General features: G+C 38.1%; 1 pseudogene across 1 annotated transcript; it reads right to left on the reverse strand.

Annotated features, from left to right (window-relative positions):
* Positions 1-56,169: 56,169 nt before the first annotated feature.
* Positions 56,170-99,192, reverse strand: LOC309801623 (ferritin light chain-like; annotated as a pseudogene). Its single transcript has 2 exons — positions 98,930-99,192; positions 56,170-56,694 (listed from the first exon to the last, which is right to left on the reverse strand). The product of its transcript is annotated as a ferritin light chain-like (transcript).
* Between the last annotated feature and the right edge of the window lie 44,987 nt (positions 99,193-144,179).

A 144,179-nucleotide genomic window follows, 5' to 3' on the forward strand; every position in this document is an offset into this window, starting at 1 on the left:
TAGGTGGATCACCAGATGACTTTGGTTGAATAAGTGATCTCAGATGAGACCAGCAGAAGAAACCACCCCACTGAGCCCAGCCCCACCTGCTGACTGAAAAGAATCCTGAGCAAAAGAAATGGCTGTGGTTTTCAGTCACAGTCTTGAAGTGTTCTATGATGCAAAAGTAGATAACTGATAGAATTTAGAACAGCATCTGGAACACATTCAATGCTATGTAAATATCGATTGAAGTCAACAGAGTTGTCTTGTCATTCTCCGCACCTTGCACAGGGATCATACAGACTCTCAAAAATGAATGGGTCAAGTTTCATCTAGGATACGTTAGTATTGGACTTCAGTTTCTGATTTGGAGAGTGAGCAAGCCAAAATTATCTTCTGCTGACAACCAAAGGAGACAAACAGAAGAAGAGCTGACATGCTATTCTGGATTACAAGGAAAATATGTCATAACTCTCTCCATTTTCTCAAGCACATCCTATTTTATTCTTCCACTTCTACAGGGTGGGATTCATTAAAAGTAAACAGCAAAGAAAAGCAGTGTGAGGAAGCCCCCATTAAAAGCTATGCTCAGCCCTCATGGCACACACATAATTCCTGTTAAAGTTAATAGGAGTCAAGTGCACGTCGACAGACAGAAGAGACGCAAGCAGGGAAACCAAGTATCTGGTAACAGGCTTTGAGCCTGAATTCCGGGCCCCCCTTTGCACAGGTAGTAGGTATCCTGGTTGACATTGACATTAAAAATGTAGTGTCTACCCTCTTTGATATTCTGCTGCCTCAGGCTCCCCAGGTGACAGTCCAATTATAGAGCTGGAGCAGCAAGAAGGACACGTGATTTAAGGGGAAAAAATATTAAAAGGGGGAAGAATTAAGAACCTGGATTTACAAAGAATCTGTCTTTACAGTCGTCCCCCACACATTTACCCATCCTACTGTGAACGTAGGTGGTATCCTGACAGCAACAATGTCATAACAACTAGAAATTGAAGATTAAATTTGCACGGTGCCTGAGAGTGTCCCTGCTGTGGGGCTGAGGGAAGGAAGAAAAAGATGAAGGGGAATCAGCTGCTCCCAACCTAGCAAGACGGCTGTGGAGGGAATTCAGATTCCACAGGATAAGCGCTGTGGAAGCACAGAGCTGAGCAAGTACCTCTGCCCAAGGGAAGGTTGAAGGTTTCAGCGGAAGGGAGGTGGGAAGGGTCAGGACAGGGGGAGACGAAGGAAAGGCACCTCGCAGACAGCTGTCTCTGCCAAGGCACGGGGGACCGCAGCAAGTTCTCTGCAGCACCTGGGGTGCTGGGTGCCTGGATGGGGGCAGGACTGCAGACCGCAGAGGGCCCTGCAGACACGCTCTCCTGGGAACTGGATCCATCGGATCCTGGAGCACGAGGAGCAATCAGGTCTGCACAACAAGGAGTTCTGTGTTGTAGAAAAAGCACTAGGACACAGGGGCTGGAGGGTGGGGACAATGGCGGAGAGGCCTGCTAGAAAGCTCCCACAAAGAACTTTCTAGGTCAACAGAATTAGGACTCGTGATCAAGACAGGGACACTGGGGAGTTTCAAGCATGGGCAGTAAGTGAAAATGCCAATAAGGACCCAACGGTCATATAAATGAGTATAACAGGCCCAACATGACAGACTCAGCACAAACCCCCTACGTTACCTGTTAACTGTGAGGGCCCATTTTTTACTTCCACAGAGAAACAGTCTCCCTTTTGCTTGAAACATACGGCCCTCCCAGTCTGTTTCTCCCACTTTCAGAGACACGGGGATTATGAAATAAGACATCTGGATTTAAATCATCTTCCCATGTTCCAGTAAGGGCTCAAATTGTGTGTTTTAAACCCTGTGAGCCACACCGAGCACTGCCGTGGGCTGTGCTGGGCCACCGCTCCCAGGAGTTATCACTAAATCCCACAGCAGGGGCAGGGCCTGTGGCCGAATGTGTTGGGGGCACGGAGAAGGTGCCAGGCTGACAGAGCGCTAGCAGGGGGCCGGGTGGGTGTAGAAGCAGCAGGCAATCCTGGGACTACAAAGCTTCCAGGACAGAGTCTGAGCAGCACTCCCCAGGGAGTCTAGGACGGAAGCGGATAAGGATGGTTGTGACTGGAAAAGTGGTGCCACAGTCAGTCACAGAAATTTAGGAAATCCTGAATTAACAGGGCTACACAGGTTTCTGGACTCAACTTCCTAGAGCGTCTCAAGAGCTCTGGTGAATCGTGAACTCCCAAGAGGATAATTCATACAGGAACAGAGTTTTCCCCAAATGCATGTGGCTGAAAAACCCACTGCATCTCTGGGATGAGTATTCTAGAATGCCCACTGAGAAACCCCTGGACTTCCCAAGGTACCAGATGGGTGTGTGTGAGGGGAAATGCACCACCTCAGCACGAAACAGCATCTCACAAAGGTGGTGACGGTTAGTAGGGCGCAAGAGAACCGCAGGCAGCTGGCAAGCGATGACAAGACGCTCGTTTCAGTGGTGTCTGCTCCAAAAGACAAACCAGAAACAAGAAGGGCGCGAAGAGTGCATCCTGAGGTGAGAGAAGCCCACAAAACAGTCACTAGGCCTCTCCTGACTGCCTAACTTTTAAATAAAAAATTAACTCTAAATTTGCACACGATTAGGAAAACTAGAGTAAAAATATAAAGATCTATTCCCTTCCACAGAGGTGGTTGCCAATAACAGTTTTTTGTGCATTTTCAGGATCAGATACACAAATGTGTATACGTGTATATATGCGTGTTTCCGTATGTACATATATACATAGTATTTACCAATACAAACACTGTGGCTTTCTAAGTGGAATCATAGAAATGTCCTTTTCTACACCTGCTCTTTTTCCTTTTGACCTCATGACGTATCAGGTCATCTTCCCAGTTTGCTCACAGGCCTTCCCCGTTCTCCACACACACGTTACTCCATACCACGGATGGATCCTAATTTCCTTCATCAGACCCCTCCTGAAGGACATCCGGGTTGTCTCTAGATTTTCCCCATTATGTAAGTATCCCTCATTGGACTTGCGGGTGCCTGATTTTATGCACACTTCTGTGCAAGGCACAGTACTGGCAGAGGGCAGGTGCCTAGAAGTAAAAGTCTTTGGTCAAAGAGCAAGAGAGTTTTGAACTTTGATGGACGCTGCAAACCTCACTCCAAAATTGAACACATTTATTATACTTAACATAGGCAAAGTGTGTTTGTTCCCTTGTCTACACCAGATGTTATCAGTCTTTAGAATTTCTGCCCATCAGAGGGGAAGAAAATCCCATGGTTTTAATCTGCATTTCCTAAAGAAATTGGCCCCTCTTCAACTGTCTAGTAGCCAGCTCTGTTTCTTCCGAGTTGTTTGCTCATACAGGTAGAAACCACCCCCTGCCTTTTTAAAATTTGCTTATCCTTTTTCATTTATTTGTGGGTTCTTCTCTATATCAACAGTAACCTTTATATGTTAATACACTACCCAACTTTGGTGTCTGTCATTTTGTTTTCTTTACGTCTTGAACTGTAGAAAAGTTTTAAATTTTCATGGAATTAAATATCTTTTACTTTATGGCTTCTGAGTTTTATGGCTTACTTAGGAAGGCTTCTGTACTCCCTACACTTACACAGAAATTATCTCCTGTATTTTATATTTGCTTCTTGCATTTAGTTGCCTTTGCATCTTTTCGACTGACTAGAATTTGTGTATGCTATGATGCAAATATCTAATTTCTGTTTAAATGAATTATCAATGCTTCAATCAATCAATTAGACAAAAAGTCAAGTTAGACTGTAAAATTGTCTAAGTTAAAATACAATTCTCAAGTAAACAAGGACCTGTTTCTGGGCTTTTCCTCCAATCTCTGTTTCCCTCTGCCCGTGGCTTTATACGTTAATAGATCGTATGTTAACATTACATTTTATTAATGTTAACATATATGTTTAAAATGTTTCATCTATCCTTTTGCACTAACTTTTTCAGGAGAACACTGAACTGGCTTCTAGATATTTACTAATTTTTGTGACTATTGCAAATGGGATCTTTCCTTGTTTTTCAGTGTTATTTCTGGCTTATGGGAAAGTAACTGACTTCTACTAAGACACAACTGATGACAATTCTGAACATGATCATTTCTAGTTTTTCCACTGATTCCTGCATTTTGAAAAAACAGTCATTATCATCTGTGATTTTTGTTGTTTCCTTAGTAAAGGCTCTGGAAACAGCCCCCCCACCAATCACCCCATGTTCTTATCCTGCCTGATCCCACTTCCCCGCTGCACCTGACCCTAACCTGTCTGCACTGCGGTAAAACACTGTCTGTTCACAGGGTTCTGATGACAATAAAAGGTATTCATACCTGTAAAGTGCCAAGGGCTCTGCCTACTTTATTTTATTTTGGGGTTGTCAACAGACACATCACATGCTTCCCTCTTTCCTAAGGCCTGGACCCCACATGGAAGGGAGAAAAGGTGACCTCGTATCTGGATATGGATTTTGTCACTTCAAGAGCTTTATCATATTAAAATTAATATCTAATAAATATTAAACACTATGTGTCAGGAACATCCTAGGTACGTTCCATAAGAACCACAAATAATATTAACAGCTCACCGTTAAGGAAGTAATTAACCGTTAAGGAATAACCATTAAAGCTGTTTTAATTTTAGCACACCAGAAAATATAAGGGGTATAAGTTCTAGTAGCATTAAAAAAAAGAAAGAGGGCTTCCATGGTGGCGCAGTGGTTGACAGTCCGCCTGCCGATGCAGGGGACACGGGTTCGTGCCCCGGTCCGGGAGGATCCCACATGCCGCGGAGCTGCTGGGCTGGTGAGCCATGGCCGCTGAGCCTGCGCGTCCGGAGCCTGTGCTCCACAACAGTGAGAGGCCCGCGTACCGCAAAAAAAAAAAAAAAAGAAAAAAAGAGTTACCAATTCTAATAGTAGCTTTTCCTTTTCGACCACTTTCCAAAATTATAGTTCTCTTTTTCCGTCTAGAAGCTTTGGATGGTTCCTTCACCGATGGAGAAGTTATCCACTGGTACTGAGAGAGAAATGATAAATATGCCATTTAAGTTACAGGTAGTTTAGGAGGGTTTGATCTTCATTAGAAATTAAGATATTTTAAGTTAATAAAAGGTGTTCAATCTGCATTTCTGGGAAGCTAAATTAAAGCATCACACAACATTTTCAAAGACAGAAAAGCCATTTCATTTGACTAAAAACTTAGTTTTAAGATGGCAGAAAGTACCTTGATAATTTTCTTTTAAGAAGGAAAGAAAAACAAGCCATTAAAGAGAAATTCTTCTGGGAGAATTAAAACATGTTATATACCTCTGACTTGGCACTCCTTCCATTCTGGAGACCTTTTTTGGTAACTGCTTTCAGCACAGAATGACTTAAAGTAAAATAAGTTGAAATTAGAGTAATTATTTCCCAATGAGTGGCTATTTCCATTTAAAACCAAAAGCCAACTAATTATCGCTTTTCCCATAAAATTAAATATGAAATCTACATTATGTAATTATACACTTATTTCCCCCTTTGTGTATTCTAATTTCTTCCTCAAAAACCTAAGATGCCATCTTGCAGACTGCCCACAGTGGCTACTATTTTGGCAGCAGCAAAGGTCAGCTTTAAACATTTTGCATCTAAAGTGGCTTTAGATACCTTTGGATAGAAAGTACAGTCTGAGCACCATCCAGACGCTTAGATACCTAAAGGGCATCCAAGATAACAAACCAAAGTCCTGATATATTCCCTCAAAAGCTGCTCCTCCCATCAGCCCCCTTCTTCTAAATGATAGCACCCAGTTGCACACATAATCATCAACGACTTGTCTCCTTGTTACTATTTCCTTCATACCCCACATCTAACCTATCTGCAGGTCTTGATAGCTACACCCTCAAAACACAACCTGAATTCAACCACTTTTCACTTGCTCCAAACTTCCAACCTAACCTAGGCCATAAACATCTCTTATTTGGAGCACTGTGACAGTCTCCTAACTGGTCTCCCTGTTTCTCTTCTTTATCCTCCCAAGTCCATTCTCTATACCAGGTCACCTTATTCATATACTATTTGGATCATGCCTTTTTCCAGTTCAAACCCCTCTACTCATTTAGAATAATCCACATCTTTACTCTGGCCTTCAAGACTTTACAAGAGCAGACCCCTGGCTAGCTCCTTGACCTCATGTCATACCACACTCTTCTTCACTCGGTACTCTGGCCATGTTGGCCTCCTTGCTTTTCCTTAAATACTCCACCCACCTACATGCCTGCATACTCATTGCCTCCTTGTCCTGGAATGTGCTTACTCCAGTTCTTCCATGGCTTGCTCCTCTCTTCATTCATGTCTCTGTTCAAATGCCACTTCTCCAGTGAAGCTGTCCCCTAACAAACCTATCCAATGGAGTCCTACCTGCTCTCCCTCGCTCTCCTTACTTTAAGATATTTTTGCACATCCTACCCTCTAAAATTATATTACGTATCGGTTTACTCATTTCTATCTGAACTCCCTCACTCTCCTTACTTTAAGATATTTTTGCACTTCCTACTCTCTAAAATTATATTACTTATCTGTTTACTCATTTCTATCTGAACTCCTTCACTAGAATGTAAGCTCCACGAGGGCAAGACTTTTGTCTGTCTGGTTCACTGCTTTATCCCTAGTGCCTAAACCCATATCTGGCACACAGAAGATATTTAAAAAATTGCTTGTGATTCTGACAAATGAATAAAGTGCTCCTGGCAAGAATTCAGAGGTTGCACAGGAAAAAATGCTCTTGGTGGAAGTAGGCTTAGTATCTAGGTTCACCTCTATTCAGAGTCGAGATAAGAACAATTTACAAGTAAAATTCACTTTAATTAGTACATTATCTGCTAAAAACATAAGGGAAGTGCAACACTAGAAAAGTACAGTTGAAGCTTGAACAACATGGGTTTGAACCTCGCGGGTCCATTGACACACGCATACTTTTCAATAAATATGTACTATCGTCCTACACGATCCAAGGTTGGTTGAATCCACAGATGTGGAACCACTGACTATAAACTTATACCCAGATTTTCAACTGTGTAGGGGTCGGCACCACTAACCCCACGTTGTTCAAGGGCCAACTGTGTGTGATGAGCAAAGTTAAACACATTAAATTTAAAAAAAAAACTGTCAATACGTGAACAAATTCTTTTTGTTTTGCTACGTGTTTATCAATTTCAAAAAAGTGACCACATACCAACAAGTGGATTTTTTCTTATATCCAGAACGAGCAGAGTTCTGTTGGTTTCAAGGGCCTTTAGTAAAGCCTTTGCTCCTTTACTGGTGAGGCCACACTGCTACAGGTCAAGTGCTTTCGATGAAAGACAAAGGTCACTTCCTAACTCTACAGATTTAACATATAGACAACTCTCATTTTCTCACATGTGGAAGAGTCCTGCACAAGACAAGTCATGGCAGGTTTGTAATTTTGGGTATGGAAAAAAACAGAAACGTATATGCACACACATAATGCATGATCCAGTTTAAATACCTCTTCTTGAATGTGCAATGATAACCCTGGCTTTAGTATCAATAAATCATCCAACATATTTTACAATTACAGAACTGAAGAATAACTGTATATAACGTATGAGCAAAAAGCATCACAAAATGAATCTCAGTTCATATTTAGCAAGGGCGGCAGAGGCATGTAAACCTCACAAGCAAAACCTGGTGGAGCTCAGAAATGCACTGCATTCTTTTGATCATGATCTTCAGCTCCAAATCACACTTGAAACTAGCTAAAAGGGGAAAACAAAATAGAAGAAATGTAATAACTGTTAGTTTTAGAGGAAAAAAGGACAAGTCTAAGAGGATACAAATAATAACAAATTCAAACAATGTGTGAATAGAGAATACATAGTAAAAACCTATCATGAAAGTATGATGGTCAAGAACTCTCTCCATAAAAAGTCAGACAAAAACCAGAAACACTGAACATGAATTCTAGTAGTTCTGGGGCTGAACAACCTACTCATTTAAACCAAAGGCATGATCACCAAAGCACAGGTATTAAAAAATATTACATGAAAGGAAACTACGATGAGTCTTTTTTAAGTGTTGTGTGGACCATCACATTAAAATAACTGGAGTCTTTCAACACCCCCATGACACATAGAAATAGCAAGTAAGACATACAGATCTGACAGGATATGATACAACCCTTACAAACTCTCACTACAGAAGAATGGACACAGGGTATAATTAACCAAATAGCCAAATTAATACAAACAGCCAGTAAACCTCACCAGTAAATCAAATGAATACAAAATAAAACAAAATGTAGTTATTTTCCTATCAGATGAAGCCAAGATTCTGTAAGAAAAGCCTTTTAATAATGTCTATACCCTTTTGATCCAACAACTCTCTTTCTAAGAATTTAACCAAAAGAAATAGTCAGAGATATAGGTAAGGATATATATCAGAGTACTATTTGTAACTGAAAAACTGGACAAAGCTTATATACAAGCATGGATAAGCTACGTGCACTGTGGCATATTCATATAATGAAATACTGAACAATCACAAAAAATGATGCAGGAGATGCAAATTTACTGACTTGCTAAAATGCTCATACTAAATTAATTGAGAAAAGTTATAAAATTTGGAGTAATCCCACTTGCATAGAAAATGGAGAGGTACTCATTTTTGTAGTTTTACATTTTTCTACAAGTGCTACAAGCCACTGTTTGTGAGAGGCAGGCTTCACATCTACTGTTGGGGTGGACTGTAAATTGGCATAGCATTTCTGGGTGGTAATTTGGCCATGTGTATCAAAAGTCTTAAAAATATATCACACTTAGTCATTCCACTTGTAGTACCTTATTCTACAGAAGTAATCCCGATGGACACAGAGATGTATATACAACGTTTTCACATTGTTTCTGACAGGGAAAAGCAAACTGTCTAAATCGAATTGCAAAGAATTGATTAAACTATGGGACATCAATACGACACAATACTACATGATACATCATTAAGTGAAAAAAGCAGGAATATGAAATAGCAAGTATACTACAATTCTATTTTTGTAATCCCTAAGTGTACAAATATATTTGTAGAAAAAAAAAAGACTGAAAGTATATACACCAAAATGAACAGTGATTATGTCTGGGTATTAAAATTATAGGTAATTGTTCTCTTGTTTCTCTGTATTTTCTATAAAGGATATATGCAACTTTCAGAGAAAGTTTAAAAGCAAAATAAAAGCTATCAGTAAAATGAGGCTTTAAAAACATTCTATCACAATAGTATCATGCCAAAAGCTAAGCATATTTCATATTAAAAATTCAATAGTTTCAATTTTAGAATTTACCTCTAAGCCATAAATCCTCACTAAGAGATTCTGCCAAAGCACTTGCACCCAGGTCACCAATGAGCGTGGTGCAGTTCAGACTGATGCGCCTCAAACCAGCCATACAGTCAAGATCAGGTCTCCTGGAATGAAGACTCTCAGCCCAGGTTTCTTCATGCTTTCTGGTAGTCTGATATGTCAAAGATGTAATGGGATGAAATTAAGATGCCTGAATAAGGAAACAGGGTGTGCCTACTGAGTATGGCTTATTATGTCAGAGATTTACACACACACACATATCAAGCATATATGCCAGGAGCATCAACCTGAGAAATTCAACAGTCACTTCTGGTTTACGAGTCCAGTGACCCAGATTCTACTCGGTCAGTGATTAGATTCTAGCCACTGGATAGACTGTTTCTGAACACTTATGTAAAGTTGGACAACTCAATTACAGTCTATGAATTATTTTCCTTATCTTCTAAGTCAGGGAATTGGTTCTAAATTCTATCATTGCTGAGGCTCTAAATTTCATCATTCTGTCCTCCAGTGGTCTCCAAACACCTGACTGGGCAAACCATAAGAAAACTTTTTAATATGCATCTTATTTACTAACAAATTATATACACAAAGTTCCATACATATAATTTATGTACATGATAAACTACACAGATTTTTTAAAATAATACAAAGGTAAAAATGTTCTAATATTTTCTTTTCCTAACTCCTAAGGCATTATTTTATTTTACTTATTTTTTATAAATAGTTATTTATTTGTTTGTTTGGCTGTGCCAGGTCTTTAGTTGCAGCAAGCCGGATATTTTAGTTGTGGCATGTGGGCTCTTAGTTATGGCAGGCACGTGGGATCTAGTTCCTCGAGCAGGGATCGAACCCAAGCCCCCTGTATTGGGAGCACATAGTGTTAACTGCTGGACCGCCAGGGACGTCTCAAGCATTATTTTAAAAACTATATTTACAAAATGTATATCTCACATGCTACCTAGGGTATGCACACAAGCTTTAGAGGCCTGGACTATGCACAGCCAGTTTGATGTGCCTTGGAAAAATAATGGTTTGACATTTAAGCAAAAGTACTGTCTTAAAGACATTCAGTTCTTTATATTCATAAAGTAAATTTTGGTAACAGGGAACACTGACTGTAAATGAAAAAAGTCTTATTACATTCTTGAAAAAATAAAAGACTCAAAATGCCTTTGTTACTCTAAAAGGAAAATCATTAGTGTCATTTTTCTATTAACAATAACTTATCAAAGCTCCAAGGAGAAACAACAGCAATCCCTTACACAGTGCTTAGTATGTGCCAGGCACTATTTATACAAATGAGTGCATTTACACCTCATAATGAGGCATAGAGGTTAAGTGATTTGCCCATGGTCACTAGCTATGAAATGGGAGAAAGGGAATTTGAACCTAGGCCACTTGGCTTCGGCACCCAAGTTCTTGACTGTTTTCTACCTCAGGGGTCAATGGTCTTGCCCTGTATAGGCTCAAAGAATTTTTCAATTTTTAAAATCTAAATTTAAACATTTCCAGATTTGTGGGCTATACAGTTTCTGTTGCAACTACTCTGCCCCACTGGCGTAGGGTGAAAGTAGCCATAACTACCATGTTAACAATGGGTGCGACTATGTTCCAAAAAAACTTCCTTTACAAAACCAGGCAACGGGCTGCATCTGGCCTACCAGCCAGAGTTTACCTATCCCTGAGCTGCATCATCAAACTATTAAAAAGCCTTCATATCAAATTATTAAATAACTTTAGGCCTAAATACAGTCATAATAACCACTGTAAAGTTTTAAGGTATTATTTTAAAAACTGTATTTACAAATTGCTGATGTACTGATTTTTATTAGTTTAAAAACTACAGCAGCTAATAAACGATTCATTTAAGTCTTGAAGACTATAACGACATAGTTTCTTCACAGTATTACAATAAATGTTTTCAGTAAAAAAAAATACATAAAAGTATTATTAGGTATTATATATTAAATCTCTTATTTCTAAAATTAAGTGGACTATCTTTATTAAATGGTAGAATCCCAAACTGAAAAGTGGTCATATTCTTTCAGCAAAATGAAAGATGCACTCACATGTATCAAAAGACAAAAATTAGGGCTTCCCTGGTGGCGCAGTGGTTGAGAGTCTGCCTGCCGATGCAGGGGACACGGGTTCGTGCCCCGGTCCGGGAAGATCCCACATGCCACGGAGGGGCTAGGCCCGTGAGCCATGGCCACTGAGCCTGTGCGTCCGGAGCCTGTGCTCCACGACGGGAGAGGCCACAACAGTACTGCAAAAAAAAAAAAGACAAAAATTAACTGCCCTCTGTATCAATATATTAATGTGTTTCAATCACATATGTTTTCATGAAAGTTTAAACATAAAATCACCTTTAAGATCTAGGCCATGTGATCTGCTCCCTGCCATGTCAGAATACACCCCGTGAAGTTTACTTAACTTGTCTTAAGTGTGATAGAATTCTTTATACCTTGACAAATAACTAAAAAGAAAAAAAACCCACATACACAATAAGATGAAGAGCCTATATATTTGTCAATCTTGACTTATTTGCTTTTCTTGAGTCAATTGGAGGTTTATAGCCACATTCTCAAAATCATTAACCACAATCTTCCCAAACAGGTAATTGACGAACAGATGCATTCTAAAACTTGTCAGTAACAAAGTGCTATTCCAGTTTACAGCAACAGTTTAATTCTATTTAGATACTAAAACTGAATAAACTGAATACTGCAAACTTTATTCCCAACCACTCAGCAAAGTACTACATACCTTTTCAGATATAGGAAAAAAAAGAAAAAAAGAAAAAGCATAAGATTCTTCCTATTTTCATTTCCAAAGATACATCCCAATCTTAATGATCAATCAGTGATTTAAATGTCAACTATAAACCCAGTATTTTATTAGCTGCTATGCAGTATACTATACTAGAGCAATAGAAGAGAGAGGACCTCAAACCCTCTGTTCCCTCAAATTGAAAAGCAGGCTTCCTGACCCCTCCAGACCACTACTGGACACAGGGAAGGCACACTAATGTTTCAGGACCCCAACCAACAGTCACCTGCTTTGTGATTACTTCCATGACACACACCAACACCACTGAGTTTGCTGCTCCTACGGGACGTTACATGTATTTACTATTTTAACACATAACACAGTGCGTCATAATTATGATTGCAGATAGATGTTCTAACAATTTAAAGAGAATGATGACTTTTTTGCTCTTTACATCTTGCTATTTCCCTTCCCATAATATTTCTTGAAGAGAAACCATAAATATATAGACAAACACAAAACACAGAAAATATACAAAATGTGTGGTTTGTGGCTTAACACAAAGTTAAGTAAAATTAGTTCTGACAGTATCCAGAATGACAAAATTTCATGGTACAAATGAGAATGGACCAAGGTTTGAGCAGGTACAGGAGACAATCCAGGCATGAACAACACCAAGAAAAGGTAGACAGGAAGTAACATGGTGTGTAGGAAATCACGAGACCAGTCTGATGGGAAGAGACATAAACAAGACTGAAACTCACTTTCTAAACCTCCATCTCCAATTGGACAATTCGCAAGACACAGGTGCACCAAAGTGGCCAATTTATTCAATCCCTTTAATATGGAGGAAGAGTTTAAAATTTTACTGGTTTAATTTGCCCCAAAAGCAACTATCAAATGTTGGCAGGACACAATGAAGGCTTACCTTTGTTAACATAGTTAAGCCTCTCTCTCTCACAACTAGCCCACTTAGCTCCACGTTCCTTAGCACACCCGATGCACTTACACAGCGTTTAAGAGCTTTACACAATTGGAAGGTCACATCTTTATTTCTTTTCGCAGGAACACGACTTCTGTAAACTTTAATTCTGCCAGAAGCTAAAGCAAAATTATTGTAAAATAAGTGATTTAAAACACACATTTTATCATCATTAAAAAGCATTAAAAAAAAGCATCTGCTCTGTGCTAAGGATTAGAAACGACTCCTGCCCTTAAAGCCTTCATTAAGGAGGGACATGTGTAAACTCAAAATTTCAATCACATGAGATAAAGAAACATAACCTTTATGCACAGAGGCTCCTTTGGAGGCAGAATGTTATATCCAAGTGATGGCTTCATGATAACCCTGAAGCAGAATCTAGAAAGATGAGGCTATGCAGAGTTGGAGTAGGAGGTGCATTAACTGCAGAGGGAACATCTGTGAAAAGACACTCAAGCCTGACTCCTGCTGGGCACTGTAAATACTGCAGGTGGGGATGACTAAAGGCCAGGGGTCCAAGTGTGAGAAGAGACAGAAATGAAAGAGACGTTGGCCCAAGCAAGCCTGGGAGAAAGCATGGCTTGTATCCCACAGGTGGTGAGACCTGGGGCTACCACTGGCTGAGTAAGGGTGCCTCCGCTGATTAGAAAAAGGCTCCCCGCTGCTGAAGGACCGACTAGATAAAGGGAGTGATCACAAAAAGCTCCCCTTCCTCAGGGCAAAGAGCCCTATGAGGCTTGGCCGCACACAGTTCAGACTACACGCCTCCGTGCAGAGCACACGCTGGGCGGCTACTATGCAGTAACTCTGTGTGGGCAAGCCATTAGCAGCATTATTTTAAGCACATCTTTTTATGTTAGAAAATCACTTAACCCGAGCAGGCGGATAAAATTAGAGGAACTGAATCCAGGGGCCGTGAACCACCCAGGAGTTTCTGCCATAGTCTGGGCCAAATGTAATATGGATGAAGAAGCAAATTTAGGAGGAGGCCAAAATTTACACGACAGACCCACTGGATGCAAGACATAAAGAAAGTTCAGTGAAGGAACTCTGAAGAGAATGGGCTCTACAATAAATTTTTCTTACATTCAATGTAAAATATTAGGCAAAATTAAGTACAGTGGCCTTTAAGGTCCCTTCCAGCTCTAATTTCTTTTGATTTCTAACTTATTACTCTGGTTAAGTAAAGTCCCTTCAGAGGTACAGAACAGTTCCTACATCTGAATGGGATGCAAAGAATAATCTGACTTCTCTTCACCAGGGGATGAGTTGAACTATCCTTGCAGAAGAGATAACAGATGGTGTGAACCCCAGATCCTAGAAAAGGTCCAGGCACACGATGAGTATTCAGTTTTTGAAAACAAATGAACAATCATTTCCTCTCCTACATCTTCACAGCCTTACTCTGCTGGTTACTTTCTCACAGCTTATAAACATCCTCAAATATACCCACTTAAAAATCTCTCAGACTTATGATTCTTTGGATCTTCTTGTGGGTAACCTAAGTCTCTACCATGCCTTCAAACACCTGTCCTCCCAAAAAGCCCAGATCTGTACCTTGGGTCCAGACCCGTCTACCAGGCCCCTTTAAAGCACTGAAGATCAAGCAAGATCCTCTCGCCACCCAATCCCTTTCTACTGTGCTCTGTATCTCTCAAAAAGATGCAGCTGTAAACTGTGACCCACGCTTGCTGCCCTCCCTTTGCTAACTGGTCACCAGGCCTCACCCATTCTCTCTCAGATCTGCAAAATCCAGTCCAACCTTTTATAACTTAAGTGGGAACCTTAGATTACAATTCACCCTGCACCCAATCAAGTGCCTTGCACATGGAGGTCCGAGTGAGTCTCTAAACCACAAGTCTATCTCACTGTTCTTTAGGGTTTCCCACAGCCTTCAGGATAAACACCCAAACTTCTGAAAGGACAAACAAGGCCCCCTTCTCTTGGGCCCCACTAAGTTTCCAGTATCAACTCTCATTTCTTTCCCAAACCCTGAGTTCCAGTCCTATACCTTAGTTTTGCCATATTTTCTTTTATTTCTCAAACTTTGACACACACTGCTCCCTCCTGCCACCCCAGGAGCTTCTACATATCCTTAGAAAGGATGGCACCTCCTCCAAGAAGCCTACCCTGAACTTTCCCTTCCAAGATTCTGTGCTCTGCAAAGGGGAAAGGTGGGAGGGGGAAGGATACATTAGGAGTTTGGGATTAACATATACACACGACTCTATATAAAACAGATAATCCACAAGGACCTACTGCATAGCACAGGGAACTCTACTCCATATCCTGTAACAAACTGTACAGGAAAAGAATCTGAAAAAGAATGGATATATGAATAACTAAACCACTTTGCTGTACACCTGAAACTAACACAATATTGTACATCAAATAACCTCCAATATAAAATAATAATTAAATTTAAAAAAAAGATTCTATGCTCTGTAGCACCAGAACTCACTTCTTCCAGAGCACTGACTACTGTGCTTGTGTTTACCTGCCGCCCAGTAGAAGGGGAGATTACCTAGGGCAGAAGCATCGTCTCCAGCAGCCCTTGGTTCTGACAACTCATTCAAGTGCCAGGCTACTTTACACACATAACCTGCTTAATTAATTCTAAGAACCCACAGAAAGAGTGGCTTTTAATGTCATCTTACAAGTGTGGGGATTGCAGTTCAAAAGTAACCTGCCCAGGCCACAGACAGCATAAGCCCTGGAATTCAAACCCTAAGCTGCCTTCACACCAGTGCTCTTTCCACTATATGATACGACTATTGAAAAAAAAATATTTTTTCCTGAACTCTGTTTGAATGGAAAGGAAATGAAGCTGGGATATATCCATTTCCTAATCGCTTTGGTGTGTACCAGGCAAAGTCATTCAACAGACCAGATAACATCTGTGCAACAATTAACGATGCTCCAAACTGTGCTAAGTGTTCTACTTTGTAGAGTCTAGAAGCATTAACCCAGTGCATCCTTGTAACCACCACAGAGACTGGGACCTGTTAAGCCCACGCTACAGATGAGAACACTGAGACCTAGAAGCCTTAAGGCACTCGGCAGGGGTCACCGAGATGGCAGGAGTCCTAGGCCGCACGCCCCGTCTAGTGCATGCACACCCGGGCACTGGGCACTGGTTCTAGTGCCCACCCTTCACCTTGCACCATCGAAAACCCCGCTTCTCAGCGCCAACACGACGGGCCCTGGAAGCGGGAAGTACAAACCTGTCTCGACAAGCCGTGGCTGGAAGAAGCTCTGGATACAGATCAGGGGCAGCGGGTGCTCAGGAGCGGCGCCCAGTGCACCCCGCGGAGGCGGTCGGCCTTAAGTCCAGCGGGGCGTCCCGCAGGGAAGCGCGCATGGAGGGCAGAGGCACCAAGTCCTGCAGTGCGCACAGGTCCTCAGAGCGCAGAAAGAAGTCGGCCGCGCTGTCCCGGCGCAGCTTCACCGAGTGATCATGGCCCGAGCACGGCCTCGGGGACGCTGGCTGCGGACACGATGGCCACACCCGCCTGGGGTCCCCGGCCCCTCGGGCGCCCACCGCCCGGCGGCTGCGGCTGGACCGGCGTCGCAGCCAGAAGACATAGGGAAACGGGCCCCAGCTACGCCAACACCCCCATGCCGCGCTCCGGAGACCCCACATGGCCTGGTGTTGGCGCAGGCATCTATGCCCTCCACGCCGCGGGGCTGGGGTTTATGTCAGCGGGCGGGACCATTGGGGCGGGGCTCGAGGACGTCTGCACGCTCGCCGTGCGTCCGCACGCAGCCCTGTCTCCCATGGTGACGCGGCCTGAAGAGTAGGGGCTTGAGCTCTGAGACTAAGGCAGCGCGAAACCTACGAGGTGTGGAGACTTTGGGGTTTCCAAAAAGCGTTTGCTGACTCATCCAAACAAAACTGAGACCTGGTTATATCAACGCATTTTAAAAGTAAACTCCCGTAAGTGTCTGTGCTCCCCCCACCCAGGAGAGAGCGTGCACTCCGTGAGGGACACACGAAAGGCTGAGTGAACGTCTGCCTGTGGTCCTTTACCTGGTGCACAGGTGTGTGAATTTATGTGGAGAGCTCTTAATTTCTGTAGTTTCTGCTAACTTGACACGGTAGTTGGCAAATGGTGACGTGTTCCATGCATTCAGGACATGATTGTGGTTACTAATAATCACTTTGTTTGGTACTGACAACTCCACAGAGAATTTACTACTGAATATCCACTTTCCAGAAGAGAAACTGAGGCGTAGGAAGTGAAGTGACTGAGTAAGGGTAAGGACTCAGACAACTGGTGTTAGTAAATTAACCCTGCAAGGAGGCCGTTAGCCTGCGGTGGCTCTAGTGATGCGGCCGCCTACGTAAACCAACAAAAATCTAAGCCTGTCAAGGCCTCAGGGTGGCGAACACTGCTGAGGACAACGAGTCTCAAACCACCAACTAGGCTTTAAAGTTATAGCAAGTCAGTCATGTCCTTGCTTTGCTTCTGCCCTTTTAAAATAAACATCTCTGCAGCTCCTGTGGCTGGAGTGCTCCTCACCGCTTCCGCTTTGGTGGTGCCTGAATTGAATCTATTTTTGCTCACGTAAAGTCTTATTTTAAATATGCCTCAGTTTGTCTTTTAACATTGGTCGTAGAAGTTGGATTTGTGTCCAGTGTCTAGAACAGTGGTCGTCCTCTGGTCAGGCCTTAGGCATTATGCATACAACGTTCCTCTTCTACCACCACCTTCTGGATGCCTCCACCCACTACCAGCTCCCGCGTATCAGATCCCCTAGATGTGGTCAGCAATGGCTTTCACATGCAGCATGCTCACATTATAATATCGCAGACACTCCTCCGTCTTCCAGCCAGCGTGTGAACTGAAACATTACCATTCCTGTTGAAGAGCCTGCTGTGACCACTTTCCCAAACACAACCACTCCCCAGCTGACCCTGGGTAACCACTCTTCTGAACTTGGTCTCCATCACTGCATGGATGTCTTTCTATTTAGGCTACATTTTTAAGTATTCATAAACCGCATATAGTATTCTATATTTTGTCTTCTTACTTGCTTTATTTAGTGTTATCTTTGCTAGGTTCATCCATGCTGACACGTAAAGATCTGTCTAGTTCACGTACTTTCCTCGCTATGTAGGATTCCCATGTACGGAAATACAATAATTTATATGTGCATTTCCCTGTTGATGGACATTTAAATTGTTTCCAATTTTCAATATGATTTCTGTTTTAAAAAGTTTTTATATACTTTCTAAAGGTCACTTTACATTTACTGTTATTACAAAATATTGGCTATATTCCCTGTGTTGTACAATACATCTTTGAGCCTATCGTACACCCAGTAGTTTACATCTCTCACTTCCCCACCCCGTATTGCCCCCTCCTCCCCCTTCCGCACTGGCAACCGTTAGTTAGTTCTCTATATCTGTGTCTCCCCTTCTTTTGTTATATTCGGTAGATTGCTGTATTTTTTTAGATTCCATATATAGGTGATATCCTACAGTGTTTGATTTTGTTTGACTTATTTCACTTACCACAATGCCCTCCAAGTCCATCTATGTTGCCCCAAATGGCAACATTTCTTTCTTTTTTAAGGCTGAGTAGTATGCCATTGGTTATATGTACCACATCTTCTTTATCCATTCATCAGTTGATGACACTTAGGTTGCTTCCATATCTTGGTAATTGTAAATACTGATGCTCCGAACATTGGGGTGCACGTATCTTTTCAAATACATGTCTTTGAAAACACGTGTTTTTGTTCTTTTTGGATTTATACCCAGGAGTGGAGTTGCAAGGTCATATGGTCGTTCTATTTTTAATTTTTGAGAACCCTCCATACTGTTGTCCACAGTGGCTGCACCAGTTTACATTCCTACCAACAGTGTACCAGGGTTCCGTTTTCTCTAAAAATTGTAAATTTTCTTCCTGGGGGTAATTGAGAAGATAGTTGAATAATAACATAAGATCAGGCGAAGTCTAAAGCAATTTTAGAAAAGCTGGATAGAGTAGGAAAACTTCTGTTCGCTGGCGTCTGAATGTTAGAGAGACACCAAGACATGTGGGCCAAGTTGTGGAGAGAAGGGAAACACGGACGCAAGCTTGACACTTGGTGCAGCTTTTCTCCTTGGGGCATTTGCTGATTCAAATGTTACAGCCTAGGAGCTGAAAAGCCAAAGAGTTCAAAAGACTCTAACGACAGAAGCCAAACGGCAAGAACCGTTTTACATTGATAAACAGCATTTTAACTATGTAGAAGCAGAAAATGAAAAGAAAGAACTTTGCATTACATTTCATAAAAGTTTAGAGAGACCTTTGTGGTATATTAGTGAACTTATTTGTGGAAATTTAGCCATGTACATTGTGTTGGAGAGGCACCAAGAGTTCAAGAATTCTCACAATTTGAGTACACAGTTGCCTTAAATGTAGGCATGGTGGCAGCCATTTACATAACAATGATTTGGAGGATGTTGTGTTAGTCAGCTCTTGCTGTGATAATGCTTTGGAACAAATCACACCAAAGTCAGTTACATAAACAAGAATTTATTTCTCTTGGACCTATGGGCTAGCTGCAGTGGCTCTCTTTTAGACCTCTAGATGGCTAGTTTTGCTCCGTGTTTTGGGTCAGTTTGAGGTCTGTCACACACCTCTTCGTCTGGAGCCCAACTGTGAGGCCGCAGCTCCCAGGCCCTGTCTTCTCTAAAAGTTCACTGAAACATAAGAGGTGAGCCCAACCGCACAAGCCCTTTTAAGGCCTCTTCTGCTCATTTAAGGCCAACATGTCTGCTCATACTTCAGTGGCCAAAACATGTCACAGATCTAAGCTGTATTTAGAATATGTGTATTTGTTTAAAGTTGGGTGCTCTCACAGAAGAATATTGCATTTTGGACAGTGTTAGCTTAGCATTTCCATTGGCATTTGCAAACGTGATAAACGTCGTGTGCACTTTTTCACCTTTGAGAACTTTTTGAAATTGTGGGACAATTTCTATGGGAAAAGAGGAAGGTACATTTTAGAACTCAACTCTAGTTATAGCAGTGTTGGGAGAAGAATTAATGAGATAAGGTCAATACAAATGAAAGATTTAGGATTCGCATATTCATAATTAACATTAGCATTCTTCAGACCATTCCTGGAGAGTTGTGATGCTTGCTTTACGTGATTTTATCCTAAATCATTATAATCTGACCAAGCCACTTCAGTAAAACATACATCATACAGTACATCGCATTTTAGTTTTTCCTACCACTGCCCAACTTCTCATCAGGCACGAAAGCCTACATATGGTATGGTTCCATTTATGCCAGATGTCCAGCAGTGGCAGATCCATACACATGGCAAATATTATACATTAGTGGTTGCCAGGGGTTTGGAACAGAGGGAAATAGGGAATGACTCCTTAAAATGGGTGTAGGTTTCCTCTTGGGGTGATGAAAATGTTTTTCAGCTGGACAGCGGTGATAGTTGCACAACATTGTGACAGTACTAAATTCCACTGAATGGTACAGTGAATTGTAAAATGATCAAAATGGTGAATTTTGTGTTCTGTTCATTTTACTACAGTAAGAAGGAGAAAGAATTAGGGAAAGACTTAGTTTGGGAAAGTAAGGTGAACTGGTCAAGAAAAAGACAGCTCTACTGTTCAGTTTTCTCTCAGCTCTCCCAGTGCATTAATCCTCAGCAAGAAGTAGCCTGAACTTGTAGATGATAGTCATTCAACACAGTCCAGGGAAAAGTAAATAAAATAAAAGCCAACTCTTCTTCTTTAGCACATCTATGAAAGGTTAACTTCCTGCTCAGCCACATGGACATTCATGAAGACGTTTCACTTCAGGTGTCCTGTACTTCAGTACTTTACTCACAGCTCATTCACACATGTAGGCAACAGCATTCCTTAATTCGATGGAATCTGCAGTGCTGGTTGTGATCAGTCTCATGAAAAGAAAAGGGAAAGAGGAAAAAGCCTCCACATTGACTTGGTGGTCTTGACAAAATGGATGCAGAAGACAGCTTGAGTGTCAAACTGGAAACTTATTTTCCTTTTCCTTTTCTTTTTATCTTTCCTATCAGGTCTTCTGCCCACTTCCCACCCCCTTCTTTCAAACAGGAGAGACACTAATTAGCTGCTTTTTTTTTGTTTGTGCTAAAACAACTATTGTTTTGGGTTTCTTGTTGTTCGGTGAACATTTTTGTTTTTACTGCCAAATGAGCTTCGGTGGTTGGTGTAGGGGGTCTCTTGGGAACTTAACTTTTTCCAGTTTAAGTGGGAAAGCTTTTTTGTTTGAATGGGCTTTTACTGGGTGCTTCAAGGTTTGCTCTTAGCTCTTTGATGGGGGAATGGATAGCACTGTGTTTCCTTTGAGGCTCTGATAAATAAAGGATCCTGTGTCCTCCTGGGCACTTTGTGTTGATTTTGCTGTGTGTCCTCTCTAATAGCCAGATGCAGATTCCAGGAAAATGACATATAAATGAATATAAGTAATCTAATATTTTTAGAATTTGCTTTGGCCATACTCCTGGTCTTATTCTACTTTTAGCAGATGGCTTTAAAGAGCATTAGCTATGTATATATTAAATATAATATAAATATACCAATATTAAATATTATATTGATATATAAATTTAATATACTAATATTTATATTAATGTATAACAATTATGTATTATATTAATATATATTTTTGCCTAGCGTATATTATATACAAAATATATGGGTAATGAAATGTATTTATATGGTTAATATGTTCATAATATTAATATGATATATCCTGTAAAATTGATTATAAAACAATTATATCATAATATATAAATTATAAATATATATTTATATATATTATAAATATATAATTATTATTATCTGATATAATACACTATAGTTAATATATTCTATATAACACAATATGTAATGTATTAGTATAAGACAATTATATTATGTAATATAAATATAATACATCTATAAAACTATATATATATTTTAATTATACATTACACATACAAGTATGTATAGCTATTTATAATTTTATTTACATAGGAATCTGTTCATCCTAACAATTGATGTAAAAATATGCAATATTTTCAATCAAATGGGCCTTAACCTCACTACCTACACATAACTACTTTTATAATCGTGAGCCCTGTCTAACTCATGCTTCCATATCTCTCAACCTGCTTTTCTACACATGCACATAGACGACACACTTTTATACACGATATATATGTATACTACCAGTTTTCAGTTCAATGTATATAACTATATAATATATATATAATTATATTCCTGTGTATATATACAAATATAAATCAAAGGTATGTGTATAGGTATGTATTTCATACGTTTATATAACTATATCATACAAATAATGTATGTGTATATAAATACATGACTATATACATACATACACAGAAATATACTTATTTAAACAAAAGGGACCTAAATAAACATAGTTCTCTAAGAATAAAACTAGTTATGTCTCACTGTTTCAATAAGAGTTTATAGTTTTCTACTGTATGTGCTTCTATAATTGTTATGAACAATTCCCATTTGTTGAATGTTAAGTTGTTTTAATTTTTTGCCATTATTAATGAAGCTCTAAAGAATACGGTGGGCAAGATTACTTGAAAAACTCTCCTGAAGGAAAACGGTTAGGTATACTAGGTTAAATGTACACAACTTATTTTTAAGTGTGTGCTTGATTTTTGAAGTATGCAGTAGAAATTTCCAGGACCCATGAAAGAAGGGTGGTACATGTGTGAGAGTTATAGCTATATTAGGAGTGGATTGAAGATCTTGATACCTTAGAACAGAAGCTGGAAATCCTGTTTTTATGGAGCCAAGTGGCAAATATTTTACGCTTTGTAGACCAAAGAGCAAAATTGAGGATATTATTTAGGTGCTTAGGTAACCATTTAAAATGTTACCAGTTAAAATGTGAAAATTATTCATAGCTCACAGGCCATAGAAATAGGCATCTGTCTGGATTTGTAATACAGGCCATAGTTTAATGACACACCTGACATAGAGACTTGTTTATAAATGGCCATAACCACGTGAGAGGCAGGAGGTAAGACTCCATCCCTACTAGATGGGAAGTTAGAATTAAACCTATCTATCCCTAGTTTCACCTTCAATGAAAGGGTGTGCCAGGAGAAAAAAATATCTGCTGGCAAAGGGAGACTAAGACCAAATTCTCTTGGCCTCTGCTCTGGGTAGGAAACAGGTAGGAAATCTTGAGAATTCTGAACCCCAGATCTGTGTTCCCAGTGTTTGGGTTGCAAATTTATGTGCGGTCTTGCAAACAGAAGCTAAGAAATTAACTTAAAATGCTCCCAAATCGGTGGTATTCCAAACACAAAACTAAACCCTTTCTGGAGAGGTAGACCTTCAACACAGGCCTATAGCATTCCCACAGGTAAAGTTTAGCTAAACATGAGCTCATGATCTAAATTTACACAATAATGAAGAAATCAGCTAGAAGTGGAGAGAATCAGCAAAAAACAATCAATACCAGAATTATATTCCCAAGGCCATCCATCAGATGTTGGAATAATCAGGTGCAAGGCAGAAAATATACATAAAACTAGAACTGAAACAAGGAACAAGGATGTTTTAAAAGACTGGGTAGGATCTTTAACACATTTTTCAAGTACATGTCATTGATAAAGCTAAAAACTCGAAGGTTGTGTAATACAGCAGATTAATCATGGAGAAGTGTGAATTTATGCTGTTTTTAAAAATATGGCAGGTCAGATTTTCTGCCTAATTATATAAGTAGATTTATCTTTAAAAAATACACATTATTTTAAAGACTTTTTGGCTGTAAAATAAGTTAAGGTTATTTCAAAGGGCTTCTCTCCAAAGAAAAGTGAGAAGTAGCAAAACACAGAAAGTCGAGGGGAAAAAATGTCAATATATACATTGCGGTAGGGTGAACTAAGCCTTAGGCTAGCAACAGTGTGGACGAGCTGACTCTTAGATACTTACAACTAATCTGGAATCTTCAAAAAGTTCAACTATTTATAACTAAAAAGATTTCTTAAAATTAATAACCAAGTGTTTTAATTGACATCAGAAGAGTAAAACAATAAACCCTGAGAACATAGAAAAATAGATAATAAATATATGAGCAGAACTTAATAAAACAGAAAAAAGTATAAAATTGAGGTGATTTAGTATGTCAAAAGAATATTCTTTGAAAAGATTTTAAAAACACACTTTGATTAAGCAAAACAAAAACATAAGTAAATAATATACAGAAAGAATCAGGACAATGTTAGAGCAGAGAATATATGAAATGCCCGTAAATTTGAACATTTCTGTAAAGTGGACAATTTCCTAGCTCCTAAAGTTTACCAAAACTGACACAAGAGGAAATTTATAGCTGGAGCTCTTTCACCAGTAAAGGAATTATGTCAATAGTTTACAGTCTTTCACCAAGAAAATACCAGACCCAGCCAGATCATTTGGGAGGTGAATTCTGTGGAACTTCTATTAAACAGATAACATCAATATGAACAAAGAAAAAGTTCTAGAGATAGCGAAGGAAGAATTCTCCTTTATTCATCTTATGAAGTCTATAAAATCCTAATACTGAAAATAGATTAGGACTGTAAGGAAAAAGAAATTTACAGGTCAAATTTACTTGTAAATATAAAAGCAAAAATGTTAAACTATGATATTAGCTACCCAAGTTCACTAGAGTAAGAAAAAGCATGAGCAAGTTAGGTAATCCAATGAATGAAAAGGTAGTTTAATGTCAAGGATATATATCAATAGATTGAAAACACCACATTTTATTTCTTTCATCTGTCTCTTTTAAAAATGATAAGTACTTATATTGATCTCTCTTGTACTAGGCACTGTGCTAAGTCACTTACATATATACTCCTTTAAACCTTCTATCATCCCTGCGGGAAAGTTCTATTTTGCTTCCATTTCTTAGCTAAGACTCTAACCCCCAGGAAAGTGAAGCAACATTTGTAAGTTTTTGTGGATGGTCAGTGATGGGACCAGTACAGGAACATCCAAAGTCTGCTTGGGAACAGTGCCCCATGTTGACACTCACATTGCAGATGAAAGGAAAGGAACCATGCACTTACCATATAGATTAAGTCTCACATTACAGGTTAAAGGAAAGGAACCATGCACTTACATTATAGATTAATACCCCCATAACAGGTTAAAGGAAAAAGAAACATGTGCTTCCTCAAAAGTTGTAAAGAAAGCATATCCATTTCTTAATATATTTCCCAATTTCTTTTGCTTGTTTTCTGACCTTTGTAGTGCATTTTGCCATGAGGCAAATTTTATTTCTTATATAATTAAATGTATCCTTTTTTCTTTGTATCTGAGAAAGGTATTCCTCATGAATACTTTATTTCATGTCTCCCAGGTTTCTGATACTTTTACAGTTTCATTATTTTTTAACTTTTAACTACTTGCTGTATCTAGAATTTACTAATGATAGCCATATTTTCCCACTTTTGTTGAATAATTTTTGCTACTGATCCAAAATGTGAATTTTATTTTATACTCAATTCCCTTATGCTCTTGCATCTAATTTTAAGATGCTTCCTATTCCACTGGTTGTTTGCCTATCTAAAACAAAATGCTACCTTAGTTATAATGTAATTATAATATAATAAATGTAATTAGTAAACATAATACGATATATAATAAATAGCATATATAAAATAACAAAATATAATTTACCATATAACAAGGTCCAAGGAGAGCAATACTATACAATCACTTGAAATATCCCGCAAAAGATAGTTTATAAAATTCAATATTCATTTGTAATTTAAAAGAAAGAGTAAAATAGGGATTGATGAATGCTTCCAAAATAAGAAGAAATTATATGTCTACAAGAGAAAGAGGTAAATGATAAACTTTAGTAACACTGGCAATAAATGCAGGACAAGATGAGGATGCCTGATATAATGTTAAAGAAAAAGTATTATGTAACATTGTTTTTGCAGGACTGATGAGGTCAGTGAAAAGAGAATCTCATAGAAAAGAGTATCTCGTTCTTCTTAATGTCTGTACACTTGTCCATTGCATGAACATAACAGCTTATTTAGCCAATATGTTACTGATCTGCATCTGGATTTCTAGGTTTTCATGGAATTTTTTATTATGCACAATTGTTTCAAACACTAGGACTTCCTCTTATGTTTATATCTTTTGAAAGAAACAATATCTCCACAGATGATTTATCTGTGCTGGCTGCTAGCTGACTTTGGGTACTTCTCAGTTCTTCCCTTTACCTTCCTTGTCAATATGAAAACGGAAGGCAAGAAGGTCTCCTGTTTAGAGACTGTCAAGATAGATCTTGGTGATAAAGTCTTGGTGGTAAAGGCTAAAAGTATCAACTCAGAACAAACGTTTTTCCAGCTGTAACTATGTGTGATTCCCTTGGCTTGAATCCATAGAGGATGTCAGACAAGACTGTAGAATCTGCCGTCAAAGTGCTTCCAGTAGGATGAGCTAAGTCAATTATGGTGGCATATGTAATTCAAGACAAAATATAATGTCTCCTTTTCTCTCCTAGCAAAACTTGGTGGAGTGAATGTAGAAGTCACTGTATGCTTTGAATTAAAGGAACACAATAAATCTTGTTTTGGAAGGTAAGTGTTCTGGTCTCTTTGTGGAGATGAATTGGAAATTGTCTAGAAGAAGGAAAATGAGGTTAACCAAAGTTAAACTCATAAATAATTGGGCATTAATTAAATATCTGTGGTCTATGTTTGTCTTTGATCATAATTTCTCCCAACTTATAGACCTCTTTGATACTTGATGAGTCCTTGTCAAAGATGCACTTAACAATGGTTATCACTTGTGTATTGGGTTTTGCCTGGGCCCTGAAGAAACTATCCTAAATTACCAGCTATGATTGTCACTTGATTTCCTCACAGAGAACAATCAGAACTCCTTGTCTTAAGTGGCTTGGAATGTGAAACTAGTTAGTCTCTTAGATATTGTTAGAGGACCCTACAGAGCCCATTGGTGAAAGTTTGGAAAACATGGGGCTTCTTAAAATTGATTCTTGTAGTGCTATAGGAAAGATCACTGAACCAAAAGGATAACGGTGTTTCTGGTTCTGTTGTTAGCGTTCTCCATGGAAACATTGCTGAAGCTTCTGGACTCAATTTCCTTCCCCATGTGTGAATGTCACTGAAAATATCCAACTCCATTCTATCCCCATATAACTTCAGGAACTAAGCAAAATGAAGACTCAAAATTCATTTCAAATAATGAAATGAATATATAACGTAGAATGGAACTGGGAAAATACCTGGTTTAAATTCTGGAAAGTACCAACTATACAATTCTGGATAAGTTGCTTACATTTGCTTAGTCTAATTTAATGCCCATCTCACAGGATGTTATGATGATTAATTTAATATCTTTGTATAACACACAGTGTTATGTAATTTCTTCTTGTTTTTCTTGAGTAAATACATATCCTTAAGCAACTCACTGTAAACAATAGTTACTTACTTGCTTAAATGACTCTTATCTTCTATTATCACCTGAACTGTGTCCTGCTCAAGTTAATATGTGGAAGTCTTAACCCCCAATACCTCGTAATCTGACTGTATTTGGAGATAAGGCCCTTAAATAGGTAACTGAGGTCAAATGAGGTCAAATGGGTGGGCTCTAATTCAATATGACTGGTGTCCGTATAAAAAGAAAATATTAGGACACAGACATGCACAGAGAGAAGACCATGTGAAGACCAAAGGAAAACATGGCATCTACAAACCAAGAAGAGATACCTCAGAAGAAATCAATCCTGTTGACACCTTATCTCAGATTTCTAGCCTCTACACCCGTGAGTGAGTAAATTTCTGTTGTTTAACCTCCTCAGTCTCTGGTACTTTGTCATGGCAGCTCTAGGAAACTAATACAACTTTTTATGGCCTCCTTGTCTCAAGTTGAAAGTTCAATATTTGGCATCATAGCTAAGAAACAAAAATATCATCTACATTCCTTGTTGTAGTCTTTCTTCCCCATTCTCATTGCTAGTAATTTCCATATTTGGGTCTGTTTTCTGTATCTTGTAAACAGAGCGTTACGCTCACTTCTTGTCTTACTGCTAAGATACAATAAATGTGCAGATACTGAATAGATTTTGGAGAAGTGCAACATATAGTTGGTGCATGTGTGATAAGTGTGTATTCATATAATTTATACTTTTTCTCTCTTTTCTTCCTTTGGTGTGAGCTAAGATTCTCTGCTTTTGTGACTAGTGCTCCTGAATACTAATCCCTGAATTTAATTCACCAAAAATTGTCAAAAATAATAATCATATGGGGAAAGAGAGAGTGATAGAGGGAGAAGAACAAACAATCAGGCAAGGGCAGTACTGTGAATTATTAGGGTCTTATTAATAAGATTATGTTAGTCTAGAGGAAATGACCGTAAGTACCATCAGTGAGCCCAGTTGGTCTTTACTGAGTGCTAGACACATCCCTGAGTTCTGTTCTTAGTCTCCAACTCTATGATGACTACTGTCTGGAAGTATTATCTGAACAACTAAAGTCACTTAATGGAAAAGGAATATGTCTTTAGAGAAGCAACAGTAATTTTTCTATCTGATTAAAAAGCAATGTTGACTGTCTGGAAACCTCAGTCATATTTGTAAGCAGAAAAGCATTGGCTATTAAAAGTGGATGATGTAAAGAGATGAGCAGAAACTTTGGCGATAGGTATACCTGGATTTAATTCTCACTTCTACCACTTGGCAGCTGGATAGCCTTAGGCAAGTTTCATACCCCCCTGAAATTCACTTAATTCAGTCTGTAAAATGGCATAATAACTTATTATAGCATCCTTTTAGGAATTTTAAATCAGTTATTGAAATAAAAGTACACACTATATAGACAAGTATGGATTCCTCAATAGGTGTTTGACCTTTCATTTCTCCAGTATCCCACCGCCATCAAATAAAGAAAAATACTTTTTAAAATTTACGAATATTTCATTATTCCAAAGTTAAAGCCCTAAAAATAAAAATAATCAACTGGCCTACGATCATACCATTAGAAGAACAAAAAAATAGGTGTTCATGAGAGTTCCAAATGAGAATACAAATTTTCATTAGGCACCTGTTTATGTATGCTATTCTACACTTTAAAATAAATAATTAAATTTGAAAGACTTATTTCCTCACTTTTAAGACTTTATTAGTTTACAAATTACATATCGACCTATGCTAAATATTATACCGACCCATGCTAATGAATTCAGTACAGAAAACAAAAAACACTGCACTCAAGCAAACTACATATATATGTGTGTGTGTGTGTATATATATATATATATATATATATATATATATATATATATATATATAACTTAAAAGCATTTATATCCTAGCATGTCCCATAAAGCATTGTGGTAACTCACCGGAATACATACAATCAAATATAATGGCAAAAGCACTTAATATAAACAGGGCCAAGGAAACATAGACAGAAGATGAAGAAAAGATGAGGGAAATGTGAACAGGAGGAAGTGTAGTTAATCGAGTTGTATGTTTTGACCTTAAGATTCTCTGTGTGGGGACTTCCCTGGTGGCACAGTGGTTGGGAATCCGCCTGCCAGTGCAGGGGACATGGGTTCGAGCCCTGGTCCGGGAAGATCCCACATGCCACGGAGCAAATAAGCCCATGTGCCACAACTACTGAGCCTGTGCTCTTGGGCCCATGAGCCACAACTACTGAAGCCCGCGTGCCATAACTACTGAAGCCCCAGCGCCTAGAGCCCGTGCTCCGCAACAACAGAAGCCACAGCAATGAAGAGCCCTCACACCACCATGAAGAGTAGCCCCCGCTCGCCCCAACTAGAGACAGCCTGTGTGCAGCAACAAAGACCCAACACGGCCAAAAATAAATATTAAATAAATTATTTTTTTTAAAAAAGATTCTCTGTGGATAAAACAACATGTAAATAATTGGTTACAAAGCCACATTATTTGAAGGTGCCAGACGGCACATTAACAGTCTGACACAAAGGGACAGCACAGGAAAACTATTCAAAGATAGAGATTTTTAAATATTTGCAGTTTGAAACCTTTTAGAGCACGTATAATGAGCTCGACACACATTTCAACACTCAACATGTTAATCACATGTTCAAAGTATGTCTCAAAGTCATTGGAAATAGCTGTTGTCTCTGTCCCTGATATCCAAAACTGATCTGTGATGTGTAAAACTCAGGAGGTATTGATATCCACTTTTTGGCATCTGAACAGGAAACAAAGTTGTTTCGCAGTGATAATAAAGAATGAAGTAAGTGCAAAAGGATACAAAAGACAAAGTACTGAGGGAATGTATTAACAGAACGAGTCAAACTAAATTCTGGTGAACTGGGGCCTACGATTGTACACACTCCATGGAAATACCCCAGCCTAAATACTGGCATAGGAGGAAGGGTACTGCGAAGCCCATCACAGTATAATCCTTTAAAATGTCCCTTTCAAGGTTGGCTCCACTCAACACTGAGTATAGGAAATCTTCCCATCAGGCAGAAACACTGGCTGCCCAATGATTGACCAAGAAATTAACACACTAATGAATAAATGATGCTAATTTATTTCTATCCCTGACAATGGGAAACAGCACACACTCTGTGTCAATGGTATGTCCTCTTTCCCACTTTTCTAAGTGGGAAATTATGTTTTTCCCTTCATTGCTTTATATCATGTTTGGCAGGCATGATGGGAAATGGCTATCAATGTTTCTGTTATTGATTTCTACCTTCATTTCACTGTGGCTAAAGAGGATACTTTGTATGATTTCAATTTCTTAAAAATGTATTGGTACTTGTATTGTGGCCTAACATATGGTCTTTCCTTGAGAGTGTTCCATGTGTACTTGAGAAAAATGTGTATCCTGCTGTTGTTGAGTGGAGTGATCTATATACGGCTGTTAGGTTTAGTTGGTTAAATGTGTTATTCAGTCCCCCTACCTCTCTACTGATCTTCTGTCTAGATGTGTTTTCCATTATTGAAAGCAAGGTATTGATCTCCAACTATTATTTTAGAACTATCTATTTCTTCCTTCAATTCTGTCAATGTTTGCTTCACATATTTGGGGGTTGTTTGGTACATATATGTTTATAGGTGTTCTATCTTCTTGATAGATTGAACTTGTTATCAACATATAGTGGCCTCCTTTTCCTCTTGTGATAGTTTTTGATTTAAAGTTTATTTTGTGTGATAGTAACATAGCCATCCCAGATCTATCTTCCTTCCTTCCTTCCTTCCTTTCTTTTTCTGTCTCTCTTTCCTTCTTTTTTGTTACTATTTGCATGGGATATTTTATTCTATGCTTTATCTTTCAAGCAGCTTGTGTCTTTTGAAATCAAGTGAGTTTTTTGCGGACAGCATATACTTGGATTATGGTTGTTTTTAAAGTCCATTCTGCCAATGTTTATCTTTTTATTGGAGAGCTTACTCCACTTACTTTTTCAAAAATTACTGATGGGGAAGAACTTAATTCTGTCTATTTCCTGCTTGTTTTCTGTATGTCTTATGCATTTTTTGCCCCTCATTTACTCCATTACTGACTTCTGTGCTTAGCCGATTTTCTTGTGGTGAACTCTTGATTCCCTTTTCATTTCTTTTTGCATATAGTCTATTGATATTTTCTTTGTGGTTATCAAGAAGATGACATTTACCATTCTAAAGTTAAAACAATATAATTTCAATTGAAACCAACTTCAGTAGCACACAAAAACTCTGTTCCTCTACAGTTCCGTTCCTCCTCTTTACATTATTATTGTCACAAATTACACCTTTATACTTTGTGAGCCCAATAACATGGATTTATGATTATTTTATACATTTGTTTTTTTCAATCATGTAAGAAATAAAAAGTAGAGCTACAAGCCAATAACACAATACTGGCTTTAGTATTTGCCCATGTATTTATCTTTACTGGAGATTTCTATTTCTTTCTACAGCTTTGAGATGCTGTCTAGTATCCTTTCATTTCAACCGGAAGGTTCAATTTAGCATTTCTCATAGGGCAGTGGTAGGAAGTTGTAAAATAAATGCCCTCAGCCTTTGTTCATCTGGGAATGCGTTAATTTCTCCCTACATTTTGAAACCAGTTTGGCCAAATATAGAATTCTTGATGGACATTTTTTTTTTCTTTCAGCACTTTAAATATGTCTGGCCTCTTGCTTCCGTGGTTTCATATAGGAAATTAGCTCTAATCTTTTTGAGGATCCCTGCTTTGTAACAAATTTCTTTTTTCTTTCTCCTTTGGGAGAAAAGATTCTTTCTGTGTCATTTGGCTTCTGAGAGTTTGATTATACTGGTTTTTGCTGTGGGGTTCTTTGAGTTTCTCTTAGTCCTGAAATCAGCCAAAGATTTATAGCAACCAAACACATAGTGAACCAGGGAAGAGGCAATTTGAAAATGGCAGGAAAGCTTTGTGGCATTTTTACTTGCCCTTGCCCCATCCACTGTTAGTGTAGTGATGGTGTTAAAGTGGTGGAGTCTTAAAGCAGTGATAGTCTTAAAGTAGCAGCAGACCATTCCTAGTATGGGACCCTCAATCCTGCTTCAGGAGGGAGCAGAGGAGACCGTACTCTCAGATTATTATGTGTATCTGTTCTAACCTGTCTGGGAGCTACCTGAAGGACTGACACAAGATGCTTATCTCTGTCTTAGCTAACTTGGAACACAGTCTGGAAAAGCAGTGGTCAATGCTCAAAACAAGTGCAAGGTGAACTAACAAAGCACAGATGGCTGGGGAAGAAGACTGTGCATTGAAATAAATAGACCACAGAAGATGCAGGAGCCAAAGTTGGGAGAGATTCTTTGGGAAATTAGAACCTACAAAAAGTACACATGTGTCCAGAGAAATTAGGAAAGCCACATGCATACTCGAGATAAGATGCATGTTCTGAAAACACCAGAGGAGTCTCTAAGCTTTTACCATGGGCTGAGCCCTGAACTCAATGCAGGTCAGCTAAATGTTGAAGGAGTGATTCAGCAGTCTGCACAATGGGCAGAGGTGTGTGGTTTTGGGTGTGCATGTGGATGTGCTTGTGTGTATTTATTTTTGTTTGTTTTAGGTGCAGGAATTCAAGGAAATCTCTGTCAAAACATTAGCTAAACATGAACTAAAGGAACAGAGACTTCAGTGCGTACATACGATAAGGAAAACAGTCATTGCAAAAATAGTTTGGAAAGGTCCCTAAACAAACAGACTACTACAGCCTCCAACAATCAAAAGCCCAGGAAACCCTGGGAAAGTGGGAGAATCTGATTTCCATAGATACCACATTATAATATTTGAAAGACAAATTTTCAACCAAAAAAAATCACAAGGTATACAAAGACATGGAAAAGTATGGTCCATTTAAGAAAACAAATTAATTGATGAAATCATCCCTAAGGAAGCCCAGACATTTCTCCACCGCATATTCTGGCCTCCTTTGTCATAGATTCATTGACCATAAGTGCATGGGTTTATTTCTGGGCTCTCTATTCTGTTCCAGTGATCGATGTTTTTGTGCCAGTACCATACTGTTTTGATTACTGTAGTTTTTTAGCACAGTCTGAAGCCTGGGAGCATGATTCCTCCAGTTGTGTTCTTCTTTCTCAAGACTGTTTTAACTATTCAGGATCTTTTGTGTTTCCATACAAACTTTAAAATTATTTGTTCTAGGCCTGTGGAAAATGCCCTTGATATGTTGATACAGACTGCATTGTATCCGTCGATTTCCTTGGGTATGATGGTATATTAATTCTTCCAATCCGTGACCATGGTATATCTTTCCAGCTGTTTGTGTCATCTTTAATTTCTTGTATCAGTGTCATATAGTTCCCTGGGTACAGGTCTTTTACCTCCTTAGGCAGATTTATTCTTCTGTATTTTATTCTTTTTTACGCGATTGTAAATGGGATTGTTTCCTTAATTTCCCTTTCTGATAGTTCACTCTTAGTGTATAGAAATACGGTAGATTTCTAGATATAAATTTTGTATCCTGCAAATTTACCAAGTTCATTTTTGAGCTCTAATAATTTTTTGATGGTGTCTTTCAGATTTTCTATGTATCATGCCATCTGCAAACAGTGACAGTTTTACTTTTTCCTTTCCATTTTGGAGTCCTTTTATTTATTGACTTTTCTTGTCTGATTGCTGTGGCTAGGACTTCCAAAAGCACCTTCAATAAAAGTGGTGAGAGTGGGCATCCTTGTCTTGTTCGTGAACTTAGGGGAAATGCTTTCAGCTTTTCACCATTCAGTATGTTAGCTATGAGCTTGTCGTATATGGCCTTTATTATGTTGAGGTATGTTCCCTCTATGCCCACTTTCTGGAGAGTTTTTACCATGAATGGATATTGAATTTTTTTCAAAAGCTTTTTCTTCATCTATTGAGATGATCATATGGTTTTTAGTCTTCTATTTGTTACTGTGATGATAAGAGACCTAAGAGAGCTACAGAGGCTAAGTGACCTTTCCTTCCCTGAATGGGTAGGTATCCTTGTTCTGCCTTCTAATTGAGTTAGTATCTGCGTAAAGAACTGCCAGGTGTCATTTAGTTCACAATACACTGTTGTGGCAATATAGAAATGAATTTGCCTAAATCATTTGGCTTTTCTAAATTATAGTAAATGAATATACTGAATGAATACTTCAACTTAAGGAAATGTTCTTAAAAATATATTAATGTAGGCACTTCAGCGGAGAATTGAAAACAAAACAAATAATTCAGGTAAAATTAAAGTACACTCAGTTGTATCCAGTTTCCTCTTGTAAATCTCTCTTTTTCATTTGAGTGGACAGTCACTGGAGAATATCTGACTTGGGGCTAAGGAAATCTAAGCCTTCTTGGCCACACTGTATTCCCTTATGTCGTTTAATAAAGACACCAGTTGGGTTGCTGAAAAAATAGTGGGAAAAATCAATGCCTCACATCCAAAGGGCAGCTCTTGAAAATATGTGGATTGTCGTAGTCATTTTGCTCTTCTGGCCTCAGAAGTTCTAATCTTAAACTTAGCCCCTGATGCAGAGAGACTTTTGAAACCAATTCGCACATTACTCATTATGTGACTGTTGAATAAGAGAAACCCAGCTCTTTTCCTGTGCTTTCAACCAGTTATCTTCTTCAAAACTTTTTTGGATTGTTATACCTTAATCTTGCCTGGCAAGGGACTTATGGGAAGGTTGTTATTGTTTGAAAGTTTGGTGCCAGTATCTGCAAAGAAAGAAGAAAGTAAAGAAGGAAAGGTGTGTTTATCAAACATCCCAATAGTGAAGGTGTGTGAAAGCAACTTTTGAAAAAGTGAATCTGTCAGAGTTTAGCCGTATTATTACATTTTATTTTATTCATTGAACATAAATAATTATCAGTGAATCCTTTCTAGATTTTATAGTTTCCCAAAGTTCCCTGTATTCACATTCTAAGGTGAAAAATGGTATTTTAAGTCACTGCTCTCCACCTTATATTATTTATAATCACTCCTCATGACCTCTTCCTTCAAAGAAACGTGATCCTGAGAAGTGTCCTTTGTTTGTCTTTGTGGAATAAGTGATGGGGATGCATCCTGGAGACCTGTGAGATGTTTAAATTGTGGCCTAATGAAACTAGGATGGAGAGTTCTGGAAAGATCTGGAAAGATGGCTGGTAGAGTGTGGCCAGATGTGGGAGAAGAGATGCGTACAGAGAGAGGGAGAGGAAATTTTCAGAGGGAGAAAATTAAACAAATAATTCAATAAGTTTTGTTGTGTGGTGTGGGATGCAAGCCTTTCTCTCCCCCTTTCCTTCACAATCTCTTTGTTAAAGACTGTGTTTTTCATTAGTTTTACTAAGATAGGATTTGCCGTTTTCTTTGGATACTGAGAATGGACCCATGGAAATAGTTACATTTGGGTTATCTCTGACTATCTTTAATGAAGAACATAAATATTGGCCACACTATCTATGCACATGCTATCACCATGCCTTTTTTGTTCTCTGTTCATATATCTAAGTCCTCTTCTTTGAGGTCAATCTCAAACCTCACCTGAAATGTACATTTATTGATAGCTTCAACCCATAATGAACTGTCCCTTCTTTGTGCTCCTTAGGCTCTGATTATTTATAAAAACTCATTTTTGAACTTAGACACTGTCCAATATGATATATTAGTTATTTCATCAGCATATGTTATATCCTCAACACAGTTATAAGCTTTTGTGGGGCTGGGATCATACATTCTGTAATTTTTCTCAGTACTTACACTTACTTTGATAGAAAGCACATTCATTCATCTAAACATCATTTATTGAGTGTTAATTAAATGTCTCAACTCAGTCAATATTGTTTGAATGAATGCATGCATGAATGAGGGAGTATGCAATAGGTAGCCTAATGTACCACCCGATGTGAAAAAACCAAAAACATAAACACAAAAGCAAGCCGAAAAGTGGCCCAGGACTTTCTGTAAAATATCCTGCTTTTGTTGGATGAGGCCATGAAAATCAAAATGCTCCTGAAAGGTCTTAAGAGCTGACCAAGAATAGTAAACAATTGAAATTCTCTCAGGCTTATTCAACCCTATCACTGGACACATTTATACCTCTCAGGAATGTTATTAAAAGAAGAGATTAATAAAGCTTTTATAGATGAGTTGATAAATCTCTAAATATTTAAATCTTCATTTCCTCCTAGGTTTCTCTAGTTTGGGTTTCCAAAAGATTTCAAGAAACCACAAGATAATTAAAAAAATTAGACATTATCTTTCTTACCTTCATGTTTTTTGATGTTAAACACATTTTATTTTCTCCATAGTGCTGCCCAATTTCCACCAGTACAGTTCTTAAGTGAATTTTGCTCTGGATGGTGGGATATATAAGATGTAAATGAATTGTTTGTATATGTTTTAGAATTCTTCAAAAGGGTCTGGCCATGGAAATGCATTGAATCTTACTTAAATAAGTAAAGTAACTTCCTCAGAATTATTATTTTATTCTGGTTAGGATACTCTCTGCCCTGGTTTGTTAAAATTTCCCTCTAGAGTGGTTTTAATTTTGTTTCTGATAGGGTCCTAGGATTTATTGCCACACCCATCCTGCATCTGGTTTTCTTTGAATTACTCTCCTTGCAGTTTCTGATTCATACAGGGCCTTACAGGTTAGTGACAACCTGGCCATCACAACTCTGGGAAGGACAGGCCTACTTTTCAGAGGTGTTGATGTTTTCTGTACCTGAAGGATTTCAAGAAATATCAATCTTCCTCACCACCTCCCTTGGCCCTCTTAATGGACTAAGCAGTTCCTCATGAAAGTTCTGTAAGATATCTGTACTAACTTCTCCATATTGTTCCATCCTGAGTCTAAATTCCTGGCCTCAAGGTAATGTTAGATTTCTAGCTCCAGCCCCTAGTTACATAAGGCCTATACTAAGGAACGGAACCCATACACATCAGTCTGCTCTTATTTCTCTGGATTTAATTTCTCTGTTACTTTCTGAAACATGCAGGTGTTCCTTTCTTTCTTTTAATCTCAGCTATGTGCTTTTAACATTTTCAAAACTGACCCAGAATTTACAGGTGTCTCCAGTAAGAGTACATTAAATTGAGCTTAGTCTGCTCTTCTACTGGCATATTTGAGATCCAAATAATTTGCTACTTAACTGGATTCAGTTACCTGTATATTTCAGGCACCTAAAACTCACCATGTTCCAAATTTCCCCCTTTATAGTTAGTCATTTTCTTGGGAATCTGGATAACATTAGATGGAATAAAGTTAGCGAGTGGCCCAGGATTGCCTGAAATATTGTTTGTCAGAGTGGCCAGGGAAAGTTCAGCAAAGAAGAAAACCAAATGAAAAATAGAATCACATTATTATGGCTGAGACAAGATTCCATGCAGAACTCTCTGTAGAGCTGGGTTGGGTCATAACTTATGCCAGAGCTCTAGGTGGGGTTGACACCATCTCATGCCAAGCTCTCAGTTCTGGGCTGACGTCATCTCTGGTCCACTCTATGGAGTGGAAACTTTGGAGGAATGGCCAATGTGTTCCACAGTGTAGGAAGAGGGAAACTGTGAACGTTACTTTCTAAATTGTGGAGGAACTAACCACTGTAAATGTGCCTTGAACTATGGTGTTTAATTTGACCAGTCAGATCAATGACTTTCCCCTTGAATGAAATGCTGCTACATATATGAGCAGAAAAACAAACCTGGTATAAGGAATAGATAGCTAGTGGGAAGCAGCCGCATAGCACAGGAAGATCAGCTCTGTGCTTTGTGACCACCTAGAGGGGTGACATAGGGAGGGTGGGAGGGAGGGAGATGCAAGAGGGAAGAGATATGGGGACATATGTATACGTATAACTGATTTACTTTGTTTTAAAGCGGAAACTAACACACCATTGTAAAGGAATTATACTCCAATAAAGATGTTTAAAAAAAAAACTAGTATAAGGAGATGGAGAGACTGGGAGTCTTATTTTCCCAGCAATTAACTTTTCCTCGACCATGACCTTCCCTTTGAGTCTCCTAGACCTTGGGGATGATCGCAACCCCTTGGGTTGGGTGATGGCAACCCCATCTTCACTAGAACCTCTATAGTTAACTTTGATTTTTCCCACTCCGTCTATCCATCCCATGTATGCAGTCAGACATTTGATCTTGGACTTTTACTGACAAAATATCCTTGAATATAACCATTTCTTTTCACTGCCACTGCTACTGCTTTTGTCACTGCCTTAACTAGGGCTTTATCTTTAAGTTCTTTATATAAATATATAAATATTTATATATAAATAAAATATACAAATAAATAAAATGTAATATTAATTCTGATGATTTTAAAGTCTTTTCTTGATAAAGACTTTTACTGATAAATATACACAATATCTTATATAAATATTTGTGTATTATCTGTTCTTTTCTTAGAATTTTAGTCATATGATTCTATCTCTTGGTATGTCTAGAACTTTTTGATTGAATGCTGACTATTTTATTTGGCTTTTTAAATTTTTCTCAGTGGAAATGTTGTTTTGCTTCAAATATTTTACTCTACCTGGAAGTAGCAAATCTTCAAAATACAATTTTTTAAATGCTTTCAAATATCAATACTATAGGTGTCACAAAATCTAGAAAAATGACATTTGAAAATTAACTACTGCCAGATGTGTCTCTATAAAACTTTTTCCCCACTCTTGTAGCTATATATTCTTTAACTGCCTCCTCATATGACAGTTTATGTGTTTTAGAAATAAAATTTTAAGAAATAAACTTTGTAGTTTATAGACATAGATTTCACATGGTTGATTAGAGTTTGCTTTTAGTTATTAATAGTTTAGAAAAGTTTATTTCAGCGTCACAATTTATTATTGATAATGTCGCATTAATGTTCATTGTTAACTTTGAGAAAACCTCTATGGATTACTTCCTCATAAATATTTACTATTATAAATGCATTACTGATTTCAGTACTGCTATAGGTTTGTGCATTACAGGAATTCTGATAAAATACTCACTCACACCATTCCATTACACACATTATTGATGGGGTATATTCTTTTATTTATGTATTTATTTATTTATTCATTTTTGAGTGTGTTGTGTCTTCGTTGCTGTGTGCAGGCTTTCTCTAGTTGCAGCGACCGGGGGATACTCTTTGTTGCGGTATGCAGGCTTCTTATTGCGGTGGCTTCTCTTGTTGCAAAGCACAGGCTCTAGACACACAAGCTTCAGTAGTTGTGGCTCGCAGGCTCAGTAGTTGTGGCTCACGGGCTCTAGAGCAAAGGCTCTATAGTCGTGGCACACGGTCTTATTTGCTCTGCACCATGTGGGATCTTCCCGGACCAGGGCTGGAACCCGTGTCCCCTGCATTGGCAGGTGGCTTCCTAACCACTGTGCCATCAGGGAAGCCCCTGGAGTATATTGTTTTTTTTTTTTTTGCGGTATGCTGGCCTCTCACTGTTGTGGCCTCTCCCCGTTGTGGGGCACAGGCTCCGGACATGCAGGCTCAGTGGCCATGGCTCACGGGCCTAGCTGCTACGTGGCATTTGGGATCTTCCCAGACTGGGGCACGAACCCGTGTCCCCTGCATCGGCAGGCAGACTCTCAACCACTGCACCACCAGGGAAGCCCTGGAGTATATTCTTGACAGAAGGAAATTTCCGTTTTGACTAAGCATTGAAGAAAACTGAATCTTTGACTTATCTTTCACATGCCTGATGATTGAAATAATTTTCGACAGAATAACTTCTGGTTTTATACTTTTCAGTTCTTTTTTTCTTCTTCAAACGCACGTGCTTTGAGAGCTGTGAAGTGCAAGACATGGCTATATTGTAAGGTGGTTTTTGTCCTTACGCTTCTGTGTCTTGTGCTAGTTATGTCAGTAGAGTAGTCAGTAAGAGTACTGGAAGTTATTCCTGGAATGGGATATTATATAGTCAATTACATATGGTGGTGTCTGAAAATCACATAATAGCCTCACTTAAAACATCTCTTTATCCAGATTTCAAAAAAGCCTGTGACCAATCCAATATGATCCAACATAGCAGAATATGATAGAAGGAAAATTGACAAAGAAATAGACGCTGGACTTACCTGATGGAAATTAAAATATCACACTTTTGACAATTTTGCAAAAACCTATAATGACATGAACTAATTTCTAGGGTTCTTTGTAGGACCTCAAAAGGAACCCATAGAGTTGTGGAACAACAATAGAAGCTACTGTGATGAGAAGCCCGGGCACCGCAACAAAGAGTAGCCCCCGCTCGCCGCAACTAGAGGAAGCCTGCACGCAGCACTGAAGACCCAACGCAGCCAAAGTAAAAATAAATAAATAAAAATAAATAAATTTATCTTTTAAAAGTAATACTCAGGTTTGAGGCATGAGAAATTTGATGAGGAGAAATTAGCTAATGTTTGCAGAACTTTTAAAATATCAAACTCAGTCTCTAAGATTTTAGCATTCTATACAACATCGGTTACTTATTAGTGGTTTGGGAAGGCCAATTTAAAATTTTCTCTTCTTACTGTATTGAAATTCACGGCCCTAATGTTTTCCACGCTGACTATATGAATGATGAAGAAAAGTCAATCATGTATTTCATTTCCAACTGGACAGAAAACAATATTTTAAAAAGTGTTTGGCCTACTGACTTTTGATTTCTTCTAAGGCAAATGGATAGGTAATTTTTATTCCCTGATTAGGAGAAAAATGGTGGAAGAGGGCAGGGTTAAGAATTAAGATTTCAAGAGCATGAGAGGTAGATGGCCAATCATAGTTCCTAAGGTTCGGTGCCTGTAACTGTTGCCGCCGCTTACGCATGCCAAAGCAGTGGTATGGCTGCTGGGCTCGTGTTTGCTACCACTAGAAACATTCTTGCCAGTAGTGGCGGCAGCGGGACTCCATTACCCCCTTTTTTCACTCTCTCCAGAAGCTCCAGATGGCGTCTTCCGTGGGCAACGTGGCCAACAGCACAGAACCAACGAAACGTATGCTTTCCTTCCAAGGGTTAGCTGAGCTGGCACATCGAGAATATCAGGCAGGAGATTTTGAGACAGCTGAGAGACACTGCATGCAGCTCTGGAGACAAGAGCCAGGCAATACTGGTGTACTTTTATTACTTTCATCTATACACTTCCAGTGTCGAAGGCTGGACAGATCTGCCCACTTTAGTACTCTGGAAATTAAACAGAACCCTCTTCTGGCAGAAGCCTATTCGAATTTGGGGAATGTGTACAAGGAAAGAGGGCAGTTGCAGGAAGCAACTGAGCATTACCAGCATGCATTGCGTCTCAAACCAGATTTCATCGATGGTTATATTAACCTGGCAGCCGCTTTGGTAGCAGCAGGCGACATGGAAGGGGCAGTACAAGCTTACGTCTCTGCTCTTCAGTACAATCCTTCTTTGTACTGTGTTCGCAGTGACCTGGGGAACCTGCTCAAAGCCCTGGGTGGCTTAGAAGAAGCCAAGGCATGTTATTTGAAGGCAATTGAGATGCAACCGAACTTTGCAGTAGCTTGGAGTAATCTTGGCTGTGTTTTCAATGCACAAGGGGAGATTTGGCTTGCAATTCATCACTTTGAAAAGGCTGTTACCCTTGACCCCAATTTTCTGGATGCTTATATCAATTTAGGAAATGTCTTCAATGAGGCACGGATTTTTGACAGAGCTGTGGCAGCTTACCTTCGTGCCCTAATCTTGAGTCCAAATCATGCAGTGGTACATGGCAACCTGGCTTGTGTATACTATGAGCAAGGCCTGATGGATCTGACAATAGACACCTACAGGCGAGCTATTGAATTGCAACCACATTTCCCTGATGCTTACTGCAACCTAGCCAACGCTCTCAAAGAGAAGGGCAGTGTTGCTGAAGCAGAAGATTGTTATCATACAGCTCTCCGGCTGTGTCCCACCCATGCAGACTCTCTGAATAACCTAGCCAATATCAAAGGAGAACAGGGAAACAGTGAAGAGGCAGTTCGCTTGTATCATAAAGCATTAGAACTCTGCCCAGACTTTGCTGATGCCCATTCAAATTTAGCAAGTGTATTGAAGCATCAGGGAAAACTGCACGAAGCTCTGATGCATTATAAGGAGGCTATTCGAATCAGTCCTACCTTTGCTGATGCGTACTGTAATATGGGAAACACTCTATGGGAGATGCAGGATGTTCAGGGAGCCTTGCAGTGTTATACTCGTGCCGTGCAGATCAACCCTGCATTTGCGGATGCCCACAGCAATCTGGCTTCCATTCACCAGGATTCAGGGAATATTCCAGAAGCAATTGCTTCTTATCGCACTGTTCTGAAGCTTCAACCTGATTTTCCTGACGCTTATTGTAATTTGGCTCATTGCCTGCAGGTTGTCTGTGATTGGACAGACTATGATGAGCGAATGAAGAAGTTGGTCAGCATTGTGGCTGACCAGTTGGAGAAGAATAGGTTGCCTTCTGTGCAGCCTCATCATAGTATGCTCTATCCTCTTCCTCATGGCTTCAGGAAGGCTATTGCTGAGAGGCATGGGAACCTCTGCTTGGCTAATATAAGTGTCCTTCATAAACCACCGTATGAACATCCAAAAGACTTGAAGCTCAGTGATGGTCGACTGCGTGTAGGATACGTGAGTTCTGACTTTGGGAACCATCCTACTTCTCACCTTATGCAGTCTATTCCAGGCATGCACAATTCTGATAAATTTGAGATATTCTGTTATGCCCTGAGCCCTCATGATGGCACAAACTTCCGAGAGAAGGTGATGGCAGAAGCCAATCATTTCACTGATCTTTCTCAGATTCCATGCAATGGGAAAGCAGCTGATCGCATCCATCAAGTTGGTATACACATCCTTGTAAATATGAATGGTTATACCAGGGGTGCTCGAAATGAACTCTTTGCTCTCAGGCCAGCTCCTATTCAGGCAATGTGGCTGGAGTACCCTGGGACTAGTGGCGCGCTTTTCATGGATTATATCATCACTGATCAGGAAACGTCACCTGCTGAAGTTGCTGAGCAGTATTCCGAGAAACTGGCTTATATGCCCCATACATTCTTTATTGGTGATCATGCTAATATGTTCCCTCACCTGAAGAAAAAAGCCGTCATCGATTTTAAGTCCAATGGGCACCTTTATGACAATCGGATTGTGCTGAATGGCATCGACCTCCAAGCATTTCTTGATAGTCTATCAGATGTGCAAATAGTCAAGATGAAATGTCCTGATGGAGAAGACAACGCAGACAGCAGTAATACAGCTCTTAATATGCCTGTCATTCCTATGAATACTGTTGCAGAAGCAGTTATTGAAATGATTAACAGAGGACAAATTCAGATTACAATGAATGGATTCAGTATTAGCAATGGCCTGGCAACTATCCTGATCAACAATAGGGCTGCCACTGGAGAGGAGGTTCCCCGTACCATTATTGTAACCACACGTTCTCAGTACGGGTTACCGGAAGATGCCATTGTGTACTGTAACTTTAATCAGTTATACAAAATTGACCCATCTACTTTGCAGATGTGGGCAAATATTCTGAAGCGTGTTCCCAATAGTGTACTGTGGCTGTTGCGTTTTCCAGCAGCAGGAGAAGCTAATATTCAACAGTACACACAAAATGTGGGCCTTCCCCCGAACCGTGTCATTTTTTCACCTGTTGCTTCTAAAGAGGAACATGTTCGGAGAGGCCAGCTGGCTGATGTCTGCTTGGACACTCCACTCTGTAATGGCCACACCACAGGGATGGATGTCCTTTGGGCAGGGACCCCCATGGTGACTATGCCAGGAGAGACTCTTGCTTCCCGAGTTGCAGGTTCCCAGCTCACTTGTTTAGGCTGTCTTGAGCTGATTGCTAAAAATAGGCAAGAATATGAAGAGATAGCTGTGAAACTGGGAACTGATCTCGAATACCTGAAGAAAATTCGTGGCAAAGTCTGGAAGCAGAGAACATCTAGCCCTCTGTTCAACACCAAACAATACACAGTGGAACTAGAGCGGCTCTACCTACAGATGTGGTAGCATTATGCAGCTGGCAACAAACCTGATCACATGATTAAGCTGGTTGAAGTCACTGAGTCGGCCTAAATAATGACTGTGTGCCCAGGAGAATTACCCCTGTAGCTGAGCCTCAACCTTCTGGGGGAAAGGGAACTACTTTTTCAATATCATGGTGCAGATGGGTGACAGACAATGATAAGAAATAGCACAGCCAGACTTGCTTCCTGCATGATCACGATAGGGAGAGACCCAAGAAATGCAAAACGGCTGTTCCACAAGGAGTCTCCATCGAATTTTGCAGCAGCCAGGTGTCTGGAGGGTCTGGAAGGTAAGTCTGGAAGGTCTGATCTCCCTTGGTCTCCCAGGGGATGGATGGTTAGTGTGGAAGGGAGATAGAGATTGCCCAGCCATTTTGTGATTATCACGGATTGATTGAGTCTTCTGAATTAATTTTTTTCTTTATATTTTGGGTATTGGAGCTTTTAAAAATGTTTGGTTTCAGGTATTTTTATTCATGTGAAGTGTATACGATTCTCTTGAGATAAGGTTTTAAGCTAAAATATTCCTTGTTTTAGTTTCTGAACTCTACCGATAAATGGGGACTTTGCTGGTGTAGTCTTTTTATAGGTTTTATAAACCACTTGAGCCTATATCAGTCACTTTAGTGTCTGACATAACGTTTGGAAGTCTCAGTGCTTTGTTGGTTTGTAGATGATGGCTTCAATTCTTTTTCTGGTCCGTTTCCTTCTTCCCTTCCCCCCACTTTAAAAATTCTCCTGTAACTTGGCTAACAAAATACCAAGTGTGATTCACAACTTCCCAGAGTATTTCTCTTCAACACATCATCTGGTGCCAAATGAAGATTCTTAGGAGTGCTTATTAATTATGAAGGGCACAGTTGTGGTACTGTCACTGACGATAATAATAATGGATTTTTGGCCTAGAGTTTTGACCTATTTCACCAGTGTTTTACCGTTGACTGCCCCTCTATGCTGCTTCCAAAAGTGAGAGTGTGTGATAAGATTTTTATTTTCATTTCTAAAGTTTGTTTTTTTTAGGTGAGTCCTGTTCTTCCTTTTTCTTTCAGCAGAAATGAAATCCCAGGTAAGTATAAGTATTCAAATATTTGATCAGTAAGTCACAGTTATCTCCAGTACATTAAATAACTTTCATCAAAAAACATGTTATAGGTAAAAAGCTCTGAAGGACCAGCTATGTATATGATAATTATGTTTCAGGCCTTCTAGGGTATTATATATAATAACTTGTCTTCTGGTCGTGGTCTTGAAGTCTTTATGGATTCAGCCTCAGTAGTAGCGAACTGCACTGCTACTTGGTTTGGAGTACAAATTAGACTTTAGCCCTCCTGGAGGTTGAGTTTTTGGTATTGAAAACCATAGGAATGAAATTATTGTATTTCAACAAAGGATCGAGGGCTTGAGGCTTAAACAAGCCAACATATGTGTGGGAAGCAGTCAGCCTTGAGAGCAGGCTACGGACATGCCAGGCATGCTGCCGCTGCTCGAAGGGACTGTCCCTACTTGTTCCCCTCCTTGTTCCATTCCACGGGAGATAAATCACCAGGACCCAGAAATCAGAAAGAATGTAAAATGAGACAAGCAAATCTGTCTCCACCCTGCACGTGCAGGTTATTTTGGATGATTCTGGGTTTATGGGTTTTCTCCCAGGGAAGTTAACCTTGAGCCGAGACAGTCATTAGATAATGTAAACCACCGTCTGGCAACCTTCCCTTTTCTAGTCTATATAATCTGCAACTGTAGCATAATAAAACTTGCCTTGCAACCATCAGTTGTCTTGGTCCTTCTGACCCCATTCGTCGGTGCTACTTCAGTTCCTTACCCCGTCCCTTCTGACCCTGGGTGGTGAAATCCTCTTTCTGAGGCTGGTCCGCGGCAAGTGGCACCTGAACAGGGACCTGAAGCGTGAAGCCAATGAAAAGAAAAAGAAAGTGCAGGTAAGAGAACCCTTATGCAAAATATGTGTGGACACGAGTAAAAGTGAAACTAATAGAGGCATAAGGCAACAGTCAGAAGTAAAATAAGATGGGGCAAAAGGGCTCAAAGGAGCGTGAATTATTTGCTCCGGTTTTACTTTTGATGCTTAAAGCTCGGGGTAATAAAGTTTCTACCTCACAGTTGACTGAATTTTTGCAGCATATCCATGATGTATCTCCCTGGTTTCCTGATGGCGGCACTGTGACATAGAAATCTGGCAGAAAGTTGGAGAAGATTTAAAAAATTATTATGAGTCTCGAGGGCCTACTCATACTGCTGTTGTTACATTTAGTTTGTGGAATCTGATAAAAATATGTTTAGGTTCTTCTCATGATAGTGTTGATTTGAATGTAAAGTCAGAAAAACATAAGCCTCTGACAGAAGAAAAGCCTGTATTATCAGCTACTGTGTGGCCACTTCCTAAACCGAAAGAGCTAATTAATTTAAATATTTCAGATGAAGAGGAACATTTTGACTTAACAGATGAGGCTTTTAAACATAAAAGAGAGAAATATCCTGAGGATGATTTTCTAATGGCTATAATAGATAAGTCAGTGCAAAAGCTGCAAATTAGTAAGGACTGTCTTCCTCAAAATTCTCCATCTGTAAAAATGCTCAGTCCCTTGCAACGTGCTGTACAAGCAGCAATAAAACGAGGAGAAGATCCTATTTTCTGTTGTCCTGTCACGGAAAGACCTGATCCTAATAATCCTCAACAGGCTATTAGGGAGCATCAGGCTCTTCCTTTTAAAGTTTTGAAAGACTTAAAATCTGCTTGTGCTCAATATGGGCCCACTGCTCCTTTTACTACTGCTATGGTTGACACTATTACAGGAGAAGCTCTTCCCCCTGCTGATTGGCAGTCTATTGCACGAGCTTGTTTAAATGGTGGAGATTATTTAATATGGAAGTTTGATTTTTATGAACGGGCTGCTGAACAAGCAGAAAAGAATGCTACCCATGATATTCCAGTTGATTATCATCTGCTGATTGGGGAAGGACCATATATTTCTTTACAAGATCGATTAACTTATCCCTTTGTTGCTTATCCTCAAATAAATCATTTGGCATTACAAGCCTGGAGGAAATTATCTTCTACACACAAAACTGAGGATCTTTCAAAAATTAGACAGGGACCTGATGAACCATATGCTAATTTTGTAGATAGATTGTTACAGCCGGTGGGGAGGCTCACTGTGGATGGACTCACTGGTACAATTGTAGTTAAGCAACTTGCTTTTGAAAACGCTAATAATGCATGTCAGGCTGCGATTCGACCTTGGAGAAAACGGGGAACATTGAAGGATTATATTCGCCTTTGTGCAGACATTGGGCCTGCTTATATACAGGGTGCTGCTATGGCTGCAGCATTAACTAAAGTGGGGTTTAAAAACAATCCAAAGAGAACAAAGACTAGTTTTAAATGCGGAAAGGCAGGTCATTTTGCTGGAGAATGTAGATCTTTTCCCTGTAACCCTGGTCCTTCCTTCCCTACTCAAAACCCTCCAGATGGTCAGAAAATCCCTGGTTTATGCCCTAAATGCAATAGGGGAAAACGTTGGGCACGAGATTGTCGCTCAGTGGCCCACAAGGATGGAACACCACTGTCGGGAAACTCCTCCCGGGGCCTTCCCCGGCCCCAAAAAATAATAGGGGCAATGTCTGTGTATCCTCCTCAAACTATCAATCAGACATTAACCAAAAACAAAAACATTCCATATATTTGCTCTCCAGAGAAACAGCAGGAAGCGCAGGACTGGACCACAGTACCTCTGCGTGATATGTATTAACTCCTGAAATGGGTCCTCAGGCCTTCTCTACGGGCATCTATGGACCTTTACCCAAGGGTTTGATGGGACTATTATTGGGAAGAAGTAGCGTCACCATGAAGGGTTTAACTATTATGCCAGGAGTCATAGATTGTGACTACGAAGGAGAAATAAAAATCATGGCACAAACTATTAAAAATATAATAATGATTTCTCCTGGGGATAAAATTGCACAATTGCTACTTTTGCCCTTTGTACCTCATGGACAAATTTTACAACATCAAAAGAGAGACACAAAGGCTTTTGGATCATCTAATGCTGCCTACTGGATTCAGAAGATAGGGAAAGAACGTCCAGAAAGGAAATGAACCATTAATGGAAAGGTTTTTTCAGGTTTGTTAGACACTGGAGCTGATGTCTCTGTTATGACACAGATTCACTGGCATAAACATTGGCCCGTTAGTCCTACTATTACAGAACTTCAAGGAATAGGACAGAGTTCTTCTCCTATGCAAAGTAGTCAGTTATTATTATGGCAAGATAGTGAGGGCCATTCAGGATACTTCCAGCCTTATGTTTTGCCTAGGCTGCCTTTAAACCTCTGGGGCCGAGATATATTAAAAGAAATGGGAGTATTACTTTATAGTCCAAATTCTCAAGTCTCTAATATGATGTTGGATCAAGGATTTCTTCCCACAAAAGGACTGGGGACAAATCAACAAGGAACTGTCTATCCTATTGATGTGAAAATAAAAAATGATAGACAAGGTTTGTGTTTTTCTTAGGGGCCTTGGATTCTCCTCCACTCACTGCTGATCCAATTACTTGGCTGAGTGATGACCCTGTATGGGTGGACCAATGGCCCCTCACAAAGGAGAAATTAGAAGCTGCAGAACAATTAGTACTGGAACAATTAGGGCATTTAGAAATTTCCAATAGTCCTTGGAATACTCCTATTTTTATTACCAAGAAAAAATCTGGAAAATATAGGTTATTACAGGCTCTAAGAGCTGTTAATAAAACTATGCTAATAATGGGAGCTCTTCAAGCAGACCTACCCTCTCCAACAGCCATACCACACAATTATCATCTTTTAGTTATAGATTTAAAAGATTGTTTTTTTCACTATTCCTTTGTTTCCTGAAGATAGAAAACATTTTGCTTTTAGCTTGCCTCCCTTAAATTTTAAGGAACCCATGAGGAGATTTCAATGGAAAGTATTGCCTCAGGGCATGGCAAATAGTCCTACATTATGCCAAAACTATGTGGCTCAGGCCTTAACTCCTGTGAGAAAAAGGTTTCCAACGTTATATCTCATACATTATATGGATGATATACTTTTAGCCACAGATAATATTTCTTTATTAGAGACTGCTTTTCAATTTTTACAACAATCCTTACAATCATTTGGCTTGGTCATTGCCTCAGAAAAAATTCAAAGACAATCTCCATTTTTCTATTTGGGAAAATATATTGATAACACTACCATTAGGCCTCAAAAACTGCAAATTCGAGTTGATAATTTAAAAACATTAAAGGATTTTCAAAAATTACTTGGAGATATTAATTGGCCAAGGCCTTCCTTAAAACTTACTACTGCTCAATTAGAGCCTTTGTTTGATATTCTTAAAGGTGACTCAGATCCTTCTACTTCACGCTCTATGACTCCAGAAGCACTTCAAGCTTTACAAATAGTTAATAGAGCTATCAGCTCTGCACAGTTAACTCGAATGCATACTCACCTGCCAATTTCTTTAATTGCTTGTCCAACACCTCTTGTACCTACTGCCTTCTTATGGCAAACTGTTGGAATTATTGAATGGATTCATATGAAAACTACATCCTCTAAGGTTATTAACCCTTATTTTGAACTTAGTAGTAAACTAATAATGCAAGGTAGAACTAGATGCTTACAACTTCTGGGTATAGAACCTTCTCAAATTATTATCCCTTATTCAGTTGGTCAACAAAATTGGCTTTTTCAACATAGTAATGAATGGGGTCTTGCTCTTGCAGGATTTTCAGGTACCTTGGAATGCCATTACCCTGCTGATAAATTGATCCAATTCGACAAACTTAACTGTTATATCTTTCCTTCTATAATTAGGCAACAGCCTCTTCCTCATGTACCTTTGGTTTTTACAGACGGTTCTTCTTCAGGAGTGGCTACTGTAATCATTGACGACGGAACCAAACTCATTAAACAAACTTCCTTGACTTCAGCTCAACGTGTTGAACTGTATGCTGTCATTATGGCTTTTAAACATTTGCCTTCTATATCTTTTAATTTGTTTTCTGATAGTAAATATCTTATCAGCTTATTATTTCTTCTGGAGACTGCGACCAGAGGACATACTAATGACCCTGAATTATCATCCTCTTTTCGTTTGCTTCAACAGCTTATTGGTTCCCACGTTGGTCGTGTTGCAGCTCTGCATATCCGTGCTCATTCTAACTTGCCTGGTCCATTGTCTAAACTTAATGCGACTGCAGATGTTTTAACTCGATCTACACGTGATCTTTATCCTGTGCGTTTTCCTCCCAACAATAAAGTTAAAGTTCCTCTTCCTCCTCAATCTCTTTTCCCTAAAGCAGGACATATCCCAATTTACCATCCTCCTCCTTTCTGTTCGTCATGCTGTCAAGAATGGCTAAGGTATTGCATTCATTATCTTCATACTGTTGATACTCATGGTCCATGTCCTGGACACCCTCATATTATGGTAAGTTATGATCAAACTGCTTCACAAGCAGCACAGCAATCGCATGCTTTACACCATCAGTCGGAGGCTACATTACACAAAGAATTTTCCCTTACTCATGAAGCCGCCCGACAAATTGTTAAGCAATGCCCACAGTGCTTACCTCACCTTCCTGTTCCACATTATGGTGTTAATCCTCGTGGATTATCACCTAGTCATTTATGGCAAATGGATGTTACTCATATCCCGTCTTTTGGGAAATTACAATTTGTTCATGTCACTATTGATACTTATTCTGGTTTCCTCTGTGCTACAGCACAGACCCGAGAAGCTACTAAACATGTTATCACTCATTTATTACACTGTTTTGCTTTCATGAACCTTCATTTTACAGGAACCAACATTACTCTTACAGGCCCGGCTACCAGCCGACGAGAGGATCTTAAGGATACCATCATTTGGTATAAAAATGGGCAAGCTATTAATATTAGAGGTCGAATCTCATATGCCTCACCACTTTGGGATTCCGCTATTACTATAGCCAAGGTTCCAGGTGAAGATTCAGGAAATTATTTCTGTATGAAGCATTTACTTGGAGGACAAGGGATACTTATAGTTGGACATAAAGTTACTATTCTTAACAGAAAATCAAAAACTCAATTTCCTCCTTTTATGACCATTAACTTTGCTGGATCCAATTTTGAATGTTGCAATGCATCTTGGAATAATAACCAAATATGGTGTACTACAGATCATACCAAGGGGTCAATTCTTATCTCTTCTATTCCCATCATAGATAGGTTTATCACATTTCAAAAGAACTGGGATATATGGAAACTAGCTCTAACTTATTCCAATACACCTGTTATAACTTGTGTTGCTCCTCCATATACACTTTTAATTGGTTCTATTAACATTGGTAATTCTTCCAAAGGAGGATATAATATTAGCTGTGTTCATTGTATTTTTAGCAGTTGTATGTTCCCTTCTGCAGGAACACAATCTGTGCTTATACTAAGGCAACCCATATATGTTATGGTGCCTGCACATCTGAGAGAACCTTGGTATGAAGATACTGGAGTACAGGCATGGGTGGAACTCTCCAAAGCCTTGCAGAGAAGGAGACGCTTTATTGGGTGGCTAATAGTAAGTTTACTTGCCTTGGCTGCTCTGTCTGCTACCGCGGCTACTGCCTGTCTTGCTCTTTCACAGAGTATTAATCATGCTCACTTTGCTAATCAATTATCTCAAAATACCAGTCTTGCTTAATCTTTACAAAGTCACATGGATTTACAGATTAATAACACGTTAGATGAATTTAAAAACGCAATTTTGAGGATTGGAGATCAGATGGCAGCATTAAAATTGAGGATGCGTTTAGCTTATCATGCAAAGTATACGTGGATTTGTGTTATTCCTTACAAGTACAATGACTGTGTTTGGGAATGGGAAGAAGTAAAAATGCATCTGCTGAGTGTTTGGTCAGATAATATTAGTCTTGATCTTAAGAAATTAAATGCTGAAATTCAGGATATACAAAATGCACATCTTGATGATATTTCACCAGAAGATGTAATTCAAACTTTACTGGATCATTTAAAGTGGTTAAACCCTTAGTCGTGGATTCCTAGAGGGTTGTCAGGATTTATTACCCTGGCCATAATTTGCCTATTATTGATAATAATCTTCTCATGTCTGTTTCGTATCCTGATGCAACAGTATACTACTCTCGGCACTAAGGTTCATGGAATTATTTTGCAGCAAAACTTAAAAAATAAAAAAGGGGGACCTGTGGGAAGCAGTCAGCCTTGAGAGCAGGCTACAGACATGCCAGGCATGCCACCGCTGCTCGAAGGGACTGTCCCTACTTGTTCCCCTCCTTGTTCCATTCCATGGGAGATAAATCACCAGGGCCCAGAAATCAAAAAGAATGTAAAATGAGACAAGCAAATCTGTCTCCACCCTGCACGTGCAGGTTATTTAGGATGATTCTGGGTTTATGGGTTTTCTCCCAGGGAAGTTAACCTTGAGCCGAGACAGTCATTAGATAATGTAAACCACCGTCTGGCAACCTTCCCTTTTCTAGTCTATATAATCTGCAACTGTAGCATAATAAAACTTGCCTTGCAACCATCAGTTGTCTTGGTCCTTCTGACCCCATTCGTCGGTGCTACTTCAGTTCCTTACCCCGTCCCTTCTGACCCTGGGCAGTGAAATCCTCTTTCTGAGGCTGGTCCGTGGCACATATGAATATGTTTTTGTCTTGCTGTCCTGCACACATGCTGTCTAGTAACAGATATTTTGTCTGCTATTAGTGTTTTAGATTATGTCTTTCCAAAGCGCTGAGGCAGTGCACCTATTTTGAAGTTGCAGCTGATGCCTGAACGTATCCTAGCTGACAAATTATTGATTAATGAAAACATGAATTTCTGAAAGATTTGTACTGTTAACCAAAATCTGAGCAAGGAGTCTCAAATGTAATTCTTAGCCAGAATTACATGTTAATGAACCATTTAACAGTGTAAATCAAGGAACATCAATGTAGGGATTTCTTTTCATTTATTTCTTACCTGCTTGAAATATCAGTTAAAGGTTGCCAGCTTGGTTGCAGATGAACGGACGTTTGAAGTTCCCCGAACTACTTAATGTGGAATAGGATACTAGACTTCCAACGCCCTCAAGGCTGTGACCTTGCAGCCATTTTACATAGCACATCATCCTCCTATAGGGATGAACCTTTCCCTGGCCCGAAAAGTAGCCACTCCGTTGAAGCTTTGCTTATTGTAACAGGCTTTTGTTTCCAGGTTACATGTCTGTGGAAGACTTAATTGTGAATAGAGATATAGATATTACTGGAAACTAATTGTTTTTGCTATTATACTCTGCTTATACTCTGTTTTACTCTGTAAAACATTTAAATTGTGCTACAAAAATTCAGATGTTGTCTTGCAATCTTTAAACAATAAATGAATGAATTGCCCTTAAAAAAAAGATTTAAGCAGTTAGTTAAGCTGTTGGTCCCACATCAGACAAATTATCCTTATACCTCCTGTCAATATTGTTAACAGAGACTGTTATTTTATTAATCCTTATGATCCCGTGATTCTTTCTTTCATGTTTCGGGGCACAGCAGGTGAGAGAGTGGGTTTGTTAAGCTGGGTGGGTTTATCCTTCTTTTATGCGTTCATTCAATTTTCTGTTCATTTACTTATTGTATACATATGGCAATAGAAGCTGCTAAGGCAATCATTGCTATTCTGCAAAACAACAAGGCACAGAAGCAGATGTCTTATTTCCGAGATTTCTCCCCCCAGGATTATTATGATTAAAGATCCTTTCCCCCCACTCCCTGGAGAGGACAAGGGGCTGCTCGCTGGAGGATTTTTAATGACTTGGGGAAAGGCTCAAATATCCCCCCATTAGGGTAATCCACCCCAGGGGCAAACCACACAAGAATATTATGAATTTATTTTATTTTTCTATCCTTGCAAAGGTAATACTCAGCTCATTAGAATATGAAAACTATACTGTCAAATTTCAGAATTACATGGATGAAGAAAATCACCAAAGTGGCATCATATCATGTGTGTTACAGTTGTATTTACTATATTGACTATATTAAATATGTTGTGTTAACAATGTATTGTATAAGTATATATTGAAAAGGCAAAATGCTGTAACGTATTTCAGAGAAAATAATTATGTTGGCCAACCCCAAATTGTACATTGTAGATGGGTCCTAGGAAAAGAAGATTTAATTCATAGTGAACAAGAGGTTAGCTTCTGTTTTCAGCCATGTGCTATTTCAAGAATTAAACATCATGAATAATACAGGATATAAGAGGAATAGTCTAAAGATGGAAAAGCACATTTTGATTAGGAAAGAGAATTTAAGGCTTAAGTCTTTTTTTTAAGGAAAACTGCCTTATTACTATGAGATAAGAAAATTGTTTCCTTCTTTTCTTCCTTGCTTTCTTCTTCTTTTTTTTAACCTTTTTAATTTTGGATATTTGACCTCTAAGCTGAGATGACTGAAAATGCCTCCTCTGGGCATCAACATTTTTGAAAGACTTTTTCCCCCTCCCTGAGGCCTATTTGTCTCTTGGAGGCTTTGTCTACATTACTCCTCAAGAGGCAAGCATTTGTCCTTGCACTAAATGCTGACATCTCCTGAGAAGAGGGAAGCTGCAAAGTAGAAGAATTGAAGGTCAGTATGTTGATATTGGTCTCAAGCACATTGATGCACATTTGTGTATTGGGGAAGGGGAGTGAAGCTTGAGAGTGGGCCAGTGGGGAGGGGTAAATATTTTGTGATGCTGTCTACCTATGGGCTTATAAGGTTTACAGCTGCATTAGGAGGACAAGCATTACCATTAGCATGAAAAGTAGGGCAGACCTCAGTTGCAAAAGCTTCTAGCCATACACATAGGGCAATACGTAAATGATACACCTTATTGCATTCACCCATTCACCCTCCCCTGTTCACGCTAATTGGAAATTTCCATCCATTTCAGAGAAGTAACACAACTATCAATCATTTTCCCTGGCACGAATCTTCCAGGAGGAAGAAAATGGAATACACCTAGCAACAGAGCTCACGCACTAGTAGTCCATGTGTCTTAGATTTAATATCTGATGACTAGCTGCATTGAAGCCAAGAGGTGGTTCACAAAGTTGCTGCACATTAGAATCACCTGGGGAACTCTGAGACCTCCCCGTGCCCAGGCTCCTCCCTAGACCTACTGAATCAAAATCTCTGGGGCTGGGACCCAGACACCAATGTTTTTCTTCCAAGCTCTTTAGGTAATTCAAACGAGCAGCAAAGCTTGAGAACCAGCCCAATAATGGGAACAAACTTATTTCACACAGATAAAGTGGGGCAATTCATATGTTAAAAGAACGTGAATATATGTATATATTTCTTTTTTTCGCTTTATTCTGTTTGTATTTCAAATAGGCTTTTTTTTCCTTCTGCAAAAAGCGTTACTGTTTCCATTTGGTCCAAGGCTTGGGAGAGGGCTCCAGGGCGGTTACAAAGCTGCCTAGTGGCTGCAGAGTGGGGCTTCAGGCAGAAGCTCTGACGCCAGAGGGTCTCCTCAGACGCGGCTGGACTTCAGAGACTCCTGTTTGGCTCGAGGGTGAGCCTTTCAAAGAGATACTCGCCCAGCACAGCCTGCGGACCAGCCAGCCTGCGGAGGTTGGTCAGGTGGTCGCCCATCTTCTGGATGAGTTTCACCTGCTCCTCCAGGAAGCGGCTCTCCAAGAAGTCACAGAGCTCGGAGTCTGCACGGGCAGGACCCAGGGCGCGCAGATCCGATAGTGCCTGGTTCAGATTCTTCTCCCTAAGAATGGCGGCTTCCACAGCATCCTGGGTTTTACCCCACTCATCCTGAGAAGGCTTCCGTGCATCCTGGAAGAGGGCGCGGCCGCAGCATTGGTTTTGCATTTTCAAGCGGCGCTGGGCGCCCTCACACTTCTCCTCAGCCAGTTGGCAAAAAATGTGGCCCATACTGTCCAGAGTCCCATTGTTGCTGTCGAAATAGATGCTCAGAGAGAGGTAAGTGTCCACAGATGCATGTTGAACAGGCGGTGGGCGGCGGCTTCCACCTCGGTGGAATAATTCTGACGAACCTGGGAACTCGTGGTTGATCAGTGATAAGGAGCTAAGCTCAAAAACTGGTGTTGGCCTGTCCTGGAGGCTGAGGATAGCTGAGTGTCTGATTCCAAAGGTTGCGAAAGGAAGAAAGGTTGGAGGGTGGTCGGGGGCTGGAGCAAGGAGCGTCCCTGGGTCTGTTCATTCCAAACACTGTTGAAGCAAAAGACAGATCTGCAGGACTGCCGAACGCACTGCCTCAAATAGGCTTTGATATAAATGAACAAGAAGTCCAAGCAAGGACAAAACTTACCCTTCCTCCCACCAAAATAGCTGGTGATACTAGAATCTAGATCTGGGAAGGGATTCTTCCATTACTTTCTTAACATTCCAAGCCACTAGAGCAGTGGTTCTCAAAGTATGGTCACCTTGTAACCAAGCAGTACCCTATGGGGCCTTCCTAGGACAGACCCATCCACCATATCCTCTATTGTAGTTTCTCTCTGAAGTACTCAGATAATAGTATCTCAGGCATATTTCTTGAGTTTTCAGATGCTAAAAACCACCACCCAATGGAAGAAATGAACTCTTTGATGATCATGAGCATGTAGCCCCCAGACCTTCTGGCACCTAAGGATGGATAATGTTACCTGCCTTGTGGCCTCAACATCAGCCAGTCAGAGGATTGTGCATGAGCTGATCACATGCCCTGGGATGTCCCTCCCTCACCTGGCCTTTAAAAATGCTTTGCTGAAATCCTTTGGAGATTTCAGGGGTTTTGGAACACGGACCACCCCTCTCCTTGCTCGATCCTGCAATAAACCTTTCTCTTCTCCAGACTCCAACCTTTAGGTTTGTTTGGCCTCACTGTGCTTCAGACACATGAACCTGCATTCGGTAACAACCTGACCAGCTTTACCAGCGTCCCCTGATAATGTGTCAGATATTCAAGTTTTAGGGCCCTATCCCAGCCCTATGGAATCAGCAACTCTAGAGGGGCTCAGTGATCTCTGTTATAACAGGCCCTCCATATGATTTTTATTCACCTTAAAGTTTGAAAATATCTGCATTGTCAGCTGGCCAAAGCGTCCACCAGCAGGTTAAGGGGAGTGACGCCTGGAAAAGATAGGGAGTAGCCAAGGCAAGTACAGCAGCATTTGCCGTGGTAGTAATGGAGAATGCCTTTTCTCCACTGGTTGGCACAGACTAGTATCTGGGAGCAGTGGCAGGGTTATTTAGGATGCTTTACAATTCATTGTAGAGTGACCGCTTTCCTGGTTTGCCAGGGACTTCCCCTGTGTGAATACTTAAAATCTCATCCTGGCAAACCCCTTAGCCCTGGATTTGAAAAACTTAGGGAATAACATGAAATTTAGGGGAAACATGATCTAGGATTTGGGCAAGTCACAAGTGCTAATTAAAGCTAAGCAAGTATGGACAACATCTAGCCTTCTTTACCCCTTTGTGGGAAGGTAAATCTGATTGGGTGAAAGGACTTATTGTTAAGAAATCTTTGTAGAAACATCCCCTTCTGCTTAGTCCGCTGGTTCTCAGTTCTGGGTAGACACTGGCATCGTCTGAGGAAATTTAAAGTTATTTTATTGGTCTAGGATGACCAACAGTCAGTGTGAGGGTTTTTAAAAAGTGCTTCAGATGATTCTAATATGCAGCCAAATTTAGGTGCCACTGCTTAAGCTTTTGAACCACTGCTACATATTTTCACCTCATCTTCCTATGAGAATATCCAACTGTAGTTGAGGTTTGTTTTTTTTTCTTTTTCTTTTTTTAACTGTCTTATTATAAGATTTACTGTCTTAAATAAGATTGAATGTACAGAAAATCCTGCTAGTCCATCTGGTATAGCTAGATACTTAGAATAATATCGTTAAGATATATACCATTTAAGTACTGTGACTGGCCTTTTAAAAATTAACATATGCATTGAATTAGTACAATCTCTTTTGAAGTTGTCATGTTGGGGAGCTATACCTGTAATCTGCTGCCATTGCTAAATATCTGGACAATTCTTATTAGGAATTGTTTTTAAACATCTTTAGGGATTAAAACCAAGAGTGCTGTATTATTTGTACTGGGACCACAAAAACCTCACAAAGTTTCCCCACTGTACCTTCTACCCCCATCTCTAACCCTTGGCAACTTCTAATCTGTTCTCCATCTCCACAGTTTTGTTATTTTAAGAATAATATGTAAACATAATCATGAATTACTTAATCTTCGGAGATTGGCTTTTAAAAAGGTTTTCTTCAGCATCATTCCCTTGAAGTTCATTTTAATTTTTGCATATATTAATAATTTGTTCCTTTTCGTTGCTCCGTAGTATTCTATCATAAGATTTTATCACAATTTGTTTCAACATTCATCCATTGAAAGACATTTGGGTAGTTGCCAGTTTTGGGCTATTATAAATAAAACTGCTCTGAACATTTATGTGTAAGTTTCTGTGGGAACTTAATTAAGTTTTTGTTTCTTTTGGATAAATGCTCAAGAGTACAATTACTGCGTTGTAGGGTGAATCTACTTTTAGGATTAAAAGAGACTGTCAAGCTGTTTCTCAGAGTGGCTAAACCATTTTATTTTCCCACCAGTGACGTGATATAACTTTTCTACGTACTCACCAGCATTTGATGTTGTCACTATAATTTTAGTTATTCTCTGATATCTCATTATGGTCTTAATTTGCATTTCCCTAATGCTAATGATGTTGAGCATCTTTTCATGTGCTTCTTTGCCATGTGTATATTCTCTTCCATGAAATGTCTGTTCCTGTCTTCTGCCTATTTTCTAGTTGGATTTTTTTAAGTTGTTTGGAGAGTTCTTTGTATATTATAGATACAAGTCATCTGTCTCATGTGGGATTTTCAAATATGTTTTCCCACTGTGTAATTTGAGTTTTCATCCACTTAAAAGGATCTTCTATGAAGCATTTTTAACTCATTTTGATGAGATCCAATTTATCAGTTTTTGCTTTTATTGATCATACTTTCGGTGTCAAGTCTAAGAATTATTCACCTAGTTCTAGATGCCAAAGATTTTCTCCTATTTCTTTTTCTAAAAATGTCCTGCTTTTACATTTAAGATTATGATCCACTTTGATTTAATTTTTGTGTAAGTTGTGGAGGTTTAGGTTAAGGTTCATTTTTTGTTTGTTTTTGTCGAGGGATGTCCAACTGTTTCAGTACCATGTTTTGAAATGTCTACTCTTCCTTGATAGCTTTTGCACTGCTGCAAAACAGGTTAAATGTATTTATGTCAGTCTATTTCTGGGTTCTCTATTCCATTCCATTGATCTATGTATCTGCCCTCCAAAATTACTGCGAAGTCTTGAAATTGGGTGGATTAATTCCTCCCATTTTAATCTTCCTTTACAAATTGTTTTAGCTATTCTTCAGCCTCTTCTTACCATACAAATCTTAGAAAAAGCTTGTCTATATCCGCAAAAACCTTGAGGGCATTTTAAGAGTAATTGTGTTAAGCCTCTTAACTTGGGGAGAATTGACATCTTTATTATGTTGTGTTTTCTAATCCATGAACAAGGTATGTCTCCCTATTTGTTTGGGACTTTAAAATTTTTCTTCATCAGCATTTTGTAATTTTCAGTATAGAGGTCCTATAAATGTCTTATTGGGCTTGTATTTAAGTATTTATTTAGGTCAGTTGTAAATGGCATCACATATTTTAATTTAAGCTTCTACACATTTGTTATTAATATATAATGTGATAAAACTGTGTTGATCTTGTACTCTAAAACATTTACAAACTAATATTATTTCTCAAGCTTTTTGTGGATTCCTTGGTATTTTCTCCATTTAGATTATCATCTCCTCTTCAGACACAGACAGTTTTACCTTTCCTTAGGCAATATAATAGGATATATTACTCTTCAACATTCAGTAGGATATATTCCTTCCTATTCAACATAGTAGGACTAGTCCTTTTATCTTTTAAATGAACTTTTTAAAACTTTAACATTTAAATTTATGTATTTATTTATTTTTGCTTATTTTCTTACTAGAACCTCCAGTAATATATTTAATAAAAGTGGTGAGAGCAGATATCCGTGCCTTGTTTCTGATCTTACAGAGAAAGCATTCAGTCTTTCACAGTTAAATATAATCTCGGTATAGGTTGTTTGTAGATCATCTTTATGAGTTTCAGTATGTTCCTTTTCTATTCCTAGTTTGCTTGGAGTTCTTTTTTCTTCTTTTTTTACAATCATGAATGGGATTGGATTTTGTCAAGTGCTTTCTCTGCCTTATTGGATAGGATCACATGACTTTTCCCTTTAATCTATTGGATATGGTGGATAACATTGTTTGATTTTCAAATATTTAACCAACTTCGCATAACTAGAATAAATGCCACTTGGTCATGGTATATTATTCTTTTTATATATTTCTGGATTTAATTTGCTACTATTTGGCAGAGGATTTTTACAGCCAATTTCATAAAAAATATTGGTCTGTAGTTTTCTTCTTTCTATACTATCCCTGTCCGGTTTTAGTATCAAGGTAATACTGGCTTCATAAATTTAATTAGGAACTGTTCATTCTACTTCTATTTCTTATCAAATCATGTAAAATTGGTGTTAATTCTTTATGTCTTGGGTAAAAGTGAAACATCTAAGCCTGAATATTCCTTTTGGGAGTTTTTAAATGAAAAATCAGTGTTTCTAATGGTTACAGGAAAATTGAGATTATCTATTTCATCTTGGCTGAGTTTTGGTAGTTTTGAGTGTAGAAGCATTGGCCCATTTCATCTACATTTTTGAATTTATAATGTAGACTTGTTCATAACAACTAGTCCCTCATTAACCTGCAGGATATGTCATGGTATCCCTGGTTGCATTTCTGATATCTGTGATTTGTGCCATCCATCTTTTTATCTTTATCAGTCTTGCTAGATCTTTATTGATTAGATTGTTTATTTCCAAGAACCAGCCTTTTGTTTCATTGATTTCCCCCCCCTATTTTCCTGTTTTCAGTTTCATGGATTTCTATTTCATCTTTATTATTTCCTTCTTTCTGCTTGTTTAGTGTTTTTTCCTCTTCCTTTTTTACTGTTGTAATATAGAAAATTAGATTATTGCTTTGAAATACTTTCTTTCCCAATTTAGTGCTATAAACTTCCCTTTCAGCATTGCTTTCACTTCATTCTGCAAACTTTGATCTGTTATATCTCCATTTTCTTTTATTCTATGCATTAAAAAATATTTCCTTGCTGCTGTCTTTTTTACCCATGAGTTATTTGGAATTGTGATGTTTAGTTTTCACATGATTGAAGATTTTCCTGTTGTCTTTCTGTTATTGATTTCTAGTCTGATTCCATTATGGCTAGAGAACATACTCTATGATTTTAATTCTTTTAAATCTGCTAATTTTTTATGAATATATAAATGAAAGAAATAAGAAAACCTCTGAGTCTTAGCATCCAACACTTAGGCACATTACGATTTAAATCTGCTAAGGTTCTTTTTATTGCCCAGTATATAGTATATGAGTGAATATTCCATGGACACTTGAATATGTATTCTGCTGTTACTGAGTGTGTTCTTTAAATGTCAGTTATATCCTATTGATTGATGATGTTTTCATTTCTTCCATATTCTTGCTGATTTTTCTCTCTGGTAGTTCTATAAATTGCTGTGCTGAAGTCTCAAATAATAATTGTGGATTTAAAATTTTCTCCTTTTACTACTTTTTCAGTGTTTGCTTCATGTATTTTGAAGTTCTGTTGTTTGGTGCACACACATTTAGTATCAATAGGTCATCTAGGTGGATTATTCCTGTTATCTTTATGTAATGACCCTGTTTGCCCCTAATAATTTCCTTTGCTCTGAAGTCTACTTTATCTGATATTAATATAGCCATTCCTACTTTTTCTGATTAACGTTCACATGATATATCATTATCTTCCTTTTACTTTGAACTCCCTATATCATGATGTTTAAAGTAAACTTCTTATAGACAGTATATAGTTGGATCATGCTTGTGAATTTTTAATCTACTCTTCCAATCTCTCTTTGACTTGGTTATTTAGATCATTTACAGTTAATGTAATTATTGCTATGTTAAAGATTAGGTCTACCATTTTATTTTTTGTTTTGTCTTTTACCTTAGTTTCTCAATCCTGTGTTTCTCTTATTTTGGGTTACTTAAACATTTTTTAATAAGTCCATTTTAATTTAATTTATTTATAATCATTTGTGTATACTGTTTGTATAGTTTTCTTAGTGGTTGCTTTTGGCATCACAGTATACATATGTAACTTACCATAGCCTACTGGAATCAGTGTTTTATTACTTCAAGTGAAGTTCCAAAATTTTACTTCCATTTAGTCTCTTAATATTCCCCAGTTTTAAAGTATGATTTTCTGTAGTATTTCCTTTCTCTACATTGAGAACCACATCAGATGGTGTCATAATATTTGCTTTGACCATCGGATAGTATTTAAGAAACTCATGAGGCTAATGATAGTCTCTTATATATACCCCATTTGTTTTCACCCATTCCATTGTTCCCCTTTTCTTTTTGAAGTTCCCAGTCTTCTGTTATTGTTTTTTTTTTATGTTTTCATAACATTAGGTGATATCTGGGCTTTCCAGTGCCATTGGATATGAGTTTCAGGAAACACTGAGTCTGGCTCACTTAATGCTGCTGAGTTGGAGGGTTTGTATATGTTGGGTCTGTTGGTGCAGCAGGTGCTAGCAGATTAGACTAATGTTGATGGGACTAGTGCCACAGGAGGATGGGTTCCCATTCAGGCTATGCTGCTGCTACAGTAGATCGAGTCCCCCTCTACCCCAAGTGTGGGGCAGTGACCTGCTGCTGTCACTGCTTTGTATTAGGCTGCGTTTGCCTCAGGTGTGTGGTGGGATCCCTTGGAAGCTGCTGCTGCTGTCAATCACAAGGTTAAATTCATTTCAGAAATACTTAAGTATAAATATATAGCCTGGCTCCTATAGGATCCCTGTAATAGTTTTTTATTGCTTTCATACAAATGACCACAAATATAGTGACTCAAAACAATGTCAATTGATTTCCTTACAAGTCTGACATTGGTCTCAATTGAGTAAAGTAAAAGTGTTGGCAGCATCGACAGATGAATGGATAAAGATGTGGCACATATATACAATGGAATATTACTTAGCCATAAAAAGAAATGAAATTGAGTTATTTGTAGTGAGGTGGATTGACCTAGAGACTGTCATACAGAGTGAAGTAAGTCAGAAAGAGAAAAACAAATACCGTATGCTAACACAGATATATGGAATCTGAAAAAAAAGAAAAAATGGTTATGAAGAACCTAGGGGGCAGGGCAGGAATAAAGATGCAGCCATAGAGAGTGGACTTGTGGACACAGGGAGGGGGAAGGGTAATCTGGGATGAAGTGAGAGAGTGGCATGGACATATATACACTACCAAATGTAAAATAGATAGCTAGTGGGAAGCAGCCGCAAAGCACAGGGAGATCAGCTCTGTGCTTTGTGTCCACATACAGGGTTGCGATCGGGAATGGAGGGTGGTAGGGTGATGCAAGAGGGAGGAGATATGGGGATATATGTATACGTATAGCTGATTCACTTTGTTATGAAGCAGAAACTAACACACCATTGTAAATCAGTTATACTCCAATATAGATGGTTAAAAAAGAAAAAAAAAGTGTTGGCAGAGCTACATTCTTTTCTGGAGGCTCTTAGGGGTGTTTCTGTTCCCTGGACTTTATCCGCTTCCAGCGGTCACTTGTAGTCCTTGACTCAGAGTCCCCTTTCTCCACCTACAAAACCCAAAATGTTGAATCTCTCTGATTCTGCTTCTATTAGGACATGTCTCTCTTTCTCTTTCTACAGTTGGGAATTGTTTTCTACTTTTAAGGACTCATGCAATTAGATTTGTTCCATGAGGTAATCCAGGATAATCTTTCTATCTCAAGGTCTATAACTTCAGTCATATCTGCAAAGTCCTCTTCACCATGTAAGGTAACATATTAATAGGTTCTAGGGATTAGGGTGAGGGCATTTTTAGGAGCCATTATGCTCCCTACCACACCCTTAACAAGTGACCTTGAGAAAATTACTGAGATTTTTAAAGCCTTACTTTCCTCAAACATACAATGGAAAGAAAGCTAACTAGTTAACATCATGAATGTGAAACAGTATATATGAAATCAACTAATTCAAAAAATAAGATTTCTTCTTTTTCTTTATGATTTACATGATTCTCAGAGTTCAGTTACTTGAAGATTTACTTTTTTTTAAACAGAACTAAGGAATTTCAGGGTTCAGGTGCTGTAAGATTGTCTGAATTATCTGAGTAACAATTAGCTAAGCACAGGTGTAAAGCATTTGATTTACTCCCTGGTTTTCTTTATCTTCTCATCCCAGTAAATGCATATCCCTTTTCTAGCTCCAGCCAGTAGACTCAGAGCTTGTTTTACTGTTTAACTAAAGTTGAATTTAAATTCTCTCTACATCTCCAGATTCTCAGCCCTGGTTGCATATTATAATCACCTGGGGAGATTTCAAGAACTACTGATGCCAAATTTCTACCTATCATGGATATTTGAGGAGGGACCTGGAATGAAATGCTCTAGCTTATGGTTTTTGGAACCAAATCATAGTCTACACTGAGCCAAATTATTTGCGAGATCACCTCTAAAAAGGAATTTATCTGTGGTGACTAATGCTCTTCCTTTGTCAGTATGCTTGATTTGTCCCTCTTTGGGGGAAAAAAAGAGGGGGAAAAAAACCCCAGCAGTTGTGCTCCCTGAATTATAACCTGATGCTGTGGAATTAGTGTTGACTTAGAGTGCACATCTTCGGATACCCATTCTCTCTCCTGCTTCCTTGCATGAACTTATATCCTTGGGCAGTGTTTCATCCACCACTCTCTTTTGCTTCTAATCTTAGCAAGTAAAGTCTCCCCTTAATGAAATAGCATTTCATGAGGCTTACTGGGAGCATAGGTCTGTTCCAGGCCTATCCTATGTTAGCTAAAGCAGATATAAGTGATGTATTTTTGGCATTCATCCTTGTGGGTTGGAAAGAGAAGACAGAATTTTATCATTTAGGTGTCATCTGACTGGACAAATGGGCTCTTTCCCTCTGCTGCCTACCATGTAAAAACCTGAGGGTGTTACCTCTAGAAGGTATCTTCTAGTTATCAAAATAGTTCAGATAAGTCAAATTTCTCAGTAAAAGATCACAAAACTATGTCTTAGGTGGTTAATTTTCTATGTCAATTTGTCTGGGCCACCATGCCCAGTTATTTGGTCAGATATTATTCTGGATATTTCTGTGATGGTGTTTTCGTGTTTTTTACAATTTTTATTTATTTATTTATTTATTTATTTATTGATATTTTTGGCTGCGTTGGGTCTTCGTTGTCAAACGTGGGCTTTTTCTACTTGCAGCAAGCGAGGGCTACTCTTTGTTGTGGTGTGCAGGCTTCTCATTGCAGTGGCTTCTCTTGTTGCAGAGCATGGGCTCTAGGCGCACGGGCTCAGTAGCTGTGGTGCACGGGCTTATTTGCTCCACGGCACATGCGATCTTCCCAGACCAGGGCTCAAACCTGTGTCCCCTGCATTTGCAGGCAGATTCTTAAGCACTGTGCCACCAGGGTAGTCTCTGTCATGGTGTTTTTGGATGAAATTCATATTTAAATTGGTGTTGGACTTTGAGTACAGCAGATTATCCTCCATAGTATGGGTGCGCCTCATCCAATCAGTTGAAGCTCTTAATAAAACAAAGACTGACCTCCCTGTCGCAAAAAGGAATTCTGCCAGAAGACTTACAGAAATTGAACTGCAACTCTTCCTAGAGTCTCTAGACAGCCTAACCTGCAGATTTTGAATTGACCAAGCCTCTATTATTGTGTGAACCAATTGTTTAAAATCTCTCTCTCTCTTTCTCTATCTTTATATAGATATGGATATAGATCTAGGTATCAATATTGATATCTAGATCTAGATCTATCAATATATATGGGCACATTGTATACACATGCTGTTGGTTCTGTTTTTCTGGAGAAGCTTGACTAATATAGTGGCCCATATAAATAAAAGGATGAACCCAAGTTCACCCAGGTAGAAAGTAGTACAATGAGAACTGGAACTTAAGGCCTCATGACTCATTCAGCTGTGAACACTGACCCAGAACTGGGGTCCGCAAACTCTGGCCCACTGATCAGATCTCGCTTGACTCCTGGTTTTGTACATAACATTTTGCTTGAACACAGCCACACCCATTCATTAACATATGGTGCATGGCTGTTTCTGTGCTACAGCAGCAGATAGGCAGTTGCAACGGAGAGGTATGGTACACAAAATCCAAAATATTTACTATCTGACCCTTTACAGAAAAGATCTGCTGACCCTTGCTCTAGGATGCCATCTGATTTCTGATAACACAGAGGAGAATAATTCATGCACATTGGGGTTGATTGTTAATCTCCTGTCCTCCTTAGGTCAAAGATCTCTTAAATGCTCACCCTTGCAATAGCCAGCTTGGGGAACATTGTCTGAGGATGCAGAAATATTTCTTGCCAGGTCTTTCCAATCCACACTGCTCCCTGACTATGGTTCTTAAAACCTATTTTTAAAAAAATATTTTATTGGAATATAGTTGATTTACAGTGTTGTGTTAATTTCACGTGTACAGCAAAGTGAATCCATTATACATATACATATATCCACTTTTATTTTTTTAGAGTGATTTCCAAATAGCCCATTACAGAGTATTGAGTGGAGTTCCCTGTGCTAATAAGAAGAACAGGTTCTTATTAGTTATCTATTTTATGTATAGCAGTGTGTATATTTCAGCCCCAATCTCCCAATTTAGCCTCCCCACCACAATACCCTGGTAACCCTAAGTTTGTTTTCTACATCCCTGCCTCTACTTCTAAAACCTGTCTATTTTAACCAACTACCACTCATTGCTTACTGTCTCTGGCTTCATGTACTTCATAATAAATCTACCTCTTGTTCAATCCTGGATGACATGTTCCAAGGACTGAGATAATATCTTCTTCTACATAACTTGTCCTTGATATTGTCTAACTTGGGGTCTTTATCTATGTCCCAAAGAAGACAGTCACACTCTGTCTTCTAGTACTACTAATAATACCACATTTTAGGGCATGAATTTGACCCAATGCACTGAACTATCCCTTTAGAAACTGTATGCAACCTGTCACTGGGTTTTAGCACCGGGATAGAGCTCAAATTAGTGTTCATATTTAAACAAATCTACTTGACCAGAAACTTTGTCTCACCATTTATTTTATTACACAAGTAACTTCTCTCTTTGCATCTATGATGTAAATATTTTTAATTTCCTAAATTATCTGAAAAATTATTTAGAGCTTCCATTTCAGTAGGCATTGGAATTGCTGTGTTATGACTATTTCATTATTTTATTTCCAAATGTTAAATTAGGCTTCAAGCTTTGGCCAAGAGTAGACAGGAAAGGGTTTTAAAAGAAATGAAGAATGGGAAAGACTTCTGATGCAACGGAGACTTAATAAAGATTTGCTTTTGAATCAAGAATTTATAATAAAGGTTTGATTTTGAATCAATAAGTTAGGTCATTGCAAAATAGCTCCCTGGTAAAATTCCATTCTTTTGTAATCATTAAGTACAGAAATTAACCATCAAAATATGCAGTGATCTTTTTCATTTTCTAAAAACAAACCTATATCTAGATGAGAGGAGAATTCATTTCATAACTCAGGCTCTGGACTTACGACTCCAAGTCCTGTTTTCTTTCAACCATGCCTACTAAGTTTCTGTCTAACTTCTTGAGCATGAGGTAATGGCTTCAGCTTTCATCTCCTTACTCAGTATATAGCTTGGTGACTAAGAGTAAGGGATCTAAACCTTGAGAACTTGGGTTCAAATCTTGACTCTAAAATTTACTTGTTGAGTACTCTTGAGCATGTTATCTGTTTCTGCCTCAGTTTTCTCATCTATAATATAGAGATAACATTACTTCTCTCAGCGAGTTGCTATGAGGGTTAAAAGAGAAAATTCATACAATGCAAGAATTTATCAGTTCTTGGAATACAATAAATACTGAAAAGAAATGTTAGCCATTATCAAGGGCCCCTCATTTTATGGATAATATAGATTAGTTTATATAGGTCTAATATTTACATATACATAAATATTTTGTACCTATATGTGTGTATACGTTCTTCTTAGAAATTGAGCAGTCAACATTCACATCTAAAAGTATGTGCTCCAGGGAGATCAGCTCGGTGCTTTGTGACCGCCTGGAGGGGTGGGATAGGGAGGGAGGGAGGGAGACGCAAAAGGGAGGGGATATGGGAACATATGTATATGTATAACTGATTAAATTTGTTTTAAAGCAAAAAAATAAATAAATAAATAAAAGTATGTGCTCTGTGAAATGTAGATCTCCTGTGTACAGACACAGTGCTGTAGTTATCTATTGCTACATAATAAAGAAGTCCAAACTTAGTGGTGAAATAAACAAAAATTGTAATATGTGCCCAGATTCTGTGGGTCAGCAATTCAAACAGTACACAGAGGAGATGGCTTGTCTCTACTCTGTGACTGATGTCTGAAACCTCAGCTCATGAGGATTCAAATGGCTGGGGCTGCAATCATCTAGATAATTTTAATTCACATGTCTGGCCCTTGAGATGGGATGACTTGAAGACTGGGCCCAACAAGGACTGTTGCCTGGAGTGCCTATAGATGTCTGCCCATGTGGCTTGGACTTCTCATAACGTGGTAGTTAGGATTCAAGATAGAGTATCCCAAGAATGAGTGTTCAGGGTTGAAGCATTCCAGGAGAATCATGCAAAAGCTGCATGACCTTTTATGACCTAGTCTTAGATGTTACACAGCATCACTTTCATTATATATTATTGCAGGCGTTGGAGACCTTTTTCCATAAAGTGTCAGACGGTCAATATTTTAGGCTTTACACGCCATACAGTCTCTTTTGAAACTACTTAGCTCCGCTGCTGTGATGTGAAAACAGACACAAACAATACATATACTAAGGAACATAGCTGTGTTCCAATCAAGCTTCATTTATAAAAGCCGGTAGAGGCCTAGATTTGGCCCACCAGCCATAATTTACTGACCCCTGCTCTATTGTTTGAGGCCACGGAAAGCCTGCCCAAATTCAAGGGGAAATGCCCACATCTGGATGTGAAGAATGGCAACGAATCTGAGACCCTGTATTAAAGCCACTACATATGGGATACTTAGAAGAAGATCTGTCTGCATACCTTGTTTCTCCCATGTATGGTGGATATGAGGTATTGGCACATGTTACATCTCTGTAAGCCTGGGTCAAGGTCAAAGTTGAAATATGAACTCAATGACCTTGATTTCTGGAAGAATTGGTAACTCTACTTATGATATCCTTACACTCCTTACCCATATAAATACACCACAAAAGATAGATTTCAAGTAAACAGTTGCTTTATGGCAGATTTTTATGATGTCTCCATTGACTGAATTATTCCATTTTGGTTAGAAACATGAGTTTTGTTTCTTTCCTAAAGAGATCTGCAACTTTTCAGATGTGGCATTTCATTCTAATGAGAGGATGATGTAGGTTTTTATAAACGGAAAAAGCAGGGCAGGCTGAGTTCACTCAGATCATACCAATGCTTACAGGAATAACCGAAACTGGAACACAGGCTTCCAGGTTTTCCCGTCCTGTGCTCTTTCCGGTAGGTGCCATTGTCTGCTGGGCCTGGTAGTAATAAGTTTTGACCTTTACCTCTCTACACTCTTGTGAAGTGGTTTTGGGCTTTGTTAGCTTTCTTATGAGTTTGTACTAAATTGTGTCCATAAAGTAGGCTGAATTCCTCAGGGAAGGATGATAGCTGTTACTGTGTTATTACTGCAAATGTTGTGTTGGTTACTTTTTTTTCTTTTCTTTTGTCCAGTTGTATCCTGAACTTAAAAGTTATATTATCTGAAATGAACGATGTGCCTCTGGTGGAAAACACTAATTTAAGGGATGAAAATTCCTGATGATTGCTTCAGTCAACCCTTAATACACACTGAGCTTCATTAGTAAATAGACAACTCTCAGACCTTTCCCTTGGAAGAGGTCGCATAATCAGGCTTTGTGTTGATTTCGCATTCTGTTCGTTAGAGACAGAACAAATTAGAATGATTGGCTGGTACAGGGAAAGCAGAAAGAACTTTCTTCTATTTTGGTGATGCATCCCATAATAAGGGTTGAAAATGAGACTGGAGGTAAAAACGTGAAACTCAGAAGAGCAAAGGAGAGAGGATATTGTTTCTTTGAAAATATTCTTTCAGTGTTGGCCCAGATGAAATATGAAGCTGAGGAAATTTTTTTTAAGTGATGATTTTTGTGTTAACAATGTGAGTGTGGAATTAGTAAGAATCAGAAAGCAAGCATCCTTTTCCACCAAGGACTTGGGAGCAAGTGAAACCATAAATACTCCCGGTTCTTGGAAACCCTTTTGGAGCAGTAATCAGAGAAGGGTAAAGGCAAAGCCTCAGAGCAGAGGTGTTCAGAGCAAAGGGATAGGAGGAGAACAAAAGGAGAGTGGATATTTTTAGAGCTGTCATTTTGAAATGTACCTGCTTCTGATTCAGTGCTGCTTTGCTACTGTGTTGATCCCGTGGAGATCCTCAAAGCAGGAGCAGCCCTATTTTAAAATAATAAGGTTAGAGCAAGTGACTTGAATCCAGGTCTCTTTAGCTCAAGAGCACAGAGGAGAGTGTGAGGAAAGAGTGAGGCCACAAGGAATTGTTCACTGGGTACATTTTCCCCAAACCTCACTAACTGGGAGAAACTGACCACTGGATTATGTGGCTTGAAGGAAAGCAAAAATGTTGAAAGCAAAGAGTGTGGAGCTTGTTTAGAAAGCAAGCTCTATCATTTGGTCACCTGCTGATGATAATAGCATCGGCTGAGTCCTGACCATTTACAATGAAGGCACTTCTGTAGGTCATAAGTTCCAGGAGGGCCAGAACTGAGTATGTCTGTTTCAGCATTTAGCATGGTTTAGCATCTTAGAGCCCGGTACATTATTGGCATATAGTAGACTTAAAAATGAATATTTGTGGATTGTCTGAATGAGTGGATGGATGTGTGTGATTCATATCCTATTTGCAGGTCCTATGCCCTACAGTGGATTTTCTGTGTCAGATTGTGAAAGTATTTATGACGGGGATTGGCATTGTTCCCTATTTTATGGATAAACATTACACATGAAAGGACTTTACATTGACATCCCAAAAACCTCATAGGAATTACTTAACAAAAAAATAAACTTGGATTCTGTATAATTTCTAATTTATAAGCTGGCCAGGACACTGGTATTTCTGCCAGTCCTCTGGTAGTTCGGATGATGTCCCCATGATGACCCAGGCATAATCAGAATGGCTTTAGGATTTGGGAGCCAAAATGTTCCTCAGTATTTACTGCTTTGCTAGTCCATTTAAGAAAATGGACTATGGATAAAATAGCTTCAGACACAATATGGCATTTTATGATTTAGCATGAACTTTGAGAAATATAGAGGTTATCTGAAGCCTGCAGTGGTAAAGTTCCCTCTGCTATCGAAGTTATTGTCTTTAAACAAAGATTCTACATCAGTATTTATATATATATAGATAGATATATTTTATGATATTCAGGTTAATTTCCTATTCTCTCTAAGGAAGTAATTGGTTGGTTGGTATGAGAGATAGTGTGGCTTCCAAAAGTGAAAAGTATTATTTTGTTGTAATTTCTGGCTACCTAAGGATGGGAGAGGCTCAGGACACTGCAGTCAGTATATTATGTGGAGCAGGTTATATTGTGGTTTATTTATGACCTTTTACATGTTTATTTTCTATTCAAGTTTGTGTGCTCCTTTTTGAGTTATGGTAGATAAGTGTTCTGTAACTTTGGAATACTTGGAGTTATATATATATATATATATATATATATATATATATATATATGGCATATATATATATATATATATATATATATATATATATATATATATATTTTATCATAGTAGTTAAAGCCGTGGACAGTGTACTAGTCTACCTAGGTTCAAATTCTGGCTTTACCCTATGACTTCCCTGTGGCTTCCTCTGCTCACCTATTTAAAAGGAGTATAATAAGACTGCTGTGGTGAGTTATATACTAAGTGCTATTTAAGCATTTGCTATAATGATTATGTATACTCGAAGGCAAGGAACTCACCCCTTGATTGTCTCTGTATTCCTAGTCCTTAAGAATTCCTAGTGCTTTCCTAGTGCATTGTCTTAGGATAGAGATAGCTCAGTATAGTTCTTCTCACTATAAAGTACTGTTACGTTGAAAGTCTTTGCTTGTGTACTAATAATCTATGACATATCTGCTGAGGACAAGGAAAGGAATAGTTTTAAAACTGCAATGGATAACAAAAGATTGTATGATGTAATGCCTTTATTATGTAATTATAAAACTAACAAATGATCATGGTAGAAAATTTGAAAAACTCCTAGACAAAATAGAGATCAATAAAATTTGGAGTAGCGTTCAGAGTGTAGTGTTGTCCATGAATATTAGTGCTTTCACATTTTCCAGGACTTTAAGTAGACTCTGCTTCTTAAGAGGCTATTCATGATATTTTATTTTAATGATGTTTTCATCATGAAGACACATACACACACACACAGAAATCTGTTTTAAAAAAAAGAAAGACATGTAAATCACTGATGTTTCAGATAGCCACATGAAATAAAGTGAGAAAGGTCAACAAGCTGAAAGAATGTGGAGTAGCATCTCCTTAATTGCTTACATAATTCTGATAATTACCTCTCTGTGGATAATGTAATTAATGGGGAATCTAATTCAAGAAAAATGTATGAACTTCAAGCCAAGTATTTCTTTCCACAAAAGTTTAATTTCCACGGCCGTGCTTCCTTATTACCTGACAGGGTAAGTGTATTGCATGGCAAAGGATCTTCCCGAAGGAGGGTGCTTCCCACACTGATCGTCATAAATGACTTCGGAATTACTGTTGCTATATTACCAAAATCTTAAACTAGGGTATTTTTGACAAATGCGGTCCTTAGTTAATTTTTAGAGCTACAAACTGTCAGATGGCTCTGCAATAACAATTGTCTGGCTGTTCTTCAGGGTGATCACAATATGGTAATGACCTTGAGGTACCACTAAAAAGCAGGAAGGTGTGAGTCTTCCTTTGGTTCCAGAGTGAAATGCGAGTTGGAGTTGGAGTTGGAAAAGAGGCCGACAACCAAGTGATAGAGAAGGAAATGTGAGGTCATTAATGAAAACCAGGTTTAAGTTAAGGTGAAGAGGCATGAGGAAATGGTCAGCTGTTACAGTATTACAAAGATCATGAAGAAGCATATCCATGAATGTGGTTTGTATTGCAATCTGCTGAAAAAGAGACAAATATCCTGGCCTGGCCTTCATGGAGATTATTTTTATTGATTCTGATAATAGATTATTGTTGAAAAGGGCCTCCTATAAATTATAACCATGCAAAGGCAGCAAGATAACTTGTTTTTTCTTTATGTATGTGTTTCTCATTCCTACTCACTTCTCTCTTAGGGGAAGAGAAAATCACAAAACACAAAAATGTCAAATCTCAGCTATTCATTTTCAAACTAATTTTTTTTCCAAATTCCAAAGGAGGCAATAGGTTAACTGTTAAGATTTGTAAGGCTCAAAAAACTAGATTTTTACAAAGTGTAGCCAAATTTTGTTTCATAAATAGTAGCTTTGGAAAGAATATGTGATGATGCAAAATTGGAAAAAGCTGGTTTTTCTTCCGTAAATGACTTCACCGTGTGGGAGAAGAGGCAGAGAAGAAATCAAAGTAATTAAACATGGGGTGAGGGCCTCCCTGGTGGCGCAGTGGTTGAGAGTCCGCCTGCCGATGCAGGGGATGCGGGTTCGTGCCCCGGTCTGGGAGGATCCCATATGCCGCGGAGCGGCTGGGCCCGTGAGCCATGGCCGCTGGGCCTGCGCGTCCGGAGCCTGTGCTCCGCAACGGGAGAGGCCACAACAGTGAGAGGCCCGCATACCGCAAAAAAAAAAAAAAAAAAAAACATGGGGTGAGTTTTTCTGATAGGGGACTCTAGTGCTTTAAAATAGACTAGATAATCCTCGAGATAATCTGAGGGTAGAACAGACCAGTGCCTCATTTCCAATCTGGTACCCTGAAAGAAAACAGTGTATTTCCTTTGAGGTCTTGAGAGGTTTTTCTTCTTCTTTGTTTTGTTTTTGGTTCATTTTGTAATCAACTTTATTAAGGTATCATTTACACACAATAAAATGCAGACATTTTTAGTCAACGGTTCAATGACTTTTAATTAATGTACACATTTGTATAACAACCACCCCCATTAAGATCGATAACAATTCTAAAACCCTAGAAAGTTTCCTCCTAGGCTTTTGCAAAAGTATCCCCATCTCCCACCCCAAGGAAACCACAGATCTGATTTTTATCTTTAGAGATGAATTTTGCCCAGTTTAGAATTTCATGTAAGTTGAATAATACAGTAGGTGCCCTTTTGATCTGGCTTCACTTGCTCAGCATATGGTTTTTGAGATTCATTCATGTTGGGATGTTTTAAACCAGGACTTTAGCCTGGTTGGCTGATGTTGTCTGAAGGCACCTTATAGGTACATCTGAGTCTCTGGCATTGTCACTGTCTGTTCTTGGCTCAGTATTTTCAACTTTACTAAGAAGCACAAGGTTGAAGTAAGGAAGATCATTGTCAGTATAATGGAGGTGAAGTGGGGTCTGTTATATAATATTCTCAGCATAAATTGACCTGCTTGGAATCATTGTGTTGATAATCGACAAGGATACTCTTCCTCCAAAAACCTTGATACTATAAAACTTCTAAAGGACGCTGTCCTAGGGCTCTTTTAGTTTTCATTTTTTGGGGAACATTTCTGGAAAATTGAAATGCTCACAACCTGAAAGAAGCAATTATTCACCTGAAGGCTAACTCTGCTAAAGTTGAGTTGTCCGACCTTTACATGCTGATAGAACCCAAATAGCCTTGCAAAACAATGCTCTTATTGGATATAAGCATATAGATTGTTTAAGATGGACGTGTATATGCAGTAAAGTGAAAAAACAAAGAATCTTTGAGATTTCCTTGCTGTTTTTTTTTTATTTTTTCACTTACGCTTCTATATCATACGCTAATAGTTTAGGGTAACCTCAGGTTAGTTTTAGGTCCACTCTTTACATAAATGTTGATGTACTCCATACGCAACTTTTTTCTACCTTCCTTCTTTTCTTCCATCTTTCCTTTCTAACTTCTTATAATCCATTATACTTAATTCTGCATTTGTTGAGGTGGCAATTACTGTAGGAAAATTGAAAGCAGTGTGAAATTTTGCTGTTCAGAATGCATGTTGACCAAATCCTATATTGAGAAAAGGTCTGAATTTACCCACAGTAACCGTTTCTCAGCCTCTCTGAATAAAGGCCATAGAAACTGGGCTCTATATAATATCCTGACAGGTATGTAGAATTCATAGCAATTGCCCTCAAAGAGCTTACCTAGCGTAGATGCATATGAATGCATTTAATGATTGCTTTATTGGCAGCAGTGCCAACACACACAGTCTATTTTGTTTTATATGATTATCATTACCTGCTGTTTACCACTGTATACATTGCTAATGGTGTGGTTTCTATGGCTTGTGAATTTCACGGCCCAATATTTTGTAATTTATTGCACACTTCAGTGTAGAAGATGGAGACTCCATAAATGTCCGTGTGCTCTTTGGCCCTTTGGAATGCATTACACTGAGATCAGGCAAAGTAATAAATTTATTTCAAATGTGCGTGATAGCTAAACATCAATTAGGACTTGATGGGAAATATTTCTTCTTCCAGCAACATAACAGTTTTTAAAGACTAAGCCATTGAATGTGGAGTTCCTGAACATGGGACTCAGTTCACTGGGATCCCTCCTTAGAAAAATAAAGGGAAACTTGAATTGGATATGTGTGGCTTATTCAAGTAGTAACTAATCAGCTACATCTTTGTTAACTTAATTTGTCACAATGGTTTGGTATTTTATTAACTCCCTTCCCCTTCTTCCCCTGACTCTCACGAGAATGGATCATGAGTATCTTAAAACATACTAAGTCATCTTCCATCCCTGTTAATCTAACTACAAAAACACACTTTCCTTATCCAATGTAACATAATGTCTTTTAGAGTAGCTGTGGTTTTAATTCTCTACAAAATTAAAACCAGCAAAGAGAAACATTTTCAAGGAGCCACCACATTGTAGAGCTTTAGAAAGAAGACTTTAGAATTAAGGGCAACTATATCATTTTATAGCTAAAGCACCTGAGACCTAAAGTAGGAAGGTAACCATCGAGGTCAGGGAAAGGGGTTGAAGATCAGGTTTCAAGCTGAGAAAGAGTCTACAGGGACTCAATCTGAGCAGGTCAAAAACTGAAATGAGACCACGAATGTTCTGGGAAGGGTGCACCTGGCCTCGAGGGTGGGATTCAAACAGGGAGTGGGCCTGGGGGAACTGAGCTTCTGCAGTAGGCAGAGAAGGCCACCTCATCTGTGGAAAGTGCCACTGACATCATGGAGTTGAGGGGAAAGAGCAGTGAATTCCAGTCCCCCTGAGAAAGCAGGCCGATCTGATTAACTCTGAATTTAGGCTTATTTCAGATACTTCTAATTTTTTTTGTGTGTGTGGTATGCAGGCCTCTCACTGTTGTGGCCTCTCCCGTTGCGGAGCACAGGCTCGGACACGCAGGCCCAGGGCCATGGCTCATGGGCCCAGCCACTCCACGGCATGTGGGATCTTCCTGGACCGGGGCACGAAAAAGTGTCCCCTGCATCGGCAGGCAGACTCTCAACCACTGCACCACGAGGGAAGCCCAGATGTGTAGTTCTTTAAAAATATTTTTAACATTTTTCCAGCTACATGTAGAATATAACTTAGCATAAAAACAGTATGGGTTTTATTTTAAGTAGTTTAACATTTTGACATCCTCATAATGAAATTGAATCCAGACGGTTTCTCTCCATGATCTCTTGAAATAGTCCTTGATCATCCACAGTATTTCCCATCATCACAAAGGTGGTACCAAGGGCAGAGAACTCCAACATTATTAAAGTTTCATAAAGCAAAGTCAATTTTAAGAATATAATGTCCCCTAACTGATAAAGGTCTTGACAGATAATTTCAAGGGAAGCATAAATTATTTTCTGTTTGTCAGAGGGCAAAATTATTTAGGTTGACTTAAGGAATGGTAGAGTTTTTGAGTGGAGAGTGTTCTTAAAATATTATGTAGATCTGTACTGTCAACAGATGCTAGCCACGTGGCATTATTTATATGGAAACAAATTTTAAAATAAGGTTAAAAATTCAGTTCCTCAGTTGCATTTGCCATATTTCAAAGATGTTTATTAGCTCCATGTAGCTATTGAATACTGCTTTGCATAGTACAGATATAGAATATTTTCATTATCACCAAAAATTCTATTGAGCAATACTAAAATTATACCCAGATATTCACAGAGAAGGCAACCAAGTCTCAAGGAAATAATATAACTTCCCCAAGGTCACAGAGCTATGTTTTTAAAGAAAAGCAAAATGACACAAAGGAAATAGTAACAGAGGCATTAAAGAAACCCAGTAAGTTTATGGAGCAGTCAAAGTAGGGTTTAAAAGTGCACACTTAGCTGTTAGCAGGGTTGAAGCTCTTGATGGTTAGTAAGATCTACCTGCCTGAATTTGGACATTAGCATTTTATGCAATGAATTAAAAGCAAAAAATCATTTCAACGAATGCCTTCCAGCCCCATATTTTTAGCCACTGCCGTGCTTCCAGATTATGTTTATCACTTTCATATACAGGGCACCACTGTGAAATGTGATGGTTTATCTGACCCCAGATAAATCAGGAAATCTTCTGGGGGTTATGGCTCTATTTGAAAAGGTTGATGTTTAAATGCATCATGGAGACTGGCCCTGTTTTAAAAGGGATTCCTGCCGTCAAATAATCAAAATGTAAACCTCTTCTCAGCTTGCAAAAGTCAAAGATAGCCACTGCATCTTTATTATTTCCTTGAAATCCAAATATTATTTTTCCTTTCTCTAACTTGTTTTCCTCACAGTGTGATCAACTATTGCCAAGGAAGGAAAGGTGAGATTTATCAATCAAAGTTTGCTAAAGGCCCCCTAGGTAATTGAACCTTCAGGAGAAACAATCCTCATGTATTCTTTTTCTGTTGTTTCAATAGCTTTGTAAAGATTCATTTCAGTATGTTTGGTTCTGTAGCAGAGGTTCTGTGAAGTGCTTGTTGTCCTCAGAGGTCCAGAAAGCGTGCGAGTCTGTGGGTAAAGAAGGGTAAGGAGAGAGAGGGAAGGAGGATAGAGAGAGGCTCAGGGCTGAGATAAGGACAGTGATCTACAGCCTCCTGGGGGTGAGGCTGGGGTGCACAGACACCCACGACTAAACTAGACAGAAACTGAGTAATCAAGGGGATGACCACTGTGAGGTCATGTGGTCACCTCTCCTTCTAGAAATAAACATTGCCTTCAGTAAGTCTCCTCCCACCCCAGAAGAGAATTAGGAAGGTCTGGAGAGGGGGCTTATTGGCAGAAATGGAAAAAACAGGTTGAAGGGATTAGCCTGGAGCAGAGAGACCAAGAAACCCAAGCCAGTAGGTGGAAGGCAGACTTTTCATGGAAGTCTCTAAGCCCAAGTCAAGTTCTGGGACCACCAAGTACAAGTCAAAGAGTGCTCATTTAGCCCCTTTGGGTCCCCATGGGAGTGGAGGAAGACTGGACAGAGAGGGAGAATTGGAGGTACAGTATATACTAAGGGAGTTAACTCCTGAAAGTTCTCCCAGTAGCTTCAGATCTGCTCAAGAATCCTTCATGCCCTGCTGGTTTGCAGTGAGTGGCTCACAGCTTCAAGGCCTCCTCTGCCAGATGGAGAACTATTTCAACCATCCTGCCTCTATTTTGGACTGTAGCAATGCAGACAGGAAACCTGACCCCATTTTCAGGTTCTAAAGAGAAATTCTAAGTACCTGAAAGACTGAGGAACATGGTGGCTTTTATTTAAGATGGGGAGCTAGAGAGCACATACCTGGACTTGGGCCTGCAGCAGCACCAAATTGCACCAAGAGTTCCCTTTATTTTCTCTCGCATCTCTGTTTCTCCTTTTCTCTCTGCTGGATTAGCCACGGGGACTCCAAGTTCTTCATTATGTGGTCCTGGTACCAAGATTCTCCTGGGAATTATAAAGCTATTCACCTTCTACATCGAGCACTTCTTATTTTTTCCCCAGCAAAGTTAAGTCATCCTTAAGAGGAGTCAGGGTGCTAGCTCTTAAATATATTTCAGTCATCCCTTTGTACATTAAATGCTCTTTCTTGGAGACTGCTCCTGACGTGGCGTTCACCGTGCTCTCAGCTGGCCTCCTGAAGTTCTGCCCTGCCTTCCCCACCAGGTACAGTTCAGGAGCTGCCTACCTCAGGGTGATAGGTTATCTTCTAGTTGCTTTATTCCTTTCCCTTTTACATTTGGAAAATATAATTTGAATACATAAACTTCTCTGTGGCCACAGGTTTATTTGCAACCCACAGGTTTGGTTATGGCATATTTTCATTATCATTCAATTAATAAAATTCTAATTCCCATTGTGACTTTATCTTTGACTTACATAATGATCAGAAGTATGTTTTTAATATCCAATTATTTGGTAAAATATTGGTTATATATTTTTAAATTTCTTCCTTATTCGGAGTCTTGTTTTATAACCGGAATATAGTCAATTATATAAACGTGCCATGTGCACCTAAAATTTTCTGCATAATATATATATTCCATCATTGTTGTTGCAGTGTTTTATGTAAATTTAGGCCAAAGTTTTTAATGTTGGTATTCAGATCTTCTCTAATCTGCTGATTTGTTGTTGTGGTTCTATGTTACTGATCTAGGTAATTTAGATTTTTCTATTTCTACTTAGTTTTTTGGAATTTCCCTTCATCTATTGCATTGAAGTTTAGATTTATAATATATTGCTTGTAAAGTAACAGTGGGTTTTATTATCCTGCCTTATCGCCAGTGATACTTTTTGCTTTCAAATTTATGTTAACATTAAAAAATCTTCTTCAATTTTACTTATTGTTGTTAGGACATAATTTTTGAATCCTTTAATTTTCAATCTGACTCTTGTCTCTTGTAGGTGGCATAGAATTATGTTTTTTTTTAATAATCCTTGTCCTTTAATTTGAGTATTTACAGTTAAGGTATTTTCTTGTAGACCGTTTACTCCTCGTTTACTATCTGTCCCACCTTGTTATGTTCCTTTTGCTCTTCTTTCTTCCTTTTAGATTTCTTCAAATTCCATTTTCCCTTGTGTTAGCTTGTTATTTTTACATAAGTAGCAGTTACACATGTACCATGACTTATTAGCTCTTTTACTGCTTCTCAAGCAATGCTGAGATCTTAAATATCTTTTACTACTTTTTCTCTTCCATTTGTTTTAATGCATTTTAATTTTTGATATATTTTATTATTACTTTTTTGTGCTGTTAGATTTTATTTAGGTTTATCCACTTATTTATTCCTTCTGTTATACATAATTCTTTATAAAGTCCTTATTTTCGTCTATGATAATCTTCCTTCAGCCTGCGGGTCTCCCTGTATAATTTAATTCAGTCAGTTCTGATGAGAACATATTTTCTAAATTTTGTTTGTCTGCAAATTTCCTTATTTCATCTTTCCTTCCAAACAACATTTTCTCTGCCTCTAGAATTCCCAACGGGCAGTTCTTTTCTTTAGCACTTAAAAATGTTATTCCATTATTTTCTAGTATCCAGTCAGTTTTGTTGAGAAGAAAGCTGTAATCTTAATCCTATTGTTCCTTTGAAAGTAATCTCTCTCTTTTTCGTGGGGCAGCTTTTAAGATGTCATGTTTTTCTTTGCTATTCATGAATTGTACTGTGGTGATCTCAGGTGTGGTTTTCTTTGGATTTGTTCTTGTTGCATTTTTTAATGCTTATTGAATTTATGGCTCCATATATTCTTTTTAGTTTTAGAGAACTCTCAGCTGTTAATATTTCTGAAATATTGTTTTCATCCCAATCTCTCTCTCCTTTTTTCCTTGGACTCCAGTTTACACATATGATAAAAAATATTTACTGTGGCCCATGTGTCTCAAATGTGCTTTTGTCTACTTTTTATTCTTTTCGTTTCCCATGCCTTAGTCTTAATATTGTTACTACTCTATCTTCCAGTTCACTTACCTCTCTTTACCTGTGTCCAATCCAGTACCGAGTTTTAAATTTCGTATAGTTTTTAATTCTATCAGTTCAACTTCAATCAGTTTATAGTTTCTTGTCGTCAAGTTAAGTTCTCCACCTTGTCATCTATTTTCTTGAACTTGATAATATTTACCAAAATATGTATGAACTTTAATGTTTAGGTCATCTATGATTCTGATTCTGTTTTGTTTTTTATTCTAATTCTCCTTTTCTTGGTAGTCTTGGTGGCTCTTCAGCGAATACCAGACTTGGGATATGACAAGTTGTATAGAATCTGAATGACATTACAGTTGCCCTTTGAACAACCTGGGTTTGAACTGCACAGATGCACTTATACATGGATTTTTTTTTTCAATAAGTAATACAGTACTACATGATGTGTGGTTGGTTGAATCCTCAGATTCAGAACCACAGATAAGAAGGGCCGGCCATAAAGTTATATGTGGATTTTTGACTGCACAGGGAGTCAGTGTCTCTAACCCCTACATTGTTCAAGGGTCAACTGTATTTTCTTGAGGAGAGAATTTCCTATTCCTAGGTAGGGAGCAGAGGGGAAGATCACCTCAGTCACTGGACCAACTTCATACTCATTTTCCTTCTTTATAAGGTTCAATGTAGATGTTGCCTCAACCTTCCTAACACACACACACACACACACACACACACACAAACACAGACACACACACACACACATGTAGAGATTTCAATGTCCTAATTCATATCATTAGTTTACCATTGGGCCACAAATCTTTCATAGGTTCTGAACCCCAATTTTGTCTCTTCAGCATTATGAACCAACTAAGTCTTTGCTTTGACTTCAGTTAGCTTTTGTTTGACTTCTTAGCATCTTGCCTTGTCTACCTATTATACATGGAAAGGGAACACTGCAAGGGAACACTGTTGCTGAATCCAGCTCCGTTCTCTGAATCTTTACTCTCTCTGTGATTTTGGTCCTTAAAATTCTAGCTGCCTTGTTATTTCTCAATTCCAATTCTGGTTTCCTTAGTCCTATGACATTGTCCTAAGATCTACTGGCTTTTCTACCTCTTAGGAGCCACATTTGGTTTCTCAGCCTTTTGCTCTTCATCAGTAGTTTCTAAATGACTGGGCTAGAAAAGCATGTGCAGAATATTGTTCTCACTTCAGTGAGTTTCTTTCTCTATTTTACTTTTCTAGGTCATGGCTACCTCAGTAGCTTTCTAACGCTCACAGTCCAATGTTGCTTATGATTTATCTGGCCTTTCTAGTATGTTTTCCTAAGGTAAACTGATATAGTTGGAAACAGAAGTTCGTACCACCATTTAAAAAATGCTGTTTTGTCTTTCTATGAACTCTCTTTTCGTCCCATCTTCTGTCACTTTTTCCCACCAAAAATTCCCATTCTCACAGATAGATTATTTTAAGATGAAAAATTATTATTAAGCTAATATGTTAATTTTGAAAGGAATTAATTTTGCTTTGAACAAGAACACAGATTGGTGAATGGAATATGGAAGATTCCTTAAGACCTTTTTCATCTCTAAGAGTAGTATCCAACCATCGGTACCATAATAAGTTTGTCAACAATGGAAGAAAGCAGTCTTTATAAAATCAGCATTATTCAGTACTCTCAAAAACTGCTTCACTTTCCTGCTCATGCCACCAATTTCCAAATGTTCAATAGGAGCAGAGAATCATGGGATGGGATGTGGAGAAATGGCCTGTCATAGTAACTATAAATATTGGAAGAATGGAATTATAAATAAAGTGGGTTTTCTATGAATATATTTGAAGTGTTTGTTCCTACAGAACTTCTAGAATAAGACTCAAAAGTTTAACATAGAAACACCTCTTAATAAGTATGAAAATCACTAAAATTTATCTCATAATTCTTATTTCTTTTGTGTTATGTGATTGTCAGAGTCACACCAAACTATTTTTATCTGGACTTCACAGATCTTCTTATTTTTACTATGGGATCAGTTACCCTACATTTTTGAAATTTGGCAAAATAGTTAAAGTTGGAACATTTCCCCAAAATCCAGGGCATATGACTTACATTTCTGTAGAAGGCAATATTATATTTCTGTCTAGTTCTGGGGTAAACATTTTCATACCTGCCAATCCAATTTGACGAATGTATCATTTTTCCAGTGCACTAGTGTAAAGTAAATGGTAAATTCAGTCAAACAGTCATTTCATACATCAAAAAGGAAAATCAGTCAACACAATTGTCTGACTGAAATGAATGAAGAAAACAAATCAAGGCAAACAACTGTCCCAGTAGACTTGTATAAATACAGTAGTGGTGTCATGTGCAGAATTAATCTTCCCTCACCCTTAACTGGAGAACACTCTGCCAGCCAATTCAGTCACTCAAATGATACTGAATTATAATATTCCAGTTTCATTTACTCTCAGTTACTGCTGACTGCCCTTCCTTCTCCTTCATCTGTCCATCAGTGGAGAATGTCAGAGCAGGAGAATAGTAATATTGGCATATTGTAATGTACTGTCGTGAATTCTACAGCTTCAAAATTCTTAGGATAACTCAATGATCTTAAAGAGTCTGGTGCAGAAAGGATATGTGAATTAAATCGCAGACCACTGTCTGACCCTTCCAGCACTAACACCCCTTATTCCTGGTTCTAATATATCACAGAATACTCAAGAGGAAGGTTTTGAGTGGTCAGCAGAAATATGGCTCCAAGGCAGCCACATGGAAAAGAAATGTTGTCATCTCTGATCCACTTTAAAGTTGACTTGTCTTTTACTCATAAACCAGATTCAGTGTGAATTCTGTTCTGCTAAATGTTAGAGAATCTATTGGAGGAGTGTGGCCAATTCTTTTGAATTTTTTTACTCTCTAACTTTTTGTTTTTTTAACATCTTTATTGGAGTAGAATTGCTTTACAATGCTGTGTTAGTTTCTGCTTTATAACAAAGTGAATCAGCTATACATATACATATATCCCCATATCTCCTCCCTCTTGTGTCTCCCTCCCACCCTCCCTACCCCACCCCTCTAGGTGGTCACAAAGCACCGAGCTGATCTCCCTGTGCTATGTGGCTGCCTCCCACTAGTTTGTGTTTTACATTTGGGAGTGTATATATGTCCAAGCCACTCTGTCACTTCATCCCACCTTACCCTTCCCCCTCCCCATGTCCTCAAGTCCATTCTCTACGTCTGCGTCTTTATTCCTGTCCTGCCCCTAGGTTCTTCAGAAGAATTTTTTTTTTCAGATTCCATATATCTGTGTTAGCATACGGTATTTGTTTTTCTCTTTCTGACTTACTTCACTCTGTATGACAGTCTCTAGGTCCATCCACCTCACTGCAAATAACTCAATTTCATTTCTTTTTATGGCTGAGTAATATTCTACTGTATATATGTGCCACATCTTCTTTATCATTCATCTGTCGATGGACACTTAGGTTGTTTCCATGTCCTGGCGATTGTAAATACTGCCACAATGAACATGGTGGTACATGTCTCTTTTCGAATTATGGTTTTATTAGGGTATATGCCCAGTAGTGGGATTGCTGGGTCGTACGGTAGTTCTATTTTTAGTTTTTTAGGGAACCTCCATACTGTACTCAATAGTGGCTGTATCAATGTACATTCCCACCAACAGTGCAAGAGGGTTCCCTTTTCTCCACACCCTCTCCAGCATTTATTGTTTGTAGATTTTTTGATGATGGCCATTCTGACTGGTCACAGAAAAAACTTTGGCATGGTGTTCATCATCTAACTTATCCTAACATGCAGACATTTATGAGAGTAAAGTCATGTCTTTGCCAGAGTGGGTTGCTTATCTGGGCAACTGGGTCAAATCAAGAAGGGCAAATGTAGGCTGCCAGAGTAAATAAGGAGAGGAAAAACAAAAGAACGAGCCATATCATTCATCAGTGATTTTCCCCCCAATATTCTTAGCCTCCACCTATCTCCATCTTACTGGTAACACAGGAACTAGACTGAACTATCAGGTAAAAGGTCTCTACAGAAACTGAGGTAATATAGAAAATTAAAAAAAAAACATAAAATTGTAAACTTTCTTCCTAGGGCTAATTGAGATGATACTTCAATAATAACATAAGATCAGGTGAGGTCTAAAGAAATTTTAGAAAACCTGGATACAGTAAGAAAACATCTGTTCACCAGCATCCGAATGTTAGAGAGACACCAAGACATGTGGGCCAAGTTCTGGAGAGAAGGGAAACACAGATGCAAGCCTGACATTTGGTGCAGCTTTTCTCCTTGGGGCATTTGCTGATTCAAATGTTACAGCCTAGGAGCTGAAAAGCCAAGGAGTTCAAAAGACTGTAACCACAGAAGCCAAAAGGCAAGAGCTCAAGCTAAAGGCAACAACTAATGGAATGACAAGCTACGCGTATCCTTAGTCTCACAGGGCTGCGGGAACCATTACATTTAAAGCCTAACAAATACAAGGGTAGTTGGGAATAGGGAGAATCCAAACTTTCACACGGTTAATCCCAAAGGGCAACACCCATAGAGGAAGGACAAGACAGAAATAGAGCACCCTTCACACAGACGGAAAAAAAAAAGGCTTTTAATGAGCTCAAACTGAGAATGGACTAAGGTTTCCAGTCCCTATAGTAACTGTCTGCCATGGGCAAAAGGAAATCTTTTCAAGAGAACAATAACAACATCCAGAATGTGGAGGTACCTTTATAGTTTCCTAAAATAAGTTAAGCCCAATTTTAATATAAAAAATAATTGGACATACCAGGAAAAAGACTAAATGATCAAAAGCTCAAAAAAGAAAGAAAGAAAGAAAGAAAAAAGACAATATAAATAGACACAGGAGGACAAGAGTGAGTAGGCATTGGGTAAAAAACAAAAGAAAACAACTATGATTAAACAAAGAAAATAGACACATGGCAAATAAGCATATGAAAAGATGCTACACATTCCATGTCATCAGGGAATTTTAAATTAGAATAACGAGATACCACTACACACCTATTCAAATAGCTAAAATCCAAATAATGAAATACCAAAGTTGTTGATGATGCAGAACAACTGAAATTCTCATTTGCTGCTAGCAGGGTACTTGGCAGTTTCTTACAAAACTAAACATACTTTTACCATACAGTGATCTAGTAATCATGCTCTTTGGTATTTACCCATAGGAACTGAAAAGTTATGTCCGCATAAAAACCTGCACATGGATGTTTATAACAGTTTCTTTCATAATTGCCAAAACTTGACATCAACCAAGATGTTTTTCAATAGGTGAATGGATAAACAAACTATGGTATATCGGTACAAAGGAATAGCATTGAGCAATAAAGAGAAAATGCTATGAAGCCATGAAAAGACATGGAAGAAGCTTAAATGCATATTGCTAAGTGAAAAAAAAAGCCAATCTGCAAAGGCTACATGCATATTATATGATTGCAGCTATATGAAATTTAGGAAAAGGCCAAAGTGTGGAGACAGTCAAAAGATCAATGGTTGCCAGAGGTTGCGGGGAGGGAGAAAAGGATGGGTGAAGCGCGGAATTTTAAAGGCAAAGAGACTTCCTGTGTATGGTTCTGTAATGGTGGATACAGGTTATTGCACATTTATCAAAAATCATATAATGTACAAAACAAAGAGTGAAGTCTAATGTAAACCATGGACATTAGTTAGTAATAATGTATCAATATGGGTTCATTAACTATAACAAACATCTTACGCTAATGTAAGATGTTAATAATAGGGGAAACTGGGTAGAGAGCTAAGGAGGTACGAGAACTCTGTCCTTTCTGCTTAACTTTTCTGTAAACCAGAAACTGCTCCGAAATAGTCTGTTAATTTAAAAAACAAATCTAGACCTGCATACATAACTTGCACGTAAATCCAACCACAGCAGCATTATTCATAAGAGCCCCAAAGTGGAAATAACCAAATGGCCATTTACTGTGAATGGATAAATGAAACATAGTAATATCCACACCATGGAATATTATTCAGCCATAAAAAGACATCAAGTACTGATGCATGCTACAACATGGATGAACCTTGAAAACATGCTAAGTAATTGTATGATTCCATTTGTATGCAATGTCCAGTCTAGACAAATCTGTAGAGACAAAGTATATTAGTGGCTGCCTAGGGTTTGGAGAAATGGGGGAGTGAGTGACCTATAATAGATTCTTTTTCTTTTGGTGGGTGGATGAAAGTTCTAAAATTGATTGTGGTGGTAGATGCATAACACATTAAATTGTACACTTTAAATAATATGGAAAGTAAATTATATCTCAATGAAACTATTATTTAAAATTATGATTAATGTATTAAAAGAAGGGCAACATGTACAATTTAAGCAAAAATTATCTGTGAAATGCAACCAAAAGAAACTTCTAGAATTAAAAATGTTGAAATTAAGCACTCAGAAGATTGGTTGAACAGTACCTTAGTCAAACAAAAGAAAGGAATACAAATGTCAATTAAAAAATAACTACACAAAAATTTGGAGGGAAAATGATGGAAAACAGAGAAATAAGTACTTAAGACATATAGAGTATATGTGAAACACTGTGTCTAGCCAGCCCCAAGTCACACAGCCTAGGAAGGAGACACACAGCCTACCTGAATCACAAGGACTTCTCCAAAGTAAAAATGAGGTTCTGAGGCCAGAAGTGGAAGCAATGAATTACAAAGGAAAAGAACAATGGTAAACTGTAATGTAGATATACATCAGTAAATACATAGGTTCCCTGGGGTTGTGATCTGGTACAAACAATAAAAAGAAAAGAGCTAAGACTCATAGTAGAGGCTGCTAGATTCTGCTGAGGAAAATGTCCAGGGAGGGAAGAGTTGATTTATTTCATTATTTTTTTAGAGTCCACATATAAGTGACATCATGCACTATTTGTCTTTGTCTTATTTCACTTAGCATAGTGGCCTCCAGTTTTATCCATGTTGACTTAAATGATAGGATTTTCTTCTTTTTTAAGGTTGAATAATATTCTATTCTATATATATACCATATTTCCTTTCTCCATTAATCTACTATGGACACTTAGGTGGTTTCCATACCTTGGCTCTTGTGCATAATGCTACAATAAACATGGGAGTACAGATATCTCTTAAAATTATGATGATATTTCCTTTGGATATATACTCAGAAGTGGGAGTGAGGAAGAACTTATGACACAAATCGACCATATGTAAAAGATGTTGTAGGAATGAAAAAGTCTGAACACCTAGAAAGAGTGTGGAGTATCTGGAAAGGTCATTGTTCAAGGTCATACATAGTTTAAAGTTATGACATTTCAGTGAGCCTGTGTGCATGAAGGCTTGCTTATATTTGGGGATTTGAATACAGTGCAAAGAAGTGTTGCTAAATTTTCGATCAACATCAAAAAAAGGGTGGAAATGTTTTTTTCTTTGATTATGAAACTGCAGGAAAGGAAGCCTAGAACTCTAGGCCCACTAGAATTTTCCCTGATGATAGTGCTAATTTAGGAGAAGAAGAAGGATCCAAGACTATAGAACAATTCTGAAAGCAAAATAAAACTGCCGAGTCTTCACCCAGTGTATGAGATTAAGTTTTAATGGCATATGATGAAGTGGCCATGACACAGCCGGCAGAGCTCGTTGAGTTTTGGAAAATGGCTCTTGAAGCTACAGGAAATGGACAGTAGACATAGAAAAAGAACAAGGTAAATGCCAAAGAGTGGAAGGACAAAATTAATCAAGAGAAAAGTCAAAAATAGAGAAGAAAAGCAGTAAACGTGACAAAGAAAACCAAAAGCTTGCTCTTTACAAACACCAATAAAATAAGCCATATTTGGCAAATATGATAGAGATGGGACTAGCTATAAAACAGAGAGAATTTTTTTTTTAATTACAAAACAATACTATGGTAGCTTTATACCAACACATCTAAAAATCTGGACAAAATGGCTGATTATGATTAGTTATATGCAGCCATTATTTACTCCTGTTTTGAGTAGAGAATACAAGAAGCTTTATGAAAATAGAAAACATAATCAAAGATATACACCTTAGAAAGACATCAGTTATTTTCCAATATATATAAAAAATTAGAAGAGTCCTAATACGAAAATCAGATATGGGGCTTCCCTGGTGGCGCAGTGGTTGAGAGTCTGCCTGCCGATGCAGGGGACACAGATTCGTGCCCCGGACCGGGAAGATCCCACATGCCGCGGAGTGGCTGGGCCCGTGAGCCATGGCCGCTGAGCCTGCGCGTCCAGAGCCTCTGCTCTGCAACTGGAGAGGCCACAACAGTGAGAGGCCCGTGTACTGCAAAAAAAAAAAAAAGAAAGTGAGTGACAACTTAAATGATATATGGAATATTTTGCTGACTTACAAGAGCATGCATAATTAAATATGACCCAGTTGAAATGTTAATTTTATTTTAATGTGTATGTTGGGATGGAGTCTTCAAGGTGCCAGAAAACAAGCATTCATCCATGCTGTTTGGAACTGCAGCACACAGACACCTTCAGTTACCAGTTCTGTTCATGCCACAGAATCATCTTCAGAAAACATACTGTTTTTTATGGACCTGGTATATATCTTAATTAGTTTGAAGAATTCCCCAAATACCTGTTAATATGTAGTGCTCCAATTCCAATCTTGCCACGTCCTGTACCAGTGACACAGCACATAGGAGTTTCATTTCTCTTTCTTTCTCTGGGTTGTTCAGAACCCAATGAAAGAACAATGGAATGGCATCAAAGAGATCAGGGTTCTTGTCCCAGAGTTACCATATAATAAAAGTGTCCTCTTGGGAAAATTATAGTTATTCTAGGCCCCTTTCCTTTTCTTTACTTTGACAGAGCTGCACTAGATGACCCCAAGTAACATTGCACTCTTTGCAGTAGTAGCTTAGATGTTACTGGATTTCTGAAACAAATGAAGACAATGACACATGAAACTGTGCCACATCTCTGTAACTATGTTTTCTTAGAGTTGCCTCCATTTTACAGATGATAAGATGGCTGAGCACAGAAGTAGATGTCTTGACCAGAGGTTGCAGAGTAGATGGAACTGAACCACAAGTTTCCTTCTTTCCTGAAGCTCACTTAGCCAAAACATAGCCTTCTGAATATTAAGCTGTAAACCATATTATCAGTATGCTTTAAAAGAAGCGGTTCTTCTAGGATTTCCAATTAATAGCAGGAGGTTTTGAAATTCTTCAAAGATCATCTAATTTTGTGAGATTTACAGCTCAATTTTCCTGTCAAGCAAGTTGTATTAGTGCCAATCATCTGAGCTTCTGGATGCTTCTCTGAACTTCTTGAAGTTTTCCTCTTGCTCTCTGAAATTCATGCCAGATAAGCCTTTTTCTAGAGCGCATATACAGACTTGTGTATTTTTATACAGAAAAGCAATGCAGTGAGTCAGGACGGGGGTTAAGCCCTCATTCTCAGAGTGGTATTGAGCTCCTGGTGAAATATAATCATCATTTCCTCAGAATCGAAAAGCAGTTATCTCTAGTTTTTAATCCCATTAACTATTTATACATTTATGTATGATACATGTATTTATTGTACCTACTAGGTGTGTTCTCTTTGGGAAGTACAAAGCTCTTTGAGATATAGGTTGTTCATTTTTTCGTTTTCCCACAAATACTGTGACCTTTTGAGCAGGAAGGTCTATATTTTACTAACATCTAGAACCAGCAGTTAACACGGTGTCTAAGATGTAGTCAATAAATATGAAATACATAAATGAACACATTTTTAAGGAAGGAAATGAACAAATAGACATTTTTCATTTTCAGTCACAAAGCAACCAGAGACATAAAAATGATACAGACAACGAGTGCTACGGTCATTCAAATAAGGCATAGAATAGATACAACAAGGATCTCCTTATTGGCACAGGGAACTCTACTCAATATTTTGTAATAACTTATAAGGGAAAAGAATGTGAAAAAGGAATCACTGTGCTGTACACCTGAAAGTAACACAACATTGTAAATCAACTGTACTTAAATTAAAAAAACAAACAGACAGACAACAACAACAACAAAAAAACCTGAAAGAGGTCATAGAAGTTTTTATGAGATTCCATAAGAGAAGCCAAATGAGGACGGGCGAGATGGCTTTTGAATCAATTCAGAGGAGAGGTCACAGAGAAACTTGTCTTTGACCTGAACTTGAGTTTCCATTAAGATTGCAACACAGGGATATTACAGATGAAGGTAATCACATAAACTTACTACACTGAAACTTGCAGAGGTTATGAGTGTTGTTCAAGATCCCAAAGCAAGTGCATTGTGGAATCAGAATTTTAAGTGAGACCTAATGAACTAAAAACAAACAAACAAACAAACAAACCTTTTCTGTGATAACATGTTGCCTTTGAAGTCGTTATTTTGGTGGGTTGGTAGAAAGTGGTTCCCGTGTTTCTGGCAGCAATGACTAGTTCTGTCCCCTCCGCGGCCCCCCACCCCCAAGTTGATCCTCAAAGTTTCCTTTAGAATGGACTTGCTAAAATGCAGACATGCAAGTATTCATGACGCCTGTGTCCAATCATTTCTCCTGCCATTGCCTACTTCACTTCTGGATTATATGAACAATTCACTGTCTTCATTTATGCTTTTCCCTCCTCCAAGAATTCCTTTCTCCCTATGGGGCACCTGGGAAACCCACTTCATTTTTCAAACCTCAGTTTACATATTATGTCTTTTGTGCAGTCTTCTTTTTAGTGTTGTGATCACATGCTCCTTTTTGCTACCCTTGCACTTCTGCATGCCTGATTGTTGCACTCGCTACACTGTATTGTGATTGTGTTGTTTACATATATCTGTGTTCTCCTGGGCAACATTCCTTGGGGCCAGGGACTACCGTTTTTCATCTATTGATGTTGCCTTAGCATGTTACTTGTTGCGAAGTAGTTAGTTATAAAAATGAGATTTGTTTAAATTGAAAATTGTTATGTACATATTAGTTATTATCATTTACAGATATAACAGGAAAAATATTAATGCTGGTGCTGAAAGTTCACTTCTAGTAAATGATGGTGGTACTTGACTTCACTTATATTATTTTCCCCACTATTTTATATCTTTCTACCTGATATATCTTCTTTATTCCCATCTCTTTCTTTATTACTAAACCAAGAAAAACAGGGATGAGGGTAGGGCTAGGCCATACTTGGCTGGAATAGTAAAGAAATTGTGTGGGGCTTTGGTGAGAAAATCCTGAAGCATACAGGTCTGCATCTTCCATTTATTTTTATTTTTTTGCGGTACGCGGGCCTCTCACCATTGTGGCCTCTCCCGTTGTGGAGCACAGGCTCCGGAGGCGCAGGCTCAGCAGCCGTGGCTCACGGGCCCAGCCGCTCCACGGCATGTGGGATCTTCCCGGATTGGGGCACGAACCCATGTCCCCTGCATCAGCAGGTGGACTCTCAACCACTGCGCCACCAGGGAAGCCCCTGTTTGAACTTTTTTGATAAATTAGATTTGATAACACAGTTTCATAAAAACTTAGTTTGGACATTTCTGAACCTCTTTTTTTGTTTCCTTATGTAAGAAAGCTGCTTGTTTAGGGTTAATACTAATTCAATGGGGGTAAGATTTACACAGGACCAACCCTAACATTCATAGTGTGTGGCACAGGAAACAACTTTGAATGGTCATTTCAAGGAACAATATACTTAAGTGTATACAATGAGTAAAATGGATGAACTACACAAATTTATGAGTTGAAAACCATAGAATCATAGAATTTTCTCACTGTAAAGGCTCTTACTTTTCCAACTGCTTAACTTCAACCTCTGTTAAAGCACTTCAGTAACAGGGAGTTCTTGAGTTTAAAATGCAGTCGGTCCATTTTATAGTTGAAAGGTCCTACTTGTCAAAATATTCATCCTTTTATCAACCTAAACCTGTCTACTTGGTCTAAAATCTTCAGTGTGGGACAGTCTAAACCCTTTTTCATAGGACAACTCCTAAAATCGTTTAGAGCGACCACCTACTTCTCTCCTGGTCTTGCTTCATGTCATCTATTCCCAGTTCCTTCAATTACTTCTTATTTTAGATTCCAGACACTTTACTGAATTCATCACTTTCTTCAGTATAATAACTCATTTTCTGAATGTGATATTTTAAGCCTAAAAGGATTTGTTTACTGTTTTCTGTAAAGAATTAAAACATAAAGTGTCCAATCAACCAATAATTCTTCACCTAACATGATTCATATACACCAATTGATAAGGAAAATTTGAAAAGTCAAATTACTTCATTCTTAAAGAGTGATCATAGTATGTCCTTATTTAAAATGTACAGGAAATATGAACTTTCTTTCTGTGCATCTATAACAGTGCCCTCTTGCAGGGTACAGAGGATCCTCCATTGATGCTGCCTAATGATGTGTATGTGATATCCTGATATTTACTAAGAAGTTAGACATTCAGGAGGATTTTTTGTTCCCAGCAGACATACACATATGAATTTTTCTTCTCTATGTTTGTGTGTTTCTAACTTTTATTATTCATCTATTGGCACTTAAGTGCATTCACCAAACTGCATCATAAACATCAAAGTAGATTACTTCACTTTTCCTTTTATGAGATTATTATACTTTTCAACCAATATTTGAGCCCTTAATATGGGCAAATCATCCTAGCCTGTTAAGCACAGAGGTAAAGAGCATGGAGTTGAGAGGGCACACACCAAGATTTGAACAAATTACTTAATCTCTCTAAGTCTTCATTTTTGTATGTGAAAAATGAGAATAATTACAATGATTGAACTCATAAGGTGGATCGTAGAAAACATCTAGGTGCTACGTGCAAAGAGCTTGTTTGACTACCTGGCAAATATATCCATTCTTTATTAACATGATGGTGATGATGTTGATGGTGATGATGATGATGATGCAGCTACCAGCAGGTGTCCTTATTAGGTTGGTAAGGATGGTGAATAAGCCACAAGATCATGTCTGTGAACATTTGCATTCTAAGGCTACACTGCCTTTGCCTTCCCAACTCCGGCTCCACTCCTCATCTGTTTAAACATCTCCCAAGATAGCTCAGGTCTTCTCCTCTGTGAAGCTATTCTGAACTACTCCTCTAGAATGAACTTAAAATACATTGCTTGCACTTATATTAATTTATATCAAGTACAAACTTCTGCAGTGGAATCACTCATCCTCCGTCAACCTTATATGGACCTTTACCTCCAACCCTGATACCTAGCAAATCCTTCCACTACATTATAAATTATTAACCATAAGGTTTAGCATGTTCTCTCTTCCAAGGTATTTAGAACTTTAAAGGAGAAAGAAGCCTGCCCAAGTGGACAAAGCTAACACTTATCAAGCATGAGCTCCCAACATTTGCACCAGACAATTTCACATCATCTCATTATAAACTGACAATAATCTTTGTGAGGTTGGGGTCCTAACCTTCTTTTTACTGTGGATCCCTTTGACAATATGGAGTAGCCCATTTAAAGAGTCTTAAAACAACACTTTTAAATTCATAAAATATAATACATAGAATCTCAAAAGAAACTAGTTACTATGTTTTAAGTGCAGTCATTAGAATATTTTAAAAAACAAATTTGTGATATAGAAACGAATGGGTATTTAAACTCATTAAATAACGAGATACAACAGAGACTCTATTAACTACTATACTTAAAAATAGTGATGTTGGGGAGATGGGTTCACAACTCTGATACATGTGTACTGAAATTGAACAATTAAATAAATAGATGGTGGATGGTGGTAGCCACATTTCTCAATATTGAAGTATGAATTTACAGATAAACAAGAGGAGAAGGCTAAACTAATCTCAGCGTTAATGCATTATAGTTGCAGACATCAGTATACACTCAGCTCAATATAGATATAGATAGTTATATATAGAAATATTTACTGATATGTGTATATACATGGGTTAGTATACATATATATTTCTTTGTTCTCTCAGTTAAGAGAGCCTAATCAAATAATAGCCCATTAGCAACAGCACATCTAGAGCCCAGATCTTGGTTTCTATTACTACTCTCCAATAAAAGGAATCAGGGCTCCTCAGAGAAATGACTGATTCTAGGACTGGGGCAGGAAATACACAAAATGAGCCTGGAGCATCTTGTGGTACCAGAAAGTCAGGAAGTGTTAAACACACACACAAACATGCATGCTAAACACAGATACACAGACACACACAAACTCACACACCCCAAAGGGAGTATGTCAAAGGAGCACAGGCACCAAAAGCAAACGCTCCCAATGGCCAAAGCTAGAACAATTCAAACAACAAAATAAAGTAGTATTGGATTATAACCCAAAGGATAAAATAGATATCCATGAGTCTATACTGATATAAATAAATATCAATAATTGAATAAATTAATGTTTAGGGGAAAATAGACAAATCTGTGTGGAAGAATTCCAAATACTTTATGTACATACTCTGTCCTCAAGGAGGTGGATCATAACTCTCCACTCTTTGGGTTTGTGCTTCACATAGTGACTTCCTTCCAACAAGTGTAGTGTGGAAGGGGTGGAGGAGTAACTTTACAGTGGAGAAATCTGAGACACGGCCTCAGCCAGGTTATCAAGGTCAACATCAACAGGCAAATCACGTTGATAGCATGTACCCTTGATAAGATGTTATAAAAAAGGCACTTTATCTGGTTGTCCTCCCAATAAACCATAATCCCAGTTTTACCATGAGAAAAGCATTGGACAGTTTACATTAGTGAGGTATGCTACAAAACACTTGATCACTGCTCCTCAAAGCCGTCAAGGTTGGGGCTTCCCTGGTGGCACAGTGGTTGAGAGTCCGCCTGCCAATGCAGGGGACACGGGTTCGAGCCCTGGCCTGGGCAGATCCCACATGCCAGGGAGCAACTAAACCCGTGCGCCACAAGTACTGAGCCTGCGCTCTAGAGACCGTGAACCACAACTACTGAGCCCATGTGCTGCAACTACGGAGGCCCACGCGCCTACAGCCCGTGCTCCACAACGAGAGAGGCCACTGAAATGAGAGGCCTGCGCACTGCAACCAAGAGTAGCCCCCGTTTTCCGCAACTAGAGAAAGCCCACGCGCAGCAATGAACACCCAACACAGCCAAAAATAAATAAATTAAATAAATACATTTAAAAAAGAAACTGTCAAGGTTATCAAAAACAAGAAAAGCCTGAGAAACTACCACAGCCCAGAGGAGCCTAAGGGGGCTTGATAACTAAATGTAATGTGGTGTCCTGGATGGAAGCCTGAAATGGAATTAAGGACACTAGGCAAAAGCCAAGGAAATCTGAATAAAGTACAGACTCTGGTTAATATTATTGTATTAATATTGGCTCGTTAATTGTAAAAAAGGTACCACACTAGTGTACGGTGTCAATAATCGAGGAAATTGGGAATGAGATATATAAGAACTCTGTATTATCCCCTTAATTTTTCTGTATATCTAAAACCATTCTAAAATAGATATAGTCTATTAGATAAAACAAAAAAGGTAATGATGATTTGATTGTAACATCAGACTAGTGATACTTTGAGATAACTATAAAAACTGCCTTAGGAAATTGTCTGTGGTATCTGCTGGGGATATAGTCACAGGTACTCCTAATATTATTGTGGTTTGTTGTCTGCATTTAGATTTAAAGGACATGCTAAATACTAAATTGCAGCTAGAGGTTAGTGAAATTAAAGATGTAATATTCCCATCCAGATTCCACATACACTTTGATACATATTAAGAATCCCCTGCTCTTTGGTGAGGTCTAATTTTATGAAAGTGAAACTCAGAGAGATGAATTAGGTTGTTCCAGCTTTTAAAAAGCCCGCATTCTAGGGTCAAGAATTCTTACTGAGCCTTGTTGAAACTGTTTGCTACACTACCTCCTAATTTTGGAACTGCTAAACAGAGAGTTGGGAACTCTTCCTAGATTAAAAGTACTGCCTTGGCCTTGTGCAATTATACTGTTTAGGTTGCTGGACAAATCCAAGGATAAAACTGGCCTGGACCTAGTGATGGGCAATTCCAAAAGCAAGCTGAATGTGAGAAGTTCACTCACAGAGAACCCTAGTGTCAAAAAGCCTCTCTACTTGGGAATGGCTGAACACCGGGAAAATAAGCCCTGGTTCAGCTGTAAAGAGAGCACATCCTTGGCCTTTTTTCCCCCTTAAGTCCGGAAACTGATGATCTGGTCAGCTTAGGAGAGGGAGGGAGGGAAGGAGGGAGGGAGGAAAATGAGAGAGAGAGAGAAACCTGTTAATAGCTGGTGCCAATTTAAAGAGAGAAGGAAAGGGTTTATTATATACGTATATGCTAATATTATTCCTAAAGCCAATTCTGATAAATCCTTCGGGAAAGAAAGAGATGCAGCCACCTGTTAATGTGGCTTCAGCTTCTTTGTTTCCAAATGTTACAGCGGTCACCAGACCAGCCATTCCACTTGGGGCGGGGCCAGGGGGTTAGAGGGGGAACATCTGTCCACTAAGGACACTACTGAACAGCAACAAAATCTTGGGGCGACCCCTCTCTCTTTCCTCGAGTGCTTTCGCTAGCCGGTCCTACTTCCCCACTCCTTTGGGAGTTTCCTGTTCCATTACGTAGGCAAGAGGGCGAGAGGTCCCAGCTTTCCTAATTGTGAGTGGTTTGGCTGGGTGTGTACGTGCGAGTAACTGTGTGTGTGTGTGTGTGTGTGTGTGTGTGTGTTGAGGGAAAGTGGAGCTTGCTACAGGGGCTTAGAAAAACTAGTCGCCAATTTAAAATATTTTCGGAGTGTCTGAATGATATCTTCAAAGCTAATCCCACTCTCAAATTCAGCGAAATGAACAATACAGATAAGGAAGATGAAGAGGGTGGAAAACCCACACAGCGGAATGGAGCTGTCCATGCCGCGGGAGTGACAGGGGAGCGCTCAGAGGTAAGGCGCTCTGCAGAGAAAGTCACTCTGGCTCTTCTCTCTCGGTCCACCAGCCGGCGACGCTTCTTCTGTAAAAGCATTCCTAGAAAATAACCCTACAACCGGGAAGGGTAGCGATCTTTGAGTGCAGTTTCCAGGAGCCGGTCCCCGCAGCAGGGAGAGGCCCCTCTCCCCCCGCGGCTGGCGCGGAATGTGGCGATCCGGCCCGGCGCGGGGGATGACTTCCTGTGGCCGGAGCTCGGCGGCGGGAGCGGCGGGAGCAGCTGCTGCAGCTGGCAGGTGGGGTGCGGGCCGGCCGAACTGACCAAGCACAGACCCGGCGCGGCGGCACTGCGGCCCCGGGGCAGCCGGCGCGGGGACATGCGCTGATTCGATCCCTCCGGAGAAGGTAAGCAGCCCGGCTATTATTAGCCTCGGCCACACTGCGCGGTGCTTTCTGCTTGGTTAGTAATGGGGTTTGTAATACAGAGGGAAGAAGGGGAATATCCCTGCCACCTTCTGCAATGGGAAAAGGAGCAGCAACTGGAATTGAAATATTAATCAGCCAAGTGCTTGAGATGATTGGAGGAGCGGTGTTACTGGGCAAACAAAGAAGGCGGTCAGCCTCTGTAATCTTAAGATAATCAACCATTGCTGTGCCACACTCGCTTCGATATTGAAGAGGATTCAGAATGGAAAATAATTTGAGTTTCACTTTTACGTTGCTACCTTCAACCTTCGCTTGGTTAATTTCTGGTTTGCGAGCAGCAGGTTCTTGTCAGCAGCCTAGAGAAGTAATCGGAAATCTTCCCTCTCCTTTTGCCTTCCTCAGTCTTCTCCCTTTCCAGTTATTAGAATGGGTCTGCACATTTCAACGTCAAACACCCACTTCAATACTGAACCTTTAGGAAGAATCTCAAATTAGAGGAGAAACTTACCTCCTGGAGTTCAGCTTGGGTTGAGCAGCACTTGTCCCCACTTCTCCCTTCATTTACCATCTTCTCTTGTCAGTCATTTCATTGATTCCCCCACCCCCCACCCCGGGGATGCTGTGCTCATTAACAAGCCAGCTCTTGTCAGCTCCTGTCCACCACCTCTGTTCCGTGACTGATTTTTCAAGGACCCAGAAAGGACATTGCCTTATACCATGTTTGGACTATTATCTGTGTCCTTCCCCAAAATACATGGCATGAAAAATCCTTTAAACCCAGTACCAACATGGTTTCCGATAACTCCCTTCATTGTAGTCACTGCAGCTACCAGATGGGTTTTGAGGACAGCAGAATCTGTTGGGGTGTGAGAAAGAGGGCTATACCTACATATTTTGCTCCACGTGCATAAGAATAGGTGGAAGTAGAAATGCAAATGTCAGTCTGTCCCGTTTTTCTTGAAGCTTTTTTAGTCCAGCTAGGTTGTGAGACACCTAGCTGGGTAGGGTATGGGGCAAGTCCTCCTGCAAAAGCAAGCAGTGTGTTTGTCCTAGGATTCCCCCAATAACCTCAAAAGAGATTCCAGAGAGGCTTTTCCCACAGGCAGTCAGAAAGCCAGGGGAGGTGGGCAAGGTAAACCTCAGGTTATTTGGGCATCCTCAAGTTAGTCTCCCCTTTTGGGGGTTCTGACCTAGGATTTCCCCACAAACGCTTTGCTGCTGAGCTCAAGTGCCCATTCTTGTTGCTCACCTAGGGATGTACAATTGAATGATATTCTGTGAAATGGTGAAGATTGCTATGGTGGGGATTACAAATGTGCCACTTCACCAACAGAGAACAGTTGCAATAAGCCAGACTGTGTGGTGTCTGTGTGCCAATATTCCATTTAAAAAGAGATTTGTTATCTTTAAATCTGAAATTAAAGAGACAGTTTGACTCAAAAGGCCATGGGTTTTATTTTAACAAATTAAAATAGGAGACCAATGAAAAAGAGGTCCAGGGTTTATAGCTAACCTTCTTACCTTCTTTTTTTAAATATTGCTTTAGAACAAGATACTGGTTCTGAAAAATCATGTTACTTCTATTATATATCGTTATTGTTTTTCTGGTTACAAATTCTCTATTTATAGATACACTTTGGAAAGAGTTGAGTTGGTTTCTTTGTCTCTATCTTCAGTATATGAGGCAGAAGGAGTGGAGGGGGGTGGGCAAATCCCACTCCAAATGGCCCCCTCAGAGAACTGTTCCCCGGACCATGCAAACCTCTGGACCGATATTGTTTTGGCTGGTTGTTATTATTATCTTTAAATGTGGTTTGGGTTTGAAATAGTAAATTTTCAATATTCTAAAATTTTGACTCAGGCACACCAACTAGAAGAGAGAACAAAGAACAAGAATAGCAAAACTATTTTCCACCTTTCTTACCTAATTGTAAAATATTTAATTATATGAATAATTATTCTGAATAATAAGTGAAAAACATATTAAAATAATAATTCATTTTTTAGAAAGTAGCCCAAGGTTTATGAAATACAGGTTAGTGCAATTGATCTTAAGTACAGTAAAAATTTCTGTAATTTTGAAAGGTGTTTTTATGTTGAGTATTAGTACATGAAAATATGCTAATGATGGTTAGAAATTGAAATGTCTGTTACTTGGTTTCTGAAGAAACTGAGTTCTTTGGCAAGAAATGGGTCAGGATTAGGGGACTGGAGCTGCCAAAGCCGGCATCATACCTGCCAGTGATTGTATAGGTGAGATGAATGCATTAAGTTATGGATTAGGGTTGGAGAAGCCTTCTGGGGAAGAAAGAAAACAAGATAGAAAATAGAATTTGTTATTTTAGTGCAACTAAGATAATTAAATTTAAGGTATTTCTGAATTTGGACTTCGTTATATTTAAACAATTTCTGAGGAAAGTTTCTAAATTCAAAGCCCTAGGTAGAAATAGTTGTATGATTTCCTAACCGAAACTAATTTATGACTCTATTTCCTTTGTTAAAAACGTTTCCCAGAGAAAGGAAAAATTAATTGCCCCGTGTTAAGGAGGAGTAATACCAAATAGAAGGATGTATTCTATTAGTTGCTAAATGAACTGTAGGAACTTTTTTGTAGATATGACAAGATAGAATTGAAATCAATCTGCTTTCCAATCACGTAAAAAAAAAAAAACATGTAGTCTGGTGGGTGGTCAGTGTTATCAGTAATTTAAGACTTGAGTACCCACTTAGGATTCACAAAGTTGCCCTCTCTTTACAAAAGGCATTTTCTGGTGCTGCATTACTGCCATTAGCTACAATTGAAATAGACTTATCCTGAGATTTTGAAAAACAGAAAAAGAAATAGTAGGATTCATAAGGCTTTGCCTCCACTGAGAATGGGTAAAAAAGTGCTATTTTGAAAGTTATCAATGGCCTCTTAATTGCCAGATTTCTGCGCTGTTTCAACCTGCTCTTTATGCCTTTATTTTTAAGTTCTCTTCTAAGTTCTTTTTTAAAAATTTTACTGCTTAGTGTTTTATTCACTAAAATAGCATTTTTAATTGAAGTATAGTTGATGTGTAATATTATATAAGTTACAGGTGTAAAATATAGTGACTCACAATTCTTAAAGGTTATACTCCATTTATAGTTATAAAATATTGGCTATATTTTCTGTGCTATGCAGTATATCCTTATAGCTCATTTTATAATAATAGTTTGTACCTCCTAGTCTCCTATCCCTATACTGTTCTTTTTTTATAAATTAAATACTTGTGTTCAAAAGTATTATTAATAAGTAATACATAAAGAGATATCTCTTTATCTAGTTTCTCACTAATCCCCTTAAATTACCTCATGACCAGCCTAGAACAAGTGCTGTTTATTTCTAGTTTGTGCCTCATGATATCACGACTATATGTCTTCATTTGTTCCTTTCACTCACCCTGCTACACGTTGAAACCTTGCTCACAGCATACACTGCCTCTTCCATAAACCCTTCCCCATACCCACCTTCCTTCTCATTTCAGATGTGTTTCTCCCTTGTCTAAATGCCTGTGGCACTTTCTATTTTGGTCTATCCTTTAGTTTGAACATGATTTGCTGTTGTAAAATAACCCTAGGGAGCAGAGTCTTTGACTAACAACTTTTTATCACCTGAAACTCATAATACAGTGCCCAACTATGTATATGCAAAGTAGACGTTCAGCAATTTGATTTTAGTGAAGAAATTAGCTATTATTTTCCAGGGGTGTATATCCACCTACTCTAATATCCAAGTTAGGCTCTAAATAGTGTGTGCAGGTACATTTTAGTTTAAAATCCCTATATAATAATATAGTGAAAGTAAATTCAAACAGTTATATTCAACAAAAGTTATTGTGAGCTTACATGCCCTTAAGTGGATATTGGCTCATCCGTATCAAAAAGCATAGTAAGCATTACAAAAGAAAACTTTAAAGAAGACATTGTACCAGCTTTCAGTATGCTTTCATTCTACGGAAAACAAGTAAGCAGGGGAAGATGTCTTGCGTAAATAAGTACTAGTCTTAAAGCGCTCTGCTAGGTACTTTCATCTATGGTGTATAATTTCATCCTTCTACTATATGCTAATTTTACACTGAGACTCAGAGATCTTACCTAAATGGCAGAGATTCTTTCCACATTCACATGCTGTTCTTTGAAGTGTTAACGAGTGAAGGAAAACTATAAAAACATAATCAGAGTAGTTTAAAATGGTTTTGTGGTCAGGCTTTCCAGTGCTTTTTAAACTTTTGGGTCTTAACATCCCCTTTAATAATTCAATAAAGGCTATGCGTCCACTCCCCAAGTACATACACAAGACACACACATAGAATTTTGCCTGTAATTGCAGGTGTTCGCGGACCTAATAAAGCCCTCCTTTGCAAATGCTTTAAGGACATCTACGCTGGGCTCAGTTTTTCGTTTTGCTTGTTCTATGCTTAATATTTATTTTTGTACCTATTAAAATTAAACAAATTGTTATCTGTTATAGTTGAGATATAAACCTAAGCAGCTTCGTACTTTACAACTTTTCTTTTTGCATTTTTGTATTCTGTCCTTCTCTCTCACACAAACACACAAATTTATATAAATGATATCAAATAATACTTTCCTGTGAAGAGAATGCTTAGAATTTATTCTTAACGATGTTTCTATATATCACACATCAGTGTTAGCTATAGTCATCATGTTGTACATTATGTCCATAGTATGTATTTATCTTACAATTGGAAGCTTGTACCTTTGACCGTCTTCCTCCAATTTCCCCTCCCCTGACCCTCTGTCTCCTGTAACCACAGGTCTGATCTCTTTTTCTGATTGTTTTCTTTTTCTTTAGGTTCCACATATAAGTGAGATCATATAGTGTTTGCCTTTCTTTCTCTGACTTATTTAACTTAGCATAAAGCCTTCAAGGTCCATTTCTGTTGTCTCAAATGGTAGCATTTCTTTGTTTTCTTACAGATGAATAATATTTCAGTGTGTGTGTGTGTATATACATATAATACGTATATATCTATAAATATATAAAACAACCTCTTTACCCATTTGTCCATCAATGGGCACTTAGATTGTTTCCATGTCTTGGCTATTATAAATAATGCTGCTATGAACATGGGGGTGCAGATATCTTTTTGAGTTAGTGTTTTCATTTTCTTTGGATATATTCCCAGAAGTGGAGTTGCTAGATATATGTAGTTCTAGTCTTAATTTTTGAGGATCCTCCATACTGTTTTCCATACTGGCTTTACCAATCTACAATCCCACCAACAGCACAAGGCTTCCCTTTTCTCCACATCCTCATGAGCATTTGTTATCTCTTGACACTTTTGAGGATGACTGTTCTAACAGGTGTGAGGTAATATCTCAATGTGGTTTTAATGTGCATTTCCCTAATGACTAGTGGTATTGAGCATCTTTTCATGTACCTGTTGGCTTTTCGTGTGTCTTCTTTGGAGGAATGTCTATTCGGGTCCTTTGCTCATTTTTTTAATTGGGTAATTTTTTTTTTGCTATTGATTTGTATGAATTTTTAATTTATTTTGGATAGTAACCCTTATCAGATATATGGTTTACAAATATGTTTTTTGCATTCTATAGGTTGTCTTTTCAATCACTTTGTTGATTTGTTTTTGCTTTTGTTTGCTGTGCAGAAGCTTTTTAGTTTGATGTAGTTCCATTTGTTTATTTTTTATTTTGTCGTTTGTGTTTTCAGTGTCATATCCAAAAAGTCATTACCAAACCCATGTAATGAGCTTTATTCCTATGTTTTCTTCTGGCAGTTGCATAGTTTCAGGTCTTACATTTGAGTCTTTAATCCAATTCAAGTTAGTTTTGTGAGTGGTATAAGATATTGGTCCAATTTCATTCTTTTACATGTGAATATCCAATTATCCCAGGGTTCCCTTGTATGTAACTTCTCTCTTTTCTCTTGCTGGTCTTAAAATTCTTTCTTTGTTTTTGACTTTTGATGATTTAATTGCAATGTGTCTCAGAGTAGCCCTATTTGAGTTCAACCTATTTGGGCTTGTTTGGACTTCATGGATATGGATGTCCATTTCTCATCCTAGGTTTGGGAAGGTTTCATCCACTATTGCTTTAAATATACTTTTTTCCCCTTTCTCTCTCTCTTTTCTTCTTCTGGGATTCCCATACATGAACATTGTTTACTTTATTGTGTCCCATAATTTCCATAGGCTTTCTTCACTCTTTTTATTCTTTTCCTTTTTGTTCCTTTCACTGGGTAATTTCTAAAGTCCTGTCCTCCAGTTTGCTGATTCTTTCTTCTGCATGGTCGAATCTACCTTTGAAACTTTCTATTGAATTCTTCAGTTCAGTTATTGTATTTTTAAAATCTAGTGTTCCTGTTTCTTTGATGTTGCTACTTCCTTGTCAAACTTCTTGTCTTGTTCAAGCATTGTTTTCCTAATTTCACTTAGCTGTCTGTGTTTTCTTGTAGTTCACTAAACTTCCTTAGGAGGATTATTCTGAATTCTTTGACAGTTCATAGATATTCTTTTTTTTTTTTTTGTGGTGTGTGGGCCTCTCACTGTTGTGGCCTCTCCCGTTGTGGAGCACAGGCTCCGGACGTGCAGGCTCAGCAGCCATGGCTCATGGGCCCAGCCTGCTCTGTGGCATGTGGGATCCTCCTGGACCGGGGCACGAACCCGCATCCCCTGCATCGGCAGGCGGACTCTCAACCACTGCGCCACCAGGGAAGCCCAGATCTTCATTTTTTTAAGGTCAGTTATTGGAGTTTTATTACTTTCCTTTGGTGGTGTCCTATTTGCCTAATTTTTGTGATCCTTGATTCCTTACATTGGTATCTGCATATCTGAATAATTGGGCTCATCCTCCAGACTTAACTGGGTATTATATTCAGTAGTAGTAGTACATGGGGCTATGAATTAGTTTCCTGGCAGAGAATCAGAGCTTGTATAGGACCTGGCTCTGGACAGGACCCAGAGCCTGTAGAGTTCATTGTTTGGGAACCCAAATCAGGCCAGAGTGTGCACTTAATTCCCTGGTCAGGTGAGGGCACTGGTTTTGCCCTGCAGAAGGGGGAGGCCACAGGCTGTGCTGTCTGTTCAAGTGCCACTGTATCTAGGGCTGTTTAATGGGCTGTACAGCTTCCCATGTTCTCTGGTTAGGTTCCCCAGTTGGACGTGCTGAAGGCTGTATTCAGCGATGAGTAGGGCTATGAATTAGATTTCCTGCCTGGGTGCAGCAGGAGAAGCAACTCTAAAGCCAGTAAAGCTCTTTGTTGTCTTAACTCAAGCTGATCCACACTCCACGTTCTGTGGCTGAACAAGGCCACTGGCTTTGCTTTGCAGACTATCAGCTCTGTCTACCCTTCTTTAGGCTTGAGCACTACTGGGCCACACAATTTCTAGGAGTTGTCACCAATCCTTCTAGTTAGATGGGCCAGGAAGACACTCTCCACAGCAGATGGGATGGGGCTAGTCCCAGTTCCTTTGCCTGGGTGGGATGAGGAGGGACCACTCCAGGCAACTCTTAATTTCTCAAACAGGCTCCCCAGTTGGGAGGAGCTGGGAGCTCCTCTCAGCCTTGGATATGAATTAATCTCCCTGCCTGTGCATGGTACAGGATCCCTCCACACCTGATACTGGCTCTGCTTTTTACCAGAGCCAGTGATGAGCTCTGGCTGCCTGTCTCTTGGCTGGAGCACGACTGGGCCAAATGGCTTCCAGGATTTATTGCCAGCGCTTTTGGTCATATGGCCAGAAGACACTCTCCACAGTGGGTGGGCTGTGACTCTGCTCTTTCCCTGGGTATGGGCAAACCAGGTTCAAGGGCCAGATGCGTATCAGGTGGATCTGTACCCTGCTGAGTTCCCCGGTTGTAGTGTCCCACCAACCTGGCTCTGTAGATAAGCAAAGGTGCCAGTTGTGATCACTACTTGGGCACTGCAGGTATGAATTCCATCGGTCGCAATCCATGTGCTGGCTGTTGCATGCCCCTACCCCCTTCATCACAGTCCAACTTTTAGTGGTCAAACCCTGCAGATTCCCCTGCAATCCCAGTGGAGCAGGTTAGAGTAGTGGCTCCCACAAAGCAACCCCAATGCTAGTGGTGGTGCTTGCTGTCCCCCAGTTCTCTTCTCCTACTGGAGGAACCAGAGGTTCAGGGGAGACCTAACCCATGGTGCCCCACTGGCTTGGGGGAGGGGCAGTGTGGTCAACGTGTAGCTCCTTTTCTCACCCTTCTAATGCAGTCTGTCTTGGTCTCTGTGGTGCACGGGGGTGCTTCAGCCTCACCTCCATGTTCTAGGATTCTCTCAAATAGTGTCCTGTTTCCAAATAATTGTTAGGTGTTCCTCCTGTGGGGGACGTGGAGCCAGGAATGACCTTGGTGATGTCACCCCACTCTGGGCTTACTTTGACAATATGTGTGTCCTTTATAGCCCAGACATTTCTGGTACTTGAAATGAGGTTCTCCTTTTATTGTTCTCCCTGCTTTAGGACCTAAACTGGGAGCTCTTCATTAGCACTGGCACAAAGGCTGCTGAGATGACTAGGAAGCAAGTGCCAAGGAGGATAGTGAATCAAAGAACCTTGATTCATGGAAAAGGAATCCCAGAAGGAGCTCTAAACGTTACACATTCCAAAGGATTTATTCAGAGTTTCCCAATCAAAATCATTTTTACAAAAAAGAAACAGTTCTCAGACTTCGAGTAGTATACTGCCAAGTATGTGGAAGAACATTGCCAGCAGTTGAGTGGTGTGGTCTGCTTTGAAATATATTCAGTTTGCTTAGGATGGACATATGTCTACTTCAAAGTTACTATTTCTTTCTAGTAATGCTGTCTACAGTACTATATTTGCTTTTGGCAAGTTAAGAAAACAATGACATCCCTCCCAGGTTCTAAAACAATTACCATCATAAAAATACATTAAACTTTTTAGCTGATACTTAAGGAAACCAGTACTAGCTAGCATTCCTACTGATGCTAGTATTCAAAGAGAGGCATGACAAAACCATTAATCTAGAAAACACCAGGTTGGAAAGATGGAGAGAAAGAACTCAAGAGGACTACTTAAGCTGTTGCTTTCTTTACATGTCCCCAAATATGATAATAACCATATAAGCTCCTAAAATAAGTGCAATTTTATGCAAACTTCATAGTATGCCTAGTATGAGGTAAATTTGTACTTTATTTTATAGTATATTTTTATTTTTTATTTTGGTAAAATGTCCCATAATGTAAAATTTACCATTTTAACCATTTTTAAGTGTATCATTTATTGGTATTAAGTACATTCACAATGTTGAGCAACCATTACCATTATCCATTTTAAGACCTTTCTTGTTATCCCAAACAGAAACTGTACTCACTAAACAATAACCCCTTATTTCTCCCCTCCCCTTAGCCTCTGGTTAACTCTATTCTATTTTCTGGGTTTATAATTTGCCTATTCTAACTACCTCATATAAGTGGAATCATATAATAGTTGTCCTTTTGTGTCTGGCTTCTTTCACTTAACATAATGTTTTCAAAGTTTATCCATGTTATAGCATGTAGCAGCATTTCATTCCTTTTTAAAGCCATACAATGTATAGTGATTTTTAGTTGCAAAACACTTTTAGTACATTGTGTTTCTATTATATTAATGATATCTAGCATATATCACTACCATATTACCTTTAGTAGATGCCCAGTAATGTGTACTATGAGTGAGCCATAATTTCATTCAGTCAAAACCCATTGATAAACATTTATTAAGTTCCAAACAGTTTTATGATTTCAATAAATGTGGTAATGGACATAGAGGTTCATGTCTTTATGTCCTGGAGCTTTTACTTTTGAGGGAAGAATTCTTGGAGTGGCATGGAATGGTATTGTTGGATCAGAGATTATGCAGAAACATTTATCATTTGAATACATACATTGACTATAAAAACCATCAACTTCTTCAACAGATAATATTCCTGTATTTTATGTAACCATTTATGACTATCTTAAAAATGAATGCAAGTAATGTAAGGGAATCCACTTAATGTGATTTGAGCAAGGAAACATTCTCACTTTTTTCATTTCTAGTTCATGGAAGAAAATTCCTATACACAAGTATTGAAATATTTCAAGTCTCTGGATCACACATTTCATCATTTCAAAAATATTGCAGAGTACATCACGGATGTCAGTCAAGTCTTGTAACAACAGTGTAGAAAACTAGTAACATTTATAGCTAGTTTGTTTTTAAGCTTCAGCAATGGATCAATTCTATCCAGCCTAATCTGTAATTTTAATTAGATTAATTTTTAAAATAAAAAAGATTAATTTTTAATTTAAAAGTATTTTTAGTTCATATTTATGTACCTGCATTATGGTAAATCTTTTATTTTGTTGTTTTTTTTTCTTAGTTTCTCTTCAGAGTATCTTTTAAAATTTATTTTTAAACAGAATAATTAAAGCCCAAAGATGAGAATGTCTCATTTAAGATAAACTAAAGGACGTTGGAATAGCTGAAGTATGAACACAATTGGCACAACTTTTCACTACCCTCCTTAGAAGAAGACTGTTTTGATTTGCATGGTCCAAGAAAGGAGAAACAGATAACTTGCTGGGGATTGCATCCTGCTTTACTTAAATTAGACATTAACAGGCTAAAAGGGCAAGGATGAAACAACATGTTTATAACATATTTTTGAAAAGCTACTTAAAGGTGAAGGGTGGCAAGAACACAGACAGACACACCCTAGACATTTCACTACAATATTTTAAGGTATGCCTTTTCTTTGGTTGATAGGGATGGAGGGACCTATTAATAAACATTTCTCCTATTTACTTTTGTCTTTATTGCTGTCTAATCAAACCCTCATTAAAAAACAGACATAAAACAAATAAGCATTCTGACTTTTGCCTGAATAAGCAACAACAAGCTCACATCTTAAACAATGGACTGCAGTGGCGATGAGACTGAGGATCCTTGGTCATTGCAACAGTAGCAGCAACACAACCTGCTTTGTTCCTTCTGTTGTATACTGCAGAATCTGAGTAAATAGAGAGAAGTCAGTGATACCTTTAGTGCCATTTCTTACACTCCTCTCCATGATCTTTCACACTCAGGTTTTCTGGTCATCTCAATGTAGTGAAAAACCACCAGGATGTTAATACCCTCTATCCATTCACAAAACTTAATGCTTCTGAGACTTGCAGAAATAATGTTGAATCTGAATTGGTGGTACCCAATAGAGTCACTAAGAATAATCCGTCAGACTCACCAAATCCAAATTCAGATTTAAAGGCCATCAAATTTTAAAGATAATGAAGATTTTAAGATTTCCATATTTATTATATATGGTCATATGTAAAAATTTAGAAAAGTAAAATTACATGTATAGGTTTTTAATTATAAGCTATATTCACTGGAGAATTAATGCATTTTTAAAAGGATTCATTCTGAAAAGATTACATTAGCACTTTTTTTAAACCACTACCCTCAAAAATAAATTGTGACAAATCATTGTTCACCCAAGTTTATGTCTCATCTCAAGGAAGTGAGTTGTTCTTGGGGAAATTGCTTTCATCTAATTTGTGCTTTCCTGCAGTGGATCAAGCTGAAATGAAATGGGGCTGACATTCTTAACTATTATTACGTGCCCACATTTACCGGAATTACCTAATGATCAGTACCGAAGAGTTTTATAATAAATAAATATGTATGTACTGAGAGTCTCCACTGATAAAAGTTAGTTGAGACATGGCTGGTGATCCCATAGAAGAGATATCTAGCTTATATTTCTTACATCATCTCCATAGGAGAAAGCAATCCAGGATTGCAAAGCAAGGCATGAGACAGTAGCATCTGGTGTATTTTATAAATGTTTAGATTTCTAGGGAGCTCATTGGTATTACATATTGTGGTAAGCACTCAAATGTAAACTGTTACTTTAAAATAGTAAAATATCAAGACCGTACAAATTCCTGCAACTTAAATGGTCAGTTTGGTATTTGGCTTTATGATAGGCATCTGCAAGATATTTATTAAACAACCAAATGAACCAATACCATTTAATTTTGAAAACTGCCTTCCTAATACAAAAGAATTGGTATTCTACACAAGTTCCTTGTGATTATTTTTGTAGGTGTGGTGGGAATGAATTATGGATGGCACTACCCTTTCTCCTGTTTCTTTTTTTTTTTTTAATTTAAGTAATTTATTTATTTATTTATTTATGGTTGCGTTGGGTCTTCGCCTCTGTGCGAGGGCTTTCTCTAGTTGCGGCGAGCGGGGGCCACTCCTCATCGTGGTGCGCAGGCCTCTCACCGTCGCGGCCTCTCCCGTTGCGGAGCACAAGCTCCAGACGCGCAGGCTCAGCAGCCGTGGCTCACGGGCCCAGCTGCTCCACAGCACGTGGGATCCTCCCAGACCAGGGCTCGAACCCGTGTCCCCTGCTTTGGCAGGCAGACTCTCAACCACTGCCCCACCAGGGAAGCCCTCTCCTGTTTCTTGTCTGAGGTTTTCGTTAGGTGGAAATTAGAGATGATGGACCTTAAAGTTTGAGCAGTTCAAGACACTCAACCAGTAAGTCAAAAAGAGAAAGACAAATACCGTATGCTAACACATATACATGGAATCTAAGAAAAAAAAAGGTCATGAAGAACCTAGGGGTAAGATGGGAATAAAGACACAGACCTACTAGAGAATGGACTTGAGGATATGGGGAGGGGGAAGGGTAAGCTGTGACAAAGTGAGAGAGTGGCATGGACATATATACACTACCAAATGTAAAATAGATAGCTAGTGGGAAGCAGCCACATAGCACAGGGAGATCAGCTCGGTGCTTTGTGACCACCTAGAGGGGTGGGAAAAGGAGGGTGGGAAGGAGGGAGACGCAAGAGGGAAGAGATATGGGAACATATGTATATGTATAACTGATTGACTTTGTTATAAAGCAGAAACTAACACACCATTGTAAAGCAATTGTATTCCAATAAAGATGAAAAAACAAAAAACAGTGAGTAGAATTCAAATAAGTAATAGTAGATATAAAAATAATAAAAAAGAAATTTTGGCAAAAAAAAAAAGTCACTCAACCAAGCACAATCCATTTACCCAGGACAAGAAAACATATGACATTACTCTTCTTTTTTCAACCACCATGGATTCGAACTTCTAGAAAACTGAAAATGCAAGATACAGGGTTTATTTATTTTTTTAAGTAATTTATTTAATTCTGGCAGCGTTGGTTCTTTGTTGCCGTGCCTGGGCTTTGTCTAGTTGCGGGGAGTGGGGACTACTCTTCGTTGTGGCGCGTGGGCCTCTCATTTTGGTGGCTTCTCTTGTTGCAGAGCACGGGCTCTAGGGCACGTCGGGTTCAGTAGTTGCAGCGCATGGGCTCAGTAGTTGTGGCTCGTGGGCTCTAGAGCGCAGGCTCAGTAGTTGTGGCGCACGGGCTTAGTTGCTTTGCGGCATGTGGGATCTTCCCAGACCAGGGTTCGAACCCATGTCTCCTGCATTGGCAGGCGGATTCTTAACTGCTGCACCAGGGAAGCCCAAGATACACATTTTAATAAGAAAATATTAGTCAACAGTTCTCTTATCTCTGTGTCTTTTTCTATCTCATTGATTGTGAAGAATACAATCGTAGAGAAAGCAAAATCTACATCAGTTGAAAATTTTTTCCACCTGCATGCATGTTATAGTGGATGTGTAACATCTTCACAGGGTTTGTGAAATCACTATTTCACCACAGAAATTAAATATGACACTAAAATGATCTGACACTAATTAGTCCATTGAATAAGGGGAGGAGGATCGGCATCTTGGTCATCGTTTAGAAGAAAAAAAAATCATTAACCTGTTAGGCAAAATACTTGTCTTTAAATTATCCCTTAATAAATATAATAGAAAATGAAATAAAATGGCAGTACAGTGTTATGAAAGGAAAGCAATTGGGTGATCTCAAAGTGAGTGAGTATAAAAATCAATATTTTTTGTTTAGTTTGTTAATAATTTTATTCTTAGAGCTCTCAGGCAGCTAGCTTTTGGTCATTTTTAAGATCAATCAAAAAGTTCTAAACATTATTTTTAAGGTATGCAGATCACTAGGCCCTCCTCTCCTCCTTTCTCTCTTTCTTTTAATTTTTTAATTTATTTTGGGGAGTTTTGGCTACCATTTATGTTCTAATCATGTTTTTCAGGAAGTGAATTTGAACTTTGAACCTCACCTAGTTTGAATCCTACCTCTATTGTTTTCTATCTCTATGACTTAGGGTAAGTTACTTAACCACTGTGAATTGTTTCTGGATATTTAAAACAGGAAAATCACAGGGTTGTTGCGAAGATTAAAGAAGATAACATAAAAGGGAACTTACTGCAGTGTTTGAGACATAGTAAGGGTTAGTAAATATTTCCAGTTTTTATCTTTCTAATTCTCGAGAGCAGTTTACAATGAGATCTCATTACCACAGATTTTCCCTAAAATTATGAACCTTTTCCTACCCCTCTCCGTTTTAAAGCAAACCTTGAAATGACTGAACCTCATAGGAAGACGTCTCAATGCAGGGAATCCCAGTAGCAGGAGAGGTTGAAGCTACCACAATGCAAAGTTGTCAGGCTCTGATCTGGCAGTAGCTGTGGGAATTAGCCTTAGCTTCTATTTTTAACTCTGCAAGGAGTTGATTGGATGACCTGGGAAAACTCAGTTGGCATCTTATTTTCTTTCTGAATTTCTTTCTGCATCTTATTTTCTTTCTGAATTGTACCATTTGTCTAATCACTCTTTTCACTGACTCATTATCAGAAATGATATCAAGGGTGTTGATTTCAGAAGTAATGTTATAGAAAATGGGAATTGTTCCCTTTCTTAAAAGCAATAGTTGACAATTTTATTTTATTTTTTTCTGGTACAGTATTGAAGTTCCTGGGAGAGGGCAACTTTAATTTATAAAGAGTTGTTAACATTCACTTCCTCTAACAAAAGCCTTTAAAGGTAATACTACTAATTATCTGCCTTGTACCCCAGTCTTTTTTTTAAATATGTAACTGTTGAAGTTTTTTAATGTTAATCAATATCATTAAGTTGTCCAAAAAGGAAAATTAATCTGTTACTCCATTGTACATCATATACAAAGGAATCTTCTTGGTATATGATATCTTTCTATTTGACTGAATCTCAATGAATTGAGAGAGTACATGTAAGAATTTTAATATTCAGAGTCTTATTCATAAAAGTGCACTACTGAGTAGATTCAATCACTAGCAACACCTTTAAACTGAAATCAAAAATAGAGCCTCAATTAACGTGAAAACTTTAGTAGCAGAAACACCTGCCTATAAAAACTACACTGTTAGTACACAGGCGAGTTTTAGTATGATAACAGTTTTGTTGGGCTTGAAAAGCACATAATTTTACATTTTTTTCTTATTTGACTTTTTATCATTTATGTGGACCATTTAGGTCTAAGGAAACAAGTACAAAAACTGCCTAAAGCCTCCCATTTAATATGTAAGCCATAGTTGTCTGCAAGAAAGTATTTTGTGGTGATCAACAACCCTAGCCAAATCGGCAATAATTTATTTTAGTTGGTAGAGTCTAATCATGTGTACCTAACTATGTTCTTTTAAGTAAAAAGTGTAAAACATTTTTAGTAGTAAGTGTGTCCTGAATTTCCAAGTCAATATTTTTAATCCCTGTTTGAATACTGAATTCATTAGCTATTCACCAAAGGCTTGAGGCATAGATTTTGGGCCTAGTCTGCTTCTAAGATGAGATGTAGCAAACAGTCTAAATTCCAGTTTTAAATATACACGTGCAAACACATATACACATATATTATACAAAGATTTATATACAGACATTCCCCGAATTACAATGGTTCGACTTACTGATTTTTCAACTTTACCATGGTGCGAAAGTGATACTCGTTTAGTAGAAACTATAGTTTGAATTTTTTCACTTTTTCAAAGTATACTTTGAATTCAGAGTAGAAACTATACTTTTCCCAGACTCCTGATATGCAGCATGATGCTCTCTTGTGATGCTGGGCAGCAGCAGCAAGCCACTCCTCCCACTCAGCGACTCGATCACAACTGACACACTTACAACCGTTCTGGTTTTCACCTTCAGTACAGTATTCAATAAAACAAATGAGATATTCAACAGATTATTATAAAATAGGCTTTGTGTTAGATGATTTTGCCCAACTTTAGGCTAATGTGAGTGTTCTGAGCACATTTAAGGTAGACTAGGCTTAACTATGACAGTTGGTAGATTGGGTGTAGTATAAGCATTTACAATTTATGATATTTTCAATTGATGATGGGTTTATCAGGATGCAATGCCATAGTAAGTTAAGGAAGATCTGTATTTTATGTGTATTATATATATTCATTATATTATCCAATTATGTGTATATATGCATATATATGCATGTATATATGTCTGCTTTCATGAACATTTGCCTTCTATTTCAAATATTTGATTATATTTATTTATTTTTATTTTTTTTCTTTGGTTATATTTAAAATAAACAGACAAGTTCTTGGAGAAGCATTTGAAGAATCTTTGTTTCCAGAGTCAAGTTTTGCAAAGAAAACTTATTTTTTCACTAGCTGTTTATTTTTCAATAGTTAAAAAAAATATTTTTAAATTTTAAAGTGATTCTTTAATATATGAATATGAATATGTATTTACTTCAGGTGCTATATATGTTATTTATACATATGTGTATTTATATATATTTAAATGTTTTTAAACCTGATCTTACTGGGTTATGTCTACTATCCAATTATGTGAGAATAGTGAGATTGTTGCCTTTCAGCTTGGAACATGCTTCTGTTTCATTTGATTATATTTTATCCATTAAGTGCTCTGGCCTTCCATTAGCTCTTTTGCTTTGAGGAATACATTTTATAGTGCATTAGAAATATTCTTCAATTTTTCATGCCATAATTTTCCAGTGTCTCACAAAATCATAATTTAGAATGTTCTGACTTGAATAGTGTTTCAGAATAGAGACTTGTCCCTTTTGGAATCATCAGATCTGTTGGTTAGGTACAGTATTTCTTATTTTTTCTGTTGGGGAAAGGGAGGAAGGAAACTGCAGTATGGAACGTTCCAGTTTTTTTTTTTTTCTTACGCTTATACCAAAAAAAGGCACTCTTCTAGTAAAACTAGAAACATGAGAGTGGCAGTTACATAGTTCCAAATTAGGACAACCTAATATACTGTAATTTTTTCAAGTAAAAGAATAACCCAGGTAGTATATACTATTAACTAGATTTTTTAAAACAGCCATTTGTTGCTTAATAATTCTATTCTTTTTCCATTCTTAGTTTCATAACATTTTTACACAAAGGTTTATATTAACAAATGCCATCAGTTGTATTGTTGGTTTCCTCCTGCTTTCTGATGAGTTCTATAATTTAAAAATGCTTAAAGTCCAGACTTCTCAACTAGAAAACATTAGCACAGTAAAAGCAGTGTTTTTAAAATTAATTCTGAAATATATTTCTCTTGATGGTAAAGACATATAAGATTACAGATGTGTATGTTTGGATGCTTTATAAATAAAAGTAATATGATTAATCATGTATTAATTTATACTACCAGAAATTCCCTCTAAATCCTTTCTAGGACACAAACATTTATGACATTTCTATATTGTTCTCATTTTATTATTTTAATGAAATATTATATAGGTAGTATTTCATAAAAACATTGCATCAATTGTAATACAAGTTTAGGAATCTTAATTTGGTATGTAAATATACCAACTTCTGTTGAAATTGCTATAGCTTAGGGTCAAAATTAATTTGAAGGTTATTAGTGTTATTATTCTGGTTTTTATTAGCTGCTGTCTCAAATTAGTTATAAAGACAAAAATATCCCTGGCTTAGAGTTTCTGCACTATTAATGACATACCGAGATGTCTCTTGGGTATCGGTAAATGATATATTTTAGAGCATAACTTACGAAATGACTTGCCGGTTGGCAGACCCCCTTTGACAATGAAATACATTTGATAGTCTACCTTTGCAAATTCATTGTACCACACAAATGTGATCTTGGTAATTGACATATGACTATTAAGCTTCAATCATTCTCCATAATATTCCTATTAGCAATTATTAACAGAATAAAGGGGAGATAACAATTCTATAGTATTTATTCAGATTTTTATTTAAAGTCAAGTATAATCTATATTTCTATATTGCTTTTTTAATCTAACACCTCACTTAAGTAGAAGGACGTGTTCTAGAGGTTTGTTATCAGCTTTTAAATGAAGTCATCTTTATCTTTTATTTAAAAATACTAAAAACAAGTTTCATGGTCTTTAATTAAATATAAATAGTGGAATTGTCTATGAAACTTTTGAAGTGGTCAATCACAAAAAAACATAGGGATATCCTTTAAAGCAGGGGTCCCCAACCCCCTGGCTGTGTGAGGAAATGGGCCGCCCAGCAGGAGGTGGGCGGCCAGCAAGCGAGCGAGCGAAGTTTCATCTGCTGCTCCCCATGGCTCGCCATCGCTCACATTACAGCCTGAACCAACTATCCTCCCACCACCCACCCTGTTGGTGGAAAAATTGTCTTCCACGAAACCGGTCCCTAGCTCCAAAACAGTTGGGGATCACTGCTTTAAAGCATATGAATTTCTAATATATTTATTTAGGTTATAGATGCTGAACCTTTTTTTACATAATAGCTCATAGGTAACCTTCACTATTAAGTATTTTATGATGCTTAGAATCAGAAACAATACAGAAATTAACAAATTAAAATTGTTTTTTGTAAAATGTCAAGTGAGAAGAGAAGAATGTTAAATAATAAATACAGCATATTCACCACTTGGTTTTGAATATCACGCACATAGAGAAAAAAGACCCAAAGAAAATGTAAAAATTATTTATCAATGGTTAACTCAAGAAATAAGAGAGTCAGGGTGACCTTTACTTCCTCCCGTTCTCATTCTGTAGTTCCAAATTCATTGCACTATGTATGTATTACTTTTAGAACTGTTTAAGAAGAAATGTGCCAGTTTGGATAATTTTATTTTAACATCTAAACATTGCCGAGTATTGTTAAAATGTTCAGTTTTTATGTAGCTTTCTGGAAGATCTAGGTGGCCATAAAAAGCTGAATATATTAGCGGAGGGGGAGTTTTCCCTCATCTTGAAATAATAATGATAAATAATATTTTTAAAGCATTAAATAATTTTCAAAGCATTTTTATGTACATTTTCTCCTCAGACCATCCTAACTCTCTAGAGTTGGTAGAAAAAAGATTCTACTCATTTTGCCCAGGGTGGGGATTGGAGAGTGGGAATTGAAATTCATGAAGTTTAGCAAATTGCCTATTTAAGCCGTACACAGTTATTAAGTGGCAGGGCCAGAATCCTAACCTGGCCATTCATGCCATGGCCAATCTAGTGCTTTCCTCTATGCTGTAGGAACTGGACATATTTAAGAGGTAAGCACAAACATGGAAATAGGTCTGAATCTTGCTCTAGTTGCAAATTTGCCTATAGACCTCACTGGAGCCTGAACCAGGAAAATCTATATGAATTTCTTTCTTCAACCCAAAGAAATGGCCATGTTAAATAATTCCTAGGTTTAATTTTAAAAAATCGATACTGTCTGTTTTTGCACCGTATTCCAGTTTGTGTATCTTGTGTCTCTCAACTTCTCCAAAGAACCATGCTTCCTACCTAAAGGATTGCATTGCTTAAGAAACAAACATTGACAATTCTGATGCTAACCTGAATTAAATAATATACCAATCATTTATGAGATCTGCCTTAGTATTTTTACACTCCTGAAATATCATCTCTATGACCTGCTTTTTAAAATAGTCTGACACCTACCGAGTACTCTTTCACTTCCTACAAGAAATCAAGAAAAAGAAAGCATTTGTGTTTTTAATTTTAGTGAAGGGTTCTTGATTTAAGAATTAGTCATTTAATGTCATTTGAATTTCAAGTGTGCCTCAAGTACTTGAGGTTCTTTCTGTATGACTTCTCCAGAGTTTTCACATATATATCATCATTAATTTCATCTTTCACTTGGGATTAGTACAAGAAAAGTTTTATTTACTACTATTTCTTAGTTTTCTTCATTTCAAATATTCAGAGCCTTGTCAAAAATAATATTACCGTCTTATACTGTTCATTGATAACAGATAATACCAAGAAATTGTGATTCTGGTTTTCAGTTAAAAAAACAAAATGAGAAACTAAAGAAATAATTACTATAACAATGTTTTTCTCCATTTAGCCATTCAGATATTCACATCAGTGAGTGTTAGATTTTGAGACTATGAATCCCAATACTAAATGTTTTATATATTCAGAGAAGTAAAAAATAATAATTATTATGCTTCCTCTGTGCTAAATACTATTTTAAAACCAGTTGGAATCCCCCCTGACAACAATCCTAAGAGGTAGGTACTGTTTGCACCTATTTTACAGCCGGACAAACTGAGGCACAGAATGATTAAATTATTCATGGTCACACAGCTAGTAAGTCACAGATACAGTATTTAAAATCAAGCCTGTTTTTGTGAGAGTCCACATTCCCAACCCCTGTAATGAAAGCGTGTGACCCCTACTATTTTCTATGTACCCATTTACTTGCTTTGTGGAAAGAAAGGGAGTGAGGGAAGAGGAGGGAAAGGGAGGGAGGGAAAGAGGAAAAGAAGGCGGAATGGAGGGAGGCAGGAGAATTGTCAAAATTCTGCCAGCTTGTTGCTACTGTGTGTTATTTCTTATAATAAGGTTGAAAATAAGGACTTGTAGAGATTTACATAGAAGAAATAATTTTAAATTTCCTTAAGGGAAGTCTCTGGTAATATTATCAGATGGTGACAGCAAGTGAATTTCTGTTTAATTCTATTCATAATTAAAATGCTATAGCAGGCTCATATTTGGAACAAACACAGTTCTGGTAATTCTCATAGTAATAATTCTACATTTCCTTAAATTTGTTATCATGTTTTTCACCCTCAACACTCTCAGCTTATTTAATTTTGGTACCTACTCTTTTTCAAAAGTCCATAAATTTTAGTTAGGCTTAAATCATAGGAAACTTGAAGAAAGTTTAGAGCTTGTAACAGAAGGAAACCACCCCCTTCCCACCCCGAGCCCAGCTCTGTCCATTTCTATCAGAGCTACTCTACCAAGAATGGAGGAATTATTCTAATTGGTCAGATTTATGACACATTCTATTACATAGGGTGACTGTATTTGTTTAGAGGTACACAGCAACAGTTCCACATTTCTTCTTGTCCGTTGCCTGGTCCTGTGAAAGCAGGTAAGTGGAGTGAAGATCCTCAAAACCTAGACCTCAGTCTCTTGTTTCTGTTCCATTCCATTCCACCAGGGTGAGCTTAATCCAGCAGAAGAGTGAGCTCTTCTGTGTTTCGCTGGATGGTTCCATGCAGATGAGTCAAGTTCCATTTTGAGCCTGGAAAATCTTGCATGCTGTCTCATCAACTTCTTCCTCTTCTGAGTGTGTCCTCAGAAAATGGTACCATGCACCCAGTAAGCCTTTACCACAGCTCTGACTCAGGGTTATTAGGAAGGAATTCCAAATCTCAGACATGTTCTGTATTTTAATCAACAGATAATTTGTACTTATAGTTAACATTTACTCTGGATTAGTCACGTGTTCTTATGCAGTTGGAACCTATTTCTGTCTTCATGTGCTTAAAGCTAGGATGAGTATGGATTTTAATCAAGATAATTTAGAAATTTTATTAAGTGTTTCTTATGTGGCAGGCACTGTTCTAGGTACTGGTGATAGAGTTTTAAACAGAGTGGTTACAATCCACACTCTAAGAAAGGGTACTTAACATGAAAATTCATATAGGAAAGATGTACAGAAATCATACGCAAAAAACAAGAGTCCGTTTAATATGCATGGTTGGCATCTTGGGGATAGAAGAAATCTAACACAAGGAGTTTTACAAGACTGATGATATTATAGTCACTTCAGTTGAACTTTGTTCTATTTAAAACAAGCAACCTTTTTTCAAACCAAGTAAAAAAATTATTGACAGTAATTGTACAACTTTGTAGCTCCTTATTTAGTAAAGAGAGGGTGCTTTGACTTATGATATGAGGCAATTTCAGTATTTTGATAAACTAACCTTCAGCATTTTAGAAATTAAGCTTTTTCATTGATGGAAATTCTAACATTTGCCCATCAGTTTTATTTCATGCCTCCGAAATTAGATTAACTTTTCCAATTTTAAGTGAAAACCTGGCATATTATCTATTGACACTACAGTTCCAAGTTTTATCATAAGAAAAGGTGGGTGAGAGGAATCCCCAGCTCAAAATCCTATCCAAATTTGAATTCTGAAAGTCTTTTTTTGATTGATTAGTAGATGTTGGTATCACATTATTTGCAATGACAGAGGACATTGTCAAGTTGTTATTAGCATTCATTGCCGCACCGGCTTCTGAGAATTCAGTGGGTTTTTTTAAACCACGTTTTCTCCTCTTGACCCATGACTCCAACTCTCAAGATATCTTGACTCATTCATACATCATACATTCAAGAAATAATTACTGATCACATATACTATTCCAGATACCAAGCTGGTCACTAGGGAGTCAAAATGACTAAGGCACAGGCTTGGCTGTCAAGGAGACCCCAGTGTAGTGAACCTTTGCTTCTTACTCTTCAAGTGGCATTGATCCTGTGTAACCAGAAGTAATAGGGAATTAAGTAGCATTCATATTGTAATTAAATGTAGATTGAGCCAGATGATTTTCCAAAATCAGGTTTAATCAGAGATAGGGCAAGAGTGTTCTTTGGGATTTTTCCTTGATGAGCATTGTTAACTATCCTTGAGATGCAATAATAGAAGTCAGTGAGTGATTTATCAATTTGGTTTCCTATGGGAACCAAGATGAAGGACGTTTCCTCCTTTAGTCATTGACTTTCTACAGAGATAGCAAAGGCGCTTCAACTTTCCCAGAAAAGCAATCACCAGTAAACAGCAGTGATGGTAGATGTGGGTTATTTACTACCATGGGGTTGAGAATATTAGTGAGCTGCATTTTGACCACTTGTCAAACATTTTGACATCTTGGAACAGAAAGTGTTATTTAAATATAAAAAGCATTTTCTGTTGAATTGCTGTTAGCCATCCGTATGAGGAAATGACCTATTAAGTAATAGATCGGGAATAAGATTGATTTCTGCTAAAGAGTCCTTAAAGTAGCTACATGTTTCAATTTATGGGTGTTTTTCAACCATTTGTAAGTTACCACAGTAAAAACCCCATATAAAAAGCTCTCTGAATTTACTTTCCAGCATTCTTTCCTGGGCTTTCTCTCTCTTTCCCCCCGCTCCCTCTCTCTCAGATCAGAAGAAGAGCAATGGGTCTCAAGCTTTAGCTAGAATCAGAAGGCTTGTCAAAACAATGATTTCCGGAGCCTCAGCTGGGAATTTGCATTTCTAACAAGTTTCTAGGAGAAGCTTCTGCTGCTGTTACATATTTGATGAACCACTGCTCAAGTAAAAGGAATGGGAATTTAGGAAATAGAAAGATAGAGAGCTATGAAAAGCTGAAGTCAGCTTCTGATCTTCTTCACCAAGCTGCCCAAGCTATTGGGAAGATAATCACTACTGCCCCAGGGAAGCGTATTGAAAGTCACACCGATTAGAATGGGCATCATCAGAAAATCTACAAGCAACCAATGCTGGAGAGGGTGTGGAGAAAAGGGAACCCTCTTGCACTGTTGGTGGGAATGTAAATGGATACAACCACTATGGAGAACAGTATGGAGGTTCCTTAGAAAACTAAAAATAGAATTACCATATGACCCAGCAATCCCACTACTGGCACATACCCAGAGAAAACCATAATTCAAAAAGACATATGCACCCCAATGTTCATTGCAGCACTATTTACAATAGCCAGGTCATGGAAGCAACCTAAATGCCCACTGACAGACAAATGGATAAAAAAGACGTAGTACGTACATAAAATGGAATGAACTTGGGTCATTTGTAGAGACGTGGATGGACCTAGAGACTGTCATACAGAGTGAAGTAAGTCAGAAAGAGAAAAACAAATATCGTATATTAACACACATATGTAGAATCTAGAAAAATGGTACAGATGAACCGGTTTGCAAGGCAGAAATAGAGACGTAGATGTAGAGAAGAAACGTTTGGACACCACGGGGGGAAAGCGGGGCAAGGGTGGTGGTGGTGGGATGAATTGGGAGATTGGGGTTGACATGTATACACTAATATGTATAAAATAGATAACTAATAAGAACTTGCTGTATAAATAAATAAATAAATTTAATTTAATTTAAAAAGTAATTGGCCCTCCTCTGAGTAAGTGATTGCCCGAGGGCATCATGTTGAACACTCTTGACTGTCCTCTTAAGCCCAGGTTTGCAGTGAATGAGCCATTTAACCTCTCTTTACCCCAGTCTTTCTAGATTACAAATAGTAACGGTAATTTCCCTTCCCTCTTGTTAAAAAACAAGACAAAACAAAAAATACGCAAATCCTGATGGCACTTTCCCTTTGTGGAAAATTCTTTGGATTTATCCATCTATTACTCTGATGTAGTAAAGAAGAAATTTAGCAAAATTTCTCATAAAGACTGTCCATAAAGATTTTAGGCTTTTAAGCTTAACTCTTTAGCAAAAACTATCAAATGCCTATTCTCCACTGCCTGTGACTAGACAGTTCCTTGATTCTGTCTAAGAGGTGGGGAGCCACAAGGGAACAAGTACTTAAAGAGACTCTAAAAAGCCCTATCTTTTCTGCACCCCCTTCGCCACCACCAGCTCTCCAGTTTATCCACTGCTCTTCTCACTCTTTCCACACCAGGAACACCAGCCTCTTAGTTTGTACTTTCAACACTCAACGTTCTCCCATCCAAAGGCCCTTGCATTTACGATTTCATCCTCTGGAAATGTTCTAGAAAAGTAATCCATACACATATAAATAGAATATGATACTAGAGGTTATGATAATAGATAGGATATGACTACCTTCAAGTCTCTGGTCAAATGTCACCACATCAGTGAGACCTTGATCATCCTATAAAAAACAGCTGTTGTGCATCCCCATGCAGGTGCACACATTAACCTACACATGCTCCATTCCATCTCTGATATAGTTTTCTCCATATGTTTGTTCCCGTCTGCCAAACAATATATCAATATTTTGGTATTGGTTTATTTTCGGTCTCTTCCCTAGGTAGAATGCGAATTCCGTGCAGGTAGAGTCATGATTTTTTCACTGCAGAACCTACAACAATCATTGGCACATAAGAGTCACTCAGTAAATATTTCTAGGGTGAAAAAAAGAAAGGTGATATATCCTTACCTTAGATTATCCACTGCACATTTTGGTATCCTTTGCATTACTTGCTCAAATGATCTTACACTCCAGTCATACGTACCTATTGGCAGTTCTTTAGGACCACCATTGCTCTGTATGCCCTCGTGTCTTTTTTAAAATTTAATTTTATTTTGTTAACATCTTTATTGGAGTATAATTGCTTTACAATGGTGTGTTAGTTTCTGCTTTATAACAAAGTGAATCAGCTATACATGTACATATATCCCCATATCTCGTCCCTCTTGCGTCTCCCTCCCACCCTCCCTATCCCACGCCTCTAGGTGGTCACAGGACATATATACACTCACTACCAAATGTGAAATAGATAGCTAGTGGGAAGCAGCCACGTAGCACAGAGAGATCAGCTCTGTGGTTTGTGCCCTCTTGCTTTTTAAATCTTGCTATAGCCTCTGCCTAGAATGTTCACTTCTGAAACTTTTTTGTTGTCTTTCACACTTCTACATTTCCTTCAAAACACAAATCAGGTGTCCTGTTCTTCAAAAATATTTCATGATGAACTCATTCTTTCTCTGTGTCCTCCTTCCCACCCTGGCACCCTGTCCTGGCACTTATCTACTCATTATGTTATACTATTCTGTCCAGTTGAAACTCCTCCCAGCTTTACCAGAGACCACTTGAAAGCAGGGACTGCTTCTGACGTCAAAAGCACAATGCCCCAATGCCTGGCATATGACAGCTACTCATAAATGATCAATAAATGAACAACAACCCACCTTATTCTTTTTTCTTATTGTAAGAAGCTGCTCTTCATTGCTTTAAACTTCTAAAATTGCCCTGAGGGATATAATAGTAATGAGTGTTCCTGAAAATCAAGAGAATGGACACTTATGATAAGTAGCTTGAAGATCAGCCAAGTGAAAACTGGAATAGCTCCCAAGGAAGAGGAGTGAGGCATTCGAGCTCCTTTAGGAGTAGCAAGTAGCAGTGATGCTGGTGTTCACACTGCCATGAAGAAAACCACTGCCATGTGAAGCTCCTAACACAAGTAAATATGTAGTATCTCTGAGGTATGTGATAGTATGTGAGAGTCGATCATGACAGAACTCTTCAGCAACCTTGTTTCTGGATTTTACCTCATCCAGCATCACTTGGTGTATGTTGAGGTAATGCACAACTTTTACTAGGTAATTAGTCTCGGAATTATTCCTCTAGGGTAGAAAAATGCTATCTTACTCCAATCATGTTGCTATAACAAAATACCACCAACTGGGTAGATTATAACAACAGCAATTATTGCTCCCAGTTCTGGAGGCTGGGAAGTCCAAGACAGAGGTGCTAGCGTGTTTGCCTTCTGATACCAGGAGGAAAGTGGAAAGTAGTCATGTGTGTCCCTGCAGGTATTTGTAGGTTGTCTTCCACCCTGAGATTGCTCTGCTGCCGCCCCTCCCCTAAACAAGTGTCAGAGAGGATTGGAGCTCTATCTTCACAGCGCTTGCTGACTTTTCAAGAGAAACATTGTACAGATAGACCCACAGACATACTGAAATAGATATCCGCAGCTCTGTTGGATGTGTAGGATTTAGCTTCTTCGGTCTGTGTGTGAAACACTTCTAACATGCTTCCCCTCCTCCAATGCCCACAGGGCCACCAGTTTTCAGCCTGTTTTCTCTGTTCTGTTAAACACAACTCTTTTTCTAGCAGCTGAATGGGAAGGAGGACCCCCCTTTCAGTTGTTATCTTCCTCGAAACTGTTCACTCTAAACGAATTCTCACATTTCCCTTCTGAATCTATCTACCATCTCCCTCTATGTCCACACTCCTCCTGATAGACAAATTTATTGAGCGCTTAAATGTATACCAGTTACCGTTTGTCAGTGGCATTTAACCCTCACAAATATTATCCACATTACACAGTTAAATATTGAGGCTTAGAGAAAGTAAGAAACTTGCCAAAAGTTGCACACTTAACAAGTGACATGTCTAGGATTCAGGCACAAAAGATTTGAGCCCAGAGGCCATGCTCTTAACCATGAAGTGAAACCCTCTAAACAGGAAGAAGTTAACACCTGTTCAAGGGAAATGGAGGGTCCATACTAGCTCCCTTATTTATACCAGCTGCCCGAGGGGAAAGTTTAACAGAAATGTGTTCCCATTTAATTTTTCTGTTTCTTTAACCATTGAATTAAACAATAACACATCCTCCTTAAATGCAATCTCTCTTTGATTCAAGCTTTCTGATTATTTCAGAAACTTCAGTGAATAGTTTCTATCTTCATAATTTTTTTCTTTAATTTCAGAACTTTGTGAGAAGGATAATGCTATTTTCTTTTAAGTGATTAGATAATTTTGTAATTTTCTATGCTAAAAAGTATACTTATACTATAGTATATATAAATTCTATGTATTTAGTGTGTACTTTTGTTAAAGCATTGTAAAATAACAACTGAATTGTACTCAAATAAATACATCATTTTCCTCAACATTGACTTAATGTGCACTATAGTTCATATTTTTTCTGATTAGTTCAGAATTATCAAATTAGAGAATTATCATTTTGAGACTGGTTTTTACTAACTCTAACTTCCATGTTCCTAATTTCCATGTTCCTAATGAATAAACTAAGCTTTATTTATCCTTAATATTTTCTGACCTCTTCACTTCAATTGAAATCTGGATTGTTTCAAATGATTCCCCTACCATCTCCACCACAAATTTAGCTTTCTCTTTCTCTAGTATAAGAAGAGCCAGCCTGCTTCTTACATTTATGCCACTTTCTGATTATTATTCTATAATCTCTGTATTCCCCTAATTTTAACTTACTGTTAGGAAGTAAAGTTGGCCCTCTCTCTATTCAAACCACTCCTGTATCCTCCAGAACCTGTGCCTACTTCTACTTTCCTGAATGAGGTCAACTACACTTCACCAAGCTTAATGTTTTTTTAATTTTAACTAATTAATTTTTTAAAAATTAATTTTATTGAAGTATAGTTGATTTACAGTGTGTTAGTTTTAGGTGTACAGCAAAGTGATTCAGTTATACATATCCATATATCTATTCTTTTTCAGATTCTTTGCTCATATAGGTTCTCATAGACCAAGCTTACCAATTTTATAGTTTCATTGCCTGTCTTCATCTATGCCATGACCTCATTTCTCATTCACATCTCAAAATTAAACTTTCAGAACTCCATTGCAACAACGATCAGTGGTCTAATGAACTTGTATAAGATGACCAGAAGTTGAAGTATTGTAAGCATTAGTAATATAAAAGTCCAACTTCTGTCTGTTCTGCAAATGAATATATGTTTAATACTAAATATGTGTTTAGTACTAAAAGTTTCACCATGGTAGTGTGAGTCTTTCCAAAATTTATTACATTCCTATTATATGCCAAGCACTGACTTAATCTTTGATTTCATTTTCCCCCCAATTTTGTTTTCCAAACACAGAATGACAACTTGGTGAAAAAAACCCTGCGGTATATACCAAATACCAAGATGTGCATCCTCTGCCCATCCTCATTTCTGTATTCCCACTCATCCCATCGTAATTAGATTCTGCCACTTTTCTCCTGAGCCCTATAATAGTCTCATGTCTACTCACTTCCCATCTCTTCCCCGTCTTTTAATTTCAAATACAGTTCATACATACAGAACGTCACCTGAATGATGTTCATAACTGATGGCTGCTTGCTTTCTTAAGAATGCTTAAAAGATGCAGTGTTGGAAGAGAAAGCTGTCACCACCTGCTGACTTGTGCCCAAAGTCTCAGAGGCTGAAACTTCTGCTTTCATAAATGGGGAGGTCCAGCACAGAAGTGAATTGAAGAAGTGCCATAAAAGAGCTTATGAGCCTTTTAAAGACTTCCCAGGAGATATACACACACACATACACGTACACAAGATGTTCAGTGTGATTTCAGAGAAATTCTCAGAGACCTCATATGTCTCGAACACTGGGTAAGACCTCTGCTTCCAGACATTCTAAAATTTACTCTTGAATAATGCAACCCAGAGAGTGGAGTACTTGGACCAAATTACTTATATCCCTTATAGTATTATTTCTGGCAAATTACCCCATCCGCTTTTGGCTTGCATAACACACAATTACAAGAACTTCTTTTCTATCTATTGGTAGAGGTCCTCTTCCATCACATCCTGTATACAAAGACTATATAAGTGCACATAATGTCTTACATATTATTTCATAGGGTTAACAGATACTTGGTGTCCAATGTAGAATAACATGGACTATGGGCTAACAATGTTCTATAAAGAATAAAGTAGTTCTTTGTAAACTAGACTGTTTATATATTTCATACACACGCTTTGTTACCCAGTTATTCTCTCTTATCACTTAATAAATTCTTTTGATGTCTTTCCTATATCATTTGTACTAAAGTGAAACAAAGCAAGATGTTTTTGATTGCTCCATACCTGGACAAAAGTGTTAGAATGGAAGCCTAGAGGCTGCTATGGTGGTAGCAGTCATAATGAAAATGAGAGAACCCCTAAATGGATGTGGTTTTCCTGCTTCAATTACCTGGAGATTGTTTTCCAGTGCTGACACCAGGATGTTCTGCATTTTGCTTTAGTGAAAGGAATGAGTGTTTCCTCTACAGTTTTAATTATAATTTTGTTTCCTCTAAAATTGCTATGTAATTTCATTGACCATTGAGTTAATACAAAGTGAACTCCTTGGCCTGGCCCTCCAGGCACTCCAACTGTTCTAACCTATCCCTGCTGCTCCATCACCTCCCCTTCTCCTACACATGGGCCTGTGCTGCCATCAAACTGCACAAACCTCTCTTCTCTCAAGTGCTGGGGAGTTTTCTAATCTCTGTGTCACTTTTCATTCTGCTGATTATGTCAGGAATTGGATTTTCTTAGATGCGATGCATACTAAATCTACTTTACATGTATAACATGCTTATATAGTTAGTAAATTTGACAAAAAATTATTAAATGATACCTAATGATGACTACATTATAAAATCATATATATATGCTTTTTCATATATATATTCACGTCTTTCAACACTAACCTCACCCTCTCCATTCTCATAATACTTAAAATATGCTTGCTTTATGTTTTCCAGGCCATTGCATGTGGTGCTCTCTTTGCCTGGACTTCTCTCCTTCCTCCGTTCTTCTACTTGCTACCACTTCCCCATGTAATGACCCGATTTGGAGAAGACTTGTTTCTGCTTCTCTTATGGTTTCCCTTAGTACCCTATTCTAAGTTCTATTGATTCAGACTGCATTGTAACTCCCTGTTCATTGTCTTACTTGCTCATTGTGTCCCCAATGCCTATACAGCACCTAACGTTTGGAAAGTACTCAAATAAATGAAAGTTGGTGACATTGAAATACATGTATAACTGGTTTAGAAGAGTTAAATGATCATTGTTATTGAAAGTCATAAAGATACTTACGCCTTTGACCCAGTAATCCAGGAGTCAAAAATTCAAATGCTTTCAGGGTCAAGCAGGTAATCTAAATGTACAATGTTGGCCTGGGGGAAGGCAATGGGAATACAGGTTACTGTACTTGCCTCACCTAAACACATTCAGATTTACACTTTTATAAATACTGTCGATACAAGCCAAACAAACCATAACCCCTGTCTCATTCAAAGAAACAATTCTGTAGAGGAAAAAAATATTCATAATAATATTATTTGTGAATCTATCTGTAATAAGGAAAAAAATGAAGACAAATAGCTAGTACTAGGAATCTGATTAAATTAAATATAGATTGTATCCATTAAATATCATGTATTCTTTAACATTAAAATAATCCCCCAATTGTAATATATGAAAAATGCTTTCGTTATTGGAAATGGTGAAGGAATAACACAAAACCCTGTGTTTGCTGTAATTGCAACCATGTAAAAATGTACATCCTTGTTTAAAAAAAAAGGATTATGCAAAATGAAGATAACTATGTTAGGGTGCTCAAAATAGAAATGATTTTTGTAAAGTTCAGCATTTAATAATGCCGTCATTTTTCCAATCCTAGTCTCTGGAGAAAGCTTTGGCAATATCTCTTGGAGTCTTAGAAGATGATACCTAACAAGCAGAACCAGGTTACTTTGGGTAAAAGCTGAAGAATATGAATTGTGGGCTGAGCTACAAATAACATTGTCATAGCAACCTCCAAAGATTTCATAGAAAAGGCATGACTTGGATTTCTCTTTTTTTTTTTTTAAGGAAAATGACTAACAAGATCCCTTTTAAAACAGTTCCGATATAGTGCGGGATAAGATACAATAAGTTTGATAAAGAGTTTTGTTGAGAAATTGGGATAAACTGGCATAACCTTGAGATCAGAAGTGAGACTCCCTAGTGTAGCCTTAGCACATTATTTTGTGTGTATATTGATTAGTTTTCAGTGACGTAACACTTATGTGATGCCAATTTGCCTTCCCTGCAGATAATATTTATTTAATAATAAAATATTAAGAACAATATAATAATTCTATAATGATAATAATGGTTATTGTTAGTAAAAAAGTTCAATTCTCCTTGTTAAGAGACATTTAATATATTTCTCTGATTCTTTATAAAGGCTTGATTATCTGTTCTCAGGGTTCTTCTGTGATACTATATATAACCTCCTGGAAACAGAGGACTGTGGAAATACTGATAGTATCAACGGAAATCATTGTAACTTCTTTGGAAAGGGCGTATTCCATCAGTCTCATTGCCTCATTTGTTAAGCTGAATCGCCATCCTCAGTGACAGATCTTTTCAGTGTCCAAACTTCCTGCAAGGATTTATGTATTAACCCCATTCTGTTTGAGTTTAGATCAGGAGTGTCCCTTAGGTTATTTTAGGAACCCAGGTTTCCTGTAGTTTGCAAAAGCTGGCCCAGCCCACTGGCAGAAAATCTGCTTCTGATAGCATAGTCCTGTGGTAACAACTTTGGTATCTTGCACAGATAAGCAGCCTTGATATAGGTCCATGTGGTTAAGGAGGAAGACATTGTCAGTAATTACTTTTACGGGGGAAATTCTAGTTAGCAATTTTTTTCCAGTTCGAGGTAAACATGTAAATCTGGGCTTATCATAAATAGCAATATATCCAAAGTATCATTCTCAGACTACACACAAATTTTTGACTCTAGCTTTCTGTGTAACGTTAGAAAAACAAACAAACAAAAAAGCATAGTCAAATCACCTGTTACCTCAAAATAAGGAGCTGTGTGGCAGCATCAGGAAGCATAATGAGTGAAGCCAGAATTAACAAGCAGCAGGGCTGAGTGTGGAACCCCTGCAGTTCAGGCCTGATCATTGAAACTGGCACCTGATTGCCCTTACAAGTAACACCTGTTCACTCAGTTCTTGAAACAATCAAATATATACCATAAATATCATGGTTCTGCTAACACCTTTTGTATGTTTTCTGAAGCCACTGGTAGAACTAACCTTTTTAACCATCTGCTGAGGACAGAAGTCACGTTATAAGTCAAGTGGAACTTTGAGTTCTATTTCCATTTCTAAACATTTGACCACAAAATTAAACCTCAGATTCTTAAAGAAGAATTCAGTCTTCTGGGTAAGTGGGATCTGTCCACTCGTTCATTCAACAGTTACTGAGCTGCTGCTTCATGTAGAATGTACAAGTAGGTTAAAAGATGTTTGAGGAGATTACTGTCTCGTTAGCCATCCAACTAATCATCACTCATGCTGAAGTTTTGAATCAGAAAAAAAAAGAGTTGAACCAATATTTGTTAAATTTTGCACACAAATAGCCCTAGGGAGCACAGAAGGGAGATTTTTTCCATTGAAAAAATGTATGACTTTTCTGAATAAATTAATATGTATCTTAATCATCTATGTTTCAAATGAGGAAAAGATTAATTTAACAGAATCATTCTGTAAAACCCCTACTGCTTTGAATCCTATGAAAACTTGTTGCTAATTTGAGGCTTTCAAATTTAAAGTCATAAGATAAGTTGAGCAGTCAATAACCTTGAAATTTAGGAAAGTGACTGACATGGACTAGCCAGAACGTTTTTTGCAGTAATTTGATTTATAACTCTGCCCTAATCACTCTTAAAAATCAGCTAGACAGTAAAAAGTTCTCTACCTTCAAACCTCTTGATGCAGTTTTGCAGATTAATCTGAATGGGTTGAAAATTTGATGAAAGGATGGAGAGCATCTAAATTTAGTTTTTCTGGATAGCCACACGCAAAAGAATGAGACTAGACCACTATCTTATACCATACATAGATATCAACTCAAAATGGATTAGAGACTCCAATGTAAGATCTGAAACAATAAAACTCCTAGAAGAAAACATAGGCAGTATTCGCTTTGACTTTGGTTTTAGCAATATCTTTCTGCATATGCCTCCTCAGGCAAGGAGACAAAAGCGTAACTAAACAAATGGGACTATTATCAAACTAAAAAGCTTCTGTACAACAAAGGAAACATCAACAAAATGAAAACCTACCAAATGGAGCAGATATTTGCAAATCATGTATCTAATATCCAAAATAGATAAAGAATTCAAGCAACTCAACAACAAAAAAGCTAACAATCCAATTAAAAAACGAGCAGAGAAACTGAATAGATATTTTTCCAAAGAAGGTATATAGATGGCCAACAAGCATGTGAAAAATGTTCAACATCACTAATTATCAGGGAAATGTAAATCAAAACCACAGGGAGATATCACTTCACACCCATTAGAATGGCTATTATCAAAAAGACAAGAAATAAGTGCTGGAGAGGAAGTGAAGAAAAGGGAACCCTTGTGCACTTTTGGTGGGAATGTAAATTAGTGCAGCCACTATGGTAAATCACATGGAGATTCCTCAAAAAGTTAAGACTAGAACTATCATATGATGTAGCTATTCCACTTGTGGGTGTTTATCCAAGGAATACAAAAACACTAATCTGAAAAGATATATGCACCCCTGTGTTCATCACAGCATTATTTAGAATAGACAAGATGTGGAGACAACCTAAGTGTTCACTGATGGATGAATGGATAAAGAAGATACACACACACTTACAATGGAATAATAGCCATAAAAAGATGAAATCTTGGCATTTGGGACAACATGGATGGACCTTGTGGGTATTATGTTAAGTGAAATAAACCAGATGGAGAAAGACCAATACCATATGATTTAACTCATATGTGGCATATAAAAACAAGCAAAACAAAATGAATGAAGAAACCAAACTGAAACAAATAGATACAGAGAACAGAGTAGTGGTTAGCAGAGGAGAAGGGGGTGGAGGGAGGGCAAGATGGGTAAAGGGGGTCAACAATATGATGACAGTTGACAACTAACCTTTTGGTGGTGAGCACACTGTAGTTTATATAAATGTCAAAATATAATATTATACACATGAACCTTATGTGTTATAAACCCATGAAACTATAAATAAATAAAAATTTAATAAATAAATTTACTTTCATTAACTTATGAAACAGCAACATACTTTGCCCAATTTACTTAGCTTCAGAATTTTCATTTGTACAGCTTGAACCAGAAGAAGTACCTTTTTATTGGTTTATTTTTTTTTCTAAAATTCTAAGACTAAATTGTTATTACAATGTCTTCACAAAATTATTAATAGAATGCCTTCATAATTATCTCACGTAAATATTTAGATAAATAGCTATGTAATAGCTGAATTTTCTCAAACTGTTAAAATATTATTTCTAAAGGTATATTTCAGGTTAAGAAGGATTAAGCTGCAGAGATATAATGTTTGATGATATTTCTCAAGTGATAAGAACTTACTGTCAGAAGCATGTAATGTATTAGTACCCTCATTATGGAGTTCAGATTCTCTCTTCAGCAGAAAATGCTCAGGGCATATGTGAGTGATGATAATTTTTTTTTTCTATGCCTATATTCCTATAGCATTTCTTATCATGATGTCATTGTGTAACTGCATTTAAAGTGGGCTCTTAGGGACTTCCCTGGTGGCGCAGTGGTTAAGAATCCACCTGTCGGGGCTTCCCTGGTGGCACAGTGGTTGAGAGTCCGCCTGCCGATGCAGGGGACACGGGTTCGTGCCCCGGTCCGGGAAGATCCCACATGCCGGGGAGCGGCTGGGCCCGTGAGCCATGGCTGCTGAGCCTGCGTGTCCGGAGCCTGTGCTCCACAACGGGAGAGGCCACAGCAGTGAGAGGCCCGTGTATAGCAAAAAAAAAAAAAAAAAAAGAATCCACCTGTCAATGCGGGGGACACAGGTTCGAGCCCTGGTCCGGGAGGATCCCACATGCCGTGGAGCAACTAAGCCCATGCACCACAACTACTGAGCCCGTGTGCCACAACTACTGAAGCCCACGTGCCTAGAGCCCGTGCTCTGCAACAAGAGAAGGCACCGCAATGAGAAGCCCACGCGCCACAACGAACAGTAGCCCCCACTCCCCACAACTAGAGAAAGTCCACGTGCAGCAATGAAGACCCAACACAGCCCAAAATAAATAAATTTTAAAAAAGATGATTCTTTAATAAATCAATCAATCAATAAATAAAGTGTGCTCTTAAGCATTTGCCAATTAAAGAAACTCAACATAAAGACCCAAAGACCCCATCTGAGTTTGCTAAGTGATGCAGTGTTAATAAAACTGTGGCTCATTGGAATCTAGTGTGTTACAGGATTTTTTGCACACTTAGCTCTTCAACTGATTTGGTTTGGATTCTAGTCAAATTACTTGGTACCTTGGTTAAGTGGGCTTGTGAAAAATACCTGATATATACAACCACTTCCTATGGAGCTAATAGCTATGTGTTTGCTAAGTATTTTGTGAGAAGAAAAGATCAGAGAGCAAAGAAAGCTGGATTTCCTTAAAAGCACTGAACTGTAACATGTATGTAAAGACTGGGTAATTACTGGGCAGAAACAGGCCTGCCAGTAACAGCCAAATATATGCAGCTCCCTTCTTCTGCTGAAAATCTGTCCTAGTTTCATGTTAAATTATATATTAAAAGAATACTGCATTTTTCTATAATGATGTTTTTATAATATAGAGGGTGTTTCTGACCAAAGACTCTACATCCACAATATATGATAAAAGCAAAGGTATAATGATAAAATATCATACTCAACTCATTTAAGTAGTAAAGTATATTCTAAACCTCATAATGGACAAATACAGTCACTGTGAGGTGGTTCTATAAGTCTCTAATATATTTTTAAAAGGTATATATCATGTTCAAACCAATTTCTACTATATCTTAAATTATAACTATATAAAATGAACCCATTAACTTTAATGACCCCTTATTTACACTAATATAAGTCTGTTCCCCAACAAGAAAGATGTACATATGTATATGGGTGTTTGTATGAGTTAGATAACTGGCATCTTTTAAAAAATTGTTCAAGAAAGTTTGAAGTAATGAATTTTCATGTAGCATGAGGAGGTAATCAAAATCATTCTCCCATATTTCCTTAATTCTAAGGTGCCATATGTTGTATATGTCCTTAAGTTAGTGAAACTTTTTTTGGAAAGAAAAAGCAAGTACACCCAATGCGCACATTAGAAGGAAAATTCTGGCTTTATAAATTTTATAATGAAAAAAAGAAAATGGAGTACATGTTTTTATTTACCTTAGAATTAAATTTGAATTTAAGCTTAATTTCTACAGTAACCTTTAGAAATTTTTATTATGCAGTCTTTCTTGATGATAATTTGTAATTTGCTATGATTGATTTAGAATTTCCAAATTTCCATCCATTTTTAGAATTCAAAATTTTGTCTAAAACCATCAATTATTGGAAATCCTCTCAATGTAGACTGTGCATGAGGCCAGTACCTGAGCTGATCCTCTAGGGAGCTTCATGGAGAGTATAATAAGGGGAGCCCTTGTTGAGTAATTTATAGTTGATTAACATCATCATGAATTGCTCCCAACTTTATTCATGATTCTGAACACTTGAGATAATTGAAATACCAAAAGAACGAGTATAAAGCTATTAGGACGAGTGGATACTTGAGCCTACTCACAGTCTCTTTGAGGCAGAGGCTCATTTTGTGCATAAGTGTAAAGAAACATATTTTTGGAAAAATAATTCTAGTTCCAGTTAGAAGATGGTGAACTCAGAGATTTCATTTATCACTGCTCAAAGTGTTTAGAGCCATTGAAAACATTTCCCCCTAGACATTGACATGATGGACTTATTTTAATCAGCAATTACAAAAGTTGACTAAGTGCCAGGCATCAGTGAGTAGATTATTGGGCAAAAATCAGTTTTTCCCCCTTGTACAAAACCTGGATGCATCCTGTCCAAGGACAGACTTAAACAGGCAAGGGAAAGTTTATTGAAAACGATTGCAATTGGAGAGAGAGATTGGACTAAACTCTGCTGAAACAAAAGGTGGGACAGTTTATCAATTCTGGAGTGAGCTAATGGACTGGTACTGGAGGACATTAGGAGGAGACTGGTTAATGTGATTAGGCCATCTGTGTTTGCTAATCAGCACTTATTGAAGTTAGACTCTTGCCCTCCCACAGAGAATGCAGTGCTATCTTTCTTGATGATTACATTTCGAAAAATGGCTCCCATGTCCGTGAGAAAGACATTCCTGGGTTGTAAATCTGGCAAGATTACTAGAAGAAGATTTACGTGTCAAAGGGGTGAAAAAAGAATTTGCATGTTTTTTAGAGTAAATGTTCTAAATAAGGGGAGGTCAAGGGCCTATAAGTCAGGAAGAAACCTGTCTAAAGTTTTATTAAGCTGAAAGGAATGTGAAGGCTGTCTTGGTCAATCTAAACCTTGAACATGTTTGCCAACTCTAGAGAAAAGCCTACAAGAACGGCAAGCTCCTTTACCTTTAATCTCCCATCCTCCCTAATCTGATTTAGATATTTCCCTTGTGTTGTCACAGGCTTACCAATATCACAGAATTTATCAGGTGAAATTGCAATTTTTTGTCTGTTTACTACTCTTGACACTAGACTGTAAGGTACCTGAGAACAGGGATCCTGTTTACATTTGTAACCACAGGACCTACTGTAATTCCCCTTACCTCAATTAATGCCTGCTAAAATAAACTGAATTCTAAAAAATTAACAGAAAAGTAGCTGAGATAGGAAATAAGAATGTGGGGATTACAAAAAAATTAAGAGCCTTTAGTTTAGTAAAATGAAGATGGTAAGGGAATATGATCAGAAGCCATATATTCCTAGAAGGTATGAAATTTTCTAGTAAATCCTAGAAAACTAGAAGTTGGCCACACCCAGTGGAGATAGGAAAGAGGGCTCACATTTAATGTACACTATATGGTAGACACTATGTTAGCATATCAAATTTAATCCTTTATCTGTGAAGAAAGCACTGCAAACCCTATTTTATAAGTAAGAAAACTGATACCTGGAGTGGCCATATACCACCTACAGAACAGTGAACCAAGATTTAAACACTCACCTTTATGGCCCCAAAGCTGTTAAATTTGGCTGCCTTAAACATAAATTATAATAGTTTAAGTTTAGGAGAGAAAAATGATCAATACTTTTAACTTTGCATATGAGATGATATCCCTAAGAAGGGATCACCCTCAAAATATAAATAGAATCAATAAGTATCAGATGTGTCTTTAAATACTAGAGACAAGCAAGGTTGTAAAGAAAACTGGTGATGTTTGGGGGTACCTTGCCAAACTTTTGAAGGTGGTGTCACCACAAGGAGACTCTGTCTCTTGGTAGCACCATCAGCTCTGCTTCTGGATTGGATGGATTTTGAGATGACATTAGAAGTGCTCTTCTCTTAGAGTTAGGACATTCTCGGATTCTTTAGTAATGAAATACCTTTGATTCTTTGCTTTATCACCAAAACAGATGGTTTAAAGGAACAACCTTTTTGTTTTTCCAGATACACACTGAGAATGCTATTTACTAACTCTCACTACATGCTAGAGATATGATGGTAGTCCCCTTATATATCGCAGTATACCGTACAGAAAATATTAAGGCTACTGGCATCAGTCCCATATGGTTAAATAAGCTATTTAAAGGAGGATATTCCTGAACTGGAGAGGGATGTCTGAGACAAGAGCAAGCAGGATGAGGATTTATTCAACAATTTAGTTTTCTCTGGAAGCCTGATAAAATTCAAATACCCATGTCTCGCTTACATGGGACTTATTTTTCAACATAATATGGCTTGACAATTTTTCTTAAGAATTTGGGATGAGAAGGAAAAACATAATAATTTAATCTAGTCAATAAAAGGAATATTGATGTTCCTCATATTTCTTTGAAGTCCTTTGGTAAATTTCTTGACTTGTCATCTGACGGACTTTTACCCTTTTCTAGAAAAAAAGCATACCGGGAGGAAGTAAGACCTAGTGCTTTTTAGTGTACTCTTGGCATTCTTCCAACTCTTCTGGAAAACATCATTCTGTCACTTATATTCCTGTTGAACTGTAAGTTGAAATGAAGAACCCTCTTACCCAGCCTCTTACACAAAAGTATCATGATATTCTTTAAAAGACCCTATCCAAACAGACACATTTTAAATAATTATTAGTTCATCATCATGACCCAACAAGAGTGCAAGGTTGCTTAGCAACAGAATCAGGCACTCTTAACAGGAACATGCATGGGAACAATGGTGAAAAGTGATGGAGATCTTACAAAGGCAAATTCTTTGAATTAAATCTTTGTGAAAAGACATCACAGGACTTAAATGTAAGGCCAGAAACTATCAAACTCTTAGAGGAAAACATAGGTAGAACACTCTATGACATAAATCACAGCAAGATCCTTTTGGACCCATCTCCTAGAGAAATGGAAATAAAAACACAGATAAACAAATGGGACCTAATGAAACTTCAAAGTTTTTGCACAGCAAAGGAAACCATAAACAAGACCAAAAGAAAACCCTCAGAATGGGAGAAAATATTTGCAAATGAAGCAACTGACAAAGGATTAATCTCCAAAATTTATAAACAGCTCATGCAGCTCAATAGCAAAAAAACAAACAACCCAATCCAAAAATGGGCAGAAGACTTAAATAGGCATTTCTCCAAAGAAGATATACAGACTGCCAACAAACACATGAAAGAATGCTCCACATCATTAATCATTAGAGAAATGCAAATCAAAACTACAATGAGATATCATCTCACACCAGTCAGAATGGCCATCATCAAGAAATCTAAAAACAATAAATGCTGGACAGGATGTGGAGAAAAGGGAACACTCTTGCACTGCTGGTGGGAATGTGAATTGGTACAGCCACTATGGAGAACGGTATGGAGGTTCCTTAAAAAACTAAAAATAGAACTACCATATGACCCAGCAATCCCACTACTAGGCATATACCCTGAGAAAACCATAATTCAAAAAGAGACATGGACCAAAATGTTCATTGCAGCTCTATTCACAATAGCCCAGAGCTGGAAACAACCTAAGTGTCCATCATCGGATGAATGGATAAAGAAGATGTGGCACATATATACAATGGAATATTACTCAGCCATAAAAAGAAACGAAACTGAGCTATTTTTAATGAGGTGGATAGACCTAGAGTCTGTCATACAGAGTGAAGTAAGTCAGAAAGGGAAAGACAAATACCGTATGCTAACACATATATACGGAATTAAAAAAAAAGTCATGAAGAACCTAGGGGTAAAACGGGAATAAAGACACAGACCTACTTGAGAATGGACTTGAGGATATGGGGAGGGAGAAGGGTAAGCTGTGACAAAGCGAAAGAGAGGCATGGACATATATACACTACCAAACGTAAGGTAGATAGATAGTGGGAAGCAGCCGCAGAGCACAGGGAGATCAGCTCGGTGCTTTGTGACCGCCTGGAGGGGTGGGATGGGGAGGGTGGGAGGGAGGGAGATGCATGAGGGAAGGGATGTGGGAACAGATGTATATGTATGACTGATTCACTTTGTTATAAAGCAGAAACTAATAAAAAATATATAAATTAAAAAAAATAAAAAATAAAAAATAAAAAAAAATTTTAAAAAAAAGACATCACGGGGAAAATGAGTTTTTTAACCTAAGAATTGTTTCCTGAGATTGATACATTATTTCATAGCTAAACATCAACCACTTTCCATAGAATATATAGAACAATGGAACTTTTAGTCTTTACATAATTTAGGGCACTTACAAAACATTATTTATCAGTGTTAGCTTGAAAATGAATAATATTTCTGTGTTGTCCCATTATCTTTAAAACTGTATAGATACATAAAGAAAGGAAGTTACGTACAAAAATAAATACTGCAAATGTATTTGATTAATGACGTTCTATTTTTATGTCATACATAGACTATAAAAAATTGTATTCTTTTAAATTTGAACAAGATATAATATATATATATATATATATATATATATATATATATATATATACACACACATACATACATACACACAAACATGCATTATCTATCTAATTCCCATTTCCAGTGGAAAAAGAAAAGAAAAGAAAAGAAAAAGCCTGCAAAGCATTGTCTCTTTGGGACTCCTAGATGGACTAATTTTTGACTAGTTTGACTGAATGAGCTGATTTTATACTACAATACCTGTAAAGGCACTAACTTGCTTCTATTAGTAAATGGAAGAAAATCCAGTACATATGGGCTCTGTTGATGCAATATGTAAACACCCAGCAAGTTCAAAGAGTAAGCTCAACATCCTGGCAGAAGACCTCAACTTTGACCCTAGTCCCATCTCTGGCTTGGACAATTCACTTAACCACCATAGACTTCATATTCCTCATCTATAAAAGGAGGCCTCCAAGATTATTTTCAGCTCTAAAATTCCTAAAGTTCATGTCCGTCAACTCTAAGTAGTATCATTCTTTTTTCTCACAGAAGAATTGTTTGTTTTACTGCATTGGTTATTTGACTACTGTCTTTATGTAAATACTAGAAGTAGCAGGCTTGTTCGCCAATACATTCAGGTATCAGGCAGAAAATTTTCAATACTGGGTTTTTGTTTGTTTCTTTCTTCATGGCTGATTGCATGTTGCAGAGCTGATTTTTAGTTTCTGGAAGTTAAAAACATGCAGGTGTAGATATAATATGCTGCAGCCATTTATATCACCAGCCATAATGTTTTAAAACAACTGGCTTTTTTGCATAGTCTTTAGAAGAGGGTTAGATGAGCACTTCTGTTTTCCTTTTCTTGAGAAGTTTTATAAAAACACCAAAAGGTCATCTTTAAAATGTCAGACAAGATTAACAACAAAATCTTGGAAGACAGCCAGTCCACCAAGGAAACAAACCCAAAGGACTCTTTACAGATGCAAATCTTAAATAAGCAACAGAACCTGAGAGTGGGGTGAGGGCAGGGGAGAGAAATACTTTGTAGCAAAGAAATACATTCAAGAGATGCCTCGTGGCATTGAACTGTTGGAAACGAGTAGCAGTAAACAAACCTGGCCCCCAGCAATTGCTAAAGGGCACATTCATTAGGAAGTTGGAAGCAAGAAGTCTAAGATCATGAGTCAGAGAAGCAGAATCATGAGCCACACCCACACTGGGTTCTATATGCTATTGTTAAAACAAAGAGAAGTTGATGTAAATATTTTAATTGCAAGGAATTGAAAAAGTGGTTATTAATCCCACTAGTTGATGCCAGGCCAGGTTTCTGATTATACAGCTGAGGATGTAGCTCTATAGTCCTGACAGCTGGGTAGTAGAGAAGATGCAGTTTTCTTCCCACAAAAATACCACTTCTCCTACTAACAATTCTAAAGGGAGAGAAAGCCTTTAACAGAGAACACATTAAAGGAGAGTCACAGTTATTTAAAACCAGAAACTTAAATATTGATGGAAGAAGCAAGTAGGTTTAGGAAGAGAGCAAGCTACAGAAATTGATACAAGCTTTGCACTTTTAGTTGAAATTTTTAAAATTATAAACAGAAATGGAGAATTCTCTGCCATTTGTATTTTATCCAGTATTCAACTAAGTGGCCTATTTGTTTAGTAGGATGAAAAGTATCTTGCTGGCAAATGTGGAAACTAATACTGAAACAAAACTATAAGGCAGAGACATATTTTTGTAGCAAAGGATTTCACCAGCTTTGTCAGGGTTGACACAAGAATCATATTATAGGGGCTTCCCTGGTGGCGCAGTGGTTGAGAGTCCGCCTGCCGATGCAGGGGACACGGGTTCAAGCCCTGGTCCGGGAAGATCCCGCATGCCGCGGAGCAACTAAGCCCGTGCGCCACAACTGCTGAGCCTGCGCTCTAGAGCCCGCGAGCCACAACTACTGAGCCCACGTGCCACAACTGCTGAAGCCCGTGTGCCTAGAGCCCGTGCTCCGCAACAGGAGAAGCCACCGCAATGAGAGGCCCGCGCACCGCAACGAAGAGTAGCCCTTGCTCGCTACAACTAGAGGAAGCCCGCACGCAACAACGAAGACCCAACACAGCCAAAAATAAATAAATAAAATAAATTTTAAAAAAAATCATATTATAGTTATACTTAATATAAATGTTAGATTATGTAATACATACATGTATATTCAGTAGAAATAGTCAATAAATTGTACATAATGTACTACAGTAGTAAATGTTAGGTTCTTTTCAATGAATACTTTGTAGTGTTTTTGCGATCTTTATAAACAACCTGGTTTTTAAATAAATACTATTTCAAATTTGGGGAATGAGAAGTTTAAAATAAGATGAACCAGATTTCTACAATCCATTTTCTGATGCTCAAAGTGGGCAGACTACAAAATGGAGCATGGCTGAGGCCATGTGGTCATCTGTGTGTTCCTTGCACTGTTTGAATTTTATTATACATCCGTGATATGCAGGGGCACAAATCACTCATAGGTTATGCTTTTTAGGCAAACTTTTACACACGAATAACAACTAATTAGAATAGACCTTAGCAAAACCGTGATGTTTGCTTGTTTCATTAAGCTCCACTTTCTGAGTTTCCCCTGTGAGTCTATTTATTGCTCTGTCTTCTCTATTCCCTAATACCCTCTGCAGAACAATTATGCCCTCAAGTTCTCTTCCCTCTTGCACATCATCAAAACTTGCTTTTGGATCATTCAGGCTGAGGTAAAAATGACTACGATCTTTAAGCACAACCAGTATTTGAATTTTAATGGGAAAAAAAGATTTAAGTTAAAGGGATGAGATTCCGAGATAAAAGGATGAGAGTTGAGTGCCAACCATCAGTTAGTAGATGAGAAGACATTTTTAGGCATCAAAGCTTTTCCGCGGGCTTCCCTGGTGGCGCAGTGGTTGAGAGTCCGCCTGCCGATGCAGGGAACACGGGTTCATGCCCTGGTCTGGGAAGATCCCACATGCCGCAGAGCGGCTGGTCCCGTGAGCCATGGCCACTAAGCCTGCACGTCCGGAGCCTGTGCTCTGCAACAGGAGAGGCCACAACAGTGAGAGGCCTGCATACCACACACACACACACAAAAATGCCCAGATAAAACATTTCATTTTCCCATTAGAGAAATGCAAATAAAAACTACAATGAGGTATCACCTCACATTAGTCAGAATGGTCATCATCACAAAATGTACAAACAATAAATACTGGAGAGGGTGTGGAGAAAAGGGATCCCTCTTGCACTGTTGGTGGGAATGTAAATTGATACAGCCACTATGGAGAACAGTATGGGGGTTCCTAAAAAACTAAAAATAGAACTACTATATT

Source organism: Mesoplodon mirus (assembly GCF_964341445.2).
Source record: "Mesoplodon mirus genome assembly, contig: SUPER_3_unloc_1, whole genome shotgun sequence".
Classification (NCBI taxonomy): domain Eukaryota; kingdom Metazoa; phylum Chordata; class Mammalia; order Artiodactyla; family Ziphiidae; genus Mesoplodon; species Mesoplodon mirus.